The sequence below is a fragment of the Heterocephalus glaber genome, unplaced genomic scaffold, assembly GCF_053883595.1.
Source record: "Heterocephalus glaber isolate CG9 unplaced genomic scaffold, H.glaber_assembly_v1.0 deba00001479, whole genome shotgun sequence".
NCBI classification, from domain to species: Eukaryota; Metazoa; Chordata; class Mammalia; order Rodentia; family Bathyergidae; genus Heterocephalus; species Heterocephalus glaber.
This window is the reverse complement of record NW_028258316.1, coordinates 1,231,057-1,367,727: the sequence shown is the minus strand read 5'-3', so window position 1 is coordinate 1,367,727 and position 136,671 is coordinate 1,231,057. Positions and strand designations below refer to the sequence as shown.

At 59.2% G+C, this 136,671-nt stretch overlaps 3 protein-coding genes across 10 annotated transcripts in view; all 3 read left to right on the top strand.

Annotated features, from left to right (window-relative positions):
* Nacc2 (NACC family member 2) overlaps positions 1 to 35,776 on the top strand; it is a 67,658-nt gene extending 31,882 nt beyond the window's left edge. For 4 of the 6 annotated variants that reach the window (XM_021261681.2, XM_021261680.2, XM_004848884.4 and 1 more), the window contains exons 2-6: positions 5,840 to 6,792; positions 27,876 to 28,040; positions 29,490 to 29,595; positions 30,022 to 30,119; positions 31,196 to 35,776. In XM_021261681.2, the coding sequence (XP_021117340.1) occupies positions 5,898 to 6,792; positions 27,876 to 28,040; positions 29,490 to 29,595; positions 30,022 to 30,119; positions 31,196 to 31,707 (1,776 nt within the window). In that variant the 5' untranslated portion in view covers positions 5,840 to 5,897 and the 3' untranslated portion in view covers positions 31,708 to 35,776. Of the gene's footprint in view, positions 1 to 3,976; positions 4,861 to 5,839; positions 6,793 to 27,875; positions 28,041 to 29,489; positions 29,596 to 30,021; positions 30,120 to 31,195 lie in introns of those variants that run through there. The other 2 variants (XM_087182941.1, XM_004848881.4) reach the window with 2 other exon arrangements.
* Positions 35,777 to 60,439: 24,663 nt separating this feature from the next.
* Positions 60,440 to 76,432, top strand: Ubac1 (UBA domain containing 1). Its single transcript, XM_004848879.4, has 10 exons — positions 60,440 to 60,792; positions 65,099 to 65,219; positions 66,024 to 66,097; positions 69,429 to 69,536; positions 70,526 to 70,628; positions 70,861 to 70,969; positions 71,658 to 71,880; positions 74,082 to 74,168; positions 75,017 to 75,155; positions 75,928 to 76,432. The coding sequence occupies exons 1-10, from the start codon at positions 60,655 to 60,657 to the stop codon at positions 76,041 to 76,043; spliced, it is 1,218 nt and encodes a 405-aa protein (XP_004848936.1). The 5' UTR covers positions 60,440 to 60,654; the 3' UTR covers positions 76,044 to 76,432.
* Positions 76,433 to 87,307: 10,875 nt separating this feature from the next.
* Camsap1 (calmodulin regulated spectrin associated protein 1) lies at positions 87,308 to 136,116 on the top strand. Of its 3 annotated transcripts, none has more exons than XM_004848877.4 (18): positions 87,308 to 87,646; positions 105,365 to 105,627; positions 105,910 to 106,071; positions 114,211 to 114,291; positions 115,133 to 115,165; positions 117,542 to 117,683; positions 123,171 to 123,310; positions 123,393 to 123,489; positions 124,074 to 124,215; positions 126,221 to 126,312; positions 126,789 to 126,873; positions 127,006 to 129,427; positions 130,120 to 130,256; positions 130,575 to 130,783; positions 131,039 to 131,141; positions 131,459 to 131,574; positions 132,209 to 132,327; positions 133,750 to 136,116. In XM_004848877.4, the coding sequence occupies exons 1-18, from the start codon at positions 87,535 to 87,537 to the stop codon at positions 134,050 to 134,052; spliced, it is 4,758 nt and encodes a 1,585-aa protein (XP_004848934.2). In that variant the 5' UTR covers positions 87,308 to 87,534; the 3' UTR covers positions 134,053 to 136,116. The 3 variants fall into 3 exon arrangements, with proteins under 3 accessions (XP_004848934.2, XP_004848933.2, XP_012929286.2); XM_004848876.4 differs by having other exon boundaries at positions 87,309 to 87,646; positions 124,074 to 124,248; XM_013073832.3 differs by lacking the exon at positions 115,133 to 115,165 and having other exon boundaries at positions 87,312 to 87,646; positions 124,074 to 124,248.
* Positions 136,117 to 136,671: the final 555 nt, after the last annotated feature.

Below are 136,671 nucleotides of genomic sequence, written 5' to 3'. Positions count from 1 at the left end.
CCGGTACCCTCGTGTGGTGGGGCTGTCCAGGAGGCCGGGCTGGCAGGAACCCTGGGGCTGCAGTGGACCTGGCCTTGCCGTCCAGGTTGGGCCCCAAGGTCACGGCCTGGGCCCCCCCGGGCCACCTTGCCAGGGCCACGGAGGTGGGGAGCCCATTGTGGTGGCCCCCACCAGGGCTGATCCAGGGCTTCTGTATCGCTCTGCTTCACATTAGAGTCTAAGCATGATTAGGAACGCAGGGGTCTTTGTGTCTTACCTCCCTCGACTATTTATGGCCTGGTATGCAGATGAGGAGAGCTGTGAATATTAAAGATCGGTGTGGGGGAAGCGTTGTCTGTAAGGAGCGGGTGAGCCGCAGCCCAGCGCATGCCAGACACCCCAGCCGCCTCCGAGCAGAGCAGGCCTCCACCGGTCTTGGGGCCCCAGCCCAGGTGGTGTGGGTCACAGGCCCGCCTGCCTGGGCCCGCAGGAGGGAGGCAGGTGAGCTGGCTGCCCACCCAGCCCCTGCCCATGGCGGCTGCCCAGGGTCCCGCCGGAGCAGGGAGACCCTGCCTCAGCGGAGGGAGGAGGACCAGTGTGCAGTGCTGGCTTTTTAAGTTATTAAACTGTGCCCGAGGGAGATACTCTTCAAGCTCCCGTTATTTAAATTACAAATACGGGTTGAGCGAGATTTTTGGCTCTTCTCAAAACACTGCTTAAGTCTTTAAAACCTCCCGCACCTTCCAAACCGGTCCCTGGCTCCGGAGCCTGGGAGGATGTGTGGCTGGTGGGTCTGGGGTGGGGTGGAGTGGGGCCTGTGGGGCGGCCCCAGCTGACGCCCTCCCCACTCAGAGTGACCCTCGAAGGCAGCATCGTGAGGGGCCCGGCCTGGCTTCTGGGCAGCTGGTGTCCACAGGTGCCACCTGCTCGAGGCTGGTTCCCCAGGGCGAGGGCTTGGGTGGCTCACACGGCACAGGCCGACTCTGGGCCGAGTGCTGCTGCGTGGGGGACCCCGGGGCCCTGTGGCTGGAGGGTCTGGCTGTGGGGGGCCCTGCTGCCCTCCCCAGCTGGCTTTGTGCTGTCTCTGAGAGCCTAGAGGGGGCAGACTGATAAGCACATTTTTGAATTTGCAGATGCTGGCATGCTGCCCTCTCTTTCTGGAAAAAAAAAAAAAAAGAAAGCTTCCAGGCAAACATTTGTTAGTGCAGTGAAAATGGACTTTATGGCCACTGCTGTCCAGGTTTGCGGGCATGGAGCTGCCCAGGGGCCTTCGGGGCGAAGTGGGATGGGGCACCTCCCGCCCTCCTGCTCCCCACCTGGGGCCACTCAGCAGTTTGAGGGGCCGGGCAGGCCTGGGACAAAGGTGGTCCCCCCGCCAAGTGCAGGAACCAAGGAGTCTGCTTTGGACGCCCCAGGTGGGGTCCATGGAGCCCGGCAGGGATTTGATGGGGGAGCCTGGGGTCCAGATCAGGAAGCTAGGAGGGCACCAGTCGAGTACCCAGGCCCAGCGGCTCCTGGCTCTGAGGCCTCCGTGGGCCCTGCCCTCCTGTGCCTCAGTTCCCATGTTTGCACCCCTTGGAGGGGTCGGGGAACCAAGCAGCCTGGGCAGTTAGTAAGTTGTCTGGACCTCAGCCTGTGGCCCAGCTCCACCCTACGGCGGCTTGAAATTGTGCAAACTTCAAGGCCTAACTTGTGCCTGCCCACCTCTGGGCACCAGTGCCCACCCAGGCCTGCAGCCTGGACCCTGGCAGGATGACATGGGCCCTGCTAGTCCCTGGGGTCCACTGCCTGGGGGAGGCTGCGCTGACGTGGGTGGAGACCCAGCAGACTCCCCCAGCCCCTGCGAGGCGGAAGCGTTCACTGGGCGGGGTTCCTGTGCTGACCAGCTCCTCGGTCCTGCCGACTCGGGAGCAGTGCACCGAAACCTGGGGTGACGCCACCTTGAACTCTGAGTGTCCGCTTCCCGGGCAGGGCTGGGGCTCCCCCTCTCTGCACAATGTTTCCGGTACCAAGACAGCCCTCCCTCCTCCCAACTGTGCTGCCTGCGCTTTTGCTGAGGTCCAGAACCTCTTATTAGATTGGTGAAATTAAATCCTGCAAAATAATTTAATTTAGTTTAATCTATCTCGCCTTCCTCTCCCTCGCCGGCAGCGTTCCTGCAGAAGCTAAAGGAGCATCCCCCAAGTTCCATACCCTGGCATGGGGAGGGGGTGGCCTCTGGGGATGGGCAGGTGGGTTTCTGAGGACCCTGGGCACCGGAGCCACATGAGCCAGGCCCACGTGTCTGTGTCCTTGTTTGAACCCTGCCCGGGACTCAGCTCAGCAGGGCGCCCCTCCTGTGGGCACTGCCCTGGCCCTGAGGGTGTGCAGTCCCCACTCCCAGCCCGGCCTTTAATCTGTGTGTTTCTGGGTGGGGTGAGGGAACCCTAAAGCTGGCACCTTGGTGGGGTCTGAACTTGGGATTTGAGTTGTTTTCATGGGATTCCCAAAGTGGGTTCCATTCGGAAGGACTTTATGAGGGGAGGTTCCTCGGTGCAGCGCCTTTGGAGATGACTGGGATAAGCATCACTCTCAGACTCAGAACGTCACCAAGGAGGGGAAACAGAATACGTGGTCTGGCTTGGGAATCAAGGAGCAGGGGAAACTGAGTCACAGCAGAGCGATGGTCGGACATGGAGCGCGGCTGAATGCCGCCATGCAGGGATCTGCGAGGGGTCCTCAAGTCCCTGCAGCCCTTGGCCTGTCTCAAACCCGCAGCCCCCGCCCGGCTGCAGAACCAGGGCCTCTTCTGTGCGCCCCGCTTTCCCAGCCTGGGCAGCGCCAGCCAAGCCTGTGTGATTCTTTTCTCCTAAAGTCCAGCTTTGTTCTTGCCCTGCTGAGGCTTCTAAGAAAGCAACCTAAAACCAGCGCCTGTCCAGTCCTCAGTGGCCGGCACAGGCAGTGTCCTTGCCAGCACAGGTGGCCTGAGGACAGCGCTGCAGAGGCGCCAGGTCCCTGGGTCCCTGGGGAGCCGGGCAGCCTTGTCACCTTCTCTGGGGGGCTGGGCCCTGGTTCCTGAGGTGCGAGCACAAACCCCGCCTGTCTGGTCACAGCAGGTCACAGCCTACTGCCCCAGGCTCATTCTGTGCTCAGTGACTGTCCCCGGGCCAGCTGGGCCCAAGGCCACAGGAGCCTTGTGCATCCTCCTGTTGACCTGGCCCCTGGCCGGCCCAGCCCTGGCAGCTGCCACCCTCAGGGCCAGGACACAGTGCCCTTTGCTGGGCCTCGCCCACGTGCACTGGCTGGGAACCCCCCCATCTGGCTCAGGGGACCCCACGTCACAACCTTGGGCTGAGGTTGCCCCCCACCGAGCCAGAGGCTCCTGGGGGCCTCTGCTGGCGGGTGACATCTGCAGACTTTGGGGGTCCCAGTCCCTGTGCAGCATCACTGGGCAGCACAGAGCCCCCCAGTGTCCCCAGCACGAGTCTGTCACCCACCCTGGCCTGGGGATGCCTGGCCCTGGAGGCTGTGGGCAGCTGAGTCTACGTCCCCACCCCAGCAGGGTGAGCCTCACCCACTCCTGTGTACCTGGTCCCCGCACCCCAAATCATCTGTGAGTGTCCTGGCCTCGGAAGGCAGAGACAAGCACTGAGGACCTCCGTGCTGGGCCACAGGCGGCTTCCACACTCGTGGCCTTCTGTCTGGCTGGGAGCAGAGCTTGCGGTGTGTGGACAGGGAGGCACCGGCTGGTTCAGGGGGAACCCGCCCGGCTGTGCCACTGCCCCCACCAGGCCTGGAGGCCAGTGGTGGCAGATGCTCCGGCTGGAATGTATTCCTTGTGGGGCCACATGTGGTGGCAGATGGGGAAACTGAGGCAAGGCCATCCAGCAGTTCACCCCGGGCCCTCAGCCCAGGACAGGCCCCACACTGCTGCGGTCCCCTCCCCCAAAGGGCTCCATGGGTGGGGTGGGGTGGGGTTGATGCCCGGGGCCCCTGGGCTCAGGCACTGCAGGATTTCATCTCAGAGTGGGTGGTGCTGGGAAACGGCCAGTCTAGGCCAGGTGTCCCTGGGGACATCCGCCCTGTGGGGTGGGGGGACCGTGCTGCCCTGCCAAGTTGCACCAGTGGGGATGGGCGATTCTGGGGCTGGACCTGCCGGCCTGCTGCTGGCACTGTGACCCCCGAGGGCAGGGGACACGGTTGTGCCCCTCCTCCGTCTGGCCCCTCTGTCATGGCCGCTCCTTGCTTGCCCGGCTGTGCCCCATCCCTCAGGACCCCCGCCCTGTGCTCAGCCTGGAGAACCCCTGGAAGAGTTGAGCCGGGCGGGCGCTGCCAGCCCTGCAGACTGTTTGGACTAGTTTAAATGCTTTGACACCAGGCTGCACTGGATGGCGGGAGGCAGTTTACAGGGTAATTCATATGCAAAACTGCACTATAAATTTCCTGGCTGTCGGAGTTGCCGTGGCACCGCGAAGCGTTCCCGCGTACAGTACAGTATTTCTGCCATCTTTGTTTGCATTGCAGTGAGTCATCAAAAGTCTGTCTTGCACCGACACCCGGAGCCGCGCATTCCTCTGGCACCAACGCGCCACTGTTTTTAAAGCCGGGGCTGGGAGCTGGCATTTACTTCAGCTCCCAAATCAAAGGCGGCTATTCATTCCCGGAGCTGCCTGAGTGTTCGTCCGCATCCGGCCGCCTCATTGAGATGCTGCGCGCTGCCCGGGAGCGCCGGCCTGGGTGCAGCTGAGCGGCGGCCGCAACCCGGGCACCCAGCTCCCCCCAGCTCCGCACCCCCCCAGCCCAGGGCTCCGGCTCCCCTTGCTGCATTCCGGGAACGGCTGGCGGGCGGGCGTGCGTGCGGGGAGCCTGCCCGGCCAGGCTGAGCAGCCGAAGCGGCTGAAGGTAGGTCCTCGCTCCCCACCCCCGTGGCCGGCCGGTGCCCACGGGCCAGTGGACAACTTGTCCGCAGTGGGGGCACTGCGGGCCTCCCCGGCGTGGCGCCCATCTGCCCGACTCCTGCTCTGGTGGCTCCGCCCTCCGGCCCTGGCCACCCGGCGCCACCCGGCCACCCGCACTTTCCTCCCGCGGGACACAGCGGCCCTTTGTGCCGTCCCTGCAGAGTTGGGTCGGCGCCTTCTCCGGCCGCCCCCCCTTTGCAGAGTCGCCTGATAAACAGTGGCCTCCTGCCACCCTCTGGGCATGGGGCGCCCTCCTGAGACCCCTCAGTTACCTGGGCTGCCACCGGGCTAGCGGGGATTGGCCGGGAGGGAGGGAGAGAGGGAGGCACCGTGCACGGGGCTGCGACAGGCTCCAACTCCGAGTCCCTGCCTGTGCGTCCCTGCTGGCTGCTTGCTGAGGACCTGGGTTGGGGTCACACCTGCTGGGGACCAGGGAGTGGACAGGACAGAGCCCACCTGGAGCCTCTCTGCCGCGGTGGAGGAGTGGAGGGGCAGCCGCAGACCCTGCAGCCTCAGCCTCCAGAGGACCAGGGCCGGCCCCTGGGGAGGTCCTGCAGCGGGGCTCCCTGGCAGCCTTGAACTTTTTCCCTTTTCCTTAGGAGAGGAGCTGCTGCCTGGCCCTGGCCCCTCCCCAAGGTCACCCCACCTGCCCTCCCGGTCCCTTCCTTGCCCCCGCAGATCGAGGCCTCTCCCTCGTGTCTTCTGCAGGGCTGGGCTCTGCCGCTCCCCTTGGGAGCAGCTGGGGTGGCAGGGGAGCCTCTCTGGCCGGCCCCCCTGCCCAGGTCTGATGTGAAACCCCAGGAGGCCTTTGGGGGCTCCGCTGCAGAGGAGGACGCGGTCTTTCTCCGCCCTTTGCAGGGTGGGGGTGGCTCAGGCCCACGGCTGCAAGATGGGCCGGGACTGACCTTGCTGTTCCCTCACAGATGTGCCCCCCTTGGGCCGCCCCGCACCACGTCTAGCTGGCCCACCACGCCACCCGCCATGTCGCAGATGCTGCACATTGAGATCCCCAACTTCGGGAACACTGTGCTGGGCTGCCTGAATGAGCAGCGGCTGCTGGGCCTCTACTGCGATGTGTCCATCGTTGTCAAGGGCCAGGCCTTCAAGGCGCACCGGGCCGTGCTGGCCGCCAGTAGCCTGTACTTCCGCGACCTGTTCAGCGGCAACAGCAAGAGTGCGTTCGAGCTGCCGGGCACGGTGCCACCCGCCTGCTTCCAGCAGATCCTGTCCTTCTGCTACACGGGCAAGCTCACCATGGCGGCCAGCGAGCAGCTCGTGGTCATGTACACCGCCGGCTTCCTGCAGATCCAGCACATCGTGGAGCGTGGCACTGACCTCATGTTCAAGGTGAGCTCGCCCCACTGCGACTCGCAGACGGCCGTGATGGAGGATGCCAGCTCCGAGCCCCAGAGCCCCTGCAACCAGCTGCAGCCGGCTGCCGCCACGGCCCCCGCCGCGCCCTACGTCGTGTCCCCCTCTGTGCCCATCCCGCTGCTGACCCGCGTGAAGCATGAAGCCATGGAGCTGCCCCCGGCCGCCGGCCCAGGCCTGGTTCCCAAGCGCCCGCTGGAGACAGGGCCGCGGGACAGCGCGGCGGTGGCTGCAGGAGCCGCGGTGGCTGCCGGTGTGGCCCCGCTCAAGCTGCCCCGAGTCTCCTACTACGGGGTGCCCAGCCTGGCCACCCTGATCCCTGGCATCCAGCAGGTGCCCTACCCTCAGGGGGAGCGGACCAGTCCGGGGGCCAGCAGCCTGCCCGCCACCGACAGCCCCACATCCTACCACAACGAGGAGGATGAGGAGGATGATGAGGCCTACGACACCATGGTGGAGGAGCAGTATGGCCAGATGTACATCAAGGCCACAGGCAGCTATGCAGGTAACGTGCCAGCCCACGGTGGGCACGGCAGGTCTGGGCCCAGGGCGGGGGGAGGAGCCAGGACTCAGTGCAGGTGCCAGGGTGACCCAGCCACTGCCCCGCAGGTGAGTGTGCCAGGGAGCCCTGTTGACACCCGCAGACGAGGAGATGGAGGGTCTCAGGGTCCTCAGGCTTGCGGGCTGATCGCTGGCTGCTTGAGGCCGCGGTCACTCGTTCTGTGAAGCGCCTGGGATCCTGCATGTCGCGCCTCCCTTCCTGCCTCCAGCCTCAGTCTCCGGGTCCTACCTCTGGGTGTCGTCCTGGGGCCAAGACTCCCTTGTGCCTGCCTGTGCGCCCCCCTCCCTGGGCCTGGCACTGGAGGGTGGGCCAGTCAGCGCTGGGCTGAGCGTGTCCCTGGGTCTGCTTTGCTAAGGAGGGTGCCCCTTTGGAACCTGGAAGCCCGAGATGCCGTGGTTTGAGACGCTGGACGCTGTGCACCCCGAGACTGCTCAGGGTTCACTGTGCTCGGGGCTTCCTGGCTGTGCTGGTCAGGGGTGCACTGAGGTAGTGTGGGGTGCCCCTCCATGGTCTCACACCCTCACAGGGTGCCCTGCCCTCCTGGGCCAGCCGGGAGCCCGGCACCTCTTAGAGCACTGTGGCCGTGGACTGGCTGGCAGGGTCTCTGCTTCTGCCTGGGCCACCCCATGCCCTCTCAGAGCCTTCAGGAGAAGCCACCAGCCCAGCCTGGTGCCCTCCTGGCCAGGGCTTCACTATGGCACTTAAGTGAACATTGGGTCTTGTGTGGATTCTGCAGAACGGAGGCCGTGGCCCCTGGACTGGGCGGAGTGTGGTTCCTCTGCTGTGGCCGGGTCAGGACTGGCATCTTCCTGAGTTGGCCTGGATGTGCTGAACACGCGCGCCCTGGGACTCTGCCCCGTATGCAGTTTCCTCGGGCTGTGGACCCTGAGAAGAAGAGGAAGGGCCAAGACCCTTCCTCCAGAGACCACAGTGCTTGGAGTTCCGTAGGCTGCAGACCCCGGCTGGCCTGGTGTTCCTGCAGCCCTGAAAATGCTGCCCTGCATGGTGGCTGTGGATGGGGCCGGGCCAAGCCAGGCCATCCTCTGCTGGTGCCAGCCCTGACCTGGGGCAGGTGGCCCTGCCGGAGCACAGGAGTCGGCAGCTTGTGCGGTGCCCGGCTTCAGTTCCTGGTCAGCTGGGTCCTTGATAGGGCGGCCGCCCTGGTGGTTTCTGGAGGAGCTGGCAGCTCAGACTGCAGAGTGTGCGTGCAGGGTGGGCATTAGGAGGCTGAGCCACCTGCCTACTGTCCTGGTGCTCAGAAAGACGTGGAGGCCAAGGCCAGGGAGGCATGGGGGGGGCCGGGCAGCCCCATCCCTGCCCCACTCTGGGTCAGTGCTGGGATCGGGGCCTGGCGCCCCACATGCTCAGGACCGGCCGGCTGGCTCCTCTCGCCCTGGCCTCCTTGATTCCAGCCCGTAAATGGGGCAGAGCAGGGATGTGAGTTTCTTGGCTCAAATCTAGGTTATTGGTGGTGACGTCGCTGGCATCTGAGTATGCTGGGGGAGGGAGGCCTGGCACGGCAGAGCCACCCTTGGGGCTGGCCCCGGCTCCTGTACCTGGCTCCCTGTGTGGGGACATCCCCACCCCGACCCATCAGGAGCTGGCCAGGACACGGGCTCTGAGCCCTGGGATATGGGGAGCTCCCTGGTGCCCTCCTGAGGAGTCCCCACTCCTTCCTGCCTCAGTTTCCCACCGGTGAGCCAAGTTGTTAGCTGGTGGGACCCTGGCGTCTCAGTCCAGTGCCCACAGTGCCCTGGGGGTGCTGATCCCGAGGCAGCTGGGCATCGTGGATGGTGTGTCCAGGGCACCGAGCAGACCTGTCATGTGGATGAAGGTAACAGCTTCGGCCCGGCCTGTGGGCTCCTGGGTCTCCATCTCTGCCTCCTTTGCCCTAGTCCCGCCTCAGCAGCTGCCTGGGAGCTGCCACCTTGATTCACCCCATCCTCCACTGGAGGACACTTAGGTAGTGGGCAGCATTGTCATGGGGAGCTTGGCCCCTGAGGAGGCTCCCTGGGGCCACCCTGATGCCTACTGCTTGGTGCCTCCCAGTCCCCACCCTGCCTCTGTCCCTGCCCACTTGGGGCATCGTCCTTCGAGCTGTCAGCAGTGGGGTGACTCGGCCAGCTCCTAGGACAGGCTGGGATTTGTCTGAGGAGCAAAATGCAGGGAAGGCATCATGTGTATCAGACATGAAGGTGCCCACCAGCTCCCAGGGCTGCTACTGTCAGCTTTTCCAGGAGTGAAGCATACTCTTGAACACACCTGTGTCACACACACACGCATCAGGGACATGGCATCCCGAGCTACACACTGAGAGACCTTCCTGCAGCCCCCATAATGGGGGAGTTGGGGACCAGTACTGGAGCAGGAGCTGGTGCCGGGCAGGGGCCATGAGGTCACAGACCTCCCTCTCCTGCTCCGCCCATGTTCCCGGAGGGTGTGGTCAGGGCTGGCTCCCTCTGGAACAGGTGGCTTGGGTCTGGGCGTGGCACCCCTGGGCCAGGCAGGAGCTGCCTGCTCGAGAGCTCTCCCCTGTGCACGTCCCGTGGGCGCACTGGCCCTGCAGCCCTGCATTGTGCTGGCTGGAACCAGCCCTGCAGCGGCTGCCCGGAAGATAGCACAGGGCATTGAGGGCTGTTGTCAGCCCAGCCTGTGTGGGAGGGCCAAGGACAGGGAGAGGTCTTGTCCTCTGCCGGGGAGCCAGGCCCCTTGCCACCTCTGTGCCCCCGACAGGTCCTCCCCGGCAGCCATGGCTCTCCAGGGTCTGAGATAAGCCCAGGCCTCCGGGTCTGTGCGAACCGCACCATAACCCTTCGCCTGGAGGGGTAGTGGGCCTCTCCAGCCTCGCTCCCATCCCCGGGGCACTCACTTCTGCTTCTGCCACTGTCCTGTGCATGTCCCCGTCAGGTGTTCTGCGAGCTCAGCATCCAGCTTAGGGCTGGCCACACCCTGGAAAGTTAGGGCCTGTGAGGGGCTCGTGTGTGACCTTACCCTGCTATCTGGTGCCGGGACGCTGGGCAGACACTGAATGGAGCAGTTCCAGCCCTCGGTGGCCCAGTGTCCCGGCTCTGCCCTCTGAACCGATGCTGCTGTGGCCCCAGGGTCCCCAAGGGAGACACCGGCTGGCCCTGCCCAGGCCTGTCCCTGCCCAGCAACACCTGTGGAGTCACCTGGGCTGCCCCCTTCCCACAGGTGAGCAGTCCTACTGGTGGCCACACACGCTCTTGGCAGAGTGGCCCGGTCTAGGAGGCCCGGCCTGGGCAGTGGGCAGGGATGCCTGCTGGAGGCCACTCCTGGCAGCACCTCAGATCACTCCAGAGAGACAAAGTGGGGGCAGGCTTGGGTGGCTGAGTACAACCCCCCTCCCTGCCACCACAATCTCTTTGTCCATGTGTGGATGGCCCGCACCTGGGGCCCACGAGCTCTGAGCCCAGGCAGGTGCAGCTGCAGGGTAGCAGTTCCTCCTTCCACCGGCAACACCTGCAGCCCAGCTGCTGCACCCCGGCCGGGTGGAGGTGACACCAGTCATGCGTCTGTCCCACAGGATCCCTTGGACCCTGGTTGTGGCCCCTGGGTGCCCCTGGGGTCACCTGCCGGTCCTGCCCCTACCCGGCTTCCGTGCAGCCCTGTGTACCCTGGCCCTGCACACCCAACATCGCTTCTGCCCAAACGTGTTGTGTTGAGATCAGATGCCCGTGGCACAGGCCCCATCCGAGTCTTGTGGTGGCACTATTGCCCCGGAGCGTGTCCTGGTGCTCAGGTCACTGGCCCTGGGCTTGGCCTGCTTCTCCAGCTTGCGGGGGAGGTGGCAGCATTGCCACCCCTCCCCCGAGCGCCAAGCACCTAGCACCTGTCCTCGGCACCAACGCCAAGCGCAGGGCCCTGGCTGGGGAGCTGGGAGCAGCCGGGCCCAGTGTCACCATGGAGATGGCGCCAGTCCTGGCCCAGAGTGTCCCTGCCCTGTCCCCCGTCCACCCCCTGCCCCTGACCACCGTGATCTACCTCGTGTAGAATCATGGTGAATGGGGCCATCTGTACACGGCTTCCGTCTGTTGCCACACCCTCTGCTTGGGGGTTCATCCAGGGGTGATGTCCCAGTCCTTCCTGGTCATGCTGCGTGTTCCTCCACGGTGTGGACAGACCCCCGGTGATGGACACCAGCTGCTTCCCAGCAGGGCTGTTGCTGCAAGCCAAGGTCGCCATGGGCGGGGTCTCTGCCCTGTGTCAAGAGTGGAACTGCTGGGCTGGACATTCAGAGCATTCAGCTTCTGTCTGCCACACGGTGCTCTGGAGAGGTGGAAGGCTCTGCCCGCTCACCCAGTGCCCCAGCCACACGGTCACCTGCTGCCCGTTCCCCACTGGCTTTGCTGCGGTGCGGGGCGGGCCAAGCCGGCTCGGGGTTTCCGGTGGCGCTTCTCTGGCACTTGTCTCTGGATCTTGCCTGTGTTGAATAATCATATCTAGTAACTTTAGTGCCATACTTTCTTCAAATATTCTTGCTGAGTGTTTTGTATTTTTTTAAAGAGTGTGAGTTCTCTAGTTTGGAAGCAAGTCCTTCATCAAATATTTTCTCCCAGGCTGATTTGGTTTTTATCACGGTGTCTTTCAAAGACCAGAGATTTTCAATGGGTGAAGAACAGTCTGTCAGGGTTTCATCTCACACTGCGCTCCATGGCCTGGTGAAAAGTCCTGTGTTCCTCCCTGCTCGGCACTGTGCGCACACGGGTGCGTGTGCCTGAGCGTGTTCCAGTCGCTGTGTTGCTTTGCTCTTGGGTTCTGGCTGACTGTCGCTCCGAGTCCACTTCTGTGTGACAGGCTGAGAGCGAGCTTTTGTTCCACGTGGACGTCCATCGTTCCACAGCTGGCTCCCAAGTCTCACCCTGGTGAGAAGGTGGCCGCCCCCGGGGTGTCCGTCAGGGTTGCCTTGAATCTGACCCTTGGAAATGGCATCCCCTGCATCTCCCACGCTGGTTTCCAGTTTTCCTTGGGTGATGCCATGCATATGTGTCACATGTCGCATGTCCCAGGCGTGGAGTCGGAACCCACATGCCATGTGTGTCATGTCACACACACAGTGCGCAGTTGGAGTTTTCCGTGTGCTCAGAGCCAGGCCGCTGTCTCCATGGTCCACTTCGGAGCATTTTTGCTGCCTTCCAGGAAGCCCCTGTTTCCCACCCTCCGCCCCTCTGGATGGCCGGATCTGGGCACTGGGACCAGTGCGACTTAGTGACTGACCGTGTGTTTGCTGCCATGGCCTGAAAAGCAGGTCCAGGCTCCGTTTTTTCCTGCTGGGTAAAATTCTGCAACGCCACAGGTCGCCCAGAGCGTTCCCACTGCCGGGCTGTGCGGCGCAGGGTGACCTGAGTGCAGGGCTGCGGCCGCTGTCTCTCCTTCCCCATCCCTGTCTGACGCGTGCTTTGCTGTCATACTTCTGCTTTCCCGGCGTGCACTGCTGGCGTGCAGTGCCGGCTGCTGTTGCATGGGAGTGCGTACAGTGGGAAGCCCAGCAAATGCTTAAATTAAAAATGTGTATTCCAGTAGACAACACATTGTCATGAATCCCCCCCGCAGAATCCCCTGCCTCCCTCCCCGGCTTTGAGCTCCCTGCGGCCACCGTCCTTGCCCCTTCCTGCAGCAGCTCTGGCGTCCTCTTTCCTGAGCATCATGGCTGCCTCCATGTCCTGCATCAATCCCAAATGTTGCCCTGTCAGGGTCATTTTGATTTTGAGGAAGAACCGGAAGTCATACGGTGCCAGATCTTGTGACTAAGGTGGATGAGGACACAGCATCGTGGGGTTTTTTTGTTTGTTTTTGTTTTTCTTTTGGTACTGGGGATTGAACTCGGGTCCTTGTGCTTGTGCAGCAGGCCACGAAACCACTGAGCTAAATCCCCGGCCCTACAGCGTCATGTTTTTAGGAGCTGCCTTTCCATTGGATGGCGCTCGGCAGCAGCACTCACATGTCTGCCACCTGCAGATCCTCACGAAAGAGGACTCCTGAGCTGCTTCAGGAAGTGGCGAGAAAGATGGGCTAAGCATAGTGGAGCAAGGGGGAGGATTTTGAGGGAGTCGATGACAATGTGTCTTTTCCATAATAAATTTTAAACATTCATTGTCAAGCTGGGCATGGTGGTGCATGCCTGTAAGTTCAGCACTCGGGAGGCTGAGACAGGAGGATTGCCAGGAGTTCAAGCCCGGCCTGGGCCACAGAGTGAGACCCTGTCTCAAAAAACCATTCGCTGTCTGTTTTGGTCCTGCTTTGTGTGTGGACCTGACACCCCGTGGCCTCCTGCCCTTCGCCACAGTCCCCCAGCCTCCCCCGGTCCCTTGGAGTTGTTTCTGTGGCCCACCAGGTCATGTGCCAGTGCAGATGGCTCTGCCCTGTCCTTTCCGGCCTTGCCCTCTCCCTTCTGGACCTCTACTCTGAGTCGGGTGGAGGAGGCAGGAGCAGGCGTGCTGCCCTGGGCAGCTTGCTCCTCAGCGCGGGTTTTGCCGCAGTTCTGTGAGTGCGACGTGTGGAGCGCTGGGTCTGATTTGCTAAGTTGCTCAAGGCCATCAGCACCCGGAGGTGACGGTCGCGTTTCCAGGATGTCCCCAGAGCGATGCCAGCCTGGGTTCCCGGCTCCGTTCTCTGTGAAGGAGCTGGCGTTGTAGCCTGGTGTTTCCTTCTGTCTGAAAGAATCGGTTTGCCAGTGAGGCCACTGGAGCCTGGTGTTGGCACTTGTTAATTGTGGGAAGGTTTTTAATTTCCAATTGAATTACCAGTATTATTACCAACTACCATTTACTTTAATTACCAATATTGCTTAGATATAGAGCTATTCAGCTTCTCTCTTCCATCTTGTTCCAGTCATGGTAATTGGTGTGTTTCACAGGATTCACGCATCTTGAAGTCTGTCTGGTGTTGGTAGCCACTGCAGCCCGCCGCCTTCCTCCGGGCTCCTGTCCCTCCTCCCTTCGTCCCCTGCTCCCGCTGGCCCTGTCCGGCCCGGCCCTGCCCTGCCCGGTACTCAGTGCTGCCCTGCTCCGCCCCAGCCCTCTCCCTGCCTTGCCGCCTCCTCGCCCTGGTCTCCCAGGCCACGTCTTGGGCTCGTGTCCGTGGACGGTGGTGACCAGGCTGTGTGCCGTGGGGACTCTGAGCTGTCGGGTTCCCCTCCCTCCTGCTTCCCCTGCTCTGGGTGGAGCACCCCTTCCTCCGGTTTGGCATCTCACGCGTGGTGAGCCTGACCGTTTTGCTTTGCCTGAATTATCTTTTCTCCCACTTTTAGAGCCCACATGGTGTAAAAGCCTCCGTCACGGCTGTGTCTGGATGTCCTCCAGAGCCTCATAGCAGTCACAGGCGGGGCTTTTCAGAGAAGGCTGGGTCTGGAGTGAGCGAGCCTGGGGTTGATTCCTGGTGCAAAGCCAGGCTCAAGGGCGCCAGGGTTAGGGCTGTGAGTGCTGCCACCCTGAGCACCTGGGTAAGACAAAGGGGCAGAAAGATGCTGCTTTTGTCTCTGGTTGCTTGTCCCTTGTCCCTTGTTTGCTTTGCTACCTTCTGCCTGCTCTGCCACGCCCCCCTGCCTGGGAGCCAGCCGATTATGGGCTAAAACCTCTAGGGACTGTGAGCCAAGTCAACTTTTTCTCCTCTAACTTTGGGGGCTGGGTATTTTGTCTCAGCAACGGGAAGAGTAACTGAGACAGCCTCTCTGGTGCAGGGCTCTCCAGGGCTGAACCAGCGAGGGAGCCCCCCAGTCTGTGCTGGCCGGGCTCCTCAGTCTCCTGTAGCTTCCGCGTGTGAGGGGCTTTGTCTTGCGATCAGCTCCACTGAGCAGTGACACCTGCTGCGTGTGTTCGGGGCCCGGTGAAGGCTGTTCTGGTTAGCGATTGCGCATTGCCGCTGTAACATTTGCTTGTAGGGTTTTGTTCTGTTTCAGGACCTGGATCGAGCACAGGCCCTCACGCTGAGCTACTTCCCCAGCTCCAAACCCCACCTCTTTCTTGAGACAAAGCCTCCCTAAGTCACTAAATTGCCCAAGCGGGGCTGAGATTCACCACCCTGACCGCCCTGCCTCAGCCTCCGAATAGCCGGGATTACAGACCTGGGGCAGCGTGCCCCGCACCTGTAGTTTCTAACGTGCACTTAGGTTTTTATTTCTCTCAGGTAAACTAACCTGGAGGTAGAATTGCAGTCGTGTAAGTGTATGTCTAACTCGATGAGGAGCTGCCGGGCTGCTTCCGAAGCCGTTTCCCCTCTGACACTGCGCTGGGCAGCGTGTGCCCTGTGTCCATGTTATCTTTCTCCTCCCCGAGCTGCTCCACTAGGTCTGCAGCAGCCACTTGCTGTGGTTTTAGCTTGTGTTCCTCTGGCATCTGACAAACATCTCTTGTGGGTATTTGCCACCCCCAGGTCTGCTTCGTGGCTGCGGGTTTGAAATATAAGTCTGTGGCCCCATTTTGAGTTGATTTGTGTCAGGTTCAAGCTGGGGCTGAGTTGCTTTATGTGAGTATCCAGTCCGGTCTCCATTCACGTGCACAACTGCCCGCCCACTTTCCTGCATCCCTCCCTGCTCCCACACTTTGGCCTCAGTTTCCACTCGGGATCATTTTCTTTCTGCCTGGGAATTCCCACAGTCCTTGTGTACCACTCGTGATGAGTTCTGAAAAGCTAGGAAACGTGCTTACTTCGCCTCTTAGTCTCCTTTTTGTGGGGTCGGGCGTGTGCGGCAAAGGCCTCTGTGTTCCCCACAGTTGGCGTCGCCTTTGTTGAAGGTCGCTTTCCCTGGATGTGGAGTCCGAGGTCGGCCGCCACTTCCTGCGGGCTGACAGTGCCCGCGTCGCTGGCTCGGAGGCCATGGTTGTCCTCCTCCAGCTCTGTCTTTTCAGGCTGCTTCTGCGTCTGCCCGGGGCTGCAACAAAGCTGTGCCTGCCCCCAGCTCTGATTATTCACTGTGCAGCCGCTTCCCTCTCGTCTTCACGTTGAATAAGGCCCTGTGATTCCTTCGTGTGCGTGGTTCTTCCTTTCTGCAGTCCCATCTCTTTCTTGTGTACTTTCCACTTGTCCCACCCAGAATTCGTGTTTTGTTTTTAATTCTCTGGGCATGTGTATAATTGTGGGGTTCAAACCTCCATCCACGAATCCCATCATGTTGCTGTTGCCTGGTGTTTCTGTCAACTCCTTTTCCTGTTCTTAGGCTGCCTTTCATGGTCCTTCTCCTGCCTGTTTTTATTTTATCTTATTTTGGGGGGGGGGGTTTGGTACTGGGGATTGAACTCAGGTCCTTGTGCTAGCGGGGCAGGCGGCGGAACCACTGAGCTAAATCCCCGGCCCTTTTGGGGTTTTTTTTTTGAGACAGGATCTCACTATGTAGCTCAGGCTGGCCTTGAACTCGCTATGTAGCTCAGGCTGGCCTAGAACCTGCTGCGATCCTCCTGCCTCAGCCTCCCAAGTGCTGGGACTACAGGTGTGCGCCACCGTGCCTGGCAGCCTCTTTGTTTTTAAACAGATGTCGAGCATCTCAAATGTCGGCCCAAGCCCCTTGCATTGGTGTTAAATTGAATTGTGCTAACGTGTAATGGTGCTGGGCACCTTTTCGCAGGCTGCTCGGCCTTCGGCGTCCCCTGTGGACCACGCCTGTTTCGTTTGCCCCACTTCTTTGCCATGAACTGCCTGCCCCTCCCCAGACCCATGCACATGCTCCACTGGCTTTGAGTCAGAACATGTGTGTTGTGAATAAACTCTTCCCACTCTGTAACTTTTCATTTTCTTAATCCAACCCTTTTATTTTTGGTGTTGGGAATTGAACAAAGAGCTTCGTGCATGCCAGGTGCATGCTGCACCGCTGAGCCGTATCCTGGCCCTGTGAATATAATTGTGATGTAAAGTTTATTTTTTAAACTCAAAAGCAGCTTTGACATTCTATTTAAAGAAATCTTTTCTCACTTTAAGAACATTGATGTCCTCCTATGTATTTATTTTTTAAAAAAGCACTTTATTTTGAAGTCATTTTAAACTTAGAGAAAATTTGTAAGACAAACAGCTGGTCATAGTTATGCCCACCTGTAATCCCAGCACTGAGAAGGCTGAGGCAGGAGGATCGTGCGTTTGAGGCCTACCTGGACAGCATGAGGAGGCTGTGTCTCAGAAGCACAAAACAGAAAAGGAAAAGTTGCAAGACAAGTCAGAGGACGTGCTCTGAGTCCTTGGCCGCATTCGCTGGTTGGCGAGTGGTACCACCTCGCTCTCTGCACGTGGCTTTTTCTAACGTCTTTAGGAGCAGGTCGCACACACCGAGCCCCAGATGGAGACTCTGGCACCAGCACTGCCTAGCGCTCCAGTCCAGCAGCACCCAAGGGTCCTGCCACTGCTGTCTGCGGAGGGCTGGTGGCCAGCACTCTTGCCTCCACATCCCCATGCCCGGCCCATCATCCCAGCATGAGCTTCTGGGGGCCTCGGCCCTTCCCGGGGCCCTTCCCGGGGCTGGGTGCTGGTGACGTCCCACGTCAGAGCCGTGTGGTTCCACGTTGGGGTCCCTGCCAAGGCCGTTCCCACTCCTGCCCCCGACTCCACGCTTGGGAGTCTGCAGTCTTCGGGAGCCGGTCGCCCACAGATTTATTTTATTCCCTGTCTGTCGCTGTGATTTATTCACTGTCCTCGTGGAGGTTTTTCTGGTTCTTTTTAAAGCATTTTCTTACTGCCTGAGTCAGCAAAAGATCGCAGCTCATTTTATCCTTTCTGTTCCCCCGCCCTGGAATCACTCTTTCGCCTTTCAGTGGGGAGTCGGATTTATTTTATGGGTTTTGGGTTTTCTTGCTGATGCTGGGGTTCGAGCCCAGGGCCTGTGTGTGCCCAGCGAGGGCCCAGGCCAGGCAGTGTTCAGAAACCACCATCTTTATGGCTGGGCGTGTGCGCGCTGCCAGGCTGCCTTTGTCTTACAGTCTTTCAGCAGCCAGAGCTGCAGACTTACACATTGAAGTCACGGGTTGGGCAGGTGGTGGTGCTCCTGTAGTCCTAGCTATTTGGGAAGCTGAGGCAGGAGGATCCCTTGAGCCAGGACTTTGAGGTCAGCCTGGGCAGCATAGGGAGACCTGCTCCAAAGGAGCAAGGAATTGCATTCAGACTGGTTTTCCCCGTGAGCCGACGCCGGTTCTTCTCAGCCTCCCGTCTCTCTGCTGGTGCGGCTCTGGCTCTCACGCGTTCACCTCCAGAGCAGTTCAGTCCCTCTCGAGGTGCGGGCCGGTCCACTCTGCCCTCGCGCTTCCCTGTCGCCTGCCTGTCCCCGGAGAGCATCCTCCTCCGTGCCCCCCGGCCCCGTGTCCCTCACCTTCCCGGTGTCCTGACCCAAGTCCTCAGCATCGTTGCTGTCTCCAGGGCTCTTTGCCTCAGGTCTGCCCTCGTGGGTCGGGGCCACCTCTTGGCGGAAGCGGGTCCCGCAGTGTGGACGCAGCTGCCCTCCCATCGCCACACCACTGGCTTTTTTTCTTGCTGATATTTCATAGCTCTCCGTGCGACCTTTGTTAGATTTATCCCTACAAATTCGTTTTTTTAATTTTAGTTACATGACAATTGAGTTTCTCCTTAAATTAGGTGTTACTAATATATAGAACCAAATTGGATTATTTTAACAATCTGGTCACCTTCCCAAATGTACTGATTTGTTTTAATAATTTACCTGCAGACTCTCGGGCTCTTCTGTGAATATAATTGTGCCCTTTGTGATTTTTTTGTTGTCGTTTGTTTTTTGAGACAAGGTCCCACTGTGAAGTCCAGGCTGGGTTTGAATCACTAATCCCGAGAGCTGGGATTACAGAGGTTACTGCCTGGGCTGACTTGTGACAATTTTATTTCTAACCCTAATCTTTTTGTTTCTTTTCTTGGTTCATGGACTAGAAAGAAATTCTTAATCATCCTTGTCTCATTTTCAAAGTCAGGAAAAGCTTTTGATACTTTGAAATCAGTCAGGCATTTGCCCCACACCTTATCGTGATGCATTTTATCACATTAAGGAGACTTCATTCCTTTCCTAAACTATGAGGTTCTTTTTCCCCATAAATAAGCTGATTTTTGTTTTGTTTTGTTTTTTTGAGGCAGGGTCTCACTGTGTAGCCTAGGCTGGCCCCAAACTCACAGCAGTCCTCCTGTCTCAGCCTCCCAACTGCTAGGATTAGAGATTGGGCCACCACGCCCAGGTAAATAAGCTAAATTCTGATGAATGTTTTTCTCCAAAGACAGCTGTGCACTCTCGGTGGCGCGTGAGCTGGTGAAAACTAGAGGGCTCTTCACAAAGCCGGGGGGCGGGGGTGGTGGCAGTGGCATCCCAGGCCCTGTGATCGGCAGGGCCCTTGGTCCTGTGGCGTAAGTGGACAGCAGGCTCCTCAGTGTGCACAGGACTCGTCTGGAGTGGCCCCGCGGATTTCCCTGCCCTCCATGGTTGCCTAGTGACACCGAATGCTGTGTCCTGCAGTAAACTCGATGTGGCAGGGGTCCTGCCCACCTCGGGACCCGACTTCCTGAGATGCTGGGTGCCCAGTGTGCCTGAATGGACAGAAACCCCCTCTCAGGCCAGCCAGCGCCCCGAGCCCCGAGGTGCTGTCCAGGGTCATCCGGGCCCAAGCACTGGGCAGCCTGCCCGGTGGCAGCCCTGGCACACACTGGGCGGCCCCAGCTGCAACTGCAGGGTGGGGCAGAGCTGTCCACACCCAGCCCTGAGTGCAGCCCACTCTTCTGTCTGAAGGTGTCTTGGGGTCTCCCAGCTGCACGTGAGCCGGGTTGCCCTCCAGTTTCCCATGCTGCAGGGACCTCCTTGGTGCACTCTGGCTCCCTGGCCTTGTGAGATGAGCTGAGCACTATTTCTTTCCTTTGAAGAAGTTTTTAATAATGATCAGGAAGAGTTTGTCCAGTATGTCCTGACTTACAAACATGGGAGTTGTGGACTTTTATGGATACGGATGGTCCTGGGATCACAAACATTTGTAGGTGCAAACAAATCGTAGAAGCAGCTCATGCGTCTGCTGGGCGTTGTCACTGGTGTGCTGCTGTGTGCTGATGCCCCACGTTGGTGCTCCGTCAGAGTCAGGTCGTCCGGAAGCCGGAGGAAAAGCTGCGGTGCCTTGGAGGGGCAGCTAGGAAAGCACAGAGCAGTGCCGCCATGCATCTCTGTCAAAGGTGCATAGACTCACTCTGTCAGGCTCGCGAACGCGTTCAGCTCACGAACATTGCCCTGAGCGGAGCTTGTTGTACTGTGCAGCACTCTGTGGTGGTCTTTTGGAGAGGTAGCTGCTGAGATTCCTTCAGCTGGTTCAGGATGAGCCAGGAGTTCTGGTTCCTCCTGGGTCAGTTTTGAGAAGCTGCGTTTTCCGGTACACACTCGAGGTCTGCACGTCAGTGGCAGATGGCGGGCGTCATGTCTGTCCCTGTCGCGTGCCCACCTTCCCAGCCCACAAGCTGCGTGGGGCACGGAGCTGTAGAAGGCTCAGCAAACAGGTTCATGCAACAGAGACCACTGGTGAGCAGGCAGCCCGATGCCCTCTCATCCCTCTGGGAAGCTGGGCCCGCCGGGAGGGCTTTGCCCACAGCCAGGTGTTCTTGTTTGTTTGTGCCCCCCCATTCAGGTTTCCTTTTGGGTTTTTCTCATAAATATCTGTGTATGCTTTACTTCCTGTTTTCTTTGCGTTTACTTTGTCATTCGTTCTTTTCCAATCTTTGAGCTGGCTCTTTTTTTTTTTTTTTTTTTTGGTACCAGGGATTGAACTTGGGACCTTGCGCTTGCGAGGCAGGCACCGGAACCACTGAGCTAAATCCCTGGCCCGGGCCTTGAGCTGGCTCTTGAGGTGATCAGTTTCCCTAACCAGCCCAGCTCACTCCTGGCCAGCACCACATATATGTGTGAATGTACGGGTATGGATTGCACCCAGGGCCTCATGGACGCTAGGCAGGTGCCTTCCACTGAGCTGCGCGTACCCCAGCCTGGACAGGTGGGGCTCACCCAAAAGGCTTGCAGATTTGCCCTTCTTGGGGGAGACAGAGATGATGTTAAAATCCTCAAGCCCCTCTGCTGCTGCTGGTCCTGCTGGTTAGATCGGATGCATGCCAACTGCAGGTTTGCTTTGTCTTCCCATTGAACCACTGCACTTATGAAACGCACCACTCTAACCCTGGCAGTATCTTGCCTTAATGCCCACGAGGCCTGGCATTAGCTTAGCTGCCCAGCCCTCCTTGGCGGATTGTGTATGTGGGTCCTTTTTCCGCCCTTTGCTTTCAACCCCTCTTTGTCCTTTTGTTTATCTCTTGATGAATCTCGCTCCTGGGCTCGAGCAGTGCTCCTGCCTCAGCCTCCTGAGTAGCTGGGACTACAGATGTGAACCTGGCCTGGCTTTTGGGTTTTTTCCCATTCTCTAGGTTGTCTTTTCACTCTGCTGGTGTCTCCTTTGCTGTGCGGAATAGCTTTTTAATTCCATAGATCTCCTTCGTTGGCTCTTGTTGCTCTTTCTTCCCCGCTGAGGTGTGTCCAGGAAGTGCTTAGAGGTCAGCGGCTGGGTGTGCAGGGTGTGCCTCGTCCACCCTCTGTTCCACTGGGCCACGCGTCTGTGTGCTGGTGCTGTGCTCTTCACCCCATGTGGACTTGGCAGTTGTGTCTGTCGGGGCCGCCTCCCTCCGAGGGGCTCGGGTCCCGATGGCCGGGATGCGGGGTCCCCCAGTCCCCTCCTCTCCCCAGCCACTTCCATTCTGTTCCCTGTCACTTTTGTTTCTGCTTTCTTTTTCTGCTTCCATCTGTATATTTTGTCTGAATTATTTTCCAGTTCACAAATCTTCTCATTTGCTCTGTTAATTTCTTCCCAACCATTCTACGACGTTCGTAATCTCAGTCACTATGATTTTTTTTATCTCCAGGCTCTGGCCCTTTGCATTGATTCTGGAGTCCGGTGTGGTTCTCTGTCTTGTTACCTGCATTTCCTGTACATGCTCTGGGCAGTTATTTTAAAGTCGCTGTCTGTTAATTGTCTGGTCTAATGTCTTTTGGTAAATTGGTTTTTTATCATTTGGTCTATGGGTCTGTATCTAATGTCTTTGTGTAAATTGGGTTTTTTTGTTGTTTTTGTCATTTGGGGTTGCTCGCTGGGGTTCCTGGCATTGTTTTATCCATTGCCAGGCATTGTTTGAAAACATTTTATAAGTGCTAAGCATCACTGCTCAATGGGGACCTGGGAGCTGTTCCTTAAAAGTCAGCAGGTAGCCAGGGATTTAGCTCAGTGGTTCTGCTGCCTGCCTCACAAGCACAAGGTCCCGAGTTCAATCCCCGGTACCGAAAAAAAAAAAGGTCAGCAGGGCAGCTGGGCATGGTGGTACAGACCTGTAATCCTGGCACTCTGGGGGGCTGAGGCAGGACGATCACATGTTGGAGGCCAGCATGGGGAACTTAGTGAGACTCTGTCTCAAAAAGGATAAAATAAAGCAAATTATGAAAGGGCTGGGAGTGTGGCTCAGAGCAGAGGCCCAGGGCTCAGTCCCCAGTGCAAGGCAGGGAAATCAGCTGCCTGAAGCCCAGTTTGTCTCTGGGCGGGGAGACCCCAGATCCTAGACTGGATGGTTCTGTCTTCTTGGGGGTGGTTCTCCATCTCACCCTCACGTGTTGCTTGGTGCTCTGCAAACACCCCCGGGAAAGCCCGTGTGCGGTTGTGCATCCCGGCCACCCTGCCCTGCTGGGGTCGCAGCCTCCTGTCCTGGCGCCTGGGCCCTCATGGATGCTGGATGGAGGGGTTGCTCTGCCAGGTCTGCTGCACCACTGCACCGCTGCTCGGGCGTCTTAGGCATTCACTGCGTTTATTTTTGCATGGCTGATGGTGCCGAGTAACTGGCAGACAGTAGCAAGGTCACGGGGAGCAGAGCCTCCTGTCCCCTGAGGCATCGCCTGTCCCTGTCCCTGCTGCCTGTGCTGTGTGTGAGTGCTGGCCCTCCCTGCTCTCCGTGTCCCAGTGCCCTAGTGCAGCCGACCATGCTCCTCGGCGGGACAAGGAGGCGCCTCGGGGACGGGGACACTGCCCATGCGCTGCACAGGCCCAGGACGTTCCAGGCAGGAGGGGACAGAAGCCAGCTTGGGCTGAGGGCAGTGGCCAGGCGGAGCCCGGTGAGGGGGCCTTGGGCCCTCCAGGCAGGACTCAGGGCCTGCAGGAATAGGGGCCGGAGATGTTGGGGGCACAGCGGGGCCGGGCTCTGTGCTGGGCGGGCACCCTGGTCTGGAGGTCTAGGCCAGGGGCGTTGATGTGGAGAAGCCTCGGGGTGCTTGGGGGGACTGAGCCCGCTTATTGCCGGCTGCAGGTCCAGCTCCAGGCTTCACCTCTGCTGTGCTTCCTCCCGGCCATCCGCAAGCCTTTGGGCCCAACACCAGGTTTCACGGTGCCCAAGATGCGTTTTTCCCCCGGCTTGGCACCACGACAGGGCCGTCTGACCTCTGTGGTGTGGCCTGGTCACTGTCGTGGCGTTTCTGTCCTGTCGCACACAGCAGACTGCATCTTAACAAACAGCCGGGTCTGTGCCTCCCCGGGTGCAGCCCGGGCCCTTTTGGAGCGAGGATCCTGACAAGGCCTGGACGCAGAGCCGCAGTGCAGCCACCTGGAATGGGCCAGCCCTGCCCGAGGGGAGGCCCTGGGGCGCAGTCCTGGTGGCCACACTGCGTAGAGAGGGCCGTGGCCCAGAGGAAAGGCTTCCAAAGCCTTGGCCACACGGTGCCCATGTCACTCGAGGAGACTGGCAGCCAGGGCTGTGGCCATCAGGAGCCAGCAGGGCGAAGCAGGCTGTGGGGTCCGTGGCAGGCGAGGCTGGCGGGGCGCACCTGGGTCCCCGGCGGACATGCGTCTGTGCTGGCTGAGGCCGCAGGGAGCTGAGCAGCTCGGGCCACCTGGGGACCTGCCGTGCCCCTCTGCGCCACCCCCGGTGGCCGCCCACACCCACCCCAGGGCCTGGCAGCTGCTGACCTACTCCCTGTCCCTGACTCTGCCTTCTGGAGAAGGCCGCACCAGGGGACCCCGGCGTGTGACCATGGAGCCGGCGTCTCACCAGGGCCTGGCTGTGACTGTTGCTCCTTCCTATGCACTGCTGGGGAGGACTGGGGGCGGCTGAGCACCGCCTGGGCCCCTGGCCTCCGAGTTTCACGTGCAAAGACCTAGCGCACAGTGGCAGCTCAGGTGCCCAGCGTGTGGCAACGCCTTGCGGACCTGCAGAGCTGCCCTCACCTGGCCCTGGCTTGCTCCTGGCAGTGGGGTTGTCCCTGGCCCCATGCTCCGAGTCCTCCCCAGCCTGGTGTGGGCGGGGTTGCTGTCCCGCCGTCCTGGTATGCAGGGCTTCTCCGAGCAGTATCCATTCGCCCTTCTCCGAGCGCTAAGGAGACCACACTCTCTTTTCCTTTCAGTACTAAGGATTGAACCCAGGACCTTGCCCTGAGCTACATCTCCAGCTCTTTTTTATTTTTCCATTTTCAGACAAAGTCTGGCTAAATTACTAAGTTGCCCAGGCTGGGTTCAAACTTGTGATCCTCCTGCTTCAGCCTCCCAGAGAGCTAGGATGACAGGAATGAGCCACTGTGGCCACCTATCAGTTACATACTTCTCAGGGGTTTCGCTTGGGGGGTCACCTCCAAGCCTGTCACTTTCTCCCTAGAGTGAGTGCTCTCTACCTAGGTCCGTGACCCTGCCTGCACCTCAGAGCCCGTGTGCGGCTGCTTCCATCTGCGCCCTCCTGTGGGTCTCGGTGACCCCCTGCCACACTGTAGAGCTGCCTCTGCACATACGGCACCGGTTCGTGGGAGCCTTAAAATCCGAGGGCTCCGGTCAGCGTTTTCCTTTAACCCGGGCTTGTGCTGTTCTCCATAATCAAAGACTGGGACGGCGGCTGCACTGTAGGGGGTGCCCCCCCCAGGGAGGACCACAGGCGATGCCTCCCGGCCGGGACCCCAGGGCGCTCCTGCACCAGGATTGCAGCGGGCTCACGTGGGGGGTCTCCTGCCTGCCAGGCAGTGTCCCCAAGGTGTGCTCAGAGAGGGTCCCCAGCTCTTCTGCAGCCCAGCTAGGGACAGAAGCAGAAGTCAGGGCTGAGCCTGGGTTCCAGCTGTCCCCGTCCATGCCTGCGCCTCGCACCCTTCCGGTGGAGACCCCAGAGCCAAGCTCCCTTCCACCACGGAGCTGCATCCCAATTTCCTTTCCTTTTAAATGTGTTTTTAGCACACAGCACACAGTGACTGTTCGAACCGTTTTCAGTGCACAGCTCAGCGATGTTCGGGGCTTCGCCCTGCTGTGCTCTCCCCACCCTCCATGACCTCTCCGTGACTCTGCCCCACAGTGCTGACCCCGCTTCCTCCCCAACCCCAGAACCCCTTTCTACTTCTGTCTCTTTAGCTTGCCGGCTTCGCATGCCCTAAGAGTGGAGTTCTGTAGGATTTGGCCCCCTGTGTCTGGCTGGCTTATCTCGCCCAGCACAGTGACTCGGGGTCCGGTACCTGCTCAGGGTGTTGGTCCCTGCAGTGTCTGCTGCCCAGGCTGGGACCTGCAGGCCTGGAAGTCAGGAGCCCTGGAGGGTCCATCTTGTATTCATGACCCTGTTCTCATTGTGTTGCCTTGACCACTGTGACCTCGACAGTGGGTGCACCATGGCCCCAGACTTCCGCAACGTTTAGGACCAAAGCCCCTTCGTGGACCATGGCTGCCACCTCTCCACACAGACAGCCTGTTGCCCATCTGCGAGCTGCCCTTCCCGGGCTGCCGTTCTGGGAGCTGAGCCTCATTGATGGGGCTGCTGACAACAGCGGTGGGGGAAAGGGGGACCTCAGTGTGGCCGTAGAGTCACTTGCACCCCCAAGGGGCCTCCCACCAGCCCCTGGGCAAGGTCCTGCCTGACTTGTGCCCACTACGGGCATTCTGTCCACACCAGCTGCCGCCTGGCCCTGGCAGCCCCTGGTGGGCGCGAGCAGATTTGGAGCACCTCTGCAGATGAGCGGCTGCATCCCTGCCCGGGATATTTTTAGCTGCAGCACCCAGTGCTCGGCAAGGCAGAAATAGATGCGTCTTTTTTGGGTTCTGGTGCTGACGGTCCCTGCTCTCGGGGAGCCGGGCTGGGCTGGGGGGGTCGGTGCGTGCGGAGCGCAAACAACTTCTGCTGTTGGGAAAAACATCTCGCGCCGAGGTGGTTGTGGATGGGGAATTATTTCTGTTGGTGAACACTCTTTATGTAAATGCCACGGCGCTGCGCTCAACTGTGTAATCACAGCAGGCGGGGGGGGGGGCGCATAATTATGTTTAAAATATCATCCCAATCGGATTGTTTTCCGTGTTCCCTGAACCCGGAGACTCCCCGCTCGAACCCCCCACAGCTCTGCCCGGGAGGCCCCCACCCCTGCAGCCACCACCCCCTAGCCTCTCTCTCACCTTGGCTGTCTGCTGGTTCGGAGCCGTCCTCCTCCCTGAAATCCAGCCAGTCAGCCTGAAGGTCATGGCTGCTTGTGGGGAGCTGCTGGCGGATGCCACCCCGGGAGCAGCCCGAGGCCTTGCGGGATGGAGGGGGCTGGGGGCTGGGGACAGCATTGGAGACTTAGGTCTCAGGGCAGTGGCTCACTGGCTGGGCCTGTGTGAGGTCACCTCGTGTCCTGATGTTGGCCTGAGTGCTGGCTGGCTCTGCCCTCTGTCTGACCCAGGCCTTCTGCCCCTGAGCTGCAGGATTCGTGGGTTCTGGGCATCAAGCACCAGATCCTGTAAGGCGGCCCCTCCCTGGGGGCTTCTGACCCCAGCCTCCCCGAGCAGGACCTGCACCCAGGAGACCCAAGGCCCTTCCCCGGCCTGGAACACGGGGCTCACAAATGGCATCGTGCCCCAAGTGTGTGTGAGGGTTGCACCCTCCAGCCTCCCGTGGAGCAGAGTGTGGGGCTGCTGGCCCTGCGTGTCTGGGGGGCAGTGTGGGGCGGTCCAGGAGGGCGGCAGTCTGGGCGGGACCACCTGTTCCCCTCAGCACTGAGGGTGCCCTGCACAGTCAGTCTTGGAGGAGAGTAGAGGAGGACTGTGAGTGCCAGAGCAGATCCCAGCACCCCATGCTGGCTACAGTGTCCTGCTGGGGACGTGGCCAGGCCAGGCTGGTCAGGTGCCCAGGGCGGAGCCTGGCCGGGAGCCCCGTGGAGCCGATGCCCCCTGCAGGAGGCTTGGGGACGTCCGGGGCCCCTCTGGGAGGCAGCGCGGTGTGTAGCTTGCAGAGCAGCAGGTGCGGCTGTCCCTGATCCAGCCCAGTCCAGCCCGATGTGTCAGGAGCAGCAGGAGCAGCAGGAGGCGGGGGCGCCCCCAGACCCCACTCTGCTATTGACAGATATTTACAGAGCGGCTCCCTGCCAGGCTGGCCTGGTCCCAGGCTGTGTCCTCCTGCTTGTTAAGGTCCCACCCCTCACTGGGGAGCAGGCCGGTCCTGCTGGCTGCCTCTGGAGGGAGCTGCCCTAACAGGTCTGGGGTAACGGTTCTGGGCCCGCCTGCTCCCACTCTGTTCCTCCAGCAGCCGCTGCTCCGCCAGTCCCTGGGCCTGAGCCTTGGCTGCAGCTGCCGCACCCCCTGCCAGGCTGTCCTGCGTTCTGTTCCAGGTCCTGCCACCCTCAGCGCCATGGCCCTGGCCTGGGTGGGTGCCCTCACTGCCACGCCCTGAGCGACAGGATGAGGCCAGCAGGGGACTGGACAGGGTGATGCAGGGAGGCTGTCGTGCTGTGATTGCCCGGGCTGGCACAGGGCAGGTCCAGCCTGGGGCTCAAGGAGCATGGCAGAGCTGGGTACAATGATGCATGCCTGTGATCTCCACGGTCCGGGAAGCTGAGGCAGGGGGGTCTCAAGTTCAAGCTAAGCCACTGACTTCGTGAGACCCTATCTCAAAACATGTTCAAAAAGGGCTGGGGAGGTAGCTTAGTGTGAAGGCCCTGGGTTCAACCTCCAGAACTGCCAATAAAATAAAATAAATCAAAGCATTACAGCAGACAAGCAGAGCAGCCTGCCGGGCCACAGGTGCCCACCTAACGGGCTGGCTCTGTGTCGCAGTGCAAGAGAAGCCAGAGCCTGTGCCGCTGGAGAGCCGCTCCTGCGTCCTCATCCGCCGAGACCTCGTGGCGCTGCCCGCCAGCCTCATCAGCCAGATTGGCTACCGCTGTCACCCCAAGCTCTACTCCGAGGGGGACCCCGGCGAGAAGCTGGAGCTGGTGGCAGGTGAGTCCCCTCGCCGGACTGTACGCAAACGTCCGCTCACCTATTTGTTCAGAGCCATGAACAGTGCACTCATCACCAATCAGTCAAGAAGAACATCTTAAATTTCCTCTAATTTCCTCTTAGAAGAATGTGTCATTAAGGGGAGTTATTCAATTGAATTAATTTAGCATTTTAATTGAATCCCCTGGGCCGGCCCCGCTCCTGATTGGCTGGGAATGTGTTTGCGTGCACTTCAGTCTAGGTCACAGATAGAGTGATGCCACACACAGGTGTCATGGCATCCCCACCCCAAGTGCTTGGCTGCACCGGCCGGGAGGTGACCTCAGGCTCCAGGCGGCAGCTCGCAGTCCAGTGCAGCTCTGTAAGAACAGCGGCGCCGTCAGCCTGGGGGCCCACTTGGGTGGTGCCTGTGGCCAGAGTACTTGTCCTTCCGGGGCTGGACTTCACTAGATCTTACGGCTCTTTGTAGATTTTTAAGCACTCACGGCCCTGTCATCCCATGTGGCTGTTGAGTCGTTTCTTCCCTTGGTTTCTGGAGAAAGTCCTCCACGTGGGGGTGGGCGGGGTCCCTGGAGCAACCACCCAGGCCTCAGCCGCTCGGGGTCCTGCCTGTCGGCGCCCTGGCCGCACACCCTGGCAGTCTGGTGCCCACGTCCCCACTGTCCCGTCTGCTGTGAGCCCCCACCATCCACCTGTTCCCTGAGCCCCTGTCCCTGCTGGCCTGGGTGAATGGGGGTTCGGGGGTCCCTCCCGTGTAGATGTGGGGCCTGGAAGAGGCAGCCTGGCCCCCACACCCAGGGTCAGCCTGTGTTCAGGGTACAGGTTGGAGAGGTGGCCAGGGAGGGCCAGGGACAGCTGAGCCCTGGCTGGGAGGGGACCTGGGCTCCATGAAGCTTGCCTACGGGCAAGGTCTCCCTGGGCAACAGCAGGTCCCTGGGAGAGAGGACAGGCAGTCCTTGTGCTCTCACAGACCCTAGGAAACCCAGACAGGACAGGGAAGGCTTGGGGGACCTTCGGGTTTCCACCCTGCTCTTTCCCGGGGCCACGTCCATGTCCATGAGGCCTCCCCGCTGTTCCTGTCGCTCTGCCTTTCACCCGCCCACACTCTGGGGACTCGCCCAGGGCAGGGCCAGGTCTCTACAGGCTCACTGACACAGCGTGGCCCCGGCCCTGCCCTCTGGGACCCCTCACTACCGAGGCTCTGTGGAACCTGGGAAGGGCCAGGGCAGCCCCTTGGTGCTGTTCCTGGGGCGACTGAGGCTGGGGTGGCCCCGTCCTGCCGACAGGACAGCGAGGAGCTTGGTACCCCTGGGGGGGGGGGGCACCGGGGCAGCGTGTGCAGTGCCCGCCAGGCGGGGCCAAGACTCCCCATCACAGGACCCGACGGCCACCAGGAGGCCACAAGCCGAGGTGGCCCCGGGCCTCACACTGCATGTTTGCCGGCCACAGGCTCTGGGGTCTACATCACGCGTGGCCAGCTCATGAACTGCCACCTCTGCGCAGGGGTGAAGCACAAGGTCTTGCTGCGGAGGCTCCTGGCCACCTTCTTCGACAGGTAGGTGGGGACAGAGTCAGAGAGCCGACGGCACCAGAGGCCCTCACCGTGAGCTCGGGTTGGGTTCACAGCCTCCTGATGCCTCCGTGTGGCCGTCTGGGGGGGGGGTGGCTCCAGGGAAGGGCACGCCCTCTGAGGCCGGGCCCAGGCTGGGCAGGGACGGCTTACCGGGGGTTCCCCAAAGGCTGATACTCCCTAAACAGAGCAGAAGTCATGGGTTCCCCATCGCGTGGCCAGCACGGCGTCTCGGCCCAGTTGCTGGGGACCAGGCCTGTCCTGAGCCTTTGAGGGCGGCTGCCTGCTCCCCGCTGTCCTGTGACCCAGGACAAGCACATGCTCTGAGGGTGGCCACCGGGGCAGTTGGGGCCCTGGGTCCCGTGGCCCCGAAGTCTCACCCTGCACCCTCCGTGCTCTGCCCTCTGCCAGGAACACGCTGGCCAACAGCTGTGGCACCGGTATCCGCTCGTCCACCAGCGACCCGAGCCGCAAGCCGCTGGACAGCCGGGTCCTGAACGCTGTGAAACGTAAGTGGCCAGGGTGCTGGGTTCGGGAGTCTCCCGAGCCCCTGGGGGTTCAGTTCCTGCCTGGAGGAAGGGCAGGTGGGGGGTCCCTGGGGCGGCCCCAGCAGAAGAGAGGAGAGCAGCAGCACCCCGCCGGTGTCGGGGTGCTAATGTCCTTGGTGGGTTTCCAAGTGTGATGAATTCAGCTGCGAAACTATTTTAATATGTGAAATAGATCTAATTTTCCTTTTTGAACAAAACCCCTTATTTACATGTTGAGGTTATTTTGAGCCTCTGCCATCTGCTCGGCTGGCTCCTGCCTCCCGCTCCGGGTGGTGGTGGGGCCTGGTCCATCTCCATGGCCACTGCCCGTGCTCAGCCCCGTGGCCCCACGGAGGATGAAGCCCCTGCCCCTCACCCTCCCAGGCGGCCTGGCCAAGAGCACAGTCCCCATGACCATCAGCATGGGAGACTCTCTTATTTTCTTGCTTTAAAAAATCCCTGGTGTGGGGCTGGGGATTTAGCTCAGTGGTACCGCGCCTGCCTCACAAGCGCCAGGCCCTGAGTTCAATCCCTGGTACCCAAAAACCAAACCAAAACAAAACAAAAAGTCCCTGGTGAGGCTGATCTCATTTTGTAGCAGAAGGGCCTTGGCAGTTGGTAATTACAGACGCACAACTCCGGGTGACAGCCCGGCCGGGCCGATGTGTGTGAGGTGCTGGTGCTGGCCCAGCGGCCCTGGGGTGGGGGACCTGCTGCTGACCTGGTGTAACTGGGGACCCAGGCCCCCGGCTGGGTCCCTGTGGAGAAAGGGAGGGCTCTTGATTGGTGGCAGTGCCTGCCATCTGTTGCTCCTGAGACCTGGGACAAGCCGACTCCTCTCCGGGACCCTCTGAATGCTCATGGTCTGGGCTGGCGAGGCCCGGAGACCACCTTTGGGCTGGGGTGAGCTCCAGGACGAGCGGTGACAGAGGGCCTGCTGCAGACTAGGAGTGCCCGGGGCCTCGCCGGTTCGGGAGCTGGGACAGGTGGGCGGGTCCGCTGCCCCATCCCCCAGGCTCACCGTGGCTCGGGACCCTGTCCCGCCCTGCCTCCCGCAGTGTACTGTCAGAACTTCGCCCCCAGCTTCAAGGAGAGCGAGATGAACGTCATCGCTGCGGACATGTGCACCAATGCCCGCCGGGTCCGCAAGCGCTGGCTGCCCAAGATCAAGTCCATGCTGCCCGAGGGTGTGGAGATGTACCGCACCGTCATGGGCGCCTCGGCCACCGGCCTGCCCCTCGACCCTGAGTTTCCGCCCACCGCCGCGCAGGTGTTCGAGCAGCGCATCTATGCCGAGCGGCGGAGCGACGCGGCCACCATCGTGGCTCTGAGAACTGATGCTGTGAACGTGGATCTGAGTGCGGCTGCCAACCCTGCCTTTGACGCCGGTGAGGAGGCGGATGGGGCCGGCTCGGTCATCCAGGAGGTGGCCGCCCCTGAGCCACTGCCCGACGGCCAGAGCCCCCCGCAGCCGTTCGAGCAGGGCAGCGCCAGCTCCAGCAGGCCCCAGACGCCGGCCAGCGCCCCGGCCACCAGGAGGCCCGAGGGCACCTACGCAGGGACTTTGTAAGAGGGGCCGGCAGGGCCGACTCTCGAGGGACAGTGCTAAGCTGCTTGCATGCGTTACTAATACAAACAAATGTGATCAAGCCACTTACCTACTGAACTGCTACTGCTGCCTGACAAAAATGTGATTTTTATTCTGCCTGTATTTAAATGGATGAAGGAAAATGCACTCACTATACTGTAAACAGCTAGGCCACTGGCCACCACGCTGGGAGCAAGGCCCCGGGCTCCTTTTTGATACCGCGAGGGCAGTCTGCTCCTGTAGCTTCTTCTCCCCTTCCGGGAGGGGCGAAAGGCCTCCAGCCCCGGCGCCCGGCCCTGCCCTGCCTCGCCCGCACTTCCTGCTCCTCCTGCCCCAGAAGAGGAAGGGACAGCGGCTGGGAGTGGGGTAACACTCCGTTTCTTACCGTGGGGCAGCCCAGGGTCTCCAGGGCCAAACCCTGCTCGTTTTCCTTCTTCCTGAGATGCCATCTGCGTGGGTGAGTGTGTGCGGGGAGTGTGCATGTGTGGGTGAGTGTGTATGTGTGTGTGTGCACGCGTGCCCGCGTGTGAGCGTGGACCAGTGATGTACCGTGACGGCTTTGCTGGTCACCAGGGGTGGAGGACGCATGCCGCGTTCTCCACCAGCCCGTCTTCACTCTGCCTCCCACCCCTGTGCTGCGGCTCCCCAGCCCCCCTGGAGGCCCGGCTGCCCCCCACCTGCCCATGGGCTCCCCACACTGGGCCACCTTGGGTCCTGCACAGCTGCAGCCACCCTCTGACGCCCCAGCCACTCTGGGATTTTGCTTGTTTGGTGTTTTCCTTTAGTTCAGATCTATTTCATATATGGTTTGGAAACTTTTAGACCCAACAGAGCAAAAAATGGGGAGGGGCAGATGTCCATGTCCCCAGCCTACCACAGATCAGGGGTGCTTGCAAACCTGTGCCCAGTCCTCGAGCCAGGGTCTGCTCACCTCCCGCTAGAGCCAGAGGGGTTTCAGGGCTTCAGCTGGGACACATGCAGTCTGAGCTCAGGGGCCCCTCCTGCCACCTCTGCAGTGCCTGGGGCTACAGAGGCTGGCAGCAGGCGCAGGCCTGGGCTGGGCAGTCGGGGACGAGGACAGGTGGGAACAGGAAAGAGGTCCCAGGGGCTGCCGACTAGCATGAAGCTGGAGTGCTCACTGTAAGTTGGAAGCTTGGCTTCCAAGAAGCGGCGCGCAGGTGATTGGATATACTCCTGGCCACCCACCTGGGGGTCTCATCCCTGCCTGCAGAGCCTTGCAGCTCCCAGTCTGGCCAGGGACCCCATTCCAAGACTTGATGGTCTGTGTCCCGTTCCTCTGTCCACCCTGGGCCTCGCCTGGCACCTCCTGTGTGTACACAGGCTGAGCAGGCTCACCAGCCACGGTGGGGCTGAGGTGTGGTTTCCACCTCCCCACCCACCTCCCCACTTCTGCGGGCGCTGCCCTCCCCAGTTACGGGGAGACTCCTCCTGCTCTCTGGAAAGCTCTGGCGGCTTTGGAGGGCTGGGGGCCGTGGGTGAGGACTAGGGCAGAGCTTGGGGCCCGAGCCTGGGGAGACCCGTGCATTCCTAGAGCAGCTCTTGGTTCTCACCCAGGGCTGGAGCCCCCGGCCCAGAGCTGCCCCCTCTGCCCCTCCACCCCCATCTCAGGCCCCATCTCCCGGGTTGGAGTCCCCGGGGCTTCCGAGGGCCTGGACCAAGCCTCGCTGGCGCCAGAGGGGCTGTGGGTGGTGGAGATGGTGGGTGAGGGTGAGCCGCACCCTGGCCCTCTGCAGTTTTCCTTCATCTGCCCCACACCCCCCGCCCCCAAATGTGCACTTTAATTTGACCATCCCTGGGGACCTTTGAGAGACAGGAGGGCTCTGTCCCCACCGACACTCCACAGTGGGCACGGCCCCCACCCTGGGCCAGCACAGGAGGGTGCTGCCGGCTGCTGGAGAGGTGGCCGCACGTCCTGCCTGGCCTCTGCTCGGGTAGCACAATGTCCCTCCACCCCGTCCCTCAATTGTTTATAATCGCTGTCTGTTTTGTTGTTCTGGGTAAGGAAGGCAAGAGCTATAGGTAAAACTTAGTACTTCAATGTGAATGGGTTCTGAGCTCTCCCTGTGCCCCGGGCGGGCCAGGCCGAGCGTTTTGCACTAATGTGTCCCGCGGTGGACGTGGTGGGGCGCGTTCGCAGACGTGCGTGGCCGATGATTGTACCTGCCGGGTGCTCCCTCCCCACCTGAATGTACCGCGGGGCAGGCAGCGGGCCCGGGCTCGGAGGGGCCTTCCAGAGTGCCTTAGCATCTTTTGATCATTTTTCCCAAGGGAAACCAATTAAGAACCCCGGACCCCCCCCCTTCCTTTGTTTACAAGATGACTAATTCCAGAATCGGGGCGTCTCGTCCCGCCAGTGTGACCCGACTCACCCAGACCCTGTAGGCGAGAGGCGAGCCACTCAGTATTTATGAGATGTCTGCACCCCTATTCCTAAGCTTGACTACTAGCAATACGCATATACTATATAGAGTTATTATAGAGCTAAGTTATATCGGCGCCTTTCCTGGAGGACAGTCGGACTGACCATGCTGGAGCTGCTGAGGCGGGTGCTGGCCTGGGTCCAGCCACCGGCCCGGCCTCCCTCCATCCCCTCCCTCGGAGAGGGGGCGGCCCAGGAGGCAGCTGGGACAAGTGCAAAAGGTCCAGAGGAAGGAACCAGAGACGGGACAGATACTGTGAGCTTGGTGGGGCCGCCCGCCTGGCCGGCGCACCTCGGTACTTGAATTCTGTTCTTCTTTCCTGCCCCGGGCCCACACACCCGTGTTCTCTGTGGTTGCTTCAGTTGCATCTGATTTGGTGTCTTCCTTTGCCCCTGAATGTGGACACTGCGTGAGAGCCGCCCAGTGTCCCGTGTTGGGTGGCCGCTGGATGGGTGCCCGGGAAGACTGGCTGTGTGGTCTTCCTCCTCCTCCCTGCAAGCTCACCAAAGTGCTGTGTTTAGCGCCAGGCGGACAGGGGTAGAGGCGCCTAGCATGGCTGTTGGGGCCGGGCTGCCCCCTTGAGGGAACCTTGGTGTGCCTGGTGTTGCCCGTTCAGCAGCTGGCACCTGTGAGCCCTGCCCTGCCTCATCCTGCTGAGGTCCCCTCCAACGGGTTCTTCCGCAAGTCTGCGGGTGTGGGCGGGGGCTGCTGGACGCGGAGGACACCTGTCTGCTGGGCCGGGCCGGGCCGGAGCGCGCAGCTGTCAGCTTTAACTACTGAGTCAGGACACGCTGCAGCAGCCAGCCATCACACGGTGGCCGGCAAGCGTGCGGGCTCGGTACAGACGTTTCTCAGATGGCAAAGGTGTTCGGCTTTCGTTTGTTTTGTTTTGTTGAAAAATGAAAAGAAATGGGAAATGATGCAGAATCTAAAGCTTTCAGATTGGACAACTTGCCTGTGTTCTGATCAGTCGCCTCCATCGTTAGCATTTTGCACACAATTGTGATTTTTATGTCAAAAGAAGCCAAAACTTGCAATACTATTTTTAGCAGACAAAAAAAAAAAAAAAAGAAACCAGAGCTAAGTATAAAATGTATAAATATTTTCGACTTGAACATTCAGATGGCACTGGGTGCAAATAGAACATTCATCCTTCCGACAGAATGTTTGGAGAAGTGACTTAAAAAGGAGATGGTTATTTTACAGGATCTGTCTGGGGTTGGCCTAGTACTGTAACTCACACCTGTTAAAAAATAAGTCAATGAAGGCAATTGTTCCTGTGCTGTAAAGGAGGGCCTCCCAGAGCCACTGATTTAGATTCAGCTGCCGAAGACGCTGGCTTTTTGTTTTCCTTTAAGGAGGAGGAAGCTTTTGTTTTGCTCTTCCTGCATCCTTCCTCACTCCCTTTCTGTGCTGTTTTCTGTAGTGACGAGACTGTTAACTTTGTAGCCATGGCTGACAACACTGTATCGAAAACTAAACAACCGCCAGGTGCGCGGAGCGACCAGGGGAAGGAAAGGCCATGACTGCCGAGCAAAAGATGTCACCGTTAATTGTAAAGCGCTTTGTAAAATTCACATTTACAGAATAATAAAGTCAGTTCAAACCCACGGTTCCTAGGCTTTGCTTGGCTAGTGAGGCTGGGGCGGGGGGGGATGTGCAGAAGTCAAAGGGCTGGGTTCTGGGGCCAGTGGCTACCCACGCCAAAGGGTCCCCGTCTTGGGATCCGGGGCAGGGAAGGCCCATCCCCAGGGTGGCCCAGAGGGACAGGAATCTGACCAGGGTCCAGGGCTGCTGACACCTCTCCCTGACCCGAGCCCACATGCCACCAGGCAGTCATGGTTTCATTGTCTGCAAACTGGGACGATGTCCTCGTCCTGGCTGGCCTCCCGCCCCCAGGTGGATAGAGGGCCCTTGGGGTGGGCAGAGCCGTCCCCAGTGTGACCCAAGCCCTGGACCCAGGCTGGTCCCAGCCTTCATCTCTGGACCCTGCTCCCCGGGCCCAGGCCTGGCAGCTGCCCCTGTGTACCCTGAGCAGGCCTGGTCAGGTGCGAAGCCTGGAGCCAGCCGCTTGGGTCCCACCTGGGGTCCTCCTGGGGCTTCCTGCACCTCAGATGTGGCCTGTCTGTGGCGCCACCTCACCAGGCAGGCAGCATGCTGTGGGTCCATTTCACAGCTGGGTCCCCAGGCAAAGGTCCCCTAGAGCCAGAGCCCACAGGAACTTGAGGCAAAGTGAGGAGGTTTCCGCCTAGGCCCTCTGCACTGAGGGACACCCCATGCCAATGGAAGTGCTGCCTAGGGTCCCGGAGCCAGCCCCTCCTGCAGGACTCCGGCATCACACTGTCCCTGCCTGGAAAGCCAGGGGACCAGGTCTCAGGTGCGGGTGGGACACCCCAGCCTGCCTGTCTCCGCCCAGCCCCAGGGCTCAGGTGAATGCATCCATGTCCATGTCCTATGAGGGCCCCCCTGGCCTTGGCAGCCCCCACATCTGGCTCTTCACCACTGGCCGGGGATTGCGTGGGCTGAGTGCCCAGCTGGTCGGCAGCTCAAGGAGGCCCCAGAGGCCAAACACAATTGAGTCCCCAGGCCCCAGCAGCCAGGAAGGCTGAGGCCCAGGTGGCGTGTGGGGTGGGATTGGCAGGAGGGTGTCTCAGCTGGGACCCGGGAATCCTGGCTCCGAACGGCCCTGCCCCACCCTACAGAAGCCCCAGTCTCTCTGGCCTTCCAGAAGGGGGGGAGCTGACAGTTGTCATCAGAGCTCTGTCCGCCCCTCCGCCCCTCCGTGGGGCCTGTGCCCTTGAAGCTTTGTCCCAGCCCCTTGAGTCGGAACATCAGCCCCTCATGCCCTTCGTCCTGCACGCAGGGAGGAGAGGCCCAGCACAAAGTTTCAGGCCTGGGAAGGGAGCCTGGAGAGGCCTGGCTGGTGCTGCGCATCCTGACCACCTGGTGGCGGCTCCTCCCCACAGTGCTGTCCTTGGCCACAGCTCCTTATCCACCCACAGGACGGAGAGTCCCAGCCTGGAAGAGCCTGGTCCCTACTGCCCTGCCTGTGTCCTTCCTTCGGGAGAGCCAGGTGCGTGGTCACGGGCCACCTGTCAGGACGGCTGGGGGCAGTGGCTCTGCCTCGTCTGCTCTGCCTGCGGAACCCAGGGGCCACCCAGGCCAGGACACAAGGCGCAGGCAGGAGGTGGACCCCACGCCCCGTGGGCTGTGCCACTCAGAGAGTGAGGAGGCCTGGAGCAGCTTGGTCCCTGCCCACAAGGGCGCCGAGGCCACCACACTCCCTGGGAGTCTGGCCCTCCATGGTGACGGCGAGGGCACTGAAAGGCTGGTGGATGGCGTGGGAAACTCAGGGCGGCCCCCGTGGGAGTGCAGCTGCCTGGAGTGGAGGCTGGGTGGAGGCTGGAGCTGGGGTCTGCTTCCCCGAGGTCTGTGGAGGGGTGTCCCAGCCCCCTTTCCAGGGGCCCAGCTGCAGGTGATAGCTTGGGAGCTTGGGGGGCGGGCACTCAGGCAGAGAGCAGGGACGCTGGCACCCCAGACTCCCACGAGGGCCTTGCTTGGCAGAGATGAGACTTCCGGCCAGGTGGGCTGTGCACCGCTCTGTCCTGGTCCATCAGGTCGGGTGGGACAGTGGAGACCAGAGGAGGGGCCAGCCGTGCCCCTCTGGTTCCCGAACACTGTGTTCATCAGGGCACCAGACAGGCCTGCCCCTGCCATGCGGCCCGGGGTGCCCGGCCAGGCCCTCGCTTCCCTCAGCCCCATCCCGGGGTGTCTCTGCCCTCAGCACCTCCTCCGCTGTCCACCTGGATGCCATAATGTGGTGCACGATGGGGTACAGAAGGTCCAGGCGGAGGTAGAAAGCAACCTCCACAGGCTGCAGGGAGTGCAGGGTGGTGTGTGTGACCTCGCACCCCGGGCTGCGCAGGGGCCGCTTCCTGCATGGTCTGCATTCCCAACAGCCGCACCTCCAGGACCAAGTTAAACAGCCAGCTGGCTGAGGACACCCCAAAGGGCCCTCAGCACACAGGGCCCCGCCACTGCCGACCTCCAGCCCGGCCCTGACTTTTTAAATCCTCCGCTCATTTGGCAAAGTGAAAGCACCCTAGCCCCTGACTGGGCAGGAGGGTGAGGTAGATAGGGGCCACTCACACCCCACCCCTACACAGGAGGGGCCAGCAAAGCCAAGCTGAGGACAGATCCACGGGCCGCATGGGCACTGGGATGGACAGAGGGCTCACCCAGGTCATGATTCGGGGCTGTGAAGAGAGGTGAGAGCCAGGTGTGCTGGAGTGAGCTTGCTGCCCCCAGCTACGTGGGAGGCTGAGGCAGGCAGATCAGCAGATTGAAGCCAGCATGGGAAACTGCAAAGGATCCTGTCTCAAAATAAAGCTTTAAAAGGGCTAGGGTGCAGCTCAGTGGCAGAGCGCTTGCCTAGCGTGCACCAGGCCCTGGGGCTCATCTCCAACATGGAAGAAGACGGCCGTGTGGATTCAGGGATGGGTACAGGACTCTGAGTTCACCTTTACTCACTACGCTGTCTGCACCCTTGGTCCGGGTGGTCACCGTCTGTGAGTCTACATCCTGCAAGGCAGAGGCCAAGTCTGCCCCCCAGAGGACCTGGGCGCTCGCTGGGCCTCACAGCAGAGCACAAGTGGGCCCTGGGCTGGGGCTCTGCGTCCTCTGGGGTAGCAATGAGCGCAGAGTCCCAGCTCACACCTGCCCTGCGCAGCCACATCTGCATCTAACGAGGTGTGCAGCGGACCTGGGGCGGTGCTCGCCACCAGTGATCTGAACCTGGGGAAACTGAGGCTCACAAAAAGCCAGCAACAGACGGGTGCTCCACGGCTCCGTCGGGGCGCTCCCCTGCTCTGTCTCCCACAGAGGGGGCTGCTTGGTAAGCAAAGATGGGGGAGGGCCGTGGGGGGCAGGGGGTGGAGTGTGGCCTCCAGGGTGCAAGGCTCTCCGACCCAGTGGACGTCCCCAGGCACATGGGCCTCTCGGAGGGCACAGCCCGGGGCACCAGCTGCTGCCTCCCCTGGCTTCAGACCGGGCATTGAGGCTGACGAATTCAGCCAGGCGCTCCCTCTGCCCCGGTGTGGGGTGTGTCCTCAGCCCCACATCGTGACCTGTAGTGAGCCCCGGGCGGCCCGTGGATCTGTCCTCAGCTTGGCTTTGCTGGCCCCTCCTGTGTAGGGGCGGGGTGTGAGTGGCCCCTATCTACCTCACCCTCCTGCCCAGTCAGGGGCTAGGGTGCTTTCACTTTGCCAAATGAGTGGAGGATTTAAAAAGTCAGGGCCGGGCTGGAGGTCGGCAGTGGCGGGGCCCTGTGTGCGGGATGCCGGGCTTTCACCCTCAGCTCTGGAAGGAGAAAACACATCATACTTAGATCTGCTTTTTCAAAGACCTCATCCCCCGCAATCAAAGACCTGATCAATCCTGGGCAACTGAAATGAACAGACCCTTCTCAGAACAGACAGATGCGGAAGCAGGGGGCAGGCCTTTTTCCACAGGGAAGGGCACCAAGCCATGGAGGGATGGCAGGGGTGGCCAAAGAACTGGGGAGTGTGAGTCCCCGCACCAGCTCTACTCAGGGGGCGTGATCCTTATGTGCTGCAAATGTGGACTAACAAGAAATAAAAATGGAAAGAGGCCCAGTAAGAGACAGAAGACCTCGGGGAAAGGGCGCCCCAGGCCCTGGGCCTCTTGGCCCTCCTGTTCTGTGCCGGGTCTGGCGGGTCTGGTGTGGCTTCATCCTGGCCGGCCCTGTCACTCTGCGTGTTGACTGCGAAGGCGGGGCCTGGTGGAGGCGGGGTCTGGCCAAACAGGTGCTGGGGACACCCATGCGCCCTTCTCTACCCACCGTGGCAGCAGCGCCGCGGCTCCCCTGTGGATGCGTAGCCCTGGCTGCAGCATGGCTGGCCTGAGGGTCCTTGTTCCGGGTCCTTTGTCCCAAACTGTTTCCGTAGACTCGGACCTGCTGGCAGCGGAGGGGAGGGGCGGGGCTGTTGGTCCTGGGACCTGCGGGGGACACGAGGGGCTCGGCTGGGACAGAGCAGCCTGGATGCCGGGGCTGGGCACAGTCAGGTTTGCATCGTGGAACTTCGGGAACATGGAGGGGAAGAAGGGCTGCCGGGCCGGGGCAGGCAGCAGCCTGGCCACAGAGGAAGCGAGGTCCCCTGAGAACGGAGGGCAGAGAGGTGGAGGTGCCCCCTCCCGAGTGGGAATCCACGCATCATCAGGCCTAAGAGCAGAGCCACGTAGCTTCACTCCATGGCACAGGCCTGGTGGCCTTGTGTTTGGCCATTTGATGATCATCCGCACCAGTGACTGCTGGAAACACCATTCCTGGAACCCAGGCGGATGAGGGCCCATAGGAGAGAAAATCAATGTGATTAGGGAGCTGTTGATTACCGTGAGGCCTGCCTGCATGTGGCAGGAAACCAGCTCGGGGAGAACTCGGGAGACTGGGTGGGGCTGCCAGGGGTAGGTGGTCCCTGTGCCCCAGGGTGGGGACCGGCAGGGGCTGTCACCAGCCAGGCTCAGGCTGGAGCCGTGGGGCCTGGCTCCCGTTCCCCACTCAGCCTGTGCTGCTGTCTCCTCTGTAAGACAAGATTTGTCCCTTCACCTTTTGTCAAGTCCCTGCGCCTGGCCGACCTGCGCTCGGTGCTGCAGCCGAACTCCGGAGCCAGGTGGGCCATGGTGGGGTCCCAGCTCCACCTCCTGGCTGGGGTCTTTGGGAGTCTCCTCAGCCATCTGAGGCTTGGTAAGTAGGGGTAACAGTTGCCACCAGGCAGGGGTCGTGGACATCAGAAACCCTGTGTCCACTCAGTATTTATTGGGCACCTACTCCATGCACGAACTCAGAGGCCAGTGAGGCTCATGGCTTTCACTGCCCATGAGAAAGGGTTCATAGGGACATCAGACAGGAAGCTCCTGTCCCCACCATGCCCACAGCCCCTGGGGCATGGAAGGCACTGGGCAGCTAGATCTGCACATGACCTTTGCCCCTAGCCCATGCTGTCACTGGGGCAGCACACAGGAACGTTGTATCCTCTGGCTCTGCCCCCCACGGTCCCCAGTCAGACATGAAATTGAGGCTTCAGAATCCTGGGAGCGGTGAGGACAGAGGCTGAGCAGCCTGCAGGGAGCCGTCCAACTGAACTCTGTTCCTGGCAGAGGGAAGTGTAGTCGCCAGGCGACTTGGCCGGCCCACCTGTGGGCCACTAAAACACAAGGGGAGGGTTCACCAAGCCAGGCGCCCTCTGAGGGGGCTGTGCCTGGACCCCGTCTGGCCATGCCCAGGTGTGAGCGCTGCAGACAGGGACAGAGCGAGACCCAACACAGAAGCCAGCAGGCGGGGCCGGGTGCGGGCCCACATCTGGCCTGGTCCCACCCATCAAGCCGACGGCGTGGCACGGGCAAACCCTGGAGGAGGAAGTAGGGGCAGTGCCGGGTGGCAGGGAAGGGAGGACAGGGGCTCTTTGGGGACTGGATGGTAGTGGCCACACAGCTTCACCGGGGACATCCACAGGGCCACGGGATTCTCCAGGCAACAGTGCCAAAAGTGGAAAATTCGCCACCAAAACCTAGCAAATAATAACAAAGCCAAAATCACCTCACAGCTAGAGAGTGGCGGAGCTGGGAAGGGGAACTGAGTCAGGCTGGGCACACTGTTGCCACCCCCAGCATTGTGGTGAGTCGGCTGGAGCCGGGGGCCTCCTGAGGCTGCCGCCCTCCTGGAGGAAGGTGTGCGCTCAGGGCCTGGGCTGGGTGCCCAGCGGGGGCTGGGTCACTGGCACTTGGAACACCCAGGAAGTGGGAGGCGGCACTGCCCACTCTGCAGCACCAGCTCAGGCCTGCAGGGCTGTAGAGCCCCAGGCTTGTGGGGCTCTGTGGGGCTGCCTGTCCCCACCCTCAGACCTGGGGTGTCCCTGGCCAGGTGGCTGCCAGAGCCATTTCTGGGAACCCGGGCAGGGCCCAGACCAGCAGAGCCCGCCCGGGCGTCTGGGCCCTTCACAGGGAGGTGGACCTGGTGCCAGGCTGCGCACCCGGCTCTCAGCTCTGAGTCTGGGAGATGCGGCGCTAGGTGTGGCTGCTGGGCCTGCGGCGGCTGTAGGAGCCCACAGGAAGCGGCCCACATTCAGGGGCACCGGGGAGGCAGGGAGCAGCACACAGCCCTCAGCAACAAGTGGTGTGGATGTGGTGGGATGACGGGACCCCAAGGCCAGGGGGAGGGGAACGCAGGGAGGGGGTGGGGGTGGTCTGCTCTTCCTCAACCATTTTCTCCAGTTCCACCTCCAACTCTGCAAAAAATCAAACAGTAATCATCATCATCATTATCACAAATAATAACGACACCCTGGAGTGGTGGCACACACCTGTGATCCCAGCATTCGGGAGGCTGAGGCAGGAGGATCCAGCCTGGACTATGTAGGAAAACCTTGTCTCAGAGGAACAAGAACAAAAAGACTATTACAGCAGCACGTGAGCAAGCTGTCTTCTGCTAGTGGGTGCTCCCATTGTCCTGGGGCTCTGGGCAGTGGGTCAAGCTGGAGGACCCCACCTTCCGGGCTGAGGGCCTGTAACCCCCCTCTGCCAACCGGACTTGGGCCCCAGGTCAGACACCTGCGTGGACGGGGTCCCTGGAGGACCAGGACCAGGACGGAAGCCAGGGGGCCCCACCCAAATCAGAGCCCACCAGTCCTGCTGTCTTTGAGGAGCCATGGGGTGCTCCCTGTGACGGCCCCTCAGCTCCCCCGCTGCTGAGCTTGGCTGGTGACACACAGAGAAATGAACACTCGGGGGACCCGGCACCCAGGCCGCCGGCCTCAAAGGAGCTGAAGTGGATGCCCACTGGGCAGCACGGTGAGGCCAGGCTTCCCAGAGAAGGGAGTCTGGCCAGACTCGCAGTCTTGGGGGTCTGCCCGACAGCCCACCCTGGGTGCAAGGCCCCTCCCCAGGCCCTTTCAGAGCCCAGCAGGATGTACCCTAAGGGTGCCGCAGAGGAGGGATGCAGAAGGCCTTGGGGCTCCGGGCACTGGCCTTGGACCCAGGGTGCAGCGAGCAGACCCCGGGAAGGCCCTAAAGGGCCCCCAGGAGAGGCCCCCACCGGCCGTGGGCCGGGAGCACGTCTGTGTTTAACCAGGGTGGCGGTTTCCGCCCGAAGCTGTCAGTGGCAGTCTGCAAACATCCTCTGCCGCCTGCCAAGCGCCGGCAGCGCCAGCCGGGCTCGCAGTGCGTCACACAAGCTGCCTGGCCTGGCACCAGGCTCCCGCCGGCCTTCCCAGGGAGCTGGCAGCTCCTTGGGGTGCCTCCCCACAGCGTCCCCATTCTGTCAGGGGCTGCGTTTCCCCAGCTGCCTCTGCAGCCCTGGTCCCCAGACCCGAGGGAAGTGGGGGGCTGGGCGCAGACTGAGGAAGAATGGAGGGGCCTGGGGAGATGGTGAGTTGGGGAGCATGGGGATTCCGGGAGCACCAGCAGCAGAGTCCTGGGATGGGCTGGCTCGGGTCCCTGCCCGGACCCCTGATGGCCGGTCGGGGTCTGTCCTTCCTCGCCCGAGGACACTGGCTCCCTGGGTGGCCCTGCCCGCCCCGTGGAAGGTGTTGCAGTTGGGGACCCGTGCCCTGGGCCTTCCACTGGTGGGAGGCAGAGTCGAGACCACCTTTTTCTGGGCCAGTTCTATTGCCGGATCCCTCAGGGTTGATGCCGCAGTTGCTGGTGCCCAGGACAACCCCGGCTCAGCTTTGGGAAGGGTTGCATGGTCCAAGGTTTATGATCATGCTGCCTCTGACCTCATAATTAAGTGTGTGCTAACCCGTTATCATCAGAGAGTGATCTGGACGATAAAAGTCAACCTGCCTGTGCCGGGGCCGCGGGCAGCCACAAGCATGGGTAGAAGCGAGAGCACCCACCTGCAGCCCAGGGCTCCTCTCCTCTGCTTTCTTTCCCACACCCCAAAGGGGCTTGGGACTCTGAATTTGGGGGCTCCTGCAGAGAAGCAGAGGGGAGAGTGGCGGGCACCTGAGCTCGCCTTCCTGCGGGCCTGGCCTGGCTGCCCGGGCTCAGAGGCTGCTAAGGGTGCAGGGACCCCAACCTGAAGCACGCGGGTGGAGGGAAGACAGCCCTCTCCCAGGCCGCGTCTCTGGGCCTGGTGCCATCTCAGCTCCTCCCACTGGTGCCTCAGTTTCTCCCAAGCCTCCGTCCACCTCGGAGGGGGCAGGCCCTGCTGGACGTAGGGGAGTCAGCAATGCTCAGCTGGCCCAGGAGCTGGGGGCCAGGGCCCCTGGGTTCCTGGGTACCAGCCCGGCTCTCGGGCCAGGGCCGCCTCCCCAGGGCGAAGCTCGCCTCGACCAGCACCGCGTGGCATTGCCTCCTGGGACGTCGCTTTGTGAGCAAGGTCACTGAGGAGCAGCCCCTACCTGTGCCTGGAGGACAGAGGACTGGGGGACGGTGACGCAGCTTTCTCCGGCCCAGGGCCGGGTGAGGCTGGGGCTGCTGGTCACAGATCACCTCGGCTCTCACCTACCCATCCCCCTTGGAGGGGCCCAAACAGGAGGAAGAAGGGGGAAGAGGGATGGAGAGGAACCGCAAAGCAGGGAGGCTCCCTTGGGCTGACTGCCCCGACAGCAGAAGTCAGAAGTCGATGCTGCCCACTTGTGCCCACAGTCTCTGGTCTCACAGGGCCTGGGCTGGGGCTCCACCGTGGCTGGGAAACTGCTGTCCCCGGGTGGCCCATGGTCACCCCACACCCTGCAGACATAATTAACATTCAGTGGGCAAAAGCCACATTTTAAAATTTGAGGCCAAAACATACGTGATGAGATATTCTTTCAAGGGAGGAGCAAACATGGAATCACGAACGCACAAAAGGAATCTGGTCAGACCTGGCCTCAGACGCACCTGCATTAAAAATCACCCTTATGAGCCGAATTTCCTTCCCAGAGCAGTTAAAGACGCTTTGGAAGGCGAGGCAATTAATTCTTAAGTTTATATTACACATGATAACACAATGCGCCATTAGCGAGACGGCGACATTAACCTTAATGTGCTTGGCAGAGGCAGCTGTGGACTCTGGCTGGACGGCTCCCCTGGCCTGGTGCGGCCTGCTCCCTGGCGTCCCCAGTGGGCTCCAAATCCACTGGGGCTGGTGGCCGAGGAGGGCACACACCCCTTGGGACAGGGCCCAAGCCAGCGCTGGGCCAGGCCTTTACAGGGATGGGCTGCGTCGACCTGCTGCACCCGCACGGGCAACAGGGAGAGCTCTGGGCCAGGGGAGTGAATGTGAGTTGGGGTCAGAGTTCACTGTGAACATGGTCAGAGGTCAGAGGTCAGAGACAAGGCTGGGGCCTCTGTCAGCCTGAGTTCTGGGGAACCTGACTGCCCCGGGGGCAGCGCTGGGGCCGGAGGCCAATGGCTCCAGAACTGCTTGTTTCTGGTGGCCACCGGGTCCCCCCACAGCTGGCCCTGGGTGTCTGCTTGTAGAAGCCCCTCAGGATGGGTGCTGGGGACACCCCGTTTCCCAGGGAAGGATGCAGAATTTGGAGGGGTCTGGGTTGCCCGAGGTCACACTGGGCGCGATCCCCACCCCCTCTGCTCCCTGGCGCCTGTCTCCCCCTTGCAGCGATGACTTCTGTCTCCAGCATGGCAACAATCAGTCACCTGATTGATCAATTAATTAACCGTGGGCACAGCTGACTGGCTGCAGGAGCTCAGGAGCCCGAAGCCCCTTTACCCGAGCAGGGAGCTGACTTGGGCTGGGCAGGTGGAGACAGGCCCTTCCGGCCACTGCTGTCCCTCCAGGCCCCTCTGCTCCCACACCACTGCCAGGCACAGCATGGCGTGGGCAACCAGCTCAGGACCCCCGTCTGCCCTGCTCTGCCTCCAGGTGCCCACGAACCTTCCAGCCCCAGGGCGGTTTCAGGACTGTGGGTCAGGCACTGAGGGCTGGAAGTGTGGAGGGCAGAGGGGCAGAGATGACGGCCCCCTGTCTTGCTGGGGCCTCTGCAAACAAGATGCAGATGGATCTGAGGAGTGCACAGCCTCATACCTATAACTTTAAATTAAAAAACCCATTGCTGCTTGCGGGCTCGCAGGCACTTGGCGCCGAAGCCCCATAAAGCTGTGTTATAGAACAAGCCATTATGCTCCGCGTTTACTGTATGTACATTTCTAAGTGCTCAGCAAACGGCAGCTACTTACAGGCAGGGAAGGAGAGCGGCTTCATTTGGGGTAACAAATGATGCTTGATTTGATTTTAAATGCAATGACAGCTGAATTTATTTCTTATTTAATCACTTCCCTGCACCGTGGAGAGTGGAGCCGTATTAAACTCCACTGTGTGGAGCCACTCAGGAACCCAGTGGAGGAGGCGTGAATAGATTATGTTTATAGGGCCCAGCAAGACTGGAGCACAGTGCATATCCAGAATGGGTATTTTTGTCATTTATACAGTGGCTTATATCATTATTTCTTCCTGCTTCCAATTTTTCAGTAATAAAAATATAGGCCATGGGATTCTCTTTGCATTACAGATAAACCATCTTGATTCTTTATTAAATATTTTTATTAATCTGAACTACTACAAAGCGCCTGAGCTGATAAATCGGGCCACAGCCACGTTTTCCCTCAGCTCCACGTGGCGGCTTCCTCAGGGAGCACCCAGCGCCCAGCCCTGGGTGTCGGGGGGCCACACTGAGACTCAGCCTGCAGGAAGTGCTGGTCCCAGCGGTCGGCCAGAGTGTGGGTGCTACAGAGGCCTGGCTGGACCGCGACCCTTCCCAAGGCGGGACACGGGGTGCCAAGACACCCTCTTCCAGAACATTCTCTTTCCGCTCTGCTCACTGCACCCCAGTGCTGCTCATGGCACTGCTGGGCCCCCGTCCAGGGCCGTGGGTGCTGTGGTCCCCTTCCTGGCAGCTGCACCCAGTGCGGCGCCCTCAGATCCCCGACTCACCCACTCCCTGTGGGCCGCTGGAGCCGCCCGGTCTAGCAGGCTCTGGCGTGATGCCCAGCAGCCCCTCCTGGCGAGGTGCGTCCCTGCCTGGGGTCCCAGCGCGACCCCAGCTCCCAAGGGGTCTGAAGGAGCAGGGCTCCCCGGCACCAGGCACATGGCTGATCCCCGGGCTGGGGCTCTGAGGGTGGGAATGGGCTGTGCTGTGGGAGCCAGCTGGGACCCCTGACAGGTCCGTGCTAGGGCCAGTGGCCTCCTCTGACACGTGGTCACCCCACACCTCCCTTCCTGACCCCCAAGTGACAAGGACCCCTGGGCAATTGCTACCCTGGGCCCCACGCCTGACACTCGGTGTCCCCCTCCGAAGACCTGGGTGTCCATACCACCTGCCAGACTTGTCCCCAAGCAGGGGGACACCTAGGAGCACCCCCGGGAGACGCTGGAGGTGGGGTTCTGGAGCAGGCCCTGTGTCCACCCAGGGCAGGCAGTGGACGTGCAGGGGCGGAAGGGGGGCCCCGTGGGGGGTTGTACACCTGCAGCTCCACAGGGCCCTGCACTGGGGAGCGGCTGGGGGATCCTTGCAGACAGCCCTGAGCAGCCGCGTGACTGACTGTGCTGGGCACGGAGCAGCCCTCCTAGGGCAACCTGCCAGCTGTCACAGCTCCCCCTCCACTGCCAGGCTGGGCACAGCCGCCCTCCATGCAGACCACCACTCCTTCCCCTGTGTTGCTGCCTGCAGGCCGGCTGGGCGTCCTCAGGCCTGGGCGGTGACCGTGTGTGCCTGGGGGTGGGCAGTGCCTGAGACGTGGCCATGGCTGCTGGAAGAGCCCTGGTGGAGGAGGGACAGGGACACCCGCTGGCCGGGCACCAAGAACGCTGTGTTCCCGCCACCCCCTCAGTAAGGACGGGATCTAAATGCTGCTCATGTGTCCGGGCCTGGCCGCCAGGGCCGAGCCAGGGATGCCGCCCAGCCATGGGGCCCGGGGCCACCCCGCCCAGCCCCTAGAGGCCCCCAGGGCACAGCCGGCTGCAGTTGGGGCCTGGAGCCCTGCTGCCCCGTGAAGTTGTTTTGGAGGCCAGGGCGGCTGGGGAGAGTGGGGTCTGATTATTGATTCCAGGGACCACCAAGGCAGCCTGTGCCCACCCTGCCCCTGCCTCAGCTTCCCCGCCTCAGTGGTGGGAACGGGGCCACACAAGGCAGCTTCCACAGCCCAGGCCGGAAGCAGAGGCACAGGAGACAGCCCGGCCAGGGCCCTGGAGCCCCCCCCCCCCCACAGCCCACTCCGCCCCAAGCCTGGGGATGCCCCTGCCCCAGCCTCCTCGGGGCCCCGCCTGCCATCCCAGGGCACCCAGGGCAGGGGCAGTGGGGCCCCTCAGGGGTTGACACCCACCTCCCAGCCAGCCCCCCACACCACCCTGCAGACCCTCCGCTCATGACAAGCAGTGCAGACGAGGGCGGCGCTGCCTTGTCCCCGGGGGAACTTTGGGCCAGGAGTGGCAGCCGGGCTCCCAGAGGGCAGAAGGTCCCCAGTTGCTCCTGTTGGAAATGCCACTGCTAGCCCAGCCAGGGCGCTCCCTGGGCTTGTCCCCTCCAGGGGTCCCCGAACCCTGCCTGGGGCTCTACACCCTGGGACTGCCCTCCACAGGGGCCTTGGGTGGGGACAGGCTGCAGCCCTGTGGCCTGGTCCTCCCAGGCAGGGGCCTGGCTCCTCACACTGTGCCCACCGGGCACCCGAGCCCAACTCAACCCCAGTGGCCTGGGAAGCTCACATGTAAGGCTCGTGCTCCAGCAGGGACACGGTGCCCTCGTGCCAAGGTCGGGGTCCGAGAGCCTTGCAGCAGGAGGCTGTGCCAGGGAGGGTGGGCTCTGTGGGTCGGGCCAAGTGGGGTCTCCTCTCCCCTGCAGGGGCAGGCTGTGGGCTGGGGACACCGAGTCACGGGATGTTCCAGGGGCTGCTGCCCTGTGGCTCCAGGTGGGGGTGGCGCTCGAAGCCTGTGTGTGGGGACAGTGCTGGGCCCTCCCGCCCGTCCTGCTGCCCTGGCCCAGGCTCCTCCCCACAGTGGGCAACAGCTGTGTGCGGACTTGCAGGCACCAGCGAGGACCCAGGGCTCTCAGGGGAGCTGAAGATGGAGGCCAAGACAGCCCTGTGCCCAGCAGCCCTCTGCTACCTCTAGCAACCTTACCTTCCCGGGAACGGCAAAGCATTTGGGCACAACTGGGGGGCTCACGGTGCCATGGCCCGACACCCGGGTGTGGGTTTCCAGCCACATCTCAGCTATCCCTGAACACCAGCTGGACATTTCGTGATTCGATTCCTGCTGCACTGGTGTGGTGGGGCATACCTGTGATCTCAGCACCCTGGGAGGCTGAGGCAGGCAGACTGTAAGTTAAAGCCCAGCCCAGGCACCTTAGAGAGTTAGCAAAACCCTGTCTCAAAAAAAGCCTGCAGCGATAGTTCAACAGGAAGGTCCTGGGTTCAACCTCTAGTACTGCAAAAAAAAACAAAAAACAAAACAACAAAAAAACCCGGGATCAGCTCTGATGCTAACTGCTGAGCTGGCTTAGACCCCATGAGATGCCCGAGTCAGGGCCGTGCACCAGGAGTTCTCACAGCTGCTCCTCAGCTGCATGATTTGCTAAATGACTCGCAGCACTCAGAAAGGCACTTTACTCACGGTTATGGGTTCATTACTAGGAAAATGTGATGTTTATACACCATGGAGTACTACTCAGCCATAAAGAAGGGTAAATTCGACTCATTTGCAGGGAAATGGATGCACCTTGAGATCAGTGTTAAGAGAAATAAATCAGCTTAAATAAATCAGCTTAAATATTGTGTGGTTTCTCTCAGGTGAGAAACCCAGAGTAGGAATAAGTTAAAGAGCAAAATAAAAGACAGATAACAGGAAACAGGGACATCGATCTTTTGTAAGAGGCAAGGAGACCACGAGAAGAAGGGAGCAGGAGAAAAGAAGCGGGGCATAAAAAACGCAGACGTGTGGTGCACGTGTCACACCTGCAGAGGAAATTGCTAGTCATGCGCGGGAGCACGGACTGGTGCAGGCAGAAAGGAAAGGGAGACGCAGGCCCAGAGCCGCTGGGCAGTGCGGGGAGGAGCAGCTGCAGCTCTGGCCTCGCCCTGAGGGGGCGCCACGCCAGCGCCTCACCAAACCCAGCTCAGCCTTGGGGTCTCCGAGGATCCCAGAGGCGCCACCCGCCCGGCTGGGTCCCCGCCCCGCTCCCCGCCCTCTGTGACCAGGGTTGCAGACTTTCGGACCCTACAGCTCTTCCGGCCACAAAGTCCAGGACATGGGCTGCGGTGTGCAGAGGGCGGCGTGGTGGACGCTCCTGCCGCGTGTCCTCCGCCACTGTAAAAAGCCTAAGCCTGTGCTTGGAAAATTCCCAGGGGGGAACCAGACAGGGGCCCAGAGCCAGCCCGAGCCCTCCCCAGCCCCAGCGTGCAGAGTTGGGGTCCACACTGCTGCGCCGCCGTGGCCCGGCAGGCCGGAGGGGACAGCAGACCAGCCCCTGTGGGAGGAAACCCTGAGTGACACGCGCTCCCGCCCCACGAGGGGCTGCACATGACCTCTGGAGAGCGTGGGGAACGTGGGCTCCTCGTGGGGTCCCAGCCGACGGCAGCCCCAGGGCGTGCGAGGGCTGCACTCAGACACGGATCAGCTCGGACCCTCGAGGAAAGGAGGCAGTGTCACCTCTTGGTCCTTGCAGGCCACTACCCAGGCTGCCCTGAGGCTCACAGGGGACAGAGCCCAGCCTGGCCGCTCTGAGAATGGGGTCGGGGGCTCTTGCCTGGACTCAGCCCACACAACAAGGTCACTGAAGACAGAAAGATCCAAGAAGAAGTCACAGCCAAGAGCCGCCCGAGGGGACGAGAACGTCATGTGTGTCCCGGGGCAGGGAGAGGACGTCAGGTGAGAACCAAGGAAATCTGAAGAGCATGGACTTAAGCTGACATAAAAACAGCAGCACTGCTCCTGGAGGTGCCAGCGGTGCAGAGTGGCCTGGGTCCCGGGTCCCCCCAGAGCCCAGCCCCTTCCCAGCCGGTGTCAGCTGAAGGACCCAGTGAGTGACGCTGTCCCTGAGGACACCTTAGGGAAGAGACCGGCAGGAACGGGCGGCGTGGGGCAGGCTTCAGAGTGAGAGCGGCCGGAATGGCCACATTTTAACCCGTCGTAATGTGGAAGGTTTTGTTATGAAAACACCAGAAAGCCATTAATGTAAATCATGAAATATTCAGCGAGGAAGCCACTTAGCCACCCGGGTTCCCAGCAGCGGAGCTGGCGCTTCCTGCCTCGGGTGAAAGCCCAGCTCCCAGGCGTCTTCGGGCACCGCCCTGGGTTGCTGCCCCCTCGCCACGGTGACCCCACCAGAGAGCAGGGAAGAGGCGCTGCCGGCACCGTGGCCAGCGCGTCTCCGTGCGTCACTGTGAGCGTGTCCCTGTCGGAGGCATCCACACAGCCCTGCTTCCGGATCCACGGGCAGGTGGCCGCCACGTTGCCCTTTCACTCTCAGGTCCCTCCTGGCCACCGCCGGGGGCCACACGGGCAGGACCTGGGCGCAGACCTGTTTGGTTCCAGGATCTTCCTCTGGGCACACTCCCATTTGCCCATAGCCAACTCCACGCCGAAAAGAAAGCAAAGCAAACAGGAACCCCAGTGGGAATGAGGAGGACATGCCGGCGAAGACAGCCGCTCCTCCAGGCCCAGACAGGGACACGCGGTCCACGGGGATGGGAAGCTGGGGCGGTGCCTCGGTGCAGCGATTCTCCAAACAGCAAACGGAATTACTGTGCAACCCGAAATTCCTCTGCTGGGTCTGCAGCAAATAGGCAAAAGCAGGGACAAGAAGGGGGCCTGGGCCTCATACTCACAGCGGCAGCACTCAGGAGCCACCGGTGGAGGGGATCTGACCCCGGCTACAGCGCGGGTGAGCAGGATGCCCCGAGTGCTGCTGCCCCGCCCCCAGGGGAGAAGGAGGGCTCCAGGGCCCTCAAACCCAGGTGGAGGAAGCAGGTGGTGGCAGGGCAGCCGCCAGGTGGAGGCCCCACTGTCAGATGGGAGCGTGCAGAGCTGTGGGCAGCGGCGAGCCCAGTGCTGTGTAGAGCTCAGCACCACTTACAGGATGAGGAGCGGTGCCAGGGAGTTGGGAGGGTTTGTGTGCACCGAGAGCCGGGCACACGGGTGTCTGCGGCAGCCCTGGCTCACCGGGAGAGGGCTGCCCAGCCTTTGGCCTGGGCACAGGCGACCCTCCTGGGGCCCAGGCGGAGGAGGCAGGGCTGGGGAGCTGGGCAGGCCTGGGCCAGCCTGCCCTGGGCCCTGCGAGCTGGAGAAGGCTGCTGCCTGCGCTGGGCTGCCGGACCTGTCCGTGTTCTCCAGCACTTCCAGGGGCCTGGAGACCCTGCTGGGCTGGGCACGGGGAGGAGGAGCGGGCCAGTCCACTCCGACCCTGGCCTGAGGCCTCCAGGGCTGGCCTTGTCCTGGGGTGGACCTCAGAGAAGCCTGTCGTCCTCCTGTCACAGGGCATGAGGGGCTGTGGCACTCAGTGGGCAGGGACCTGACACTGGGGATGGCTCGTGGGGGCGGGCCTGCCCTCCACACCTCCCAGGGTGCACCCACCTGGCCTGCGGACAGCTCCAGGTGCCTGAGCCCAGCGGGAAGGGCATGGGGCCCTGCCACGCAGATGCCCTGGGATGGGCTGCCTGGTGTGGCCACAGACGTCCTGGCGCCCTGGTTTTCGCCCGCGGCTGCTGATGCCTCAATAGAGGACCTGCTGGGAGCCCTGAGGTGGAGCCGACACCTGGATCCCTGGGGCCCTGCAGGACAGAATGCTGGCTGCCCGCAGGGAGCAAAATCACATTTCTTTACCCACCCCATGTATTACTGTTCTGAAAAGTGAGGTGGGACCTGTCCCTCTCCAACGAAAGCATAAAGTGGACCTGGTGGTGGACGCCTGTAGTCCCAGCACTCTGGGAGGCTGAGACAGGAGAATTGTAAGTTTGAGCCCAGCCTAGGCAACTTAGTGACTTAGTGAGGTCCTGTCTCCAAATAAAAAGGGCGGGGGACGTAGCTCAGTGTGCAGAGGCCCTGGGTTCAATCCCCAGTAACACACACACACACACAGAAGGGAGGAGGGAGGAAGGAGTCAGGAGGCTCCTGTGAGTGACTCAGTGGATCCTGGGAGACCTGTGGTGTTCCCGGGCCGCTGTGGTCTGAGGTCAGCCCAGCACAGAGGTGCCCACCCTGCCGCATGCGCACCCGAGGCAGGTGGGCGGGACCCACAAGGATGAAGCCCACGGAGACTTCAGGCCCCAGTGCCCAGCCGGGAGCTCAAACCTGGGGCGGCGCAGAGGGACCTGCTCGAGGGGGCGGCAGGTGCAAGGGCGACAGGACCCAGGTGGCTGCCACCCGGCCCGGAGCCGTGGGGCCTCTAGCAGGGACTCACTCTGGAGGCGGAGACGCAGAGGCGCCAGTCCCAAGCAGAGGGACGGGGTCCAGGGCGGCCTCACTCGTGTGGGAAGGGCGCCGTGAAATCTTACTTCCGCTTGCATGTGTGTCTGGTGAGCTGCCGTGGCTTATGGGACACTTGGACGCGGCTGTAACTGCCTCAGTGATGGAGACTGCGCTGGGAGGTGCTCCCGGGAAGCTGCCCCACTCCGGGTATCGGCATTTATGTCACATCATGGCAGAGGAGCTGAGCAGCTGGCCAGGGCCTGTCCTTGTCTTCCCAGGGCCGAGGAAGCCCGGCCCTGGCACTGGGTACCCTGGAGTCTGACTGGCCGGCTGCTCCTGGTTTATAGAGAAGGAAATGCAAGTCCAGAGAAACTGACTATCTTGTCCGAGATCACACAGCAAGCCCACAGCAGAGCAGGAGTTGGAGTCGGTGTGTTTGACCTTGGGGCCATACTTCCTGTTCCCTCACCCAGTCACAGATGGCAGGACGGTGAACCTTACTGCGTCAGCTTGATTGGATTAAGAGCTGCCTGGGAGATCAGGAAGGTGCACCTCTGGGTGTCTGGGTGGATCGTAGGTGTGGCCTTGAGTCTATGGCTGGTCCCTGGCCACTTCCTCTCCAGCACAGGTCCCTGCTGTTTCCCAGCTACCATGAACCAAGTATCTTTGCTCGACAGGCCCTCCACCATGATGTTCCTGGCTTAGAGCCAGCCCACCATGGACTGCACCCTGTGATAGCATGAGCTGAGTGCCCTTCTGTAAGTTGTGAGTGTCAGACGCTGTGTCCCAGCCTGACAAGCTGACTAGTATGCCTACCTGCCCCATGGCGTGGATGGCTGCAGAGGTGGAGGGAGGAGGGGACAGCTCATTCCCTGCCCGTTCCCTCCAAGTCAGAACCTCTGCCCTGACCGCTTGTCAGGACTGGCAGCAGGAAGATCTGTCGTCTCGTCCCCAGCGTAGCAGGGACTGGCAGGCCGCATGGTCAGATGCCTAGCTCCTGGCAGACCAGGATGGTCCCTGCCATTTCATGATCTTACAAGCTGGAAAATTATTATTCATGACAGCAAACTTAAAAATGAAATAATAAGTCTGTCCTTTTAAAAAGCAAATTGCGATGGTGGAATATTCATGAGCTGTGACTTCATGGGAGATTATCATTTGGTTAAGTCAGCAGCGGAGGAATTTAGGGAAATGCGCCTGTCAGTCTGAGGAAACGGGTGATTAATACTTTCCTGTTTGCGGGGCCCCTGGATGGGCGCATTTTTAATGTAATAATTAATTAACCTTGGGATTACTCACATTTCACAGGCTCCTGATGCCTTGGCTGTGGGGGTGGGGGTGCAGCCCTTTCCCAGCCCAGTGCCTGGTCCTACTCCAAGACCTCAGAGCCGACGCCCTGGGGACCCGAAAGGGCAAGGTTGAGCCCCAACTTCACAGGAGGCTTAGCTGGGGGTGCGGTAGCCAGGCACAGGGCTCTGTAGCCGTGAACGGCAACCTCTTGGTGAGGGCAGACTTGAGGAGGGTCCCCCAGAACTTGTGTGCCTGAAGCCTGGCCTTTTTGGAAATGGGGTCTTCAGAGACAGTTTGGGAGATCTGCAGGTCCTTGCATGCAGAGAAGGCACGGAGATGGGGACAGGCCATGGCTGAGACCTGCACAGGACAGCAGGAGCCACCAAGGTGGACAGGCCTGCCAGGTGCCCTCGGAGCCAGACAGAGGGGCCCTGACTGCTCACCGCTGGCCGTGCCCTCCTGGATGGGGAAGGAAGCCGAGCCTGTGGAGCAGTGGACCCACTCTCTGGGTTGTGGCCTTCGTCACCTGGTCGGTCACATGGCCCCGGCTCCCAGTAGGGTGGCTCTGGTGTGGCCTGAGGTGCTGGGGCAGCTGGAGCCTCCAGGAGCCACAGTTCGACAGGTCTGGCCTCGGCAGAGAGCAGCACAAGTGCCCAGCTGCCATGCCTGCTCCGTGGGCCCCGTCTCCTCTGCAGAGGGCAGGCCTGGAGCTGCTCTCAGCAGCCGCCCCCTCCCCCTCGCTGAGGTTGTTCCTGCGCCCTCCTGGGGGTGGGACCTGGGGATGCCAGGCCCCGAGGTCCCAGGTGACCCACACGGCACACATGCTCACACGCACTGCACACCACCACCATGCGTGCAGGACGCCCCCATGCACTCATGTGCACGCACACACGGCACCCCAAGCGTGCCCCCTCCAGGCAGGACAACTCGCCTGCGCCCTCTAGTGATATTGTTGAGGCACTGCCACTTCCACTTTTTTACCTTTTTTGGTTTTTTGAGACAGGGTTGAACCTGGAGTGTGCAGCCCAGGCTGGCCTTAGATTCTCAAACCTCCTGCCTCAGCCTCTCCAGTGCTGGGATTATAGGTGTGCACCACAATGCCTAGCAGCTTTCACTTTCCTTTTTTGGTTGTTTTTGTTTTTTGAGACAGGTTCTTGATATGTAGTTCAGGGTGGAGTGGAACTCAGTATGCAGCCCAGGCTGGCCTCCTACTTGCAGTGATCTTCCTGACTCAGCCTCCTGAGTGCTGGGATTACAGCTGGGCACCACCGCACCTTCACTTTCTTGAAGCATTTCCAGCTTGGTGGAGGTCTCTGAGGTCTGAGGTCTTTGGCCCTGGGTGCCACTGGGGTGGCTGCTCACGCCAGGCCCTGGGCCAGAGCGGGCATCTCAGCCTCGCTGACTCCCTCGGGGTCCTGGGCCAGCTGAAGCCTGAGCTGGCAGACCGGGAGGGGACCCCGCACAGCTGGTATCACCGAGCCTGGGGGGTTGGGGTGTGGAGGTGGTGGCAGTGGCCCTGGAGATCGCCCTGCAGTGTGACCCCGGGCCAGCGAGGTCCTCTGGGTCGGGCAGGCACCCAGGAGCCCTGTGCAAATTCCCTTTCGCCGGAAATGGTCAGAGCTGCTTTTGTCTCTGGTCCCTGAGGGCCCCTGGGCCTGGTCTCCACCAGGCTGGGACCCCGGGACCTCCTGGCCACCCCCACAGGCGGAAGTGGCCTGCAGCACACAGTAGGTGCTCAGCGAATGCCCATGGGGGTGAGCCACGGTGCCGTGGGAGTTGTGTGCTACAGAAGTGGAGGCCAAGATGGGGTTTGGGGCGCAAGGTAGGCTTTGGGGAGCAGTACCTGGGCTTGGGGGGCTGGGGAGAGCTTGGGGCCCACGAGCTTGGCCGGGGCATCGGCAGAGCTTGGGGTGGGTGCCCCTTGAAGAGCTGCACACGGCACCCCTTAGCCTCTCCCAGGAGGTGTGAACCCCAAAGGAGCCCCCCAGAGAGGCTGAGCTGCAGGGGCTTGGGCAGCTCCTCCACGTCCACATGGACGCCGAATCCTGGGACGGGACCCAGCAGGGTGCCCAGCCAGCCAACTGGACCCCAGAGCGCCCCTCCTCAGCGAGGCGGTTCCAAGTCTGGGGCCTCAGCACAGCCACGGGCTGGAAGGGACTCGGCCGGTGGTCCCCTTGCCACTTTCTGTCTTTGCCCTGAGTTCCAGGGTGGGGGTGGCCACTGACTGGCTCTTCCCTGGCTGGGAGCCGCCCCCGGGGAGACTGCTTATGCCGGCTCCCAGGCCCCTCGGACTATTTTGCCAACATGCTCAGTGTGCCAAGTGGAGGCAGCCAGGGTGGCCTTCCTGGAGGAGGAGGTCCTGGGCTCTGAAGAATCTGCTGGTTTTGTACCCGGAGCAGGAGCAAGGTCGAGCGGCAGGGCGAGGGCGGGACTGCGCTGTGACTGGGGAGCGGGGGTGCAGCTTCCCGACTTGACCAGCAGGCGGCCTCAAGAAGCTGCGGAGGCGGAGCGCGCCTGGGGGGAGGCTGAGCTAAGAGCCCCGCAAGCTCAGGACCGGCCTGGACGAGCTGGTGGCTTGGCAAAGCCCTGTCCCAACATAAAAAGTAAAATTAAAAAAAAAAAAGAGTTTGGGTGTAGCTCAGTACTAAGGCCGTGGATTCAAACCCCAGCACTGAAAAATAAAAAGATGCCGCTTCAGACTCGGTCAATCACCGACAGACCACGAGGGGAGGAGGAGGAGAAGGTGCCGCTCCCCGCATTCACCTGCACGCTGAAGGCTGACACTGGGACACAGGGGCCTGGGTCCCACGGGTGGGGACGCCCTGTGGGGATGCAGCTGAACCCCTCTACCTGCCGCTGCAGTGTGCTGGCCCCTGGCAGCCCCGAGACGCCCCTCGTCCTGACCTGGGCTGCAGAGGGGACCCGGCTTGGGCAGGGACTTCGTGGGTGTGACAAAGGGTCTCAGGTGAGGCCACTGTAGGTTAGGGTGGCCCTACTAAGGTGACACGGGGAGAGATGATGCGGGAGAGGGAGGCGGGCTGGGCCTGAAGCAGCTTCCAGCCGAGGATGTCTGGAGCGGCCAGCAGTGGAAGAGCCACCGGGACCCCTCCACCACCGCCAGCATCCGGAGGGCACTGGGCCATACCTGGCTTCTCCACGCTTGGCCTCGGAACTGGGAGGTGAGGTGCTTTCCTAGGCCACACCAGGGTGGCTGTGCTGTGCACAGGGGACGAATGCAGCCTCATCCCGGGGCAGCCAGGGATGCTGCAGCCAGCGGGGGTGGCCTCAGAGCCGCCCTCACGGCCTCCATGTACTCACATCCGGCCCAGGCCGGAGCCTCCGCCTGTGCAGCCATGTGGTGTCCAAGGGAGGGGGTGGGGCCACGCTGTCCAGCCCAGGGAGACCGGGAGGTGTGGGCCACACAGAGACCCAGCCCCTGCCGGAAGAAGTTGCTGTCCAGGTGCCTGTGTGCTCAGCCTGGCGGTGTGTCCAACTTCCTCCTCATAGGAGTGGTGTGGCCCTGTCACGGCCCTCTTCACGGGGCCTCTGCTGTCAGTGGTGCTCTCGCTCTTTATCCTCAGCCAGCTCCTCCGGACACTCGGCCCTTCGTCACAGTCCGAGACCCGCACTGAGAGTGCATTCGTGGCCCCATCCTGTCCCAGCACTTTGACTCCGCCCCTAGCTGGGACTGGGGAGGTGTGGAGAGGACACTGCCACAGACGGGGGCTGCTGGGAATGAGCTCAGGCTTTGGGACAACGCGCACATGTTCCTGGGTCCAGCCTGGCCAGGCCAGCAGAGCCTCTGCTAACTCTCAACTCAAGATCCATAATGGAGTCGTTTCAGGACCCCAGTGAGGCCGGTTTGTCTCGTGGTGTCACTGAGGTTGTAGCTGACAGGGCAGCTGGCTTGTGGCCTGCCAGGCCCCTGGGCGCTCTGTGATTTCAGGTTCTTATGTGGGTCCCACTTCGTCCTCAAAGCCTTCACCCTTTCCACGAGGGTCGAAGTCGCAGAACCTTCCCCGCCCTTCCAGTTTTCCTACCGGGCTTCCCACAGGTGTGGGTGGCACCACCATAGCTACAAAGCCCTGTTGACAGCGGTCCACTCTGTTGCCGGCCCAGGCCTTGCTCTCCAAGGGAGCCCTGTACATTCAGCAGCTCCTCGGCCACCTCCACCAGGCTGTGCCTGCACGTCCAGGGGCCCTGTCTCCACCAGCCAGGTCACTCCCCTCCACTGCTCCCACGCTGGGAATGTGCCGCAGCCCCACGCTCCCTGGTGGGGGGTTCCCCAGCGCCCGCTTGCTGCAGGCCCCTCCTCCCTCCCCGCTCCTCCTCCCCAGTCAGAGGCACCCCACCCCTGCTCACCCCAGGTCTCTCCTTGGGGTGCCAAGAGGAAAGGCTGGGGGTGAATGTGTGGCCTCTGGTTGGCCTTTGCTCAGAAAGGTTTCCGAGTGGATGAAATGAACGTGTGCAGACAGTCAGGGCCAGTTCTGACCCAAACAGAACCATTCATTTTAGTTAGTTGTTAAAGAAAAACATGATCCAATAAAGCATGTGAGGAAGACTTTATTCAGGATAAATGACACAAGTACGGGGCTGCAGCAAAGGGGTCTGTGTTGGGAAGAGAGACGGGGGTCACTCTGAACACAGCAGGGCAGGTGGGGATTCATAGCCATCTATGAGGGTTGGTCTGGGGTAAGCGTGGTGGGCGGGGCGACACCGCCTGCAGGTGTTCTGGAGCCGGCAGGAGTCTGGACATCACCTGAGGGTGGTGGAGACTCAGAGCCTTAGAGGTGCTTGCATACCGGCCAAACAGCGTCCTCTGCACACCTGGGCAAGTCCCACGCCACAGAGGAGTCCACTGAGCAAGCCCCTCCCTTCAGGGAGCCGCAGGCTGGGCCTCCCGCAGACCCCGGCTCCCCAGGCCGCTGTGCAGGTGCACCCAGGCTGCCCATGAGAGTCACGGTTCTAACAAGGTCCCGGGGGAGGGTGGTCTGCGGCCTCATTTGGAAAATCTCTACTCGAAGGCCGTACAGTCCAAAAGAGACAAAATATGGGCCACATATACAATTAAGATTTCCTAGTGGCCATGTCCTAAAAAGGCAAGAAGAAACAGGTGGAACTGCTCCTTCTTTGCGGTGCTGGGGATCGAACCCAGGTCCTTACGCGTGCTGGCAAGCGTTCTACCGCTGAACTGTCTCCAACGAAGATGAATTTTAGGAATGTATTCTACTTAATTCCAAAATATGTATTCAATATACACATGGAATCAATATAAACCATGGCTCGCTATTTCACATCCTATCTTCGCTCACGCTGACAGCCAGGTGTGCCTGGCCTGGAGAGCACGTCAGTTCGCCGGTTCGCCCAGCCGGAGCTCCTCCTCCAGGTTGCCTGGCGCCTCAGAAGGCAAGGGAGGCCACAGAACTACAACCCCCAGCACGCATCTGGCGTGACCATGACGCACTTCCGGCGCGCGGTGGGAGTGGGGTGCCTGCCGCAGAACTACAATTCTCCGCCTGCCACTGGAGCGTCCTCACGCACTTCCGGTGCGGCGGAGACAGCGCGCCCCCGGCGGTTGTACTGCAGCAGCGAAGCGATCGATCTCTGGGGCGGCCGCGAGTTACTGACGGCCGTGCAGGGGGGAGCCGGGGCGGGGCGGCCCAGCGAAGGAGCGAGCGGCGTGGCCCGGCCCCACCCCCGCCTGCTTTCCCGCCCTCTCTCCCGCCTGCCCTGGTGACCTTCACGGGCCGGGGCCGCGGCGCTGGCCCGGGTGGTGGCGAGATGTTCGTGCAGGAGGAGAAGATCTTTGCAGGTCAGGTGCTGCGGCTGCACATCTGCGCGGCCGACGGCGCCGAGTGGCTGGAGGAGGCGACCGAGGACACGTCGGTGGGGAAGCTCAAGGAGCGCTGCCTCAAGCATGTAAGGCCCGGCCCCTCGTCGGAGCCCCGCCTGGACTTGCACCCAGCGGCCAGCCCGGGGCTCTCAGGTCCTGTGCGCCTCCCTTCTCGGTACTTGAGAAGTACCCCGGGGGTCGGCCACTGCCAGCCACCAGGCCATCTCTCCTTGGGCCACCCTCTACTTTCTGCATTTGGCCGGGAGGCGGGGCGGAGGGGAGACGACGCCGGGAAAGGTAGAGTCCTGGCTGAGATTTGTGCCTGCTGCAGTTGCGGTGAGGTTTGGGTTCTCACCGGGTCCCCCAGGAGCTGAGCGTTAGTGCAGGTCCCTTCCTTAAGAGGCGTCTTCCCTTCTCCGCCGAGCAGCTGCTTGGATCTGTTTCCTGGGGCTGCCTATGAGCCTAGGCTTGGCCCTGAGCTCGAGTCACTTAAAATAGCGCTCTGCTTGTCTGTGGGGGTGAAGTCGATTTAGCCAAAGGTACGGACCGGGTCTTCTCCCAGACAGAAGGATCGCTCCGTAGGTCGAGATGCTCCTTAGCTCCTAGGTTGTCAATGTTCGGAGCTAGTTCTTGAGACTTTGCCTCTAAACCCACCTCAGTAAGGTCAGGTGAGGCTCTGTCCCTGAGGCCTAGTGGCCCAGGGAAGCGCTAGACTTGACTCGTCTAGGGTGTCCTGTCAAGATTTGGGTTAAAGGTGGCCACAGCTTTCTAGTGGGGCTGTGGGAGCAGTCGAGTGTCTGTACACTTGACAGGTTGTTCTCTAAGATAAGGCTAGGGGTGAACTTCCAGTTATGATTGCGGTCGCTGCCCGAGAGAACTTTGTCATCGCTCTCGGGAGTGGTTGGGTGGACTCCATCTGTAACTGTCAGAGGCGGTGTGAGGAGACCCACCCCGGTATAAGCCCCGCGTGGAGCACACTGTACTGAATGTGGTGGGCATTGGGGGTCTTAGCCTCAGTGCTCCACCCCAGGGAGGCTCACATGCTCAGGGGCAGGTGTGTTGGCTGCTTTCTTGTATTTTAGGGTTTTTTTTTGTTTTTTTTTGGTTTTGAGATAGGGCCTCACTATGCAGTTCAGGCTGGCCTTGAACTCTGGGTGATCCTCCTGCCTCAGCCTCCCCAGTGCTGGGATTACAGGTGTGCACCATCCCACTGGGGCCGGCCCCTTGTGTTTTTAATAACCTAGCCCATGTGGTTCCACTGATTAGAAGCACCACCCTCTGCCATGGGCTCCTCAGTGGCTTGGTTTGAATGCACTAGCCCAGAACTTGGCCCAGAGTGGCCATCAAAACAAATGTGAGAATTCACAGGAGGAGTAAAATATATTGTCAACTCAAATCGCAGGGACATGGAATGTCCACTGTCTTGGCGTGGCATTGAGTTTAACGCATTCACTCTGCGGACTCACGTCAGAGTCATATAGCAGTGTTTTAGGAAGGGGACTAGGAAATGACCCATGGATGCTTGCTGGTAAGTTTCAGGAACACTTGGGGTTAATTAGGCAGCCAGTTTCAATATGATGCTAATTATCTGTGATATTTATTGTCCTGGCAAGTATTGAGATTGTATCAGTTGAGATTCTTTTGGTCATTATCCTCCTGTAAATGGGGACTTTATCCCACCCTGCAGTCTCCTCAGGTGCAGGGGATCTGAGCACAGGTGGGGGATGAGAGGGGACAGAAGCCTAAAGGCAGAGTGCACAGCCGTGCCCTGTATGGGCATCCCTTCTCCTGGTCTGCCCCTCAGTGCTGTGCCACACATGCACGCTGCCTGCTGCCCTGCTTTCCACCTGGCAGTGTGCTGTGAGAAGCTGCCGTCTGCCAGTTCCCTGCTCCTGCACAGGAATTTCATGCCCAACAGCTGACATAGATTATGGGCTGGAGAGCTGAGCCATCAGAGAATGCCCGTGTTTGTGTCCCATCCGTGCTGGTGTCAGAAAACCCTGGCTAGGAAGGAACAGGCTCCGGTTGTGCACTGGAATGTTGCCCTGGGAACCGGGGCTGTGTGCAGGTGGTGGGGTTGAGGCGCGTGTGTCCTAGCCTGCTGTCCTGTCCCCAGTGTCCCTGTGCACTCCACACCAGTGTTGTCCTGGTGTTTTTCTTCCCTCTTTTCCCACTGCCCCTGCACCTGCTGTTGCTGGGGCCCACTGCCACAGTAAAGGGGTTATTGCTGCAGCTGGAAGGAAATGGAGTGCTGTTTTGCCTGCACTTCTTTGTTCTGTCCAAGGTGGGCTCACCGTGGCGGTCTCTAGCGTCTACCGCTCAGGCCTGGGAGGGGCGCAGCGGCCCTTCAGCTCGCAGGGCATTCAGGATGTCAAGAGGACGCTGCCTGAGATGTAAATGCCAGAATGGAGCAGCATCCTTGCTAGTGTGGTTGAGATGTCCCAGGCCCCTGAAGCCTCGGGCCCTGCCCACTCCGTGTAACAGTGCACCGGGTCTGAGCAGAAGCTAAGGCCCGGCTCCTGTGGGAGGACATGGGACAGGGTGGGCGCGGAGGTGATTTCACCAGGGCGCATGCAGAGATGCAGAGAGGACCGGAGGGGTCGTGCATGGGGGGTGACTCGCACCTCCGTCTTCTCCCTGCGGTGCTGTTGTCATGGTGATGGATGGTTGGATGAGGATTGGAAACCAGAATGAGGATTATTTTGGAAAATTGTGTTTCCTGGACTGTATTCTGTTTTGCTTTTTTTTGTTGTTTTTTGAGACAGGGTCTCGCTATGTAGTTCATGCTGGCCTCAACTCATGGCAGTCCTCCTGCCTCAGCCTCCTGAGTGCTGGGATTACAGGCGCGTGCCGCCACGCCCAGCTTCTTGACTATTCCGAACTTGACATGGCAACTAGAATTGTCTGAATTTCCAGACTGGCAAAGCCCGTAATTCTGGAGCAGTGCTGTGGCCAAGCTCCAGGGAAGCTGAGGGAGCCCTGCTCTGGCTGTGCTAACAGCACAGCTGGCTGCTAGCTGAGGTCCAGCCCTTCCCCTCGGCCTTGCCATTCGGGGAATGTTTGCTGACCCTGGAAGCCTTCATGACTTTTCCTCAAATGGAAAATCCTAGTTACTGGTGCAGTGCCAGTGTTGAGAGTGCATACCCGCCTCCCTTTCCCTTTTCCAGTTAGCAGTGTGCGCTGGGTATTTCTGAGCCTCGGTGTGGCAGAGGGAGCTGGTGAGCAAACTTCTGCTGGGGCCTGTGCACTCTCTCCCACCCGAGGCCTGGGCCTGGCAGGGCTGGAGTCCAGCCGGGCCTCTGTCCAGGGGACGCGCAGTGTGGGGCTGGGTGGGCAGTGGCGAGCCTGGGCTGCTGTCAGGTGGTGTGCTTGGCGCTCAGGCCGGGCCCAGAGCCACATGGGACCCCTGACGCTGCCGCCCTGCGACAAGTGTGCGTTCTGGCAGCCGTGTGTATGGCAGAGAGGAGGCTGCTGATGTGGTGAGCAGGGTCTGCCAGCAGTGAGCGAAGGGGCTAAGGGACCGGGCAGGACTGCAAGGGAGCCTGGTGTCGTGCTCGTAGGGTGGCGTCCTGGGTCCCCGTGAGGGCGGGCTGCTGCCCCCTCCTCACCGCTGCACCCGACGGTCTCCATCTCCGTCGGGGGCCGAGGACCTCAGAGCCCCCCACGCCTGCATCGCTGGGCTCCAGGCCTCTGGTGACTCACGCACACCTCTACCCATCTTTGTGTGCAGTGTCCCTCAGTGAGCCGAGGCCGAGGTGTTCGGTGGGCAGGGCCTGGTTCCTGGACTCTGGGAGCCAGTGTTCTTTCTCATGCCTATAATCTTAGCTCTTTGGGAGGCAGAGGCAGGAGGGTCTCACGTTGGAGCCCAGCCTGGTAACTTAGCAATGCCTTCTCTCAAGATTAAAATAAAATAAAATAAAATAAAGAGCTGGCCTATAACTCAATGTGGAGGCCCTGGGTTCAGTCTCTAATACTGAAGAAAAGACATAAAAAGGCCTTTGCAGATCTTTCCAGACCAGAAAAGCATTTTGGGTTGTCACTGCTTAGAGTGTTGTGTGTCTGAGTTCTGAGCTCCCCTGGGAGTGTAGAGTGGGTGGTGAAGTTGAAGGCCAGGGACCATGCCTTGTGGTATTTCTTTCTGTCTTTAACAGGGTTCTTTGATTTCAGCTCTGCTTTAATGTCTCAGCTAGGGAGAAAACCTCATAAATTCCCACGTGGGAATTCCCAGATGTCAGGCCCTATAATACTATGGGTATTATGACTTTTTTTTTTGGTACTGGGGGTTGAACTCAGGACCTTGGGCTTGCGAGGCAGGCAGTGATCCACTGAGCTAAATCCCTGGCTCCATATTATGATTATTTTCTGTTATATATTGTTTGATTTTATCCCCAGTGTGCTCACGGGAGCCTAGAAGACCCCAAAAACGTCACCCACCACAAGCTCATCCACGCTGCTTCCGAGAGGGTGCTCAGTGACACCAGGACAATATTGGAGGAGAACGTGCAGGACCGAGGTGAGGAGCCTCAGAGGAGCTGGGCCGGGACCAGGTGCTGGGCGGGGAGGAGCCGGGGCTGGCCAGAGGCCTTGCGGTGCACATCCAGTGTCATGTCCCAAGTTGGCTCTGAGCGAGAAAACTGGATTGACTCTAGTTTTATTTTTCTTTTATTAAAAAAGTGTGTGTAATGAAGTATTTGTGAAAAACCGCAGAGATCAAAACTGAGTGAGCAGCAGGCATCCGAGAAGCTGAACATGAGCTTTATTTTTAATTCTGTCTCAAAGCGAACCTGGACTCTAGAGCTTTGCAGGTTTTGTTTTTGGGTTGGAAATGAAGGCTGTGGCAGTTGTTTGAGGCCTCGTAGTAAGATGTGCCTCTACACGTGCCCGCTTCGGGTCTCCAAGCCGAGTAACCACCGACTGCTATGGGCGTCCTGGAGGCGAAGGCCCTGGGGTGCCACTCACAGCCTCCACTGCCGTGGCCTTCAGGCCCGGCTGGCGAGGGGGAGGTAACCAGCAGCGCGTGGGGGCCAGCCACGCCTCAGGGTCTTGGCTCTGCAGCCTACACACTTTCACAGCAGCCACGAGAACGAGGCATTTGGCCACCAGGACTCTGCCAGGCTGCAGCCGCGACCCCACAGCCTTGTCCTCCTGCCCAGGAGCCCGTAGGTCAGCTGGGGCCACGCAGGCATTGCGGAAACTGAGGGGGCTTCCGGGTTAGGAGGGAGCCGGGAGGATCCCTCAGGAAGGGTGCCTGGCACCCTGCCTGCCGCTCGGGGCTGTGACTGTGCTGCACTTAGCAGGCTGATGTGCTCTTCCCCAGATGTCCTCCTGTTGGTAAGGAAGCGAGCCCCGGCTCCCCTGCCCAGGATGGCTGAAGTCTCTGCAGAGGAGAAGGTGAGTTTCCGCCGCCCCGAGAGCTCTCAGTGGGAGTCTCCTGGTCACTCACTGGCCCACCTGTGCTGGGTCACAGTATCTGTGGCGGGGGCCGCTCTCTGGCTGGCTGAGCTGCTGAACCAACTTTCCGTATGTCTCCCATTGGGGCCCAGCTCTGAAAAAGCTCAGGGCTGCGCTGCCGTCTGGCTTAACCTCCGCATTCTGCTGTCCTTTCTGTCCTTGAGCAGCGGAGGGTCCCTAGGAGCATTGCTGAGGGAGCTCCGCCCAGGGAGGGCAACACGCGGGCTGTGCTCTGCCGTCTGGAGGCCACCTGTGCATGTCTCGTCTGCTTCCTGCTGGACAGTTGGGTGTCCTGGAGTCCAGGGGTTGATTTATGGTCTGCATCTTCCCGAAAGCTCACGGCCTCGGGGAAACTGCGAGGTGTGTCCCCAAAGCTGTGTGTACCTTTTTCTGTTCCTACACCACAGCAGGGGGCCTGTGCCCTGGTGCAAAGCAGCTGCCTCGCCTCACGGTTCATCCCTCATCCTGAGGTGCTGGTGTTTCTTCCAGGGAGTGGGCTCACCCAGAGGGAACAGCTCTTGGGGCTGGGCCAGGGCCTGAGGGCGGCGAGCTATTCTGGGGCTCCCTCTGGGCTGGATATTTAAGGAGCACCCTGGGCTGCGCCACCTTATCTCCAAACACCTGGCCACAGCGTGGGTGTGGGCGGGTGGGCGGGAGCCAGGCCTGCTTCTGAGGACTGCTGTGGGCAGGGTTTCTGGGCACAGCCCGAAGCCTGCTGACGGCAGCGTGCAGGACCAGCAGAGCCGCCCGCCTGCCCTTCCTCCTTCCGCACCTGCTTGCAGAGTCGACCCTGGAAGCTGTTCACTCATGGTTCTATGATTAACTTTTCTAAGTCAAAAGAACACCTGTATTCAAAAAGGCAAATCTTTTTCATAGAAAGGTACAAATTCCCAATGATGAATGTTCTCATTCTATACCTAACATGTACCAATAAGCTTAATAAAAAAAGGAATTACAGCTCACTAATGATAAAAAAGGCAAATCTTGCAAATCCTTTAGTAAAATCAGTAGTTTTCTCTCAGAGCTGAGTCAGACTGTGTGAGGCACCTGTAGCCGCTCTTCTGATTCTGCAGGGATGTGCGTGGGTCGCTGTTTCCTCAGTTACTGTCAGCTTCCTAGGCCAAGGCGCCATACCCCCTCCTCCCAGAGATGAGCTCAGTGGGCCTGCTGTTGTTATTTGAGCACTGCTTTCTGCCACAAGAAAAGCACGTTAAGATTGTTTAGGGAAGCCAGCCGGCCCTGGCCTCGAACTTGCGAGGCTGAGGCAGGAGAGTCACAAGTCCTGCTGAGGTTACACAGCAAGACCTTGTTTTAAAAAGACACACACACACACACACTCTCTCTCTCTCTCTCTCTCTCTCTCTCTCTCTCTCTTCATGGTATTAGGAACTGAGCCCAGGGCCCTGGCTGAGCTGCATTCCCAGGTCTTCCTTTTCATTTTGAGGCAGCTAGGTCGGTGAGTTACCCAGACTGGTCTTGAACTTGTGACCCTTCCACCCCGTGCTGGGATTGCAGCCACCGGGCCAGGCTAGGATGATCTTTTTGTACAGCTTTCTTTTTCTTGGGGTAAGTAATCGCCTCACTGACTTTGTCGACCTTAGCAGAGGTGAGAAACTCTGGCACCGGGTAAGAGCGTCGGGCTGCCCGCTGGCGCCGTCCCTCCGTGCTGGTCCAGCCCCACACGGCCAGGTCTTCCCTCTCCTTTTCCTGTGTCAGGGCTGTGTGTAGCTTTCCCTTTCCGCCTGGCAGAGCGTCACAGACCTGTCTCCATAGGGTAGTGCTGGTCTCGTCATTCACCTACGAGCCGTTTCTTGCCCGGGGTCTCGAGCATTGAAATCCAGGCCCTGGGGCCGTGTTCTTGGCTGGAGGCTCTGGGGAGAGGCTGCTTCCAGGCTCTCCAGGCAGCTGACAGCGCCATCTCTTGCTGGCGCTAGCGGGGTGGGGGAAACTGTACCTCTGGAGGTGCTCGAGCTCCTTGGCCCAAGGCCCCTCTGTCCTCTCTGCCAGTGGCGGAGTTTCCCAGAGATGGGCCCCGCCAATGGAGCCACATCTTTGTGGGGCTCTGACTAGGTCAGGGCCACCACGGGTCAGGGGCTTCTCCAGGAGCTGGCTGTGGCCTGTGGCCGACCCCAGCTGCAGGGTGGAAGGTGCCTGCCGCCTTTAAGTCCCGCTGCTGTGTCCTCGAGGGGCAACCTGCCTTGTGCCTCAGTTTGGTGGAAGCAACTTCCTCCGGCGTCTGGGAAGGGCAGTCGGGCAGTGTCAGGCAGCGAGGGCACTGCTCTTGGCCCACCCTGCTCCGGCGGGACCTTTGGGTCCGTCCTGGGCTCTGGCGCGTGTCCTGTCCTCTGTGCTGGCCGTGTTGATGCGGGGGATGCGGATGTTGGAGTTCAGGAAGTTCCGCTCTGGATCATCTTTGACAGCTTCCCCTTCCGACTTCCTCTTTCTCTGAGCTTAGGGCTTGGCAGGTGAGCCTGCTTTCTGCCACTGTCCTCACCCTCTGTCCGCTCTGTGGCTGCTGCGCCCCCGAGAGTGGGTTGGGGTGCTCCCCCTTCCCCAGCTCGTCCCTTGCCACTGCCTTTCTCTTTCCTGTCCACTCCTGGCTTTTGTCTCCCTTGATCTGCCCTGCACACCTGGCTGTGTTGCCTCTTGGTGCCTGTGCTGTTCGTGGCTGACCCCATGGCTGGGTCTCCCGCTGGTGCGGGAAGCAGCCTCTGCCCGCTTCCTGGGCCACAGGCCCTGGCTCTCGGCTCTCAGCTCTCAGTGAGGGATTTGGTTTCTCTGAGGAGCTGCATGAGCCCAGCTGCCCTTAGAGCTCAGCCCACTCTGTGGCCTCCGGTCCCGAGGAGTATCTGGGAGGCTGGCGGCCCCGTGGGGTTGTGGCCTTAGCCCACGGCTCTGTCCACCCTCTGTGCACCTTTGTCCTCCTGAGTGCTGGTGCCTCCCCTCCTGGTTTTGTGTCTTCTGCGTGCTCTCGGGCCATTCCGCTGCCCTCATCCCTGTGTTCTGGCTCAGGAGGTGTGCGGAGCGTGAGGACGGGCCTGCATTTCAGCCTCCGGGCTTCTCCGCCATCGGTGGGGCCTCTGTGGTCTTTTTTGGTCCTGCTTCTCCCTGTCTTCCCCGCAGGCTCACGGTGGGCGGAGTGGGGCCTAAGTGCCCCCAAGCACAGAGCTTTGCAGGGTCACCGCCCTCACGTGGAGGAGACAGACGAGGTGCGGCCCACGGGCTCAACCCCTGCCAGAGCTCACTGCTGACTCTCCCGCCCTCTATGCAGAAGAGGCAGGAGCAGAAGGCTCCGGACAAGGAGGCCATACTCCAGGCAACAGCCGGCCTGCCGGCCTGCAGCACAGACCGGGCTGCGGTACAGACCACCACGAGAGACGTGAGTGCTGCACGCATGTGCCGGGTGGGCTGGGTGGGAGCAGGGCTGGGCCTGCTATCTGGAGGCCAACTTAGGAGGATCGCTTGAGGCCTGCCTGGGCAGCATAGCAAGACCACGTCTAAAAAAAACCCCAACAAAACCAAAACAAAAACTGCTCAGGGAAAGTGGGGAAGGGTGTTCAAGAACTCTAGTACTTTTGCAGCATTTCCGTAAATCTAAAATTATTTCAAAACGAGAAATGCAAAAGACACCTGAAGGCAGGGCTGGAAGCACAGGTACCTGTGGGTGGACCTGAGGGCTTTGCCTGAGCTTGGCCATGCTGTTCAGCAGACATCTGAGCTCTGGGTCATTTGGTCTGGAGAGCCCTCCTGAGTTGGAGACAGAGGGCTTGGGGAGCCGTGTGAACCAGCGCAGGTCTGGCACATGCTGTGGTGTGGTGGGTGGCCCCTTGGGCTTTCCCCGATCCAGTCTGATCCTAGTGCTGCCCGAGCCCTGGGCCGCCTTCAGAGCGCCCTTCTCTTGGGGCACCCCAGGGTCCCATGTGGCCCGGGACAGGTGCCTCCTCTGCAGCCGCCTCTGTGCAGCCCCGCCTGGTGGGTGTCATGGCTGCTCGTGCTCTCCAGGCCGTGCCTGGTGGAAGCTGGGGCAGTGGGGTCTCAGGGTGTCCTGCTAGCTCTTTGTTCGTGCTTCTGCTGCTTTGGGGTGGCCAGCGGGGTCCCCAACTGCACCTCGCTGGCCACCAGCCAGCCAAGGCGGCACCCGGGCTCAGCAGCCATCCCAGCCTGGTGCTGTCACTGCACACAGCCCCTTCCGGTCCTGTGGCGCCTCCTGAGGGTCGGGCTGGCCCTGCCCGGCCTCTTGTCCACTGCCTGGTGCCCAGTAGGAGGGCAGCACCATGTGGACTCCCACGTTTGGCGTGAGCACGGGGGCTGCAGGTCAAGTCGCCTTGTCTGACATTCAGAGAAACAATCTCTCTTTCCCTGCTGCAGTTCCAGACGGAGCTCCGGAAAATCCTGGTATCTCTCATCGAAGTGGCACAGAAGCTGTTAGCCCTGAACCCTGACGCAGTTGAATTGTTTAAGAAGGCGAACGGTATGAGCAGTGCCCAGAGGGGCCCTGTGACCCTGTGTGCTCACACTTTGGCCCTCGAGGCACTGGTGTGGTGTCCGGCGTCCAGCTCCGCCTCCCACTGGGGCCATGGCTGCTGGCTCCCGGCCCTCGTGTTCGGGCGTCCTGAGCTGCAGGGCATGCTGGATGTATGCGGGGCAGGATGGGGCTGTGTGCCGAGGCGGGGGCTCCTCACCCATCTCCCTGTCACCTGCAGCTATGTTGGACGAAGACGAGGACGAGCGGGTGGATGAGGCCGCCCTGCGGCAGCTCACGGAGATGGGCTTTCCGGAGAGCAGGGCCTGCAAGGCCCTCCGGCTGAACCAGTACGTCGGGGACACGGGGCTGGGTCCCGGCCCCTCCAGGCTCTGACTGGGTCGTCTTCAGGATGTGCCGGTCCTTAGGGAGGCACCTCACACACGTGCTCTGGAGGTGGTCACTTTCTTGTCTCAAAGTGAGGTTTTTTTGTTGTTTTGCCTTTTTGTAGAGATAGGGTCTCTCTATTGTCCATACTGGTCTTAAACTCTTGGGCTCAAGTGGTCCTTCTGCCTTGGGCTCCTGAGTAGCTGGGGCTGCAGGGTGCACTGAGAGTTTTAAGCCCTGTCCCTCGCTCAGGCCACACTGGCTGGTCATCCGCTGGATGCTGGTGGTCTTCCCAAGTCGGTGCTGCAGACACTCAGACTTCGGGCCAGCAGGGGTTGAGGGCTGTGCCCTTCCTGCTCTGGGCCTGTGGGGTTCTGAAAGTGTTTTGCAGTGCTGGGGATCGACCCAGGCCTCCCTGTGCACCCTGGGCAGGTGCTGCACCCTGGCTTCCGGGGCCCATGAGTTTGGGGGCCTGTGCCGGGAGCGGGGTCTGTGCTGGGCGAGGAGGGCCCTGCGCCTGAGGTAAAGGCCACATCCACGGAGCACTGAGGGCCGGCCTGGGGTTGCCAGAGCATCCTCCGCGGAGCCCCCAGCGGGGAGGGCCCTGTCCTGCCCTGGGAGAGCTGGGAAGAGTCTGTTGTCCCCTTACAGCATGTCAGTGCCGCAGGCCATGGAGTGGCTGATTGAGCACGCGGAAGACCCGGCCATTGACACGCCTCTTCCAGGACAGTCCGCGCAAGCCGCCGTGGCAGGTGCTTCGGCTGCCACCTCCGAGGCTGTGGTGGCCGCTGCTGAGGGAGACGAGGAGCAGGACGAGCTCACAGAGATCTTCAAGAAGATCCGCAGGAAAAGGGAGTTCCGGGCCGACTCGAGGGTACGTGTGGGCCCGCAGCCCTGTGCGCCTGTGTCCGGAAGCTGGTCTGGGCAGAGCTGCGTTTCTGCATGCAGACTGCATTGTCCTTGCCTGAGTCCAGGGGCTCATTTCCAGAGTCGTCTCCTGAGAGGACGAGGCAGGGCTGTGCTGTGGCCGAGGGGCAGCGCCAGGGGCAGAGGGGCGGGCACAGGCCGGGAGCAGGAGCAGCTGGGGCGCAGGGCGAGTTGCCCAGGTGAGAGGCCCCTGCTCCCCGCTGCCTCTTCTCTGTTCACTCCTGGGCCTGGGTTTGGGGTCTGGTTCCCCTCTGACCTCTGCTCCCGTCAGATCATGGCTGTGCCCGCTCTTGGGTGCCTGCCTCAGGGTGTGGTGTGGGGTTTCTTTGGGCCTCCCCCTGGGGACCCCGTGTGGCCAGGCCACAGAGACCCAGGCAGGGGGTTTCCGAGTGTCTGCAGGGCTGAGCAGGACGCCCAGCCAGGCCGGGTTGAATCTCGCCTGTCCCCAGGGACCTGCAGGATGAGCCACTCAGGTTCTGCCTTCCTGCTTCTTGCGCTGGCCGTGAGCCCATTCCTGCTGACAGGCCTGGGTCTGTCCACTTCCGGGTCTGTCCATTCTGGGCAGCCCCGCCTCCCACCCCTCTGGTCAGGTGGGCTCCATCACGTGACTTCTGGTCCTGTGAGTCCCTCCTTGTGCGTTTGAAAGTCTTGGTGTGCTGCTTTGGGGCAGGTTTCTAGGGCCCAGCAGGGTGTCCTTGCTCTGGTCTCCCGGGAGCCCGCTTCCTGTGGCATTGCTCTTCTGTGTGCTTCCTGGCACCCGCAGGCGGGGCCTGAACTCCCCAGGTCTTGGTCCTGCCCAGTCCTTATGGGTTTGTTGATGGTTGGCTCCTGTGCTTGTCATCACTGTCCCCATTGCCCCTTTTGCTGAGGTGTGGCCTCCTGTGTGGCCCAGGCTGATCTCAAACCTGTAATCCTCCTACCTCAGCCTCTCAAGGAGCTGGGATTACAGTGTGTACCACTGTGCCCTGCGTTCGACTCTTCCTAAGCAACAGGTCTGCACCCTTAGTGTTGGCCCCTTTTCCTGCTGCCATCCTCTCCTCCCCCGTCTGTGCTGGAAGAGTGCAGAACGCCCTCGAGTGCGGGTCTTCAGGGCCTGAGGGCCAGGTGTCAGCCCCTCCTGGCCTGATTTCTGCGCCAGTCCTGAGACCACACAGCTTAGCCACTGTAAGAAAAGAGTGCAGGCCCCCACTGCCACCCGAGAAAGTCCCTCCGCTCCCTGATGTGAGTGGTAGCCGCTGGTGCTGACCGAGGAGGCCACCTTGCCTTGGAATTCCAGGCCCCCAGCTTTGTGTGTGGCCTTTCTTTTGCAGTGCACGGGCCCCTGCCCCCCTTTGCTGTGCACACCTGGGGCCCTGGGCTTAGGCAGCATCCAGCAGCGCAGACTGGATAGGCCCCAAACGGACTGGGTGCTGCTCAGGCTTCCCGCAGAGCTCGGGGCAGGCCCCTGTGGGCGTCCCGCCTGTTCCTGCCCCACCAAAGTCCTGTTGGGCTCTCAGACCTCTGACCGCCTGTGATGCGCATATTGTCCTCGTGTCTCGGTGTCCTGGGGAGAGCTGAGCGGGGCAGGAGAGGGGACTGTGGGGCTCGGGCCTCAGAACATGAGCAGAGCCCCTGGGCAATGGGGAAGCCCTTGCAGTTTCTCTCAAAACTGACCTCTGAACAGTGTGTCATGGAAGGTTAGCATGAAGTGAAGGAGGTATTATCTTGCTAGGAGATTTTTGCCCTGAAAATGTATATTCTGTCCCCTAAAGAGTTGAAGATTAGGTCACCATTCACCCTACGAATTATCAAATGCTTCACTTAGAGCTTAAGTGTTAACTATGAGATGTTAAAGTTAGTTTTAGCGCTTAAGATAAAATCGGAGTAAGAGCACCTTCTAGACAGTGACATTTCTATCCCATTTAAACTGGATTTCTGTACTCGGCCTTCTCGAGCGCTGCCTTGGAGGTCGCAGTGGGCAGCTCGGCCGCTCCTCCCCGCTCAGGTCCCGCTCATGTGGCCCGCAGGGCACTGGGATCTGGGACAGCTTCAGTGAGGCTGGGGTGAAGGACTTGGTGGGAAAGTGCGGCTGATGGCACAGTGGCGGCTGTGCTTGAGGTGCTGTGCTGCGGCCTGGGTGGTGTTCACCGGCTGCGTGCTTCTGCCTAGGCTGTCATTTCCCTGATGGAGATGGGCTTCGACGAGAAGGAGGTGCTCGACGCCCTCAGAGTGAACAACAACCAGCAGAATGCCGCCGTGAGTACCGTGGGCCAGCCTGCGTCCTGGCCCTCGGGGTGTCAGGCTCTGCTGCTGTCTTGCGGCCCGTGCTGTTCACTGAAGCATTGGGGCCGAAGATTCAGGTGGCAAACAGCTTTGAAAGTACTAGTCTGGCAGGGCGGTGCATGCCTGCAATCCCAGCACTCCGGGAGGCTGAGGCAGGAAGAACATAAATTTGAACCCAGCAGGGACAACATACTAGGCCTCAAAATAAAAAATAAGAAAGGGCTGGGGATGTAACGCAGTGCGAAGACCTCGAGTTCAATCTCCTACACCCCACCCCATTGAAATCTGAGAAAACTCTGGGCCTTGCCTGTCTAAAAACAGTGCCTTGCGTGTGCATGTCTTGCTGATGTATAATTTGTAGATGTGTGTTCTTACTCGTACCTGGACATCGAGCCCTGTGTTGTGCACAGGCCACCTGCTGCTAGGAGCCCTGCCGTGGGCCTGGTGGGCTGGCGGCCTCCACTGTGGACAGGGTTGAGGCCCAAGTGCCCACTTGTGTGTCCAGCCCTCCGGGTATGTGGGCTTGGGGCAGTGCAGTCATATGGGCCCCTTCTCTAGCACAGGCCTGGCTGCTGGGGCAGTGGTCAGGTTCTCCTGCAGAGCCAAGTCTGCTAAGACTGCCAGGCCAGATCTCCTTTCACTGTCCAGCCTGGCCGGATGTGTGTGGAGCTGGATGGACACAGGCTTGTTGTATTGGGGTCCTTTCCAGTCAGCAGTGGGGGGACCTGCCAGGAACTGCAGAATCGGACAGGGCCAGGTGCAGGGCTTGTGTCGGCAGTGTTGCCAGGAGCTAACGGCTCTCCCGTGTTCTTGGGTTTCAGTGCGAGTGGCTGCTGGGGGATCGGAAACCGTCCCCCGAGGAGCTGGACCAAGGCATCGACCCTGACAGCCCTCTCTTCCAGGCCATCCTGGACAACCCAGCGGTGCAGCTGGGTCTGACCAACCCTAAGACGCTGCTAGGTGTGTGCACCTTCGTGACGCTGGCCTGGGTGGGGGCACAGGTGGTACTGAGTGGCGCTGGGGCCAGGCCTGGGGCCCAGGCCAGCTCAGGTGGACAGGCTCCCACCAGGGTCAGGCAAGCTGTGCCTGTGGCTTGTGTGGCGAGCACATGTGTTGAGGAGAAGGTTGCTTGCGGCTTTGGCTTCTTTGTAAGGGGCCTGTCTGGTAATCGTGTATTTTTATTGTTCTCTGTGTACATACAAAAATGTATGAGGAGCCACGCATGTGCTACTCAGCTTAACAAACAGCATGGCCACCCCTCGGTGTCCCTGCCGATAGGCTCCAGGACTCCACGTCAGTCCCCTGCTGCTCAGGTCCCCGTGTGAGGTGGCACAGTATTTGCTGATGACTGACATGACCTTTCCTGCACCATGAACCATCTCTAGAGTATTTACCATGCCAGGCACAGGGTTAAATGGAAGCTGGGGTGGAAGTTGAGACGATTTCCGAGTCCTCGTAGCTGCCACCAGATGGCTTTCCGGAGCCTGTGCCATGAGCACAGATGGGGCAGCTGCCCCCTGGCCTGTGGGACAGTTGTTCTTTTTCAGATCTGCTGCTTGGTCCCCGGGGCAGGCATGGCCGAGTTAGCACTGGTGTGAGCTCAGTCCTCCCACGTGTGGGCACTGGGCAGCGAGGCACGCCCGGTCCTGGGGGGAGCTCCGTGGCCCCGCGCCCTGACTTGGAGGCCCTGAGGGGAGTCGGGGTGCTGGGCTCAGCTCTGCTGTCTCCACAGCCTTTGAAGACATGCTGGAGAACCCGCTGAACAGCACGCAGTGGATGAACGACCCAGAGACAGGCCCGGTCATGCTGCAGATCTCCCGCATCTTCCAGACGCTGAACCGCACATAGGTGGTGCTGTCCTGCTCTGCTGTCGGGCAGCAGCCTCCCTGGGCGAGGGCAAAGGCGACCTTGCCCAGAAGCCGCCTCCAGCTCCTTGGCATGGGTCACCAGCACCACAGCTGCTGTCCCTCCCTGACCTTACTGCTCATAAACTCGTAGGACAGTAAGGCCTCACTCCCAGCTTCCGACACGTGTTCCTGGAAGGGCTGTCTCCCAGGGCAGTGACCGGCGCCCTCTCCAGGTGCTCCGTGGGCCCTGAAGTGCTACTAGAAGTGCCTGAGAGGCCTCGGCGGAGCCTGCTTGTTCCTGGCAGGAGGTGCAACCAAGCCAGTGTTAGGTCCAGCGTGCTCCCGTGCCCAGAGCTTGGGTGGCTTCCGTAATAAACCCACCCTTTCCTACTTTCTGTTGCTGAGCTCCTTCAGTGCCTCCTGAATGCATCCTCCCGAGCCCAGTGTGCGCCGCCTCTGCCCGGACAGGCATCGTTGCTGCCTCGATGCCTTGGCAAATAGTGCTGGGTTTTGGGGCTGTGATGTCCTTGGAGGGGACCCTGCCTCCACTCCTCGGCCACAGCCACCCTGCCCTGCCCTGCCCTGCCCTGGTCTGACTTCCCTGCCCCCTTTTCTCCCTGCTCATTGCGTGCCGCACCCAGCCTCAGGGGTGTTTCAGTCCCTGAGAGGAGGCCACCCTGCCTGGCCTCAGCCTGTGCTCACCACTCACTGGGGCCTCTGCTGAGCTGTCCCCTCCCCGCACAGTGCCACTCACTGGTCTGACAGTCATCCCCACCCTGTGCCAGCCCTGCGGGGCAGGCTCTGACCAGCCTCAGGCCCTCCCCACCCGCTGCCAGCTTCTGGGTTGGAGGAGAAGGTTCCTGGGGAGGGAGGGCTGGGTCAGCCTGGGAGCACCTGAGAGGCCAGCCGGCCCCACGGGGGTTCCTGAGGCACCCGTCCAGGGCGTTTGTGGGAAGGGGCAGGGGCCGCACAGACGAGTGGCATGCTCGGCTTGAGACAGTGTCTTCTCAGAGCGGCCTCTGCGCCCCTGGCTGGTCTGAGTGTGGTTCTACCCTGACTGCTGCGGCCCCCGGGCAGGGCTGTGGGGCTGTCCCAGCCTGCTGAGTGTGGACCAGAGGTCCGCCCGCTGGCACAGTTTCTCCTCTGCCCAGGCCGCTGGGGCACTGTCCTGGTCGCCAGCACGTGGGCACATGGCTGCAGACAGCCTCTGCTGGGGCCCAGCCTGTGTCTGGCAGGTGGGCATGAGGTTGTCCCTTAGGAGGCGGTAAAATGACTGGCAAACCCGGGCTTCACCTGCAGCTTGGTCGGGGCTGAGGCTGGCGCTGAGTTCAGTGAGCAGCGGCTTCTGCTGTCACGGTGACCCCCAGAGGAAGAATGCCAGCCTGGCCAAGCTGGCCTTGAGCACAGTCACGTCCACACTGCCAGACCCAGGGCCGCTGGTAGTGAGGCACGGGTGTGGGTCTGCGGGCCATGCCTGCAAACAGGCTGGCTGGGCGTTGTCCCTTCAAAGCTGCCTGGTGTGGGCTTGGCCCTGCTCCGCCCTTCTCTCTTGGGGCTTGCAGGCTGGTCCTCAGAGCCCTGCCAGTGCTCTGTCTCAGCTGTGGGGGCAAGGGCCCCTGGCACAGTGCCCTCTTGGGGTGGCGCCTCTGCCGAGCCCCAAGTTGCAGGACTGGCCAGCCTCCGTGGCACTAGAAATGCTACATGAACAGCTGGGGGGGGGGGCTCAGGGCACCAAGGCCTGCAGGCCCCTGGGGGCAGCAACTGGCTGTGTGGTCCCAGGCTGTCGGATGATCAGTACAATCAGTCAGGTCAGGTGGTCCTCGGCCTGGCTCTGGGGTTTGCTCTCAGAATTTCCAGACTGGGCCTGGGGATTTAGCTCAGTGGTGCCACCATCCGCCTCGAAAGCGCAAGGTCCTGAGTTGATCCCCGGTACCAAAAAACACAATTTCCAGACTGGCCCTGTAAGTGCTGTTATAGCCAGTGGGTTTCCTTATAAAATGCCAATTCCTCTGTGGTGACGTTTCCAGTAACACCCTTTTAAGGGTATCAGGCACAGCCAGGCACAGTGGTGCATGCCTGTAATCCTAGCACTTAGGGTGGCTGAGGCAGGGCCATCACAATTTTGAGTCTTGCCTTGGCAAATCAGCAAGGCTTTGTCTTAAAGCAAGAATATCAAAAGGGGTGGGGATCTGCCCAGTGGTAGAGCCCTTGGGTTCAGTCCCCAGTGCTGGAAAAGCGCCAGGCCTGTACATTTTAGTTTGGACTTAGCAGAAGTGCAGTAGGAGAAGCATGTCATGGACCAGAAGAAGGGCTGGGGAGTGGGAGACCACGGCCCCACCTGGGACACTGGCTTTGGGTGTCAGGAGCCAGCCATGTAGCACCCCCGGGAGGAATGGGCTGCTGGCTGCCACCACGACCCGCATGCCAGACCTGCATCCCCAGGCCCTGAGGGGAGAGGAGGGCGTCCTGGAGAATCCTGAGCCCAGGGCCCTGGGACAGCTGGGCTGGGCGTGCAGATGTGCCTGCCCTGCAGGGGCACAACCTTGGCCAGAAGGCCAATGCCAGGTTATCTCTGATGGACGCTCAGCCCCATCTTCTCCCAGGTGTTTGTTGGTTACCTGGAGACCAGAGGGCTCAGACTGGGTGGGGCCAGGACGGACAAGCAGAAGTCCCCTAGAGCACAGGGCACGATGTGGAAGGACAGCTGGACAGTGAAGCCTTTACCAAGGTCCCTGTGACTGTCAGGCAGGCGTGGGCCTGGGGCCGTGGGGCACGGAGAGGGTGAAGGTCAGGTTCAGGGCTCTGCCGGGCTGGGGGCAGACTGAGCCTGCAGAGGGGTCTTTCCAGGGGCGGCCCTGTGTCACGCAGTGAGGAGGAGGGCGGGAAGGTGAGTGGGAAGCCCTGAGGCCCCGGGCCGAGCCTCTAGCCTCTCCTGCCTCACCCGTGTGGGCTCTGCCCTCGGGAGGGACACCGTCCTGGGCCTGGGCTCCCTGCTTGGCGTTCAGACTCCGCGGTGCCTATTCACACCTCACTGAGGTCTGGGACTGTGGCAGAGCCACACAGCTGCAGGAGGGGCACAGAGGGTAGGAGGGCAGCAAGGGCAGGTGAGCGGTGAGACCCCTGCAGACAGGTGAGGGGCAGAGCCAGAGTGGAGCACAAGGCCCAGGCACACACTGAGGAGGCCGGGACTCTGTGCCGAGATGTGGCCAGGCCCACGGAAGGGACCTGGAGGACAGGGCGCGGGGCCCCTGCCCATGGCCAGCAGCTTGGCGGCTGCCTGCTGCACTCTTCCGGGAGCAGCTCTCAGCTCTCCGCCCTGCGAATGGCCGGCCCAGCAGCCTGTGTTCATTCTGGACAGCAGAGCGAGGGTTGGTGTCGCACAGACACCTGCACGGTTCCCAGCAGCCAGAGAGGCACAGCCAGAGCCTGCAGCTGGACCATGTGTACCTGAAGACCACAGGCCCGGGGGCAGGAAGGAGTCTGACCGGCGTGCAGACACTGGGGACTCCGTCACAGGCCAAGTCCTGCAGGAGCCCACCCCACGAGGTCCCCAGTCAGAATCGTGGGCAGGGTGTGTGGAGTGGGGACTCAGCGTTTGGGTACGGTGGTGGTTTGTTCAGACGAAGGTTCTGGAGGTGGATGTGACCACACAAATCGGTGAACGCATTTAATGCAGTTAAGATTGGAAGCTGGGTGTGGAGGCGCACACCTGTGATCCCAGCACTGGCAGGCCGAGGCAGAGGCATCACAAGTTCCAGCCCAGCCTGGGGATTAGCAACTTAGTGAAACCGTGTCAAAATAAAAAATTAAAAAGGGGCGGGGAGTGTAGCTCAATGCATAGGTCCTGAGTTCACTCTTCAGTTCCACCAAAAAAGAGAAAAAGATCAAGGCCCCTCTCCAGGGGTGAGGGCTCCTGAGCCTGGAGGGTCCGAGGAGCTGCCTTCCGTGGCAGCTGTGGACTTGGCGGCACCCGCTTGAGGCCCGGCCTGGGGACGAGAGCTGGGGCTCTGCTCAGACCTGGGTCGCCCTGCCCCCTCCACACAGGCCCCTCTGGCTTCAGAAGCAACAGCACATGGGTGAGTTCTGGGCCAGCGGGCCCTCCCCACGCACCTGTCTCCTCAGGAACCAGGCACTGTGGGAGTCCACTGTCCTGAGGAGGTGTGGGTGCGTCTGCGCCAAGCCTCAGGGCACCGAGGCCAGGCCTGCATTAGTCTGCAAATTTATCCTTCTCGGAGCATTTTGTCTCCAAAATTCATGAGATCCCAGTGGAGACGTTGCCCAGGTTACCACATCCCAAGGAGAGGCAGGTGTGACGTGTGGCCTGGTCACCTGTCCCCAGAAGTGGTGCACCAGACCACGGGGACTTTATCCACCTGCCACCATCCACATCCACACCAAGGTGTCCCCGCCTGCCACGAGGCTGGAGCCCAGGCTGATGCCATGGTCTGGGCTGTGTGGTCCACTGTTTGCTGACAAGGAAGCAGGCTCCTTCGGTCTGTTTGGCCATGGTGCTCTGTGGGAGGGGATGTTCTGGCTGCAGGAGGCCGGGCAAGCTGGAGGCTGCGGGTGCAGAGCTGGGCACAGGCTGCAGCCACCTGAGAGGAGCTCTGCACTACACTCTCAATGCAGCGGGCCCTCTGTGTGCAGATGCCTGACCCAGCACTGACAAGGAGCACCGGCTAGCAGCTTCGGCAGCGAGGAGCAGGGGAAGGCCAGGGGCCCCTGGGAAAGGCACTGGTCCCAGGGGGCTGGTCCTGGAGGAGGGCAGCAGCTGGCAGTGGAGCCAGCCTTCTGGATGGCAGAGAAGTCTCAGCTGATGGCGTGGTTTGTGACTGTTTAGTACTCAGCTGTGCCTGACCAGACCTCATTCGGTGCATTTAATTCCTGTCACAAGGGAGAACTCAAGTTTAAATTAATTAATTCACTTAAGCTTAAATTAAGTCTGCATTTGCTCCTCAGGGGAGAGACTTCGAGCCCTGCTGTGTGTGTCCAGGACCCCAGGGTGCTGTGAGGCCAGATCTGGGGGTGGCTGGGCCCCGTGCATCCATATGTCTGCGGCAAAGTCCCCTCTAGTGCCACCGTGGCAAGGGCTCCAGATCGCACTGGCTGCTTCATGGGTGCTGCCAGGCCTGGGGTGATTTGTCTTCATGTTTTAAGCCTGTGTGGAAATGGTTCCTTTAGTATTTAAGGATTTAAAGTATTTTAAAATTTTGAAGTAAAACTTAGGTACGGGAAATGACCCAAGTCTTGGGCAAACAGCTTGGCCTGTTCTGTGTGCACACCTGTGCTTGGCACCGCTCTGCCTGAGAAATGGCCTTCTCCGGGTTCACCCGAGTTATTCCCTCAGGCCAGGCTAGAGAGTGGTGAAGAGTGAAACCCGCATCCCATTGTGATGAAGAAAGTAAAATCCTCCTCCTGGGGAGGAGCACCGAGGATCCGAAAGTAAAATGCAAACCTTTGATCCCACACGTCACAGTACAACCAGTCTGAACTCCTGAGGCACCTGAAGGATTTGTTCCCACTAGCGGAGAGTGCACCTGGCCTGACTAGTCCTCCCCAGGCGCAGGCCTCAGGCACTGCCGCAGGCCTGGACACCTATCCGGCCCTGGAAGCCCTGGCTGCACCCAGCACCTCCTCGACCTGCTGTGGCAGCAGGGTGAGCTCTGACTGTTCACCGGTGGGTTCTGTGGCTGTTGCATTACTGGGATGGAACCCAAGGCCTCCCGCATCCTAGGCAGGTGCTGAACCACCTTGTTACGTCCCCAGCCTTGCACTGAGTTGACGGGCTGGCCTGGAACTTGAGAACCTCTTGTTTCAGCTTGGGAGCAGCGGGTGCCAGGCCTGCACCTGTCTGTGTTAACTGAGAGAATTCCCAGAGTGGTGAGGTACAACTTGGTAGTTTCTGGTTCATTCACAGAGGCTGCCAGGCTCTGCCACTGTCATCACCCTGTGGGGACCCCATGGCTGTCTGGCAGTTGCTCCCTACCCATGCCTCCCTGTCTGCTCTGGACATTTCACGTGGAGGGGATCAGGCAGTGGTGTTCCGTACTGGCTTTGTATCCACATGCTGGCATAGGCTGGTGTTTCGTTCCTTTCCAGGAATTCACTGTATTCCTTCAGCCCATTGTGTGGTTGGACCCATGTCCATGCCCCTCCATCCATGACACTTGGCTCTGACGCCCCTTGGCTGCTGTTGACCGAGTCTACCAGTTCTTGTCTGATGTCCCTGGGGTTTTGTTTTGACAGAAGCTTCTGAACTGCTGAGTTGCCTGGACTGGGCTTGAGTTTTTGATCCTCCGGCCTCAGCCTCCCAGAGTGCTGGGATTATAGATATGTGTACCACACCTCATCCCTTGGGGCTTCTGAGGCGGGAGTGATGCCAGGCTGGATGCAGGTGACTGACCTCAGAGAACATTTCTCCTTGCTCCCCATTTTGTTGACTGTGCTAAAATAACATAAACATTTGCCATGGCAGCCACTTTTGATACTCAAGTGAGCCAGAGTGCACCCAGGATCCCCGGATGACCTTGAGAGCCAGTGGAGCAGCCGCCTCCCCCAGGGCTGGGCCTGTGGAGGCCCTCACGCCCTGGACACCTCGGGCTGGGAGGACAGGGCCACACTGGTCTGAGCAGTGCTGACTACACAGGGAGGAGGACACCCAACACCTTCATGCCACCATCATCAAAGACAAGAAAGGCCGGACTTGCTTTTCCTTAGCAAAAGAATTTCTCTTCTTTTGGAACAGAATATTCCTTTTTGCTGCCCTAGGGTGGAACCCAGGGCCTTGTGCACGCTGAGCAGGGGCTGCACCGCGCACACAGAGAAGGCAAGGCTGGGGCCTCCAGCCAGCTGTGTCCTGCTCATTGGGTGGCCGTCACCGCAGCTCAGTCCTCCCAAGGGTGTCACGAGAACCCTCTTCTCAGGAGCGTCTGCCAGACTGGGTGATTCGTGCCGTGGCCCTGTGTCATCCCCTGGTGCTAAGAACGGCCATTGGTGAGATGAGGGCTGAGGCAGGAGGGTGGCCTGAGTCCATGGGGACAGCCTCAGGTTCCGGGTCTGTGCCGCACGGTGACCCACGACCTCGAGGCAGGCTCCTGCGTGCAGTCCCTGGAAGGTCACAGGCGAACCCAGGATCTACTGCATAGTCACTGAAGTTTCAAATTTCACAACCTGGCTCCGAACAGCAAAGCCAAAAAACCCACAGTTCTTTCTGAAGTTTTAGGTTCAGCAGATGGATTTTTTTAATTTGTAAAATTTATTGTTTTACCTTTTTTTTTGGTACCAGGGATCGAACTCAGGACCTTGCAAATTTGCAAGGCAGGCATGGTGTGGTGCCACTGAGCTAAATCCCTGACCTGCCCACCTCTTTTTTTTTTTAATGCAAGGTCTCACTATGTAGCCCAGGCTGGCCTCGAACTCCCAGGGATCCTCCTGCCTCAGCCTCCTGAGTGCTGGGATTATAGGAGCGCACTGCCACGCCCAGCTAGCATATGTATTTTTATTTTAAAAAATTTATTTATTTTTTGGTACTGGGGATCGAACTTGGGTCCTTGAGCTTGCAAGGCAGGTGCCAGAACCACTGAGCTAAATCCCTGGCCCCCTAGCATATGTATTTTTAAAGTTGTGGCAAAATATATACAATATAAAATTCCGCATCTTTTTGCTTTTGAGAGGGGGTCTGGCTCTTGCCTAGGCTGGCCTCCAACTCCAAGGACCATCTCAGGTGGCCTCCTGGGGAGTCTCCATCCTGCCTGGTGGGCCTGGCTGTGTTGGAGGTGAGGGGACAGGTCACATGTCCCAGCCTGCACAGTGCCAGGGAGGGCCACGGGTCTGAACACGCTCTGGGTCCCCATTTTAACCCAAACTTGTCATGTAGGCCTAAGCGCGTCCTGAAATCTCTCCAGACCATGGCAGTGGGAGGAAACCAGAACTCTGAGTGTGAGCACTCAGTGTGTATCTGTGAGCGCGCGTGTGCACATACATCTACAGCCCCGCTGTGGGACACGGGCACCGGTTGCTCCAGGTCAGCCGCGCACCGTCCAGCCCTCAGCCTCTCCACCCTGTGGCCTCTCTCTGCTCTGCTGGGTCTTGACTGTGCACTCAGAGGTGACCAGAATGGCTGCTTCCCTCTCACAGTGGCCTCGCCGGGCACTGCCTGCCAGTCTGGGAGGACAGACTGCCCACTGTGACGAGCCAGGAGTGGGTAAAATGCCCTCGAGAGGCTGCACCTTGCTCGTAGCTTCTTGCCTCTTTACATTCCAAGATCAAAGCACAATTTTAGACTTAGGGATCAGAACTAAAAATGTGAAGATGTCACTTCCACTTTCATAAAGGAGCGACAACTGCCAAGTTAATAAAGGTTGGGTTTGCCTATTCTGCTGTTTGGGAACTCAGCGTGACGCTGTGCGACCCCCTGCCCCGGTTCTGGCAGCTGGTTGGTGCCCCCGGGTGCCCGAGCAGTGCCGCAGTCCCACTCTGTCCCCTTAGGCACACATTCCACTAAGCCTCCATGTGGGCTTTGAATCCTACGGGTGCTCAGAGAATCCTACAAACAAGGGAAAGCAGGTCGGAGGCCTAGAAAGCAGACCGAGGGGCTGGAAGAGTACTGAGTCTCTTCGAGGTCTGCCAAAGGCAGGGCAGAGGCTGTCCAGGGAGCCCCTACCGCCCATGTGGGAGAGAGTGCCTGCCACCCTCCCTGGTGGATACTGGAGGGCTCCGCTCTGGGCTGCAGGCTGGTGGACGACAGGGACACTACTCTGCTTGGGATCAAGGTTTTGCTTCCATCCTGACCGAGGGTTCAGGGAGTGGCTAGAGGAGAAGCAACTTCTTGAATCCCAAGTGTTCTGGGCTCCTTGTGTCACCCCGAGTCTCAGCAGCAGGCTTGTCCTGCATGGCTGAGGCAGAATTCGCCTGTAGGTCTAGGTTGAAGATGCTGGCTCCCATGGTAGACGTGAGCGATACACCAAATGCTAGGCTGAGGATTTCCTAAGGGAATAATGTCGAAAAATGAAAACAAACCCAAACCCGAACCTGGAGCCCTGTCAGTCTCTCCAGCGTGTCAGAAGCAGGTCTAAATGTGCAGGTCTGGAAACCCTGGCCATGGCAGCTCCATGATCCCAAGCCGGCTTCCTCCTCTCTGTTCTCTGCTGCTTAAGCCCAGCAGCGACCTCTGGCTGCTGGGTCCTCTGCCTGTCCCCTCCCCTGCCCGGTCCAGTGTCTCACCCACCCAGCCTTGCACATCCCTCCACAGCTCTGCCTTGGTGTCTCCAGTGTTCTCAGTGGGGGGACACAGGTTGGGCCACTGGCTTCCCGTCCACTTGCGATGTCTCCCAAGGAGGTGGGAATGCTGCCAGCACCGTGTTCCATCTCTGTAGCCCAGACAATGTCCCTGGCTTCCATCTGTCCCCTCCCACTTGTGGTCCCTCTATCCTGCCCTTCAGCCAGCCAGGCCCCTGGCCCCAGCTTGCCCTCCTGTCCTGCTGCTCTGGGAGGAAAAGAAGAGCCTGGGATCCTGCCAGTTACGTGACACCAGTGGTGCGGCTCCCTCCTCTGCCGGCAGACTTCCCTCCTGCAGTGTCCAGGGAGCATCTGGCATGCTGAGCGTGAGCGTGAGCGTCTCCCCTTGGTTATGGCCTCTTCTCTGCTCTCCTTTGCAGCAAAACTGGAAGGAATTCGAGTACTCATCTTGGGGATTCCTGTCCTCCTGTCCTCACTGTTCCGCAAAGCTGCCTGTCAGGGAAGCTAGGGTTTCACTGGATCCGGAGTCACACACCAAGCTCCGGGCGGTGCCCGACTCACTGCCCTGGCCTCTCCTACCTGTCTCTAGAATTGCTCTGGACTTAGACAAAATGCACAAATTCTCAGAAAACACAAACCATGGGACTGGCTCAAGAAGACAGACAACTGTAATAGGCCTGTAGCAAATGAAGAGACTGAATTAGCAATTAGAAGGTACTCCGCTAAACCCAGGACCAGAGGGCTTCAATGCGCACTCTACCTAACACTTAAAGAATTAATACCAGATTTTCACAAGCTTCTGAAAAATATAAGAGGAAGGAATATTTCCAACTCATTTTGAGGCCGGTAGTAACTTAATACCAAAACCAAAGACATCACAAGAAAACTGCAGACCCTTATCTGTTATGAGCATGGACATGAAAATTCTCAACAATGTAGTAAACTGAATCCAAGAACACATAAACAGGGTTAGGGTTAGACACTATGAACAAGTCGAGTTATCCAGGAAGACACGTTATAGAACGAATAAACCTCCTGTAATCGGTAGATGGAGGCAGAAAGCAGTGGGCGAAATGCAACGTTCCATGATAAAAACACTGCAGACGGGACAGAGGAACTTCTCCCCAGATAGAGGGCAGCTGTGAAAATCCAGTCGGCGGTGGATGGATGTTCCCTCGGGTCAGGTACAGGCAGGGACCCGTCTCCCGCACTGCCCGGCAACGCCGTACCGGAGGTCAGGCCAGGGCAGTCAGAGCCCAGCGGCCCGCAGACGGGGCGAACGAGGCAGCTGTTAAGACCTGACCGCGAGTTTAGCCGGTCCTTGGGGGGCACCGAGAAACTACTCGAAGTCACAAACCGGTGCTGCGCGGTTGCGGCGAGCCAGACCAAGGAGCCTCCCCAGCCGTGGCGAAGCCGCTGCAGGGAGCCAGCCAGCAGGACCGGCTACAGGGCCTGACCTCCTCGGCCTCCCCGCCCCCGGCTCCGCCCGGGCCTCAGGCTCTGCCCGCTGCCGCGCTGCCGCCCTGCCCAGAAGGCGCTGCCCGACAGCCTCGCCCAGGCCTGGTCCGCACCTTGCTCTACGTCCGCCGCGCCCGGCCCTCCTCCGCCAGACCCTGGGCTCCTGGGGCCCCCTCGCGCCGTCCTCCTCTGGCGCAGAACGTTTGCCAAACGGAGGCCCAAGCATCTGAAGGTTGCTGGCTGGCGCCTACGAGACCCGAGCCCAAGGCGCAGACTTAAGGCTCACCCGGGGTTAGCAACCAGCACCGCTCCTCGGGAAGGGGCGGGGCCCAGGTGTGCTTACCGCACCGGCGGAAAGGGGCGGGTCGGGGTGGGACTGGGGGCGGGGCCGCGGGCGGGGCCCACTGCGCCTGCGGGAAGGGGCGGGGCTGTGGGTGGTGCCTTGTGCGCCTGCGTGACGTGGGGCGGTGCGCTTGCTCCCGCCCGTTGGCCGTCGCCTCAGCAGCCGTCTCTAGGGTCCGCGCACGCGCCGCCACCGCCGCCGCCGCCGCCGCCCCCGGCCCCGGCTCGTGCCCGCCCGCCCGCCCGCCGCGCCCTCCTAGCCGGCCCGCCCGGCCCCTCCTCGGCCTCGGCTCGGCGCCCGCAGCATGCAGCAGCAGCCTGGGCGGCGGCGGCGGCCGTGAAGCGAGGGCCGTGCGCCCCGCGGGCCGGCGCGGGAGAGCGGCGGCGCCTTTGTTGCGGCCGGGCCGCCGCGGCCTTTGTCTGCAGAGGGCGGGCGCCGCGAGGGCCGGCGGAGGATGGAGGCCCCGCCGGACGGCGCCGACCTGGTGCCGCTGGACCGCTACGACGCGGCGCGGGCCAAGATCGCCGCCAACCTGCAGTGGATCTGCGCCAAGGCCTACGGCCTAGGTGGGCGGGGGCGGCGGGCCGGGATCGGGCCCGGAGGCCGGGATCCAGGCCGGGCCGGCGGAGGGAGGGACGCGGCGGGTGACAGCCGGGCCGGGCGCCCTCCCCCTGCGAGCGCGGCGCTGCGACTCCTCGCCCTGGCTCCCGCGCCGGACGAGCGCTTGTGGGCCGGCCGCGCCCAGGCCCCGGTTGGGGAGGTCCTGCGCGCAGGTCCTCCTCAGCTGTCCTCCCGGACCCCGCTGCCCCCTGGCTCTGAGCGCGGCAGGGACCCCTCACCCGATGGCCGCTGTCCCCAGCCGTCTCCTCTAGCACAGGGAGGCAGCAGCCGGGGACGCTGGAGGCCTGCGTTCCAAGGGAACAACCTTGGTTCCGTCCATTCCTGTTTTGATGCGGTACTTACCAAGCCGGGGGTGTGGGCTCCCTCAGGTAGAAACTGCTGTTGTGTGAATTGCGCGAGCCAGCGTGATCTCCTTTGGTTAATGGGTTGTGAAGAAGTAGGTAACCTTGCCGTGGAGTCCCATTCGTGCGGCCTAATGTGTGTAGTGGATTAAGGAGCTTTGGTTTCTGGTTTCTGTCCTAGGAACTCGGCAGACCCAGGGGTGCCCTGATGGGTTGGCCCTGCCGGGGCTCTGCAGGCATTTCAGGTGCTTTCTCTCAGACAAAATTAAGGGTCAGTATTGGTGTAATTGCCTTAATTTGAAGTACACCTTGCCTTTATTCTGGTGAAAGCACTCCGCTTCTAGAGTAAGATTGCAAGGCAGGAGTAATACTTTCAGAAAGGGGTAGTTGGCCAGTGTAGAAGCTTGCTGAGCGGGCGTCATGCCGCAGCCAGCGGCCTCCAGTTAGTGCCAAGGACAAACAGGGATTAAACACACAGCTTTGTTTCGAACCAGTTTTTGTGATGTGTAAGCAGCAGTCTGGAGATTGTCCTTTTACACTTTTCAGCTTTACAGTTGTTTACAGGTTCTGTTGAACTTCACTCAAGTTCTGGGTAGTGGTGGAGAACCGCTGCTGTGTACCTATCTGATTTTATTTTGTATCTTGGTTTTTTTGAGACAAGGTTTTGTAGTTATGTAGTTCAGGCTGCCTTAATCTCATGGCACTTCCGCCTCAGCCTCCTGAGTGTGGGAGTGGGGTTCCAGGTGAGTGCCACCACACCCGGCTGCTTTATCTGATTTTAAAAAGTGGAGCTGTAATTCCAGCACTGTGGAGGCTGAGGCAGGAGGATTGCTGCAACTACAGAACTACACAGCGAGACCCTGTCTCCAAAAGCACCCAAGTAGAGTTGAAAACATGGATGGGAAACACCTCAGAAAATCATCCTGGAGTGGGCCCCAGGTGCCTGGCAGTTTTCCGCACTCACCTGTGCAGACAGGATGCCCACTCCTCCCCCTGCTCATACCCAGTGTGGGTCAGGCTTTGATTTTCCCTACATTTCAACATGCATCTTTACATTAGTGAACTGCATGGTTTGGGTTTTGCATGGCTTTGCACCTTTCATAGTGATTCTTCTAAGCTGCATTATGTTCTGAGGCTCTTCCTAGTTCCATTCTAACTTCCTGTTCTTTCCGCACTTTCATAGTATTTCACTGGGGCCTGCCCACCGTGGGTGCTGACTTCTCTGTTTTTGCTGTTAAACATGGCACATTCTTGGGGTCGGCTCCTGGGCTCTTGTACAAGGCTTCAGTCGTGTGTGTATATTTAAGCTTGTACACGTGGGAATGGCTTCAGCCTTCTAATACTTACTTACAAATGCTTATAAAAAGCACTTCTATTATTTTTAGCAAGGTGACTGTGATTTATTTTGTTATATCTGGCCATAGCATTCAGCTTGGGATCTGGGCTCTGTGGAGGTGTTTGTCTCAGTGTTGTGTCTGGTTGGTCTGGTCCAGTGATGGGAACCTGTTGGAGATCTCAGTGATACGAACACAGCCCGCTGTGGCATGCATGCCATAGGCTCACTGCCACTGGCCTAGTCTTACTGCAGGTCAAGATTGCTCTGGGGTACGTGTTGCTTCATCAGATAGGAATCAAAAATCTGATACTACTGTGGGCTTTGAAGTTTTGGAATTGTTAAGAGTTGGACATTTGAGGACTAGAAGCTGAAGCAGGAACTGAAGACCAGGTATCATTGTGGGATTTCTTTCTTTCATTCATTTATTGTTTTGAGGCAGGATCTTGCTATGTAGTTCGGGCTGGTCTTGAACTCACTGTATAGCTCAGGCTGGTCTTGAACCAGTGGCAGTTGTGCTGTCTCAGCCTCCCAAGTGCTGGGGTCACAGGCACGTGCCACCATGCCTGGCTATCATTTATTTATTTGGTACTGAGAATTGAACTCAGGGCCTCACATTTGCCAGCCAGGGACTGTGCTGCTGAGCTACATCCCAGGCCCACATTTATTTATTTTTGAGACAGGGTCTCACTGTGTAGTTCAGGCTGGCCTCAGATTCACTGTGATTCTCCTGTCTCAGCCTCCTGTGCAGGGGACTTATAGGTGTGCACCACCACTTCTGGCTCCATCCTGGGGTTGGGACTTGGGGTGACCTCGCTGTTCTAGCAGAGTACTCGTCACACCCATGTTAGCAGTCCAGTCCTCACTCAGTTCTACTAAGTGAGGCCTCTGCCTGTAGCTAGCTTCAGAAGGGGAGCAGATACGGTTTCATTTGGATCACAAATCTGGGCAGTCCCCATTCAGATGCCTGATGCGACTCAGCTCAGCTCTGCTCAGCTGGAGAGCTTGTCATTTGTGCTGTGGTCGTGGGGTTGTGGCCTGGATGTGAGCTTGTGGTTACCCTGTGTGGGGTAGGAGACTGGATGGGGAGGGGTTTCTGCTGGATTTGCAGACTTCCTGCCCCTTTATTTTCTTCCTCAAGCCTCCGTGCAGGACTCTCTGGGTTGCCCCTTGTTGAACACAGAGCTTTGGCTTTCGGCCTGGATACCCAGTGGGGAACCAGCTGTGGGGATCGGGGTGGCTTAGACACCTCACCCATCACACAGTGGTTCTCTAGGTTGCTAGGGTAAACCACCCGCTGTCCTGCATGGGAACCGAAAGCACCTGACACTCCAGGGCTGGCTGCCAGAGGGAGGCCATGTCCCCGGGCTGCCATGTGTAGGGACTGGCGAGCTCCTGTGCTTGCCCCGAAGGCTGTGGCCCTGGTCAGGTACAGTCATTTCCTCCAGTGCCCTGGACTCCGGTGCCACAGCTGAGCCAGTGGCTATCTGTGCTTTTATTTTTAGATTCCCATTCTGTTCTGTTTTTTGACCAACTCTTGAGTTTTGTTGACAGTATTAATTATTAGTATTTTTAATTGTGAAATGTTTTGTTCTTTTGGAGACTGGTCTTGCTGTGTAGCCAGGCTAGCCTGGAACTGGCTGTGTAGTATTCTTGGGGGCTCTGACCTCTCAGTCCTCCCGAGTGCTGGGATTACAGGTGTGCACCACCATGCCTGGCTTTAATGCTTTTGGAAGTTAATTTATCGGACATGTTGAAAGTTGTTCACTTTAAGACATCTGTAAGCAGGCATCTGCTCGCTGCAAGTGAGCGTGTGGTGACAGTTTGGGTGAGAGTTGCAATACATTGATTAGAAAATTTAAAGGCAAGACATAAAGTACTGTTTATTTTACAGAACAGGTAGTGTGGCCTGCGGCTGTGGCGGCCCCGGCTTCTGCTTCTGGTCCCCTGTGCTTTGTTTTGTTTTGAGACAGGCTCTTACTGTGTAGTTGTTCCAAGGCAGTCCTCCTGCCTCAGCTTCCTGAGTGTGGGGATTACAGCGTGTCGAGCTGGCTACTGCTGTATATTGCGCTCCTGGGCCTTGGTTTCAGGAGGCAGTGGGGAGGGAGTACTAGCTCTGCTCCCCCTCGAGGAGCTGGAGTGCTGGAGGAGCAGGGAAGGCGTGGGAAGGCTCTGAGTGCAGACAGCTGCTGTGCAGCCTGGTGGGAGCCGACTGACCCCTGCCCTGGGTCTGCCTTGCGGTGAGTGCTGGCCTGGACAGGGCTGGTCCTCTCCTTACCCCAGGACGCTGGCTGCAGGGGCTGAGGGTGCCACCAGCCCAGCTCCCCCGCCTGCCTGCTGTTCCCAATCTTGCCAGTCATTTCAGCTGCCGACCCGGCAGCCTGTGGGCCAGGTTCTGGTCTCAGGGAGGTCGGCGCTGGAGCCCCGGTGGCCCTTTGCACTCTGCTTTGCTTCACTGCTGCGGGCGGGGGTCCGCGTGTGGTGTCGTGACCCTGGTGGGGAGGAGCTGTGGCCCCGGCACCCCTCTCCCTGGGCAGGCTGCTCCGGACCCCAGCAGCTCGAGTCTGATTCAGAAGCACATTGCCGTGCTAGGTGACGGCTTGCTCAGATTACGGGTTTATGAGTTTGGATTGTGTTGAACTAGTCTTCTGTTGTTCTTGGCAAGGGAGTGGGCTGTTCTTTTCCGGGATGGGGGCCGGAGCAGCTTCAGGTGTGCAGTGCAGGGTCCTCTGTGCAGTGTGCCCAGGGCTTGTGGAGTGGAGAAGGGGGGTGTGCTCTAGTTCTGCCCTGGTGGCCGCACTCAGTTTCGGGAGGTGCTTTGGTTTGTGCACATTCTCATTCCTGTCCAGCTGCCCACGTTGCATACTAACCAAGAACAGGCGTCTGTCTTTAATCCCCTCCTTCTAGCCCTTTTAAGTATGAGCGACTGAGAGGCTGGCCACTGGCAGTGTGCTTCAGGGTGCGGACTTTGGGCAAATCCTGTCCAGGGGCAGGACATTTTTTGTTGTTATGCTTATCCTCAAGCAGCTCCTGGGCCCTCCTAACTTTCTTGTGGCCCTGTGGAGGTGCCTCACTGTCAGGATGAAGCCAGTGAGCTGCATTGTTTGCTGTTACAGGAAATGCAAAAGGGCCAGTTAGTGATGCCATGTGCGTGGCTGATTAAGATCCCCACCAGACGCAGGGCCTCACAGAGAGGAAACAGGAATGCCAGGTGCCCACAGGCCTGTGGATCACCTGGCGCTGCCAGTGGAGCACCAGAGGGAGCTTCTGGTGCACAGGGAGGCCAGGGGGGCTTGAGGGTGCCAGGTTGTGAAGGGCGGAGGGGCACAGCAGATGCCCCTTGCTGAGGCAGAGGGGCTGGGACTGGCACGATGGGCGATCTGTCAGCCGATGGTCTTGGAGGTAGTCCAGGCCGGGTTGTTTATGGTGTGCAGCCCGCAGGGACTGCTCTGCTGGCACGCACACGGAGGAAGGAAGGAGGGCTGCAAGAGGGGCGCCTGGATGGGGCTGAGGGGCGGAGCCAGGCGGGACCTCTGGGCAAGGTCTCCAGGGCTGGAAAGCTGGGGCTCGCCTCCTGCTGGAATATTCTTTTTCTTTTGTACCAAGGATCGAACTTGGGACCTTGCACTTTCGAAGCAGGCAGCGGAACCACTGAGCTAAATCCCTGGCCCCTTTTTCTGTTTTTTATTTCGAGACAGGGTCTTGCTAAGTTTCCCAGGGTGACCTTGAGTCTGTAATCCTCCTGCCTCAGCCCCCTAGAGTGTTGGTGTTACTGGTTTGCCCCACCACACCCAGCTGATTTTTTTCTCGAGGTTGGTGTTGGCGATTGAAGAAAGTCTCCTTTGCTTGTGTAGATTCTCCTCCTCTGACTGGGGGGGTCATGTCAAGTAAAACCACTGCAGACTGAAAATACTGTGAAGTCCAGAGTGCTTTTTAATTTAACAGCAGCCAGAGGTGGCGCCACACTGTAGGCTGTGGTTTTCTCAGTGACCCTGTGCTATCATTTGGCATTTCGCTTGCCTGGGGAGAGATCAGAATTGCAAATACATTTCTGCTGAGTGCATGTTGCCTTCAAACCATTGGAAAGTTGAAAAATTGTGTAAGTCGGCACCACCTGTGCGTTTGCTTAAGCGTCCCCGGTTGCTGGAACTCAACACATCCAAGTTACTGGGTACTGTGGTTCAGCTGAGCAGTGAGCCGGGTCCTGCAGGGTCCCAAGCTGAGCAGGGACAGGCTGGGCGCATGCAAAGACCACTTACTTAGTGAAGCAGGATGGACGGGAAGGACAGGGGCTCCCCAGGGGAGTCTCCAGAGTGAGGGCTGAGGCCGGGACGGGGCAGGCAGGTGCCAGCGCATCACGCACAGGGAAGGGCTGGCGTGGGGATGGCAGACTTAGGTGGATGAAGCGCCCGGGGCCAGGTGTGGGAGTGTGTCGTGGCTGACTGGGAACTGGCCCACCCCTGCCTGGGTTGCTCGAGTTGAACTGGGGAGCCCTTGCTGGTTTTGGAGGAAGTTAAGGACGTCTGAAGTTGGGGCTTTCAGTCTCTGTGCGGCCACAGTGCTTACTGCCCACTGGAGGACTTTTTGCTTTTTTTTGGAAACAGTCTCACTCTGCAGTTGAGGCTGGCCTTAAACCCTCTGTGTGGCCTAGGCTGGCCTCGAACTCAAGCCAGTCCTGCCTCAGCCTCCTGAATTCTGGGACGACAGGTGTGCTCCTCTGGGCCTGGCTCCGCTGTAGGTGTAAAGTGCAGACTTATTTTGGACTTTGAGGAGTGCCACCAACCCCATCTCGGAGCATAGTTGGGTGAGTTTAAAGGAGCTGCATGCTGCTGTGGCCACTGCCACAGTGGAGAGAAAGTGCTTTCATCCTTCCTGGGTTCCCCACGAGTCCCAGCAGGGCTCCCCCACCTGCTGCTGCTGTTGCAGATTAGCCCTGCCTTCCTGGAGTTTCCTGTCAGCTGAGCATCCAGCGTCCTGCACTCCACACAGGTGTTGCTTTTTCACCGTAGTGGAGATTGAACTTGAGCTCAGGGAGTGCTGAGCTACAACCTCAACCCTTTTTACATTTTCAGTTTTGAGACAATCTCACTAACCCTCCTGCCTCAGCATTCTGAGCAGGGATTACAGGCATGTGCCGCTGCACCCCGCCCAAGCATAGCATTTTGAGGCTTTCCTGTGGGTGTAGGTCTTTTTTGTTGGGTGACAGTCGAACTGCATGGCATAGCTTGCCCGAGGTTTACTTCTTTTCCTCTTGGTGATTATGGGGTTGCTTCCAGTTTTTTGCCATTATAAATAAGGTTGTTGCGAGCATTTGTGTAGACAGATGTTTTCTTTTCTCTCTCTCTTTTTTTTTTTTTGGTCCCGGGGATCGAACTTGGGTCCTTGGGCTTGTGAGGCAGGCGGCAGAACCACTGAGCTAAATCCCTGGCCCTGGACAGATGTTTTCGTGAGTCGCCAGGTGTGGATGCGCCAGGTCCTGGGACAGATGCAGCTTTAGAAGGAAGTAATTTGCAGAGCAGCAATGCTGTTGCCCAGCAGCCTGTTAGTGTTGTGGCCGCTCTGCCCCTGGTTGGCCCTTGGTGTTGGCAGCTTTTAATTTTAGCCGTGGGAGTGTTGGATTGTACTGTCTCACTGTGGCTCAGCATCATCTCTTTGATGACTAATGATCATAGCCATTGGAACATCTGTTTCTGTGAAATTTTTATAATCTTGGCTAACTGTAAAAAATTAAACTTTTCATTGAGAGATAATTGTATTAACACACAGTGGGAGGGAACACTTCTGAGGCCTGGGCACCTTTATCCAGCTTCCCAGTGGCAACTTCTTGTAAAACTGGTGGGACGCTGTGGCCGGACACGGGCCTTGGGATAACCAGGCAGAGCATGTCAGGTTCCCCAGAGCCACACGCGCCTCCCTCCTCCTTGGTGTGGGTGCACTTAGCCCTTCTGTCTCTGGTTTCTTGAGCTAGGAGCTTGGCTACTGATTTGAGACATCCTTCTTTTCCCATGTAAGTGCTTAGTGCCACCAGTAGCCCCTTAGCTGCGGCCCATGTGTCGATAGCTCTGTGTATGGTTATTTATTTACTTATTTATTTCTGGTACCGGGGATTGAACTTGGGACCTTGCAGCTGCAAGGCAGGTGGCAGATCTGTGTATGGTTTAAAAATTCCCCTTCCTCTTCCTGCTTTCTCTTTGACCCGTTGTCCTGGTCTGTTTGGGCTGCTTTACCAAATACCTGAGGCTGGGGAGTTAGTGAGTGGCAGTGACATAGTGCTCAGCTCTGGGGCTGTAAGTTCCAGACCAGGGCACTGGCAGACTGGGGTCTGCTGAGGCCCGTTTCCTACTCACAGGCTGTGGTGGGAGGCGCTCAGGCTTCCTCAGCCACTTCAGACAGGTGCTGTCCTGTTTGTCCCTTAATCACCACCTGCAGGCCCTGCCTCAGTGGGGACACAAGTGTTATTCATGGTCTGATTCCCAGGGTTGATGGAGACCTTCCTGCTATGTCTGTTAGCATTTCTAGTGTGACTTCGTGTTGCTTTCTAGCAAGACAACATACTTCGATTTCTGTCTTTTAAACTTGTTCATGTTTGTTATGTGGTCTGTTTTGGCTTGGCGACTACTCCATGGTTATTTGAAGGAAGTGATCGTGCTGCCTCATTGGGTATTGGCAGCTGGATGCAGAGGTCTGTGCTCACTTGGGGTCCATCCTGGCTCTCATGGACATCCATCTTGGGGAACATCCATGGTTCTCTGGTGTTCTGGACATTGCTGATGGGGTGTTGACCTCCCTAACAGTACTTGGAGCTTTGATTGTTGTTCTTTTCAGCTGTCAGCTGTTTCTCTGTATTGTGAGGCAGTCCAGTCCGGTGTGTCCAGTTAGGGCTTTGAGGTCTTACTGAGGGATTGATCTTTTTACCCTCTCATGTCCCTCTTTATCTTTAGTACTTTGCTGTTTTATCAGATGTCATTGTGCAGATCTCATCTGTGCTGGTCGCTTTGTGGGAACCTGTGATCAACCACAGCTGAAACAGTTAAATGGCACATCACAGAAATAACCCCTAAGTTGTGAATGGTGAGTCGAGTTGAGTTGCACAATGAGGTTGCACGTCCTGCTGGGAGGGACTCATCTGGAGTTCAGCGCATCCTCTGGAGGTGTCACCTGCCCCTCTCCCTAGCTGTCCCGCCTCGGTCCGGAGCTGTGGTGTCCCCATGCCCGGGTCCAGCTCAGGATGCTCAGTAATGGCACCGAGTGCAAGAGCAGCAAGGCTGCCGATTCTGTCGCTGGGCGCCACTGCTTGTCCTGCTGCTGCTGACTTCGCCCCTGCCGCAGCTCTGTCTGCGTAGGGAGACAGCACATCTGTGGTTTGGTCCCCATGGATAGGAGCACCGCAGCTTTTCCTGCTTCCTTTTAAGTAATGTTTGCATGGGATGTCGTTTCATATTAGTTTACTTTCAAACGCCCATTGTTGAATGTGAAATGAAGTTTTTGTGAAAAACATGTACTTGTACCATGTTTTTTACAAATCTACTCTGCTGATGTATGTCTTCTAATTGGTATATTTAGATTTAATGTAATTGATGTGTTAGGACTTAAGGCTGACATTTTATCATTTGTTTTCTATTTGTTTCCTTTTTTTCTCCCCTCTTCTACCCTGAACTGGGATCGAACCCAGGGTCTTCACATTGCATTACATCTCCAGCCTCTCCTTTTTTATTTTAATTCTTCATTTCTCACTAAGTTGCCCAGGCTGGCCTCAAACTTGCAGTCCTCCTGCCTAAGTCTCCAGAGTAGCTGAGATCACAGGTGCCCAGCGTGGTTTTTGTTTTTCATTGTATGGAACTTTAAAAATGCAAAGGAGAAGGGTAGTCTTGTTTATCCTATTGTCCAGTCTTCATCATCTTTCTTTCGGATGCTCCAAGATCCCTTCTTTCATATTCTTTTCTTTGGAGGACTTCCTTTAGCCTTTAGGTTTGTTGGACACAAATTATTTTCCTCTATATGCAGTGTCTCTGTTTCCCCTTTACCTTAAGGATAGTTTCATTGGGTGTGGAGTTTGTGGTCAGGGAGTGTTTCCCTCCAGCATTTGAAAACTGCCGCTTCCACGGCTTCCATTGCTGGTGGGGTCCTGTGGGCCACCTGTCTCCCCAGCTGCTTCCAGGTACTTTTGTCTTTAGCTCTGGAAGTTTGACTGATATGTCGTGGCATGGTTTCTCGAGGTAATCCTAGCCAGGATTTGCCCAGTTTTTAATCAGTGGGTTTGCATGGTTAGCCATGCTTGGGCAGCGCTCTCTCCTCCGCTGCTCCGTGGCGCGGGTCTCTCCGGCTCTGCCCCAGCCCCATTTCCACTCTGTAGAGAGCCGTGGATGCTATGGATTTGACCTCAGGTTGGGCGATTCTGTCCTGTCACCCCCACCCCGCTCCTGAGCCTGTCCAGTGAGTTTTTAAATGTATTACTGTAGTTTTCACTTGGATATTTGTCACTTTTTAAAACTTTTTTTTTTGCTGGAAGTTTTCTAGGTTGTCCTCCAGAATTTGTAATTGCTTATGGAGCCATTTTATGGTAGTCACTATAAAGTCCTTGTCAGGTAAGTGTTAGCTGGTTATCTTCTCTTCTTCAAGTGGAGGCTTTCCATTATTTCCTGATCATTTGGCTCATATGTGAGGAGACTGGGCAGTTAGCTTTTTGTTAGCTGCTTTCTCCCTGTTGAGTTTTAACTCAACCTGGGCCTCGTTTGTGGGCTGTGCATCTCCGAGGCTGCATGCTTGCAGTGGGCCCACTTGTGGCTTCCCCTTGACAAAGTGACTCTGGTTTCTCGAGGGATGGCTGCAGCCCGTGGGGAGGACAGTGGGATCTCTGGCTGGGGTCCCTGGGCGCTTGTTGGCAGGTCGGGCCTCCTGTTCTGCCTTCCCTGTTGGGCAGGGCAGGGCACTTTCCGTGCTTACCAGGGACTCAGCAAGCTCCAGGACAGCCTCCCCACCTCCCAGTGTTCTCCTTTGCCAGTCCTTGAGCTATTCAGGGCTTGTAGCTGCCAGGCTGTGGACAGGCAGGCAGAGAGGAAGGAGCCTGCTGACCTGGTCTGACCAGAAACCCCTTCTGGCTGCTTTGAAAAGAGCCTTTGTCTGGGGATGTCATCAGCATTACCGTGATGTTCTTGGTGTTTGGGTTTCTTTTTTTAGTCTGGCAGGCATTTTGTAGTGCTGCTTGAAGCTGTGGTTTTGTGACTTTTACATGTATTGGAAGATTCTCATCCACATCTGCTTTCCTGCTTCTGCCTATGTTTTGTCTTTCTGGGCTTCCAGCTCCTTTTCCCTGACACCTGATGTCTGTCCTTTTCCTTCTCTGCTGTCTTTGCGTTCCTTGGTCTCATTGTTCGCCCTTCAGCACACTCTGAGCTTATCTTCATCTCCCCAGGGTCTGAGCTGTTACCTGGCAACCCATTATATCCGGCTGAGGCGGTAGCTCCGTGGCAGAGCAGGCATAAGGTCTTGGTGTCTTGCATGCTTCCCACAGTGACCGCTGAGGCTCTGTGCCTCCCCTTGCTCTGTTATCAGTCACCGGCTCCTTCCTCTGCCATCTCCATTCTCCTGTTGAGTCCATCCAATGAGTTTTGTGTTGGCTTTGTCTTTTTCAGTGCAGGAATTCTGATTTGTTTCTTTTGTTTTTATTTCTCCTGAGCACTGGTGTTTTCTTACCTGCTTTCTTTTTTTTTTTGGTACCAGGGATCGAACTCAGGTCCTTGTGCTTGCAAGGCAGGCGACGGAACCACTGGGCTAAATCCCCGGCACCTGCTTTCTTTTAAATAATGTTTGCATGGCATATTGTTTTACTTTCTAACGCAGTTCTGTTATTGAATGTGAATTGAGGTTTTTTTTTTTCTTCAGGAGTTTGCATTCTGCATTCTGCCTGTGAAGGCCCACGCCTCACGCCCTTTGGCAACCCAGCCTCTGGGTCATCATGGGGTTGGCCTCTCAATTCTTTTCCCTTGACTGCTGGTTGTGTTTTCCTGGTTCTTTATGTCGAGTGGTTGTGGATCGTGTGCTGGATATTTGTGTTTGGAACACAGCTGTTGGGAGTGATCCGAGGTCTGAGTGGTATCTTTCTGCAGGCAGGACTGACACCCGCTTCTGGTAGGCGCTGGCAGCCAGTGGCCAGTCCCGTGCCTCTCTCAGCTGCAGCTCCATGGCTCCCCAGTGGAGACCAGTCTGCTTCACCTGTCTCCTGCCCGCACCCGAGCGAGGGGAGGCTGCAGGCAGGTCCTAGGGTCCTCGTTTTGTCCTTAGGCGCTGGTGAAATGCTGGAAACAGTTGCACTTCTTGGCCTCCTCTTCAAGTCAGGACTGGTCTCCCAGGAGAGAGGGCAGACCCCGTGTGCAGGTGCAGTGGCTGTCTGGGTGCGGACTTTCCTGGGCCGGCTGGCCGGCCGGCGAGCCTGCCTCCATGGTCCTGTTGGCAGCAGAGCCCTGCGCAGCGGCTGAGTGCGCACTGCCCTCCTGCTGCCTGTGGTCAGGGCCCTGAACTAGGCCTCCACCCACCCCCCGAAGTGCCGTCTGCCCTGTCTGCCCCACTCGGTGCAGAGTACTCTTCTGTGTACTGTTGTCTTGCTGTCGTGTGGGCCCAGCCCGTTCAGCTTGTCTTGGTCTCGCGGGCTGCACTTCCCTGGTGCCGCATTACTTTCCTGTGTGCTGGCCTTGGGGAGTTCCGTGGCGACACTTCCACGGCTGGTGCCCGTGCTGTGGGCCTCAGGGTGCAGGCGCCCTGGCCTGTGTGCGGACTCCCCTGGCCCTCTGTCACTGGTGCCTGGGGAGGTGTCTGTCCCTCTGCTGGGCCTGACCTTGCAGAAGAGCTGTCCCTGCGTTGGAGTTGGGGTGATGGGCCAGTGGTGCAGCCTGGTCCCTTCCTGTGGGCTCCCTGTCGAGCTCCCAGTGTCTGGGGCACTGGGCCCGCGCCTCAGGGTGAAGTCAGGGCAGCCGGGCCTGGCAGGAGGGCTGTGGTGCGGGTTCCTGCCCATCTCTCTGTTCACAGGCACCTGGGTGCCTTCTGCTGTGGTTTTTGGTTTCCCTGCACACTGGGCTTCTTTCCTGTTTGCTTAGGGTTTTGTGTTAGGGTTTTTTTCCCTGAGATGCTTGCCCTCACTTCTGGAGCAACGTTGTAATAATCCCTTATCGTCTTTGTTGGACAGTTCCAGCATTTGGGTCACATCTGTTGATTGCTTTTCTCTTGAGAGTTACAGTTTCCTTGTTTTTGTTTTTTCTCGTGTGTTGAGGGATTCGGGAGGGATATCAGACCCTTGGACAGTACATGTTGGGACTGTCAGGAATCCGGGTGATGCTGGTGCTCTGTCTGTTTAGCAGCCGGCCCTGGCCCCAAGGGCTGCAGCTTACTGTGCACAGCACGTGGCCCTTCTGGTGGGTCACCGTGTGAGATCGGGGCTGTGTGTGGTTCTCACAGTTGTTGGCAAGGTGGCTGCAGTGGGCCCCCTTTCACACGTGGGCAAAGATCCCTTCATCCTCCGAGGGGCTGCCTTCCTGGCCCTGGAAGGAAGCAGAGCCTGTGCACCTTCAGGCCTGAGCCTGTGCAGCAGGGGCAGTGTGGAGGCCACCTCTCCTCGAGTTTGCCTCTCCTTCTACCATGGGTGGAATGGATGTGGCCCTGCAGTGGCCGGGTCGGCTTTTTGCTTTTGCTTTTTGTTATTGTGCACGCAAGGCAAGTGTGCCGCCACCGGGCTGCACCCCAGCCCTTTTCTTTTCTGAGGTGGGTCTTACTGTGCAGTCCAGATGGCCTGGAACTCCTGGGCTGAGCAGTCCCAGCCTCTTGAGTGCTGTGCCTGGCTCATGGGCAGCTCACGTTTCCCTCGTGGCTGACACCTCCGGGGCAGAGCTGAGGTGCAGTGGTGGTGGTCTGGAGCCGGAAGATCTCCGGCTGCCTCCCCCTTGGAGGCTACCCAGGGGTCCTGCACCCCTGCGCTCCAGGCCCATGGTGCCCAGCCTGCCGCAGGACCCTGCAGTGAGCGGGTGTGCTGGGGTCTGGGAGGCCCGGCACTGGGGAGCTATGGGGTCCTGCGTGCGGCTGGCTGACCCTTGCCGTGGGGTTGAATGGAGCTGGCTGAAGTGTGTGGCTTTGGGTGAGGTGGTGGCCACAGCTGGCCCTGCCCACGGCCTGCAGCCTCTGCTGTGGAGGGGCTGGGGCTGGTGTGGGCGTGTCCGCCACAGCCCTGCTCAGGGTCAGTGTGGCGGAGGGCGATGGCTGCGCTGCTTCCTTGAATCTGGGAACAGTGATGCCAGTGATAAGGGTGATGCTGAGGCCCACCGTGGGCTCCCTGTGCCCTGCATCTGCCCCAGGTGCCACCCTGGGCGGATGGCCTGGTCCTCATGCAGCCCCACAGCAGAGGCCAAGCAGAAGAGCAGCCTGTGGCCCCGCGTTAACTCCGGTCCATGCTCCCTTCAGAGGCCTTTCCCCACCTGGCAGAGTTCTGCCCCTGCTCAGCCCAGCCAACAGAGCGAGAGCACCTGCTCCCCAAGAGGCCTGCTGTCGCCCCTGCCTGCCTGCGGTCCCTGTCGCATCATCACTCACCCCTTGCTCCATCCCTGGCACTCCACTTCAGCGCCTGCTTCCCCAGGTGTCACTGGGGCTCCTGTACTCCCAGCCCCTGCTTCCCTGACTCTGGACCTGCCCCGGGCCGCCTCCACCCTTCCACTGGCTGGTGTTCAGCAGCAGCAGTGAAACCCAGCCTCGGTTCTCCAGCCCTTAAGCCAGCCTTCTGGCCCCCACTTCCCCAGAGCAGGGCCCGCGTCTCGCCTTCCTTGCTTCATTCCTTCTGCAACTGCCGCACCTGGTCCTGGGCCCTTCCCTGTGCTCAGCTCAGGGGCGCTCTGCTGCCATTTGTACTTGGTCTTCGGCGTGGGTGGGCGGTCTCTGTCTCTTGGAGATGTCTTCATCCTCTGAGCTGTGCCCAGCCCCCTCTGGCCACCCTTGGTTTCTTCCTTTGGCTTCTCTCCTACACCTGCCTGCCACCAAGTGCTCCGAAGCCTGCCTCGACCAGGCTTGGTTCTCACTGTGCCCTCTGCCTGGGAGACTCAGCCCCTGGGCCTGAGTTTATATGTGTGGATGCTAGATGCCAAATGCCATCCCTTTGTCCTGTGCCTGTGATCCCTGTGCATGCTTCCCTGTCAGAGCCCTGCAGGCATATGGGGGTGCTCTGAGCTCCTGTGGAGGCCACAGCTCCACCTTCCCCATCAGCTCCCTGGCTCCTGTCGTAGTATCGGGTCAGGATCAGAAGCTAGGCATCTTTGTGCTTTGCTCACACGTCTCTGGCTGAGAGATGGACACTTCCACCTCCTCCCAGGCCACTTGCTGTCATCAGACCGGAATGACCTTCTGGTGTCCAGACCTGTCCTCCACTCTGTGATCGGGGACACCAGCAGATGGAATGTCCTCGTCCCCCAGCTCCCGAGCCCTGACCAGCCTGGCCTAGGCCGTCCTCCCTGGTGTGCACCCAGAGCACCTGAGCCTGCCCACCTCTGATGGCCCCGTGGTGAGGGTGGGCAGGTAGCAGGCGCTCAGCTGAGAACTTGTGCAACGAATTGGTGAGACACTGAATTTGTCTCCCATGCAGCTATGCACGGTGTTGTTTCCTAAAATTCTGTGCAGGGTCATTTTTACTTTGCTGGGCCACCTCCTCTCCTGTGTCTTGGGTGGTGCCCCTGCCAGGTGGAAGGTGCCTGCTGGCTTCTCTGTCCTCACCAGAGCCTTACCCCTGGGCCCCCGCATTCCCCTGCTTTTCATGGCTTACACAGGTGCTCAGTGATTGTTGGGTGAGTAATTCTAACAGTCTCATTGGTTTGTAGAAGAAATGAAAAATAAGTCACCAGAAATAGGCCTGAGACATTTACAAAGCTGCTTTAAAAATAGCTGCTGACTGATAGCTGTTGACTGTGCTCCTGTGGCTTCTGATGGCCGAGTGGTCAGTGGAGGTGTGGCCAGCCTGGCACTGAGTGCGGCGCTTCTGTGACTGGGCTGGGGACTCTGGGCTCGCAGCTTTTGCCAGTGCGTCCCCCAGGCCTGTGAGCTCCCTGTGGTGACTCTGAAGCGCGTAGGAATGGCTTCCGTGGTTCATGTGTGCACAGGATGCAGAGGTGAAGTGACCCAGGGAAACATTTCTTCTGGTCCGATCATTTGAGGTGGTCATTGCCTGGCCGAGTTCCCTAGTCTGCAGCTCCTGGGTTCACGTCGGGTGTCTTCACGCTGTGGCCGCAGGCTCCAGCAGCTGCTCTGGGCCCTCCTGGCACCCACTGCAGGCCAGCTTTGCAGAGCCTGTGTCTGTCCTGCCCTGAGCCCCTGCCCTGCACCCGGAGGCCGCACCCTGCCAGGTCTTCCCGAGCTTTGCTGCTTTCTGCTCACCTAGGGCGGAGCCTTCCCAGTTGTCCAGGCCAGAGGGGAGGGTGGCCTGGGCCAGCCAGTGGGGCTCAGGGGCTCAGGTGCTTTAGGGAAGGGCTGGGGCCAGAATATGCATTTGGTGGTTGCTGTGTATCTGTCTGGTCTTTCAAGCCACAGGCAGAATGGGGCCACCTGGGTGGGAGGTAGGACACATCTCTCACAGTCTGTGGAAAAGTGAGACCCAGGCAGCAGCATGCGGAAGGAGAGCAGAGGAAGGTGACAGTGGCTCTGGCCAGGCGCCCTGGTCACTGGGCTGCTGCTGCAGGGGCACCCTTTTCCTGGTGGCCGGTGAGAGCTCCTCAGACCACGGCTGGATTACAGGGCCCCGGCCTGTGCCTTCCCCTTGTTCAGTCTGTGCGGTGCCCGTTTGTCCCTGGCTGCTGCGCCTTTTCCTGTGACATCTTGCTCCCACATGTGGGGTGGCTCCTTCCCTGTTGTCCCTGCTCTGATGCCCTGCGGGAGTCGGAGCCCCAAGGTGGCGCCCTACACTGGGGTGATTCCCTCTGCTACTGCTGTGATCGCTTTCAGAACTGGTGGTTTCAGGGTAGGTGGCTGCCAGCTGTGGTCAGGACTGAGATTGGCACCTGGGGACATCCACCTGGGTGGAGCCCCGGCTCCTGCAGGCAGGCCCCTGCAGGGTTGCTGTGGTGACCAACAGCGGTGCAGCACTGTGGTACAGAACTGCAGTGCTGTGAACGCTGGCGCGCTGTGCGGAGAGAGGAAGCCAAGGGAGTGTTAGGGGTGTGGGCCAGGGCAGACCCACACTCACAGTTAGACTGGGCTCAGAAAATAGCCCCTGAGAGGAGGAGGAGGAGCAGAGAAAGGAGGGTGCTGCTGAGTTGCCCCGAAGTGCAGCTGCCCATGGGCCTCCACCCTGGTCTGGCAGGTGTCACAGTGTGGGCGCCCCGCGGTGTGAGTAGCCCATGTCCTGGCTGCCTCGGGGCTGGGTGTGCCTGGGCTTTGTCCAGCAGCCTTCCTGGAGATGGTAGCCCCTTCTGAACTCTTCTGGAAGTGAGGACGGCTCCAGAAGGCACCAGGTGCTGCAGCCTGCGCCGCCCTGCAGTCTAGGCAGAGTGTGCGCTGTTGGCCCTGGTGAAGGAGCTTCCTTTGGGACTTTGTCTTGCAGATGCCTTCAGGGGACACAGTGGGAGGTGCGAGAAGGTGGAGCAGTGGTAGTGCATCTGCCCTGCATGCCTGTGGGTAGCTCCCTGGCACGTGTGTCAGGCGGCAGGTTGTGTGGATGCAGAGTTGGTTGGCCCCAAGCCCTGGGCATGATTCCTGTTTCCTTGCCCGCGGTGCGGGGCACTCACCCTGATTCAGTGAGGTAGCGATGAGGACGTGGGCTCGTGTAAAGGGTTGAGCACTGTTGGGTCTGAGGAGGAGGAAAGGCGGTTGCCATGTTCTGTCACTGTTGCAGTTACAGCGGCCCCAGGCCTGGCTGTTGCTGTGCTAGACTGGCTGCTCAGCCCCAGTTGTGGCCTCTGTCCGAGTTTCAGAGGGCATCCTGCTGTGCACCCTCCTCGGGTCACACCTGTGTCCGCTCTCTCCTGTCGTAGACAACATCCCTGAGGACCTCAGAGACCCTTTTTACATCGACCAGTATGAGCAGGAGCACATCAAGCCGCCCGTTATCAAGCTGCTCCTTTCCAGTGAGCTCTACTGCCGTGTCTGCAGCCTCATCCTCAAAGGGGACCAGGCGGCCACCTTGCAAGGGCACCAGTCAGTCATCCAGGCCCTGTCCCGGAAAGGCATCTACGTGATGGAGAGTGACGACACCCCGGTGACGGACGCCGACCTCGGCCACGCCCCTGTAAAGATGGTGAGTGTTGGGCCAGCCCTGGCCGGGAGATCTGCATGTGTGCAGCGTGCTCCTGTTGAAGCGAGGGACCCTTCTGGACATGAGCAGAGAGCCGCTTCCGCTGCGCTCTGCCTGAGGTGAGGCTGCAGTTCCCTCCAGCCCTGGCCACCTCGGGTGCCCTGCACCCTGCCCACCCTGAGGGGATGGGAGTTTCAGGTCGGTGTGGAGTGAGTCTGGGTGGGGCCCCGCACCGGGATGTGGAAGAGGCAAGCTTAGGGTGCCAGCTGCCGCCTGTGCCCCCAGAGTGCCCACATGGCGATGGTGGATGCCCTGATGATGGCCTACACTGTGGAGATGATCAGCATTGAGAAGGTGGTGGCCAGCGTCAAGCGCTTCTCCACGTTCAGCGCCTCAAAAGAGCTGCCCTATGACCTCGAGGACGCCATGGTGTTCTGGATCAACAAGGTGGGTGCCCGGCCTGTCCCTGACGCCAGCTCCTGTCCCCCACCCCGGACGACTGCTCGGTCCCGTTACCTGGGGTCAGCACGACACCCACACTGGTGAAACAACGCAGGCCTGACTCTGAGCGTCGAGAGCAGGGCAGGAGGCGTTAGAATGCAGTGCATGTGTGACTGCAACCAACGGTGGGTGTTTTTTTTTCTCGGTACTGGAGATCGAACTTGGGACCTTGCGTTTTTGAGGAAGGCAGCAGAACCACTGAGCTAAGCCCTCGTCCCAAACAGCGAATTTTTATTTTTCTTTGGGCCCTGTGTGCAGCAGGAACGTTCTGTTTTAGGTGTTTCAGCCCTTGGACACATGGTATCTTCCTGGATACCACTTTCCCCTTTCACAGTGTGGCTACACGCCGCGTGGCAGGAATGCCATGCAGTCATTCGTGGGCCCTTGGGTCGTGAGCCTCCTCACCTGCAAAGCTGCTCAGGATGGAGCATGAGGGGCAGGCTTCCTGTGTGGCTCCCCTTGCTGCTCAGCCACCAGAAGCCGCTGGAGCTGCCGAGAATATCCTGCCTTTCCTCATGTGCTGATTCTAGCTGCTGCTTCCTTATGTATTTTTTAACTTTTACATTTGAACTACGATCTTTCTGTGTAGCCCAGGCTGGCCTCCCTCCTGGGCTTAAGGGACCTTCTTGTCTCAGCGTCCTGTGTGGCTGGGACCACGGGTGCCCACCACTTTACCTGGTGCCTCCATGATTAGATGAATGTGTGGTGCTTCTGGGCACGGGCCTTGTGTGTGCTGTGACCTCGGTGACTCTCGCCTCTCCCTCCCCACCCTGATGATTTGCCCTGGATGCGAGGTCTCCCCAGTGCTGGGTGGGCGCTGCCCATTGAGCCCACCGTCCCCGACCTCCTGTCCGGTGTGGTCTGGGCCACCCTCTGGTGGCTGTCCAGGTCCGCTGCCTGCCCACCAGGAGCCTCCCTGGAGCCTGTTTGATTTTATGGGTGCGCCTGGATGTCACAATGATAGGGCTCATCCTGCTCACACCCTGCATGGTCCAGGCGTCGTCGTCAGTGCCCTGGAGCACTGCTCTGTGCTCCCGGGAGCTGGCTCCTGTGCCGCTGCCCAGCTGCTTTGCTCGTGGGGATTATTGCTCTCTGGCGTGTGCTCTGTGCGCTTCTCATGCCTGGCTTCTGTCACTGAGCAGAGTGGCTTCCAGTTCCCCTGCAGTATCACACCTGCCGCTAGCGTTCTGTGTGTACTTGGTCAGTGGCCTTGGTAGGAGAGTACTGCTCGCCGCTTGCCATTCCCTGGTGGTTGGCGCATGGCTGTTGCCAGGTTCTACTTTTGTTTTGCTTTGAGACAGGGCCTTGCTTTGTAGCCCAGGCTGGCCTCGAATGTGCAGCAATCCTCCTGTGTGTGATGTTTGTGTCTGTGCTTTTGTTTTGGTACTAGGGATTGAACTTGGGACCTTGTGCTTACAAGGCAGGCGGTGGAACCACTGAGCTAACTCCCCGGCCTGTTTCTGTGCTTTGGTCGCGCGCTGTTCAGGTATTTTGCTCAGTATTCCGCTAGGCCTTCCTCGTGTTACCAGGCTGTGTGGGTATCGGGAATGGAGAGCTGCGTTGGGGCTGTGGACGGTCTGCGTCTCTGCGCTACACCCTTTTTACTGGAAAGCTGTTGTTAGCTTCTGTGTGTCATCCACAAGTCCACGTCAATTTTAATTTTGCTTTTTGAGACAGGGTCTCACTATGTAGCCCAGGCTGGCCTCCAGCTCAGCGTGATCGTCCTGCCTCACTCAGCCTCCTGAGTGCTAGGGTCACAGGCGTGCGTAAGCCCACCTGTGTGGTGATGTCCATGTGGGGTTCAGAATCAGCATGCCCCTCTCTGCCAAGGTGGCCTGCTGGCATTTTGGTTGGGGACACGTCGAATCTTGAAGAACTGGGGAGAGCTGCTGTGTTACCGCCCGACGTACAGTTCCCGAAATTTATGCCTAGGTTCTCAGTGCTTTGGTCGTGTTGTGAGTGGTGGTGTCCTCATTTTATTTTTAGTTGTTTGCTGCCAGTCTAAAGAAATGCACTTAGTAATGCATGTATCGACTTCACACGTTATAACTTGCTGCACTTACTCGTCAGTCCTAGTGGCGCCCGGAACGTCCTAAAGTCCCCTAGCTGCAGGGCTGCACCGTCCGGGAGGAGCCTGCAGTTTCTCCTCTCTGTGTGTGCTAGTTGTTCTAATCAAAACTATCTGGCCCTTCGCGCCACTTCGGGCCCCCTGGGGCCCTTGCTCCTCCAGTGGCGGCATCTGCTGCCCTGTTCCCAGCGGCCCTCCGTGGGGAGCTCCGTTCTATTCCTAGTGTGCTTGCAGTGGTTTTCATGAGCACATACTGAATTCTGCCAAGTGCTTCTTCTATATCTGAGATAAACATATGTCTTCTTTTTCAGTCTGTTGATAACTGAATTTTGTGGCTTGATTTTTGAATGTTGGCCCAGCCTCTCAAGCCCAGGCCAGATACCAGTGCGTTGTGCTTATTACTCCTATAGCGCAATTCAGTTGCTGGGTGTGCTGTCACGTCTGCAGTTTTTTCTTTCTTTTTTTTTGGTATTGGGGATCGAACTCGGGTCCTTGCGCAGCAGGCAGCGAAACCCCTGAGCTAAATCCCTGGGCCCTGCAGTTTTTTCTTCGAGTCCCTTTTCCTCCTTGAGGCAGCAGGGTGACACTGGCCCGGGATGGGACGGGACGGGACGGGGTGTGGAGGATGCTCTCCCCTCAGGGCGGAGCCGTCTGTGGGAGCGGTTCCCTTCTGAGGTCCTGAGGGCCTCGCTGGGCAGCTCCCCTTTTTTGGTGTTAGCGTAGAAGACCAGTTCACTTGGAATCCTCTTCATTTCTCATGTAAACACTGACAGTGGTTGATATCTCCTGCTTTGCTCTGTCTCATCCCTGTGCCCATCCCCATGCCAGGGGCTGAACCTAGGGCCTTGCACATGTGTGGGGAGCACTCTGTCATGGAGCTACATTCCCAGCCCCCATGCATTTGGATATGTTGCACATTTCATCATTCACTTTAAAATATTTTCAGTTTCACCAGTAGATGCTTGTTTTATCAGTGGATTATGTGGAACGCTTTTGATGAATTTTGTTTTTTGAGGCAAGGTCTCACGTTGTTGCCCAAGCTGGGCTCGCAAACTCCCGTCTCAGCCTCCCAGATAGCCGAGACTGTGACGTACGCCAGTGTGCCCGGTGGTACTTGTGTACTTAAGGATATTTGGAAGAGGGCTCCAGGTCTCCTGGTGTTTCCATTTTGGGTTGATGCTGCAGTTGGAGCAGGTGCACTGTGAGCGAGATGGCCCAGGGATTCTGAGTGCCAGCGCTGGTAGCTGCGGCCACCCCAAGTCCCGGTCCTGTCAGTTCCTCGAGGGAAGGAAGCTGTGGGGTCTCCAGCGTGGCCTCGGTCACCTCACGACTCTGTCCTGTGGGGGCTTTGCTTTGCACATCTTGAGAATCTGATTAGGTGCACTGCCTTCTGGGGCCGCGGTAGTTTGGGGAGTTTACGAGCTGTCCCGGGTCACCAGCGGCCGTGGCAGTCCTGTCCCAGGGATGTGGTCTCCCCAAGTCTCTACTGAAAACCCTTCCCTTCTTCTCCTTGGCTTGACTTCTTGTCTTTCCGTTTATTCATTCATTTATTTATTTACTTTTTGGTCCCAGGGATTGAACTCGCAACCTTGTGCTTGCGGGGCAGGCGGCAGCACTGAGCTCCATCCCCGGCCCGTGTCTTTCCATTTAAAATGAGTTACTTGTGCCAGCGTTGTGGTCAGCATGTGGCGACTGCCGTATTTAGTGCGGTCGTCCACGGCTGGACCGCCCCCTTGTTGGATTTCTGCTCATCTCACCTCTTGTTTTCCTCAGCTCTCATTTGGGGCTGAGTGTCCTTAGAGCCCCATTTCATCCCTGTCGTTCGCAGGGCTGCATCTCAGGCCGCTGTGGGCGTCCACGTGCTTCCCCTGCGCCTTGCTGGCCTGTTGCCTTCGTTTGTTTGTTTTTGCTTTTATGGTAGTTAAAAATCAAGAATAGAAGTCTCTAGGATTTACCTGCATAGTGTCCTTTTTTTTATAGATCAAAATACTCAATTTTTTTTGTTTCAGGGTCCATTTATACTTTTAAGAGTTACTGTAACATCAAAGAACTTTTTAAGAAAATTGTAGTTTATCAGTATTTACCATGTTAGAAACTAAAAATAAGACTATTTAAAGAGAGCAGTGAATGCTCTTCTTTTCATATAAATAATGTTGTTTTAATGAAAATAACCATATTTCCCGACACAGCATTGGAAGGTAGTGATGCAGTTTTGCAGGCTTCTTTCCCATGTGGCTGGCCAGGGGCTCCTGGATCTCCCACTTGCGCTGCTGCTGCTCGAGGGAGGTTTCTGAGGAGCTGGCTCCACGCAGGCAGGGGGGCCACATGCACATCTCTTGTTGATCCTGCCACCAAACTTGACAGCGGTAGTTTCTCAAAGATTATTTGGAGCTTGAACCATCATCAGTTATCTTTTTTAAAAAATGAGATACAATTCTCTTGACATTAAATTCACCATTTTTATGCAAAGGTTGTTGTTGAGCTGACATCACTGTGTGGCTCCAGAGCACCTTTCTAAGCCACCAGGACACTGGCAGCCTCCCCTTGCCCTCCTCCAGCCCCTGGCCAGCAGTCTGGGTCCCGTCTGGTCCTGGTGGGTGTCCTTTTCTGGACAGTTCCTGTCTGTTCGTCAGCTTCCCCATCGCTGCAGCGATACCTGATGCCCACGACCTAGCCTCAGGAAGGTTTCCGGTGGCTCAGGGTTTGGCCAGCTGTCACAGCACAGAATAGCTTGGCGGCGGGGGATGGCGGGCCGGGCAGGAAGGGGAGCAGGAGACCAGTCTGGAGGGAGTGGGTGAGACCCTGTGGTGTCTCCAAGGTCGCACTGCAGGACCCGCCCAACACCTGGAGTACTTTGCCGATCTTTGCTCCTGTCCTTCATGCATCGAAGTTGATGCAGCAGGGCGAAGGTCGCATGTACCTGGAATCGTGTAATATGTGGTTTTGTGTCTGGCTTCTTCCAGGAGCGTAATGTTTCCCAGCTTCATCTGTGTTGTAGCAGGTGCTGGTGCTTCGTTCCTCCATGCTGAGCAGGATTCCCCGCACGATTGCCGTGCTTGGTGTATACACTTGCTAGTTCGTGGACGTTCGCGGTGTTGCTTCTTGTGATGCTTGTGACTCGTGCTGCTGTGTGTAAGTTTTCCTGTGGACACATGTCTTCGCTCTGTGTGGGTGTGTACGGAGGGGGAAGCTGCTGGGTCACATGGTCACTCCATTGAACTTTCTCAGGGGCCGCCAGACTTGTCACAGCCGCTGTGCCCTTTGATTTTCCCACCAGCCACGTGTGAGGCTTCCTGTTCTCTCCATCCTCGTCAGCACGCGTCATTTCTGCTAGCTTTTGAGTAGCCTTCCTGGGTACAGGGAAAGAGGCAGCATCTCGCTGCCGCTTCGGTTTGCAGTTCCCTCCTGCCGCAGGTGTGGGCCCTCTTTTCTGTGCTTGTGACCGTTTACAGATGTTCTTAGGAGAAATACTCATTCAGATTCCCTGCACGTTTTAAAACTAGATCTTGTTTTGTTGTTGAGTTCTTCTTGTACCCTAAATACTAGATCAGTGAACTTTTGATGCCCTGCCTTATTAAAACCCATCTCTCTCTCACTTTTTTCCTGGGATTTCGGCACCCGTGGTTTCATAAGACCGTGTGTCGGTCGTTTAGATCTCACAGACCTTCGTGGTACAGCACGAAACGTCACGTGGCTGCTCTTACCACTGACCCCACCAGAGGAGTCTTTCTTAGTGGGAAGCCATCTAGCTTTTGGTGGCAGAGACAGATTTTCCAAAATTTTAATTTTTGTCTGAGATTCATTTTTTTTTTTTTGGTACTGGGGATCGAACTTGGGTCCTTGCGCTTGCACAGCAGGTGGCGAAACCACTGAGCTAAATCCCCGGCCTTTGAGATTCATATTTTGACACCAGAAACAAATACTGTGAGCTGTCAGTGCCCCATCGCTCGGTCAGAGACAGTGTCTCACGGTGTGCGAGACAGGGTCAGTGCAGCTCAGACAGAGGCCCATGGGCGTCCCTGTGGTCACCTTTCCACAGTGCCGCGCTCCGTGCGGCTCCACAGGACGTGCGACCGTGCTGAAGGGCTAAGCTTTTCCTGCCTCCCGGAGGACCTCGGCAGCCTGTGTGTTCTTGATGACGTGGAGCCATGAGGGCCTTTGTGGCCCTGGTGCCGCTGCCTTGACTGCCTCTGACCATCAGTACGTGCGGATGTGGCGGGAGGAGAGCAGAGTTCTGAGCCCCGGTTGTCCTGGGCGGTGTCTCGGGTCGCCAGGGTCCCCAGGCCCCACGTGGCAGGCTGGGGGCCCTGCAGCTCCTCCTGTGTCACCTTCCTTTCCCCACTGCTCCCTTGAACCCCACTCTTCCGGTTCTTCCTGCAGGTGTGAACTCGTGGAGCTTTGGCTCTTCTGGCTGTGCCTGCGCGTGTGCATCAGGTTTTCTGCTGGCTCTGGAGCCCTGGCTGGCGGCCTCTGTCCGGAGAGCACACTTGGAGTCTGCTGGCTGCTGCTGGCTGCTCCTTGGCAGAGCAGGGCGGGGCTGATGGTTCTGCCCACTGTTTCTGCCCTCGGTTCCAGGTTCGACTCTGGCTCCTGGCTCCTGGCTCCAGCCCTGCTTCCCCAGGCACGGGTGTGGGCGGTGGCCCTGTCTTCCGCTCCTCCGGAACCGGCTTTTCCATCTTGCCCCTGTTGCTCTTTTTTTCCTGTGGATTTCTAGCTGTTCCTTTTTTTGGTACCCAGGATTGAACTCAGGACCTTGTGCTTGCGAGGCAGGCGCTGTGCCACTGAGCTACATCCCCGGCCCATAGCTGTTACATTTTTGGTTCATGTGGTTTGACAGAGGTCAGAGATAGTAGCAAATGTTTAGTTTGCCATGTTTAGTCTCCTCTTGGATTATCTTAGTGCTAATATACAATCATATTGGCTTTTAAAATGGTCTTTCTGTCAAAAACCTGAAGTGAATTTCTGTTTTAAGTAGGAGGATACATACTTTCATGTGGTACTTTCTAGTGGTTTTACTTTCCTTCAAAAATTATGAGGTGTCATGTTGTAGTTTTGTTTTGTTTTTTATTTGACTTTTTGGCTCTGTTTTTGTTCTTTGAGACAGAGTCTCACTATGTAGTCCAGACCTTGAACTGGCTGTGTTGTCCAGGCTGGCCTTAGATGCATGAACCTTCTGCCTCAGCCTCCCCAGTGCTGAGATTATAGGCCTGCGCCCCCAAGCCTAGCTTCTAGATTTGATTTTAATCATGCTTACAAAACTTGGTTGTGGACATGTCTTTTTCATGTTTTCTAATTCATTGGTTTTTATATTTACCTGTATTGATTTTTCCTTTATCTGTTTTTGAGTTTTAAAAACAGAGTACAAGTTATCCTTTTTTTTAAACACTTGGGGTTGAACACAGGGGCTTCACCCTGAGCTGCCTCCCCAGCCCTCTTTTCATTTATTATTTTGAGATGGGGTCTTGTAAGGTGCCCAGGTGGGAAGAGCTTGTGTGTGGTCCTCCTGCCTCAGCCTCCTCAGTGCTGGGTCACAGGCGTGTGCTTGCTCTCATGGTGCAGTTTGCACAAGTGACTCGCCTGTTGTGTAATGACAAATATTCAGGCTTCACCTCTTCCTCCGATCATGGCTCTGACCATGGCCCATACCCCTTTCCCGTGTGGTTTTATTGTGGTGCATTAGCGATTGCGGGAGGCAATACTTAGGTTTCTAGCTTTGTGGGAGCATCCGTAGGGCATTGTGGGGGATCAGTTGGTGGTGTCTGGTGTGCTTGGGGAGCTGTGACCTGTGCCCCACTGGGCTCCTTACATTTGCTGATGGCGTTGGTGAGCGTGTGTCTCACACACGCTCCGGGCCACTGGCGAGTGCCACTGCCCGCCCTGTGGCTGCAGTGCTCAGAGGTGGGCGGGACCCTAGGCCAGAGCTGCAGCAGGTGAAGCGGGGGCTCCAGGCCAGAGCTGGAGGTGTGGGGCTAGTGTGGGAGAGCAGCTTCCTCTAATGTGTTTCTCTTCTACCTTAGGTAAATCTCAAAATGAGAGAGATCACAGAAAAGGAAGTCAAGTTAAAGCAGCAGTTACTGGAAAGCCCGGCTCATCAAAAGGTAAAGGGCAAATCTGATTGCTCTGCAATGTACTAAGCTAGAGCTGGTGCTGCTTCCTGAGGGTTGGGCCTGTGCCTGTGTGCTGGTCCTCTCCACTTGGCCCTCAAAGCCAGCCCCCGCTCTGCGGCCTAGTCTGCCCTGGGAAGGCGGCCCGCAGCCCAGCACCCCTCCCTGAAAGAGGTCTCTGGCTGTTGGGCTGTAGGAGGGTGTGAGTGTGCTGGGCGGGCTCGGGCCACGCAAGAGTGGGGGCCCGGGCCCCCAGAAGTGGGCTTCCCGAAGTGCATGCATGGGGGTCTGCCTGCTGCCTGCGGTGTCCGGTGCTTCCCGGCAGTGGCCCCCAGGTGCAGTGTGGCTGGTGGGCGTCCGAGAAGCCCGGAGTGGGGGCTCAGGTGGGAAATGTGTGTGTCGTGGGTGTGCTGCACATTCTGGGCATCAGTCTTTCTCTTGCCAAGCACACGTGAGCAGGACTTGGCCTGCAGCTGAGGTCTCACTGGCTGTGGGGAGCAGCCCCCACCCCATAGTTCTCCCTCCGCACACTGCCCTGGCCAGCTCCTGGCAGCCCAATGGGGCTGAGTCAGACTGCAGCCCAGGGCTTCTGTGTGGATTGCAGGCATTGCCCCGACCCGCAGTGGTGCGTGGCTGGGAGCAGCCCACCCTCCTGTCTGGAGGGCCTGAGGGAGGGACTCTCCTGGCGCTGTGGCATGGGGAGGTCACAGGTACCCAAAAGCCTTGCTTACGGGAGGCTGTCCCCACCTCCACTGTGCGAGCGAGCGTGTGTCGCGACGCCCCATGGACCTGCTGCTGACGCTCCTCTCCACCTTCCTTCCTGCTTCCTGAGCAGTCTCCCTCCAAGTGGTATTGGAAGTTAGTGCCCGTAAGTGACCCTGCCACCAGCTGCTGTCTGCAGAGCCATCCTGTTGCCATCACGCGCTGCCATTGAAACTGCTCGCACCTAGAACTGTTTTGTTGTTGTTTGTTCAAGTGTCCGCCTGGGACTGGTGTTACACCTTCTCTAGTACAGTATGAGTGGATGCCTGGCGGGGCTGGTAGGGTTGTGACGTGGCCCTGTGAGCTTCCTGGTTATGTCTGCCCAGCCCCCCCGAAAGCTGTTCATTTGTTCGTTCCTGGTGACGGCTTTATGTGACCAGTGGAGCATAGCTGACGGGACACAGTCCTGGAAAGGCTGACGATGACGTAGTAGCCCAAGCTGCTCCTGACGCTTGGTCCTTTCCGATGTCACCTGCCCAGCAGTGGTGTTTACCATACTGTCCCCTGGCATCCTGAGGCTGGAGTCCAGTCAGGAAGGTGGTTCCTTGGGGAGGATGTAGGTGGACTGCGGAGAGGACTCTCACTTGTGTCCCAGACCCCATGGCCTCCTCCTGTGTCTCTCCTCCCTGGCATGTGCTGGCTCCCAGGCAAGGGCTCAGCATGGTCAGCAGGCCAGCACAGGCACAGGGTTTCTGGACTTAGCTTGAAGACAGTGATCTGGTTAGACAGTTCTACCTGTGCCCCACCTGGTGGCCCATTCTGCACAGAGCTGGTTTGTCACTCTGCCCCTACAGGAAATGCTTGGTGCCCAGTGGTGCCTTTCTGCATGGACTTTTGGACACGAGTCCTTGTGCAGATGGTTTTGTATGTGTCCCTCTGATGCCTGTGTTTGGTGGCTTCATGACTTGGCCTGCATCACCCTCTGTACCCTCCTCGGGTCAGCTGTGGACTGCACAGGGCCCCTCTGCTCCAGGCCTGTCTTCCTGCCACCTTGCTCCTCCGCATGCGTTAGCAGGAGAGCTGCCTCATGGGGATCCACAGCTCTCTGGCCTCTCGAGTCCAGATGTGATTGAGGCAAGGCTCACAAATGCAGCTGTCCTACAAGGAGTATGATTCAATGACGGCAGCAGAATGTGACCAAGATCAGTGTCCCCTTATCAGAGAACATGTGACTGCCCTGCCACAGTGCTCAGTAAATAGCCAGTGAGGATGAATCTGATGAAGGTTGACAGGGTAGAGGTTTCACCCTAACACCCCACAGCCAGAGGGTCAGGGTTCCAGTGTGCGCGAGCTTCCCGGCCCCGTAGCTCAGTGTCCTGCCTGATTGACCCTCACCATCCATCTTTAATCAAGAAACCATTTGCTTCATGCATGACTCTGCTGGCCCGCGTGTCTGCTGCCTGTGGAAGCCTGGCATGGCGCATGCCGTGGTGCTGCATGCTGGAGCCCCTGCGCCTTGCACGTGTGGCACAGTAGGAGGCGGGCTGCCTGTGCTAGCGTGTGCCCTGGGCTCTGAGAAACAAGTTAAATCGAGTTTTGTCAACATACTCACATGAAACAAGCCTTGCTGCTTAATTGATAAAGACAGTGTTAGAAGTGTCTTATGCTAAATGTGATTATTTTATACTTTGTTGCTTCTGGATGTCAGCTGGAGGTTCTGGGCTGCGGAGAGACCGCCCTTGAAATCAGCTCTGCAGAACTGGAAACCCAGCGTTCTTACACCACGGGGTGGCCCGTGTCGCACATCTCCCTCTGCAGGAGCTGTAGCCAGCAGGAGAGCCATGTGTTAACACTGCTGATACGAAGCAGGAGGGGCTGAGGCCCGGGACTGCCCCGAGCTGGCCCAGCTCCTGCACGCTCAATCAGCCACAGGAGCAGAGCTGAGGGCCCAAGGCTTCCTCTGTAGGCGGAGACACCAAAGCCTCAATCAGGCGAGTGCATCCTGAGCACCCGCAGGAGGGGCTTCCTGGCGCATCCCAAAGTTCTGAGACGGCTGATGTCTGTGTTGTGAGAAATTGGCCTCACCTTGCTCTGAAATTTCTCAGACTGTGCACCAGTGCTGTTTTGTGTTTTCCTTAATGGCCAAGGCTGCCCTGGTGGTGCTGGGACAGTAGCTGCAGCGTCAGGATGTTCACGTTTAACTTGTTTCTCGCCTGTTTGTAGTGCGTTGGCTCTGGTAGCACAGACGTGTGTCCTGCCTCCTTCCCGTGCATCTGCCCCAGTGTCAGCTGTGTCCGGCTGGCCCTGGTGGTGCTGGCAGAGCATGGCTGCCACCCGGTGTAGGGGCACAGCCCAGGCGCCTGGATCTTGATGCGGGTTGTGGGCAGAGAGTGCCACCCAGGCAGTGCGAGCATGCCAGGCAGTCGCAGGTTTTCTCCGCGGGCCTCGGGCGCTGCCTGTGTTGTGCTCCCGCAGCGTGGCTGTAGCACGTGTGGGGGTGCGGGCACACACGCAGAGACCGTTTTCCTTTCATCAACTGCAGGTCCGCTATCGCCGAGAGCACCTTTCCGCCAGGCAGTCGCCCTACTTCCCGTTGTTGGAGGACTTGATGCGAGGCGGCAGCGATGGGGCTGCTCTCCTGGCGGTGGTGCACTATTACTGCCCCGAGCAGATGAGACTGGATGGTGAGTGGAGACGCCTTCTGCCATGCACGGGCAGCGCCACGGGGTTGTGCACACCTGGGGCCCCTGATCTTGTCCCCTCGAGCCCCAGCCCACCGAGCATATCTAGGCAGTGTCGAGGCATCCACTGTGAGGCTCCCTGTGCCTCAGTGTGGGTGGGCTCTCGTGCATCCTTCCTCTGGTTTAAAGGGTTTGGAACTCCGTGGGGGATTGAGAGCCAGTACTTCAGTGTGCCGCGGAGCACTCCTGCACACCTGTGCCCTTGGTGGCAGTGTGGCCTGCAGCAGGGTGGAGCCTGGGACAGAGTCTGCCCAGCTGCTGCTAAGCACCCTTCCATCTGGAGTGGGTGTGTGGCTTGGACGGGCATCTCAGACTCAGCCCCCAGGGACAAAGTGCTGAATAGGATACACGTTTTACACACAGCATAGTCTCAGACACAGAGCCGCACTCTTTTGTTTTGAGATGTGGCCTCACTGTGTTGTCCAGGCTGGCCCCACACTCCTGGACTGCAAACGATCCTCATGCTTCAGCCTCCCAAGTAGCTGGGACTGCAGGAGTGTACCACTGCACCCACAGAGCTGCACTGGAAAGGCAGGGGAGCCGCAGCTGCCAGGAGAGGCCTAGAGGAGAGCTCATGGGAGAGGATGTGCGTGCCCGGGGGCCCGGGGGCTGGAGTTTGCAGCTCTGTCAGGCCTGGGGCTGGGCCTTACAGAGGAAGAGCTGGAAAAGTTTGGGGGCTTCTCAGATGCCCGCCTCTCTGGGGTCAGCATGAAGTGAGAAGGGGGCTGAGAGGCTCCTAGAGGAAAGGTCTGTGTCAAAAGTGCTCTGGGATTGGGATGCTCACGGTCCTGCAGGTGCTCTGATGGAGCCCGAGGCCCACACCCAGACCACGCAGAAGAGAACGAGTCTTAAAGGGATGCAGGTCAGGAAGGGGCGGACGGAGGCCAGCAGGAAGACGTTGGATGGTGATGTCCCCAGGTTTGCAGCTGCAGCAGCGCCTCTCCTCCCTCATCCTTTCGCCTCCTGCCTTGGGCAGTGCTCTCTCAGGTCTGCCTCCCGAGGCACAGATTCCGTCCTCCCCCATCACATCTGCCGCCTGTGAGCCTTCCTTGGGGGCCCTGAGGCCAAAGGGCATACTCGGGATCCAGTTGTCGCTCACAGGACAGCACAGCCATGAGGAGTCACTGCAGCTGGGGCAGAGCGGCAACGTGGACGTGTGGAAATGACGGACTCCGAGTTGGGCTGCCGGAGTGGCACCACTGTCTTCGGGGAAACGGTGGATCAGTTTAGACTTAGTGAGGCACAGTGAGCAGGCTGTGCCTGATGTGCCTGCTGTTGTGGACACATCCTTTCCAAGATTCGGGGTTCACATGGGTGCGTTCACACAGGACCAGCAGAAGTGGATGGTCACAGAAGAAACTGCCAGATTCCGAAGCCTGGGCACAGCTCCCAGTGCAGAGCGCTAGAAGTCAGGAACCCGTGTGGCTTTGGTCCCGCTCCTCCTGGAAACCCTTAATGCCGTGGACCAGAGGGAGCACTGTAAGTGCGTCCTTAGTGCTGAGGTCGCTGTGGAACTGCTGCTGCAAACTGTGGGGCAGGCAGTTCCGTCCTCCTCATTCTCCTACAAATCTCCATCATCTAAACTCATGTCTGGGACAGGCTGACAGTGACCGATGGTTGTCAGAGGTGCAGGACGCAGCCTGCGAGGCGTGCAGGGAGCTGCATCATGGGGCCCATGTGCTAGACCAGCGCCACTGCGGTGCACGCGCAGGGGACAGAGAAGCGGTCCAGTCCCACAGGAAGGGACACTGACAGCATCGCCTGCCTGTGCGTGTGTCAGAAGTGAGGAGCCGAGTTGCCCGCTCCTGGGGTGAGACTCGGAAGTGTCCAGCCTCAGAGCAGCCTGCTGACCAGCAGGTACGGGGGGAGGGGAGAGGGCCCAGGCAGAGGAGCCAGGAGTCCATGTGGGGGGTGCCGAGTAGGGCTGAAGAGCATGCGAGAGGAGCTGGGGGCCGCCTCTTGGGGGAAAGTGCGCCAGGCAGGCTACAGGCTCACACCCCGGGCCTGGGGACGTGCAGGAGTGAGCGCACACTGAAGAGGGCCTTGGTGTAGCTCTCTGTGCAGTCCACCTGCCCCAAGAAGGGGCGGTTCGCACCGGTGCAGAGGGAGCATTCTCCTGTGCACCAACTGGCCTCAGGCAGGAGGCCCACAACCACTGGGGCTTGCCCTGTCGCCTCTGTCCTGAGGCCTCCTCCTGACCTGGGCGTGGCTGGCGACCCCAACCCGAATGAGCACCAGGTCACAGAAGCAGTGCAGGAGAAGCAGCATCGGTGAGCGGCGATACCCAGGTGTGGACCCCGGGACACCCAGAGTCAGACTCCGAGGTGCTCCGGGCAAGGGGGCACTCAGTGACTGCAGTGGCAGAGTTCACCGGTGAACTTCTTTAAGCAGAGTGGAAGAAACCTCCTAGGAACCAGGGCAAGGAGGAAAAGGTCGACAAAGCAGAGATGAGTGTAGGGAGGAAGAGCAGAGAAAACAGCATGAGGCATCAGCCAAGGAGAGGTACAGAAGGATGCCCCAGGGATGCAGGTGGCCACCTCCTAAGGACCCAGCAGGTGGCCATTGTGGCTGCTGAAGGGGGAAGAGGAGGCCCTGGTGAGTGTGGGAGGACAGGAGCATGACGACAGCAGGACAGCCAGGTGGCACCCAGTGCCCAGGGAGACCTCGGCAGGACACACTCCCATCCAGGGGAGGGGGAGAGGCTCATGTCCACACCGAAGTCCTCAGGCTCCTGGACCAGGAGGGGCGGGCAGGCCTGGCTGCGTGGCCTGCAGGCAAATCCCAGGTCTGCAGGCAGAGACCTGGCTCGGGCGAGGACATGGTCCCAGGAGCTTCCTCTGGGCCCAGCCACATGAGTGCTGGGTGAACGCAGGACGCCGCTGGGCCATGGCCACCGCCTGCCACTCATCAGTGCAGCTGACACAGTGCAGCCTGGCGGGCGCACGGCAGAGCGTTCAGCAAGGGGATGTGGAGGGCGTGGGTAGACATTGGCCTCTTTTTAAGCTTTTTAATAAAAATCCTGGTGGCATTTTAAGGATGTTATGATTTTTGTCAATATAAAAATCTTAAAAGTTTTTGATAAATTCCTTTTGCAAAATAATACATTAGTAAAAGTTTTAAAGAATATGTAAAACTAAAGCTTATTCTCTTAAAGGATTAATGAAATAGAAAGTTTTCTGGAAAGATCCAAAGAAGGGCTAAAGTAAGGAATATTGTGAATAGGAAGATAAACTGCAGGTCTAGTGGATAGCAAGACCACTGAGAATGTTTGTGTGCCAGCTGCATTGGAATGATAGCCGCCAGGGACCGTTGCCATCGGGCCCAGGAGAGCCAGGAACTCAGAGACCCGCCAGCAACATAGTAGATGGGCTCAGGAGTAGAGGCGCTGGGCTGGGGCGCCATGCCTGGTTCAGGGCCTGGCAGTCTCTGGGTGACCCGGGCTGTCCGGGAGCAGCACGGATGGGCGGCCTCCCGCTCCTGTAGGGGGATTGTTGGAAGCCAGCGGTGGTGGGCTCCCCATTACTGCAGGCTGGAAGTCCCACTCACAGTGTTGGGAGACAAGAACTGAGGCGTGCAGCACGCCCTACGCCATCATCCCAGTAGGTGCAGTTCTTGGGCTGCGAGTGACTCAGGCCAGTCTGGTCATGTTTGTCACCCTGCCACACCTTGTGCCTGGGAAGCAGGGAGAGGCAGGCTGGGTCCCAGGGGCCCTCCCCAGGACATTGTGTCCTGCACGCAGCATGGGGTGACCGTGAAGAAGTCGGGAGTGGGGAGAAGCAAGGCGGGAGGGAAAACGAGGTGGAAAACAGGCTTCAAATTGTAAGCTTGGGCCGGGGATGTGGCTCAGTGCCACCACGCCTGCCTCCCCAAGCGCAAGGTCCCGAGTTTGATCCCCAGTACCAAACCAAACCAAACAAAACAAAAATTGTAAGGTAAAAGCAAATTTTTCTGTAGTGCTTGGGCCAAGGCTTAACATTCTCAGATGCTGAGTCAGTATCCTAAAAATCACAGCTTTTCAGATTATTCTGTACATTTATTGTCAGTGCAGGTTGTTTTCACAGAAATGGACAAGGTAGTGCAAAAGCTCCCGTGGGTGATGAGAGCCCAAGGGCCACATCGCTTTGCCACGCTGCCTGCGCTCTTGGTTGAAGGGGTGGTGGGGCCCTGGGGCGGCCCCTCCTGATACACGGCCTGGCCCGCCCTCGCCCGCCCGGGGTGGCCTCCACACAGTGCTCCTCTCCCTCTCCAGGTGCCGCTCCTGGCGCTGGCAGCTGCCGGCGGTGGCGGAGTGTGCCTGGGGCATCGGTCGGGTGGCCTGTGCCGGGCTGCACGCTGGACGGGGACGTTGGCTTGAGCATCGGCTAATGCATTGGGCGAGGCTTTGGGCTCCCTCACCCCTCTCCTCAGACTCGTCACCCACCTCTCTGCGCCTGCTGCTCGTCAGCGCTCTGCTGTGGAGAGCGTGCTCTTCTCCTGTTCTGTGGCCTGGAGCGCTGTGGCCTCTGCAGCCTGGTTCTCTTCAGGGCATTGTAATCCAGCTCTTCCACGACTTGTTGCTTAGACTGTCTCGGCTGTAGCCAGGTTAGCTGAAGAGTAGGAATGTGGGTGCTTGCTCTGTGACTGCCGACTCTTGTCGACTTTACCTTGGCGGAGGCTGTGAGGCTGTGAGGCTGTGGCCCAGGAGGGTCATGTGGAGTGGGGCTGCACGCATAGCCCAGAGAAGGGGGGCTGTGCAGGGACCGACGTGTTGGGGGTCATGCAGCCCCTAGGGACAGACAGGGAGGACCAGCTAATCGGGCCTGCTGACAGGTGGCCATTGTGTGACTGGCAGCACCCACTGGTGTGAGGCAGAAACACTACCCTTGGACTAAAGACCTGGGCCTGATTGACAAGAAGATCTACCTGGCTCGCACTTCTGAACCTGACAATGTTTGTTTTCCTGAACAGGCCCGGTCAGTGGGCCTGTGCATCTCTCCCCAGTGGGAGCCCGGTGCCCCAGAGGGGACAGCAGGTGCCCCACATCTTCATGGAAGAGGCGCTCGATCTGGTACTGGCGCTCTTCGTGACAGTTTCCTGGACCCCTCTCGGCAGACACTGGCAGGCCCTGTGCGAGGGTCTGGCTGCTGACTGGAAGTTGCTCTTCAGCCATAAGCAGCAGGGTCTGGGTGAACCAGTCACTTCCTCTTCATTTTAGAAGCTCGGTCTCACATTAGTGGTTTGTTGGGGTGTTTCAGTGTTAAACCACTAAATCCACACCCGAAGGTGTCTCTACTTTTTCCTTGAGCATATTCCTTCTGCATTTGATGGCACTTGTGAAACTCTGGGTACCAATGTTCCCCACACGACGTGGCCCCAGATCGGGGCTGTGTACCTGCATGCTTGCTTCCGAAGCAGCGTCTGGTGCTAAGTCCAGTCCTCCGTGTCTGTCAGATATATGCCTGAAGGAGGTGCCGTCCATGGCCGACAGCCTGTACAACATCCGGCTTCTGAGAGAGTTCGCCAGCGAGCACCTGAACAAGTGCTTCTACCTCACCCTGGAGGACATGCTGTACGCGCCCTTGGTGCTCAAGGTGAGGCTGGCCCCATGCGTGCGCTCAGCCTGCGCGTGAGCGCGTGCTTACGTCCTTGTCTTGCTTTCTGTTTTTCTTTCAGCCAAATGTCATGGTTTTTATTGCCGAGCTCTTCTGGTGGTTTGAGAATGTCAAACCTGATTTCGTCCAGCCCCGGGATGTTCAGGAGCTGAAAGATGGTGAGTGGCTGCCCCACGGAGGGTTCCCTGAGAGTCTGGAGCAGTTGCCGTGGCCCAAGGAAGGGCTGTGTGATGCTGGGGCCTGTGGGTGGAGCTGACCTTTTCCGCCCACTGTTCTTGTTCTAGTCTGTGTTGTGTTTTGGGATTTTGGTATAAAGTTTATAACATTTGCCAGGCATCATGGCACATGCCTGAAATCCCAGCATTCAGGAGGATTGCCATGAGTTCAAGGACAGCCTGGGCTCCATAGCAAGACCTTGTCTCAAAAAACTGAAAAAAAAAAAAAGTCGTATCTGACATTATATGGTACATTTGTTAAATTTGACACCAATTTTCTGGAGAAGTTTGGCTTCAGAAAAAAGTTGAGTTGTTTTTGTGCTTATAAAAGATGCAGGCTTAGCCAGGCGTGGTGATGCTCACCTGTAATCTTAGCACTCAGGAGATGGAGGCAGGAGGGTCCCTGTGAGTTCAAAGCCAGCCTGAACTGCACAGCGAGACCCTGTCACAAAGGAGAAAGCAGGCGTGTTCCATGCCAGTGTTGCAACCCTAATCTGAACACTTCTGTAAAATGCCCACTTTTGCAGCCAAAGCAGTGTTACCGCAGAAGAGCAGCCGGCCTCCTGTGCAGATCTCCAACGCCACCAAACGCAGCTTCCTGGGCAGCCCTGCTGCTCTGAGCCCAGCTGACCTGCCGCCTGCCTCGCTGCCGGCCGAGGGCGGGCGCAGGTACCACCTCCTCCCCGAGGAAGCTGAGTGTCTGTGAGTCTGTCTCTCAGCCTGGAGAGTTCATGCACGGTCTCGTTTTCCTTGTCATGGTAGCTTAAGGTTTTAGCTGAAGCGCCTGTGTCCAGTAGGTGACGCACAGATTCCGCAAGTGACCCCAGGGCCAGGACCGACGCCGGCCTCCTCTTCCCCTGTCGCAAAACTCCTTGGAGGACTTGCACCCAATCCCAGCATTGTTTATGGAAAATGTATTTCTTTATTCGTAAAGCGCATGGTTTAAAAATGATGTAGGGAAAGTGCAAGGACCTGAGTTTGATCCCCAGTACCAAAAAAAAAAAAATGATGTAGAGAGTAGAAAAACTGAAATAATAGTTTAAAATTGCTTTGAAATACAGCCTAGTAGAATGTAAAGAATGAAAAAACTCTTAATTTTGGGTGGTGTAAACTGTCCGTGCGTGATCCGCGTCAGTCTGTGTCCTCGCCTCCAGTGACAGTTCCTGTGGTTCTTGCAAGAAGCAAAGCTGCTTGCAGTGCTTTTCTGGACACTGGTGTTCATCAGCAAGGCCTGGCCCGGCCAGGCGCATCAGGGTGGATTGGTGAGGCGTGCAGAGGGGCTGCGGCAGCCTCCCTGGAGTCGGTAGGAGCCCGTGGTCTGTGGCGGGAGGCCTGGGTGTCCCAGCGGAGCAGCCCAGCCCCTCACGCGCAGGCAGTGTTGGGAATGAGTGCGGTCGCTGAGCCAGGTGTCCAGCTAAGGGCACTTAGTATGTAGAAAAGCCTTTTAAAGTGTGGAGGTTGAGTGGATTGGGAGTTAAGTTTAAAGCCGTAAAAATGTGGTCTTAAGCAGCGCATGGACAGAATGGTTCGTGAGCCAGCTGGTGTAAGGACCTCTCTCGGCATCCTGGGGTGACTGTGTCTTTGGAGGCTTGAGCAAGGGGGAAGGATGGGTCATCAGGCCACAGGCGGGGCCCGAGAGGAGACAGAAGCCTAAAGGCAGAGTGCACAGCCATGCCCCCTGTGGGCATCCCTTCTCCCGGTCTGCCCCTCAGTGCTGTGCCACACATGCACGCTGCCTGCCGCCCTGCTTTCCACCTGGCAGTGTGCTGTGAGAAGCTGCCGTCTGCCAATTCCCTGCTCCTGCACAGGCAGACAACTGCACGGTGTCTCAGTGCCCGCTGCGTGTGGGATTTGAGGGCCCTGCCGCTGGGCCGGGCTTCCTGCACCCCCTGCCCTTCGGCACACAGCTCTGGACCTGTGTATCCTCTCGCCCTCTCCTCTCTGTGGTCCCTCCCTTCTGACCCTGGACGCCCTCGCCCTGCACTGGCCTCTTTAGGCCCAAGCCTGGCAGCTGCGGCCCAGCGTGCCGGTGTCCCATGGCCCCTCCACCCTGCCCACACCTTTGTGACGTGTTCCTTGCCAAGTTCCCCCAAGTGAGGCAGCCAGAGTGGCTGCGGCACGGGCCTCATTTCTGATTCTAAGCCCCGTGGCGTCTGTCAGGAGTGTGCATCTTCACTCCTGTGGCTCTGCATGTGTCCAGGCGTGATCACCGAGTAGACGGGCCACACTGCCTCTGCCTCCCGGGGGACCGCACTCGTCCACATTTCCGTGTTAGTTTGGTGCCGTCTACTTTACCTCTAAAGTTCCCTGGCTTTCCATTGAGCCAGTAATGTGTGGTTTTGAAAATCACACTCAAGTCACTTTTCTTATTTCCACTCTGGCTTATCTCAAATGTAACCTTGTGGTTGGGTTTTGCTGTTGAAATTGGAAACTGGCTTGCTGTCCACGGACCAGAAGTCAGCATGTCCCGTGTTCCCAGTTCGGGTGTCATCTCAAGTCGGAAGCTCTTGGTAGCCTTTTGGTTCGTTTTTATAGCTGTATTTCCCAGAAAACCTATCCAGCTGCTCCAGCTTAAAATGAATTCATGATGATCTTTGTTGTTTCAAATGCATTTACTTTTGAAGTTAAAGTTTTATAAGTGGTGATTTTTCTCTCAAATTCTTTTTCCATTTAGTGGGAAAGGAACTTCCGCATTTAGCTCATCCCATCCGTTGTTGCCGCTGAGGCAGAAACAGCAGAAAGCAGCGCAGGCGGAGGAGACGCCCGGTGAGCATGCAGAGTGCACGTCCCTCCCCTGCTTCCCTCCCTCCTGTCTTCTTACCCAGCTTAGTGAAACAAGACCTCTGAACAGTGAGCGATCGCATTCTGATATAGGGACTAGTGACGAATGAGTGGTGAGTCCTCATTTGTGCTGAGGTACCCTGACAGTACCTTCACAGTGTTCTGTGAAAATCCCATCCAAGTCTAATAAGTCCTGCACAGACCCGGAATTGCTACGGGGACCAAGGCAAGAACTTCTGTACTGCAGTTCACTTTGAATTCTGGCTCACTTCCGCATTGGGCTGGTTACTGTGAGGTCCCACGTTAATTGATGAAGCCTGTAGGTAGGGTTGCTTAGCTCACCTGCTCTCCTTGAGTGGTTTCGGTGTACTGAGTTGAGATCATTTGTTGTGCTGAAAGCATTTCCAGTGGTACAGAATTGGTTACTTAGAACACTGAGTGTTATTTCCTTCACTCTGCAGATCAGCGGCATCGGTCTAATTCTTTAACGCGTGTTGACGGTCAGCCGCGAGGCGCAGCTGTAGCATGGCCGGAAAAAAAAGCCAGGTCAGTCCTTTTCCGGTGATGTTTCCGTTGAGGTTTTCACTGGACTCCCATGACCAGAACCCCGTCAGGTGGGCGGTGCCGAGCAGTCTCTTGCGCACGGTTCCATATGCATGGTTTCTGCTTGAATTTCAGGCCCGTGTCCCAGCCAACGCCTTTCGCAGTCCATCATGCCACAAGTTGCGAGGTGGACCCTGGCTCCGGTGACAGCATCAGCTTGGCTCGCTCCATCAGCAAAGACAGCCTGGCTTCCAACATTGTCCACCTCACGCCCCAGAACCAGCCACACCCTGCGGCTGGGAAGGCCAACGGGAAAAGCCTCCTGAGCAACGTCAGCATTGAGGATGAGGAGGAAGAGCTCGTGGCCATCATCAGGACAGACGCGACTGCCCACCGTGGGGACTTGGAGGTTGCCAGGGCCTCACCCCGTGCGCCAAGCCTGCTGGCCAGTGCCAGGTCTCCCCAGAGGCAGCTGGACCTCATGGAGAGTAAGCCCGACAGTTTCTTCCTGGAGCCACTGATGCCAGCAGTGCTGAGGCCAGCGAAGGAGAAGCAGATTATTACCAAGGAGGACGAGTGCGGGGAAGGGCGGCCAAGGAGCTCCACAGCCAGGCGGGCCAGCAAGGGTCCCCAGCTGCTGGCACGGAAGAAAGCGACCGGCAGCCATGGTCATGGTGGGCGGGACTTGAACAGGACTTTCACCCCCATCCCATGTTTGGAGTTCTTGGCGGGTGTCGACCCTGCCGAGGCGAGTCTGCTCTGGGCGGACGCCGTGGGAGAAGTGCGTGGGGGACCTCTGGCCGTCAGCGGGTTCCAGCCCTCACCCCAGGGCCAGGCTGCTGATGGCTTCTTCCTTCACGTGGGCAGAGCTGACGAGGACACGGAGGGCAGATTGTGCATCAGCTCCAAGAGTCCCAGCTCGCAAGACTCAGAGCCCTGGACGCTCCTGAGGCAGGACTCCGAGTCTGACGTGGTTGACATAGAGGACACGGAGCAGGACTTCATTGGCGGGGATCACCCTGTAGTCATCACCACCTACGCTGGCGAGGAGGAATCGGCCAAGCTGCAAGAGGACATGAAGGTGCGGGAGCACGAGGACAAGGACGGCGCCAGCGGCCGCTCGAGCCCATGCCTGAGCACCGCCTCCCAGCTCAGCAGTGTGTCCCTGGCGAGCGGCAGCGTGAAGATGACCAGCTTTGCAGAGCGGAAGCTCCAGCGGCTCAACAGCTATGAGACCAAGTCAAGCACCAGCAGCTCCCAGAAGACCACCCCAGATGCTTCCGAGAGCTGCCCTGTGCCCCTGACCACGTGGAGGCAGAAGAGGGAGCAGAGCCCGGGCAGGCACGGCAAGGACCCCGCCAGCCTCCTGGCCTCCGAGCTGGTGCAGCTGCACATGCAGCTGGAGGAGAAGCGCAGGGCCATTGAGGCCCAGAAACAGAAGATGGAAGCGCTGTCGGCACGGCAGCGCCTGAAGCTGGGCAAGGCTGCCTTCCTGCATGTGGTGAAGAAGGGCAGGGTGGACGGTGCCCCGCAGCCACTGCGGCCCGAACACTTTGTGAAGGAGTACTCTCAGCACAACGGGGAGCACCTGGACGGCAGCCCTCCCAGAACGGAGCACCTCAGCGAGTCTCGGGACACGGACGCGGACGCGGACGGAGAGAGCCTGGCTCTCGCCCCGCCTCACAGACCCCGAGATGTGGCCATCCTACACGACGTGGATAAGAGCAAGATGATCTCTGCCGGCCTCCTGGAGGATGGGGTGGGCGAGGGGGTGGATGTGACTGAGTGTGAGCTGTCCATTGAGAAGCTGAACGAGACCATCAGCACGCTGCAGCAGGCCATACTGAAGATCTCACAGCAGCAGGAGCAGCTGCTCATGAAGTCCCCGACTGTCCCAACGCCAAGCTCTAAGAGCAACTCCCAGGACCAAAAAGTGAAGGCTGCTATCCACTTTGTGGAGCCGCTCTCGCCACCCGGGATGGCTGGTCACCGCAAACTGCCCCGGCTGGGCCAGGGCCGGAACTCCCGCTCCGGAAGACCAGCGGAGCTCAAGGTTCCCAAAGACAGGCAACTGGGCTCCTCCAGGAGCAAAACCCCGACACCCAGCGTGGAGAGCCTCCCGCACCTGCGGCCTTTCCCCCCAGGACACCCCCCTCACTTGCCCTCTGACCCTGGCATGGACGGTGCCGCCGACCCCGGTGGCCACCCTGAGAAGGGGCTGTTTGACAGTTACCGGCTCCATGATGAGAGCAACCAGCGGACATGTGTTCTGCCCTCGCCCAAAGATCCCAACATCATTGCGGAGCATATAGGCCTCAGAGAAGTTCTAGGTGCCAGCATGAAAGAGGCAGGGCTGAGCTCTGCCAGCAGAGAGCTCCTCCCCATGAAAGAGATTGTTCCCGGGGAAGAGCCACTGAGGAGCAAGGCCAGCCTCATCGAGGTGGACCTGGCCCACCTGAAGGCCCCTGACGAGGACGGTGAGCTGGCAGGCCAGGACAGTGCTCCGGAGCTTGTCAGCGACGGTGACCAGAAGCCCGGGGTCGGCTTCTTCTTCAAGGTACGTGGGCGGGTCAAGAACAGGGCTCCAAGGTGGCATCACCTCCCCGTGACTGCTAGGCCTCAAGGGAACTTCGGTGCAGTGCAGACTCTGAAGAGCCAGGGCGGAAGTGGGCCTGTTGCAGGCCTCCCAGTGCCAGGGCCATTGCCGCTCGTCCAGTGCTAGTGAGGGTGGCCCAGGACCCTGCCCGTGGGCCTGGGTCTGATTGTATGCATGTTCCCATGTGGCAAAGCTTTTCCTTTTGATGAGTCTTCAGCCATTTAGAAATGTGAAAACCATCAGAGCCTGAAGGCTCTACCGAGACACTGAGGCCAGGCTGCCCCCCGCCGGTGTGGAGAGCCTGTGTGCAGAGGCTTACAGGTGGCCTGCTGACTTAGCTGGCGCTGGCGCGGCCTTGAGTTCGCGCCTGTGGAAGGTCACCGTGCTCGCTGCGGGTAGGCGTGTGGTTTGGAATGCGTGTTTTAATGCAGGCTGCATTTGCAGGTTGTCTGGCCACATGCCTTTAAGTGGTTGGTTTCTTTTCTGTTTCTTCCATAGCATATGAAGATATATTCACTCAGCTCACAGAGTAAAGTTTTAAACCAGGCGTTAGAATTTCCTAAGTGTATACCAAAGTCTGGTTAGAGAGTTCAAGGACATTTCCTGTACTGTCACCACCACTATCTACAAGGTGATGTCTGTGTTGTTTCTAGGATGAACAGAAAGCAGAAGATGAGCTTGCCAAGAAGCGGGCAGCCTTCCTGCTGAAGCAGCAGCGCAAGGCTGAGGAGGCGCGCGTGCGGAAGCAGCAGCTGGAGGCGGAAGTGGAGCTCAAGCGTGACGAGGCCCGGTAGCCTTGTCCCCCGGCAGCCTCCCTCCCCTGGGGTGGGCTTCAGCTTTCTCAGTGGCCCTGCGCGCTGTCTGTGCTTTGTCCCTGCCCTCGTTACTCCTGGGGCTGCTGGGGTGCAGCACAGGAAGTGAGTGTTCATGGCCGTGGCGCACGGCGAGGCTGTTTGAGCACTCATGGTTCCATCCAGGGCCACCCTTGAGCCCACCCTGGCCCTGGTAGAAAGTGGGTAACCCGGGACAGCGCTGACTGGGGCTGCGGGAGGCCGGTCTGAGAGAAACCCACTGACTCGGCACTGCTGTGCACCTGATCTGCTCACAGACGTAAAGCTGAGGAAGATCGGATCCGCAAGGAGGAGGAGAAGGCACGGCGAGAGCTCATCAAGCAGGAGTACCTGAGGAGGAAGCAGCAGCAGATCCTCGAGGAGCAGGGGCTCAGCAAACCTAAGTCAAAGCCCAGAAAGCCGAGGCCCAAGTCTGTGCACCGTGAGGAATCGTGCAGCGACTCGGGCACCAAGTGCTCCTCCACCCGTAAGCATCTCCACGGGGCCCGGTCTCACTCGTGCTTCCGTTGTCGCACTTGCCTGCCTCACTGGGTGGAGATTCTCACACAGGACGCAGGAGGCTTTAGGGACCCTTCCACAGCATAGGGTGGGCCCAGGGGCGAGGAGCGTCCCCCAGACCACAGACCAGTGGTAGGGCTGCACCTGCCCCATCCCTGAGGGCTCTGCAGCGGGTGGGCGGGCCGAGGGCAGGCTGCTGAAATCCCGGCCCTTGTCTCTGCAGCTGATAACCTGAGCGGGACACACTCCGGCTCCAGCCTGTCCTTGGCCTCTGCGGCGACGACGGAACCCGAGAGCATCCACTCGGGGGGGACACCCTCTCAGCGGTAAGGAGGCCTCGGCCGGCTGTGCTCGCTCGGGGTGGGCCGTCCCTAAAGGGGTGACTTGGACCTGCCCGCCCGGCACGAGGCTTCGATTCTCAGTCAGGGCCCACGGTGGCCACTCGTGCCTGGTCTCAGCCCTCTCTGTGGCAGCATCCGCAGGCATAGGGCGCTGACGGCGAACCCTTGTCACCCGTGGCTGGAAATGCACATGCGCCTGTATAGGAGTGTGCCGAGCGCGCCCCCACTCCGGGCAGCCAGGGTGGAAGAAACGTGACTAGCTGTGCCACCCTCACTCACCCTTCGTCCCCTTGTGCCCACAGAGTGGAGTCCTTGGAGGCCCTGCCCATCCTGAGCCGCAACCCAAGCAGGAGCACTGACCGAGACTGGGAGACGGCATCGGCAGCGTCTTCCCTGGCCTCAGTGGCGGAGTACACAGGTGAGGGCTCCCAGAGCCGGGTCTGTGGCACCGAGCGCCCCCTCGCGGTGGAGCTGCAGCCACAGCCGGAGCCCTGCACTTGCAGGCGCCCAGCGAGAGCCACACCTCCGGGCATGGGGCACCTGAGGCTTTGGGCATTTCATTTATTTATGTATTGGTGGTACTGGGAAAGAACCTTGGGCTTTTTCACAATTATTTTTTCTGTTGGGTACAGTGGGCCGGGCCTGTAATCCCCGCTACTTGGGGATTACACAAGTTCAAGGCCAGCCTGGGCAGCTTAGCCAAAGCCTGTCTTAACGTTAGTCCAGAGAGGACTGGAGATGCAGCTCAGTGGTGACAGCTTGGTTCATCCCCAGCACCACCAAAAATAACAAATAAAAGCCATTTCCTAGTCTGTCCTTTTAGAGAAAAGAAGCTGAAGTTAGAAAGTAGATAAGTCAAATTAGATACTGTAGTCTTTTATTATTTTTCAAAATTTCGACCGGAAGTTTTCGGGAGTAGCTTTGCAGTGGCCCTTCACACCCACTCTCAGAGGAGCGGAGCACGTGCCTGTGTCTTGATCCTGAGGTATTGTCGCCATCTTTCTCCTGTGTGTCCCTGCCTCCAAATGTCCACCTGCAAACCTCGTTCCCAGGTCCCAAGCTCTTTAAGGAGCCCAGCAGCAAGTCCAACAAGCCAATCATCCACAACGCCGTGTCCCACTGCTGCCTGGCGGGGAAGGTGAACGAGCCCCACAAGCACTCGGTCCTGGAGGCAAGTGTCCTGCTGCTGCTGCCCGGGCCTCGGCGGGGCGGGGCATGGATGGCTGCGTCCCAGGGGAGGTGCCGAGGCCCTGTGGTTCGGGTTGGGATGGGCTCAGGAAGAGTGGGAGCCAGGCTGGTGGGAGCTCAAGGGGTCGCCACACCGGGACGGGGCCAGGGGAGGGGCAGCGGTGGGCAGGCCTGCGTCCTGGGAGCCAGGTCAGGGTGGTAAAGTGTCCGGGGAGGAGGGCGCCCACCCCTGTTCCGGGAGCCGTGCTTTGGGCCGGTGGCCAGGGAGGGGCTGCTATGCAGCAGGCGTCCTGACACCACCTGCCCCAGGCTGCTGCTGTCATCTTTGTTGTGCTGCCTGCTGCCTCTGCATGGAGTGCTGGCCGGGGTGGAGTTGGACGAAGGATGAGGAGGCCCCTTCCTCAGCAGTCAGGGCCGTGCGCTGACCCTGCCCGGCCGCCTGAGGGCCTCGGGTCGTGAGGAATCAGGACACGGATGATGGCTTCTTGGAGCGCTGATGTGGCTGTGGGGATCCTGCCCCCCTGCACCCGCCTGCAGGGTGTAGACAGCACAGCCCATGCAAGGCCAGGGCGTATGGCTGGCTCCCGTCACGTTTCCTTTGCTAAGTAGGCATGGGACGAAAGGAACCCGGTGGCGTGTTTGCCACGGCTCCTTGTGTCAGTCACGACCATGGAGGAGCAGTTTGCCCCATGGAGCCACCCTTCTGAGGCACAAGCCAGAGGGCAAGCATGTTCCGAGTGGAGCCACCCCTGGGCGCGCCGTCTCTGTCCCGTGTGTCCACGCTGGAGCCCTAGGATGTGTGGCCTTCGGGCTGCATCTGTCACGGAGCAGTGTTTCTGAGCTTCCTGAGTATTGTGGGGCATCCGGCCGGGCAGCGTCCCAGGCACAGTGGCTGCGGGTCCCCTTCGTCCGCAGCTGTGTGTGGGTTATTTCTGCTCTTGGCGTATTGTAGACAGTCTGCTGTGGACACCGTGAGGCAGGGTTTTGCATGGTTCTGTGTCGTTGTCCCCCCAGTGTTTGTGGGTCACATGGTGATGGTCATGATTCTCAGTAGTGGCTGGGCACTCGTGCCCTCCCAGCATGGAGTCCCCACCCTCGGCCTGCCTCGTGAGCGCATCCTTTCTATTCCGAGGGCCAGCGATACAGGTGTCGTCTTCTCATGGGACGTGTGGGGCAGACACTGAGCGCGTTTCCCCTGCTCACCCAGACTTCTGTGCGGCACACTCCCAGTGGCACCCTTGCCGCCTGGGAGGCAGAGCCGTCATTTTCAGGAATAGGAAGCTGTAGTCAACAAAAAGAGCTCCTGTACCCGGGTGCTCACTGGCTGCTCCCCTGCCCGGCGCAGTGCGCATGGGACCCCAGGAGTCGCAGTGACACTCAGTGCTTCCCATCTCCCCCAACCCAGGAGCTGGAGAAGTGTGACGCCAACCACTACATCATCCTGTTCCGCGACGCCGGCTGCCAGTTCCGGGCGCTGTACTGCTACTACCCTGACACGGAGGAGATCTACAAACTCACGGGCACGGGGCCCAAGAGCATCACCAAGAAGATGATCGACAAGCTCTATAAGTACAGCTCGGACCGGAAGCAGTTTAACCTCATCCCTGCCAAGACCATGTCTGTCAGTGTGGACGCGCTCACCATCCACAACCACCTGTGGCAGCCCAAGCGGCCCGCGGTGCCGAAGAAGACTCAGCCTCGTAAGTGACCCGGCGCGGCAGAGTCCAGAGGACATGGCAGGTCGTGTTATTGTTTCCTCCACGTGGGTACGAAGCACGAGGGGTCACAGACCTTTTCCAAGCCTCTGATAACAAGTGAAGCCGAGGGCAGGCATGGCCGCCGTGGTCCCCATGGTCCCCAGGCCTCAGACGAGGATGCCCTGAGCGGGGGGCCCAGCTGCGCGTCTCCCCCTCGAAGTTCTCCAGGACCTCGATCCGACCCGACCTGACCCGCACTGTACCCGGCCTCCCCGCTCCCTTTGCACATTGCCTGAGCCTCGGGGCCATGTGGTTGCCTGGGGCTCGGGTGGAGGCCCCTCGGGTCAGGCATTTGAATGTCTTCATAAAAGGAGTTCCTACGGAAAATCTTTTTCATTTGCGAAATTGTATGATATTTATTGATTGTGTCTACTGCCAATGTTTATATCCAGTTCTAAGATTTCTGAAAAACATCTTTGTTCCTTGCTGCTCAGAAGAAGTTTACTGAAAACACCAGTTCACTAAAAGCACTGAAGTGGGCAAAGTCTGTCTTCTGCTAAAATAACGTTTACAAACATGGAGGTGATGCTTTGCCGCGCTGCAAGGACGCTGAGTGGCACTAGCAGCTGGTGCTGGCCAGCGCGGCCATCCGCTGGTGCCTCGGGGCCTGCGGCAGTCTGTTCACTTTAATAAAGACAGTTTCGGTACAGGAGCTGTCTGCTCTGCGCGTGCTTCCCGGCTGCCCGCCCGTGGGCCGCCCCGCCTCTAGGAGCAGCTGCGTGCTCGGCCGGGGCCAGTGAGGCTGGGGACTTGGTCTGGCCCCCTAGTTAAAGGCAGTCACGTGGTCGTTCGCAGTTACCCTGTGGGTTCTTCCACGCTGGTCCCGCGGCGGGTGCCCAGTGCTCCTCGGGAGCAGGTGCCCCACACTGCCAGGGCTCGCGCTGCGTGGCGAGGTGCCCGCGTGGTGGGCCAGCTGCCAGAAGGTGCTGCAGCCCTGTATGTTCGTTTGCACATGACGTTTTGGGAGTGTTACTTGAATCTATCTGAACTGTGGAAGACGTTAGTAATAGAGCTGAGCCCACGTGACTGTTAGTGGCGTCAGGTACCGAGAGGCGGTGTGTCGCGCACCAAGCAGGAGGGGAGCGGCCGCCCGCGGGCCTTGCGCCCTGCGGAGGAAGTGGGCCTGTTGCTGTCTGTGCCCTGCACGGCGTCCGCTAGGCCGTGAACGCGTCCCCGAGGCTGCATGGTCTCCAGAGCTAAGCATTAAAGTCCGGGCACGCCTGACACCTCCCCTTCCTGCGCCTGTGCTTCATTTCTCCCGTCTTCTGCACGTTACCGTGGTTATACAGGAGGGCACCCAGAGGTGACCAGTGAGCCGGTGCCCTGCACCCGTCACGGGTGGGCGCTGGGCTGTGTGCCAAGTGTCGCCGGCATGGTTGCACTGAGGGCCATCTGGAGCCAGGTCCCGGCAGGCGCTCAGTCCCGTGATCCTGCTGGCGCCTCCCAGCCTCCGAGCGGGGTTCTGGTGGGATTTGCTGAGTGAGGCGCAGCAGGCGCTGCCCGGCCCTGTGCCTGAGCTGGGCATTGCCTGGGCTGCGTCCCTTATGGCCGGGGCCCTGTCCCCCCTTATGTTTTTACATCCTGGGGATGAATCTTGGCCTGGTGCATGCCAAGCAAGCGCTCTACACTGAGCTACACTGCAGCCCTTTGGAAATACTTTTATTTTGAGGTAGGGTCTTGCTGAGTTGCCCAGGCTGGCCTCAAATGTGGGACCGTCCCGCTCAGCCTCCTGGTCCCCGGGGTCACGGGTGTACTCACTGGTGTGTCCTTTTGGCCTCTCTCCCTCCCTCCCTTCCCATGTCCCTGTCCGTGTCTCTCCCGCTCTCTCTCTCTGGGACTGCAGTGCAGTCTCTGGTCAGACTCTCCAAGCCCAAGCTATATTCTTCACTCAGGCAATGCTGAAAAGTGGAATAACACACTAGTCACTTCTAGATTATGATTTTATCCCTAAAGTTGTAATTGTTATTTGGAAGAAAAAGTATTTATTGAAATAAAAATTTCTGTTAAATAATTAACTTGGATTACCTTCTACGGATTGATTCTGATTTCTTTGTGAAATGGATTTGACCTGTGAGACGCAAGACTGGGTGCCTTAAAGCATCGCCTCCCTGTGGCTGTGGGCGTCGGTGGGGACTCCAAGGGCAGGAGCTCCCGGGCTCTGGAGTGTTTGTCACTCTTGTCCACTCCCAGGGCAGTGGCCCAGAAAAGCAGGTTTCAGGTGTGGAGAGCTGCATCGCCCTCCGCTTGTCCTTGGGAAGGGACAGGGGAGTGAGGCGGGGCCGGGCCGGCCGTGTCTGGGGCTGGGGCGTTGGGCAGCGTCTTTGCAGTGAGTCCTGGCTCTGCCTCCCTCTGGAGTGGGACGCAGCAGGGCGGAGCCCATGCAGCAGATGGGCGTTTGGCCATGCCCCACTGCTGGGGCCCAGGGGCCATGCTGGCGGCGGAGTGGCCCCCAACATGGCTGCGCCTGCCACGCTGGTGCCAGCCACGGTGCCCAGGGTGGGCAGGGTCCGCAGGAGACCGGCCGGGCTTCCTTCCTGGCAGACCCTCTCCCCCTGGCCCATGGCTCGAGC

What these genes read in the sequence shown, in the direction of transcription:
- Ubac1 (XM_004848879.4), top strand. Translation starts at nt 60,655, where the DNA reads ATGTTCGTGCAGGAGGAGAAGATCTTTGCAGGTCAGGTGCTGCGGCTG. An exon ending in GGAGAACGTGCAGGACCGAG is followed by an intron (nt 65,220 to 66,023) that starts GTGAGGAGCCTC and finishes GCTCTTCCCCAG; the next exon opens with ATGTCCTCCTGTTGGTAAGG. An exon ending in ATTGTTTAAGAAGGCGAACG is followed by an intron (nt 70,629 to 70,860) that starts GTATGAGCAGTG and finishes TGTCACCTGCAG; the next exon opens with CTATGTTGGACGAAGACGAG.
- Camsap1 (XM_004848876.4), top strand. Translation starts at nt 87,535, where the DNA reads ATGGAGGCCCCGCCGGACGGCGCCGACCTGGTGCCGCTGGACCGCTAC. An exon ending in GCCACGCCCCTGTAAAGATG is followed by an intron (nt 105,628 to 105,909) that starts GTGAGTGTTGGG and finishes CTGTGCCCCCAG; the next exon opens with AGTGCCCACATGGCGATGGT. An exon ending in AAAGCCCGGCTCATCAAAAG is followed by an intron (nt 114,292 to 115,132) that starts GTAAAGGGCAAA and finishes CTTCCTGAGCAG; the next exon opens with TCTCCCTCCAAGTGGTATTG.